Raw genomic sequence first — 144,179 nt, 5'->3', positions numbered from 1 at the left:
GAAGCTCAGTGGCATCCGAATGGCCATTTTAACTGTACAGAAGTTCACTAGGATATAGTTTGTCACTGCACAAGTGTCCGAACGGCTTCCTTAAACAAGCTGTGTGATAGTTTTATCTGTCAGTTGATTTGAATAAAATAATTCTATCTTCTTTTTAAAAGAGGCTGGCCACTTTCTACCAAACAGTGCTCTGTCTTGTGGAACTCACCTCTTCCTTGCTTATCATCAGCGCTCATTGGTTCGTATGACCCTTGCTTTGTGTGAGCTTCTGCAACTATCAATGACTTAGAAGACGAGCATGTACTTAGCTCTGATGGTGGCTGGGGAGGGAGCAGAGGTTTCTCCTGTCCAGCCTGGACGTGGATGATCTCAGTGAACTCTGCCAAGCACCTATAGCTTGGCGGTAAGCTGAGGCCTGCTTAGGATATAGGTTGAAGTGAAAGGAATGTCTGGGCTGCCTGGGGTATGTCTCTCCCATCATCCACTGGCTGATCCTGGGATTCTCCTTTTTTAACTGGGTTCTGACGACAATGAGAAGAGAAAGCTCACAGCGTGACCACAACCAACAAGTCACTCCAGCTATCGCTTCGTGAGTCAGAGCCAGTCATAAAATACAAAATGTATTCGAGAGAAACTTTGTGGCCATTGTGCAATCAGTTAAGTTTTATTTTTATCTCATCTATGGATGTAGGCCATATAGGACATTAAAACCACAAACTAGGAAGCATCAAGCAAATGAGTAAATTATAAAGATTATATAATATTTTCTTATTCTAAAACTACACGAAGCTGGGATGGGTAGCTCCCCCATCTTATAGCAAAGTGCTTTGCTCTATAATTAACTTGAAAGGCCACTGGGGAGGAAAAGAAGTTAAAGCAAAGTATGCAGACATATGTGCAGTAAAAGCCACAGCATCCTTTACTTTATATGATAAGTTAAAATATTAATAAAACATTTTAATTAAATGGAAGGTTTGATTATCTACAAGTATGTTTTTTTTCATTCTGTTGTTGGAAAGAGCTTTGATATAAGATACACAATAGCAAACAGTTTTGTCTGGAAGAATTTACCTAAAACATTCTTTGGCTTCAACAAAAGTAAACTATTTCCTGTCCATATGTATGGTCTCAATGTAGTCCTCGGTCTGGATATTTAACTCCAGAAGAACTTTCATCTTCCAAATCTTCTACTTGTCTTCTCAGATATTGATCAGATTCACTACTAAGAGGTGAAACCAATGGACTTGGCTGGGCATTACCTCACTGCTTTGCCTAATAGTCTCTCCCTTAACTCTCACTTCATTGACCAAGGCTAATATGTCGATGATTGACAAGCATTAGTTGGTTGAATTGAATAGGACTGATTTTACTTTCCATACTGAGTCACTGGATAATATGCTTCCTTGAGGACTGTAGCAGCCTGTATTTGGGGGAAACTAGCAAAGAGCTTTCACTTCACTACTGGATGAGGCAGAGTCAGAGATTTTTCTACTTTTTTTTTATTAATTTATTCATATTACATCTCAATTGTTAGCCCATCCCTTGTATCCTCCCATTCCTCCCTCCCTCCCGCTTCCCCCCTACTCCCCTCCCCAATGTCTGTGACTGAGGGGGACCTCCACTCCCTATATATGTTCTTAGGGTATCGAGTCTCTTCTTGGTAACTTGCTATCCTTCCTCTGAGTGCCACCATGCCTCCCCATCCAGGGGACGTGGTCAGAGATGGGGCACCAGAGTTCGTGTGAAAGTCAGATCTCCTTCTCCACTTAATAATGGAGAATGTCCTGTCCATTGGCTAGTCTGGGTAGGGACTTGAAGTTTACTGCCTATATTTTCCTTGGCTGGTGCCATAGTTTGAGGAGGACCCCAGGACCCAGATCCGCCTGTCATAAAGTTCCTCTTGTAGGTTTCCAGGACCCTCTGGATCCTTCTATTTCCTCATTCTCCCAGGCTTCTCTCACCTAAAGTCTCAATAGGATGTCCTCCCCTCTGACCCACTTTCCTGGTAAGTAAAGATTTTCATGGGACATACCCCTTTATTAATCAAAAGGGATGAGAAAGGATTTTTCTACTTCTTACCACTAAGTTGTTAGTAAGTTTGTGTTGGTGGAGGAGAGCAAAGCACTCTGTGGTGATGGAAGCTCATGGTCTAGGGATGCTACCTGTGTTCCCACTAAGTCTGAAGCAGGGAGGAGAGGCAGGGGGGAGAGAATCTCAGCCAGCACCTACGCATCAGGTGACCTGGGCATCACTGACCTGGGCATTCAAGCCACAACAACAGTGGGGAGACAACAAAAACATCATCATCATCAACAACCATGGGAGAGGAAAGTAGCTCACTCTAGCAAATCGGCATTGGGAGAGGCAGCAGGCAAGCCAAATTTTTCTTTTAAAAAAACCTCATTGACTTTGCATTCAATGTCCATCATTGTTTTGTCCTGGAACTTGGCTGAGATCTTTCTTTGAAAATGATAGACAGAAAAGGCACAGTCACACTAGCCTGTGGGGTTTTTCCATTTAATGCAAATAAGTACTAACTATAACAGCATAATATTTAAACAGCCAAGAAGAAAGTCCTTGTCATTTCCAATGATTCACAGTAAAAGTACTAAATTTAATGCAAGATTTTTTAAAATTGATTAACTCGGGAGAATGGGTATTAGAAATCAGTCTTGCAGGGCAAAAATATCTGACTTAGGAAAAAATAAATTCAAGAGATTCATGTTCATTTTAAACCTCCAAAGGGGCCTAGATATGAAAAATTGAGGTCCTAAGATTCTGATTAAAATTGATTTAGAAGTGGCCTTACCCAAAGCCATGAAAAGGCAGAAATCCTCATTATGTCTCTCATGTGGCTGTTCCCCAATTAATTAATTAACCCTTAATTGTTCCACAAAATACTCCTGTGACAGAAGGACCTGATGAAGCTACTGTGATCTTAATGAGAAGGAACATGAAGCAATAGGGTGTGAAATGATCTCTTCAGTTGCAGGAGGAATCCATGTTGGAACTGAGGACAGACTGCAGAGCGCTGCGAAGCTTTGTCTTCCACGCACAGAGGCTTCTCACAAACCACCAAGTGGCTGCTCTTTGCTCTCCGTCACAGTCAGCCTTTTAATGCTTTTGCATTTTTAATTGCCACTCGGCAAATGTACCTATTTATAGGGCTCGGTGTGACATTTCAACACACGTGTATAATGTGTAATGATCAAATCAGGATAATAAGTAATTGCATCACCTCCAAAATCCTCAATACTAGCTGTTTTGAAATACAATTAATTGTTGCTAAGCATAGCTACCCTACAGTGATATGGAGCTTTCTTTTTTTAAAAGATTTATTTATTATGATTATGCATACAGAGCTCTGCCTACATGTACATCTGCAGGCTAGAAGAGGGCATCAGATCACATTATAGATGGTTGTGAGCCACATGTGGTTGCTGGGAATTGAACTCATGACCTCTAGAAGAGCAGTTAGTGCTCTTGACCGCTGAGCCATCTCTCCAGCCCCCCCTTTTTTTGGAGACAGGATTTTTCTGCATAGCCTTGGCTGTCTTAGACTCTCTTTGTGGACTAGGCTGGCCTTGAATTTACAGAGATCTGCCTGCCTCTGCTTCCTCAAGTGCTGAGATTATAGACGTGAGCCACATGCCCTGCATTACAAAACTTTTAATGTCACTTCTTCTAACTGACTGCACCTCTGAAGCCATTAACCATCTTTGTTCTGTCTCTGCCTCTGGCCCCCCAGCCCCTTCCCAGGCTTGTAATCACTATTCTGCATCTATGAGGTTAACTTTTAGCTTTTGTCTACAACAGAGAACAGGTAAATATATTTCCTTTTGGTGCTTAACTCAAAAACAAACAAGAAACCAAATAACCCAATTAAAAAATGGAGTAGAGAGCTAAACAGACAGTTATCAACAGAGGAATCTCTAAAGGCAGAGAAGCACTTAAAGAAATGTTCAGTGTCCTTAGTCATCAGGGAAGTGCAAATCAAAACAACTCTGAGGTTGCATTTTATACCCATCAGCTTGTCTAAGATTAAAAAAAAAAAACTCAAGTGACAGCACAAGCTGGCATAGATGTGGAGCAAGGGGATTGCTTTTCCATTGCTGGTGGGAGTGTAACCTTGTACAACCACTGTGGGAATGAGTCTAGAGGGTTCTTAGAAAATTCGGAAAAGATCTACCTCAAGGTCCATCTATACCACTCAAGGGAACATACCCAAAAGATGTTCCACCATACAATAAGGACACTTACTCAACTATGTTTATCACAGCTGTATTCATAATAGCCAGAAACTGGAAACAACGTAGATGCCCTTCAACTGAAGAATAGATAGAGAAAATGTGGTCTGTTTACACAATGGAATACCACTGGCTATTAAAAACAAAGACATCATGCAATTTTCAGGCAAATGGTTGGAACTAGAAAATATCCTGAGTGAGGTAAGCTAGACCAAGAAAAACATGCATGGTATGTGCTCACTTATAAGCAGAGATTAGCCATAAAGCACAGGAATAAACATGCGACAACCCACAAACCCAAAGAAGTCAAAGAGGGACCAAGGGAGGATGCTTGACTCTCACTCGGAAGAGGAAATACAATAGGCATCTGAAGTGGATGGAAGGAAGGAGCTGTATGTGGGGGGAGGGTAACAGGCGTGGGGGTCACCTATGGGAAGATGGGGGTGCGTGGGAGGAGAGGACTCAGGGAGCATCTCTGGGATAGGATGGAGTTGTTTATGTGATGACCCTAGCTGAGATTCCTCACAGCTGGGTGATATGGAGCCTGAAGTCACCACCTCCTGTGGCCTGGTGGGACTTCCAAAGGAGGGAAGGTGACACCAACCCACCCATAAAACCTTCAACCCCAAATCTGCTCTGCCACATAGGACCCTATTGATAATACTCTGCTATGCTTGCAGACAGGAGCCTAGCGTGACTGTCTTCTGGGAGGCTTCATCCGGAAGCTGATGGTGGATTCAGAGACCCACAACTGAACAATGGGCTGAGCTCAGGAGTTCTGTGGAAGAGTAGGAGGAAGGATTAAGGGAGCCAGAGGGGTCAGGGACACCACAAGAAGACCTACAGAGTAAACTAACCTGAGCCCATGGCGCCCACAGAGACTCAACCACCAACTGAAGACCTTGCATGGGCCAGACCTGGAACCTCCCTCACATATGTAGCAGATGTGCAGCCTGGACATCATATGGGTCCTGTAACAATGGAAATAAGAGCTGTCTCTGACTCTGTTGCCTGCGTTTGGGGCCCTTTCCCCTGGTTGGGCTGCCTTGTCTGGCCTCAGTAGGAGAGGATACACTTAATTTTGCTGTGACTTGAGGTGCTAGGGTGGGTTGGTACCCCTTAGCAGTACCTCCAACTCTGAGAAGAAGGAGAGGGGGAAAGCAGAAGGGTGTGGAGGTGGGACTGGGATGAGAGGGGGGTAGGGCTGGGATCGGATGCAAAGTGATTAAATTAAAAAAATGAAATAAAAGAAGAGAACATGGTTCTCTATACCATCTGTATCTATATATATTATCAATATCATCTATAACTATTTTCATTCATATCTATATCATCATGTTCCTGTATTTCATCATATGTGTATATGTATACATACATGTCATATAGATTCATACAATGATCTTCATCTCCTTAGGACAACCTGTTTCTGAACTATTATTCATTTTTGTGCCTTCTGGCAGAATCAGGAAACTCAAGGCTGGAAACACAGCTTCATAGCATTATCCGAGCAATGCACTGGGGCTGCACAGCCATATTCATAGGCACTCTACTCAAGCATTTTAAAATGTTTTTTCCTAAACTATCTTGAGGGACTGAACTAAACGAATGTTTTGGTGAATATAATATACTACTGGGTCCTAAAGCCCTTTATTTCAAGATTAAGAAGACTAAGAGAAAACACACTCAGAATAAATTTCGAAAGCTGGAAGGAGTAGGCGCTCTTAAAAAGCCAGCAGCTAGAGCGTGAAATCCCATCTGAAGAGCAGGAACAACACAGCTCCTCAGAGTTATCCTCATTCAAATTCATGGAAGAATAAATCAACAGCGTTTGAAGTGCCTCAGAGCAGGGATGAACGTGACCAGTGCGGGAGGAACCTCTGAAGGCATGAATTCATGCTTTGTGTGGCAGGGTTGCTGAAATCCAGTTTATTTTCTTTTGAGCCATTCAGAAGCCATAAAGGAAAAGTAGATATGTGCGTATATGCATGTATGCTGCGCGGGTAGCTCCCTTTCGGTTCTGAACAGAACCCCAAGCAACTGGATGCAGAAGCAGATGCTTCAGTCGGTCCACAGAAGCATTCATCATCTCGTGTGCCTGGTGGGTTGTTGGAAACAGACGTGAGCAGCCTGCCTCAGTGTCGCTCCTCTGGGGCTCTTCACAGGGATTCAGGGTGCATCCTTAAGAGTTTCTTCTTTCTGTGAATATGGATGTTGCTTGCTTGGGAAAAAATAAGCTTTTAGCCCCGGCTTACATGGGTGAAGTTCAAGTCCCATGGTATTGACGGAGAAATTAAATTGTCTTCCCAGCTGTTATGAGTTGAATTGTGTTCTCCCCAAATTCATTTGCAGGAGCACTGGCCCTACAGTGTGACTGTCATTGGAGATAGGACATTTAAGCAGGCAATGAAATTAAAATGAGCCTGTTAGGCTCTGATCCAATTTGATGAGTGACTTATAAGAAGAGGCAATTAGGACACACAGTGGAAGAGATGCAAGCACACAGAGGAAAAGCCTGTGGGGACACATTGAGAAAATAGCCACCTGCAAGCGAGACAGAAGCCTCAGCAAAACAACTTGCCAATGCCTAGATGCTGAGCTTCCAAACTCCAGAACTGTAAGCAAACATGTTTCTGTGGCTCAAGCCATCCATCTATTCTATGGTGGTTTGCTGTGGTGTCCCTAGCAAATGCATACATCAGCTCTTGACCGAACCTGCTGCTCAGCACACTCCCAGAGTTGAAAAGATTTCTATGTTCCTGTAGCAGGAGTTCAAATGTCACTAGAGTGAATGAATGAATGCCCATTCTGTGAGTTTCCTTATTTCCTATAATGAGCAGAGTTAGCACAGAGCTGCAGCCAAGAGGCCTGCAGAAACAAGAGCATGTGGCATGTAGTAGGTACCACTCAAGTGTTTATCTTCATGGATTCCACTATGAGTCCTCATGATGGCTTTTCCAGTTTGGTGCCTTTTGTAGGGATGACCTTAAACTAGACAGTTAGGTATGTTGTCAGACACCATCAGTATTTTATTTTATATAGGACCAGTAAAACTTGATGCATTTTTCTTTTGCTAATATACTTAACTGATCTTTATACCAGGAAAATCACATACATTGTAAGTAGATGGAATGGGACCCCCTGTACCGGCTCTTCCTGTAGCAGCAAGGTTGGGTTGTTTTATGCCTGGCCGTTGTTTTACAACAGGTGGTGGTGGAAGGCATGAACTGATTTCTTTACTTTCTGGGGCCTCTTTTAGCACGTTGGATTCAAAGTAGGCAGAACCAAGGCTGGGACAGTCATCTGATGGGTGGGAAGGAACGGAGCCAAGTTCCTACAGTGCAGCGAGCAGGAGAACATTTGCAAATTTTAACAGTTCTGCCACCGTGGATCCGATTTTACTTTCCTCTGTTCAAGACTTTCCTTAGCTCCGTGGAATCACCGCTAGCTATTTCCCATCCATTAGAAATGGTCTTTCATGCTGGAAGCCCCCAAGTACAGGGCGGAGAGCCAACTTCTGTGCTTTCTATATTTCATGACCGTGGAGCCAGTCTGCTGCATGCTCCATTAATCTCTCAAAGCAGCTTCAGATTTAGCCAGTGCTGAAAAAATGTATCCGATTTTAACCTGTCTGCCTGCCTCAAGGAGTTGTCTGGGAAACTGGCATTCTGTTGGAGGGCGCCGTGGCCCTTTGGTGGCCCTGATGTCCTTTTCCATTTCCTCACTGCCGGGTTATTGACTTTCCCAGCTGTTGATTCAGTATACATTTGCCCACACCCTGCAGCCCCTAGAAGCCAGAAGCTTCTCTGATAGCAGCCAGGCTTCCTGTAACTTTTGAGTGCAAACTGACTCACAGCAGAACCGGTCACGTGTCCGTCCACTTCCAACAGTGATTCTTCTTTTCTTTATTTTCTCCCCTTGATTGTTTCATTCTGAGACAAGAAAATTTGACGCCTATGCCATTAAGAAGATCAGAGAGTGAAACTGGTTTAAATATTTAATTTTTGAGGCATCTCACGCCATCAGAAACAGCAAACAGAGCAGCTTCAGTTACAAGGGAGGCAAGGAACACACCACACAGAGCACCCACGAGGAAAGTTAAGGCAGATGTCAGGAAAAAACAAAATTGTGGGCACTTTCCCCAGTCACATACCAGTCCTGAAAGTAAAGAGTGTCTGCTTGTAGAGCCACTGACAAGGAAGAAAGGGGGATGGAATAGAAAATAAGGAAGAAATCTAGAAAGTGCAAGTGTAAGCCTGGCTTCTTTACCTTATTCTCCTCAACAAAGACTGTCGTGTTCTGTCACTTGATTGCCTCAGAGCGACACAGAGGCCGGCAGGTGGCTTCAGTCCCTACATTACTCAAAGGCCCCTCTCTGGCAAGAGGAATTTTTCATAATCGTCTAACATTAGAGATAGAAGTAATTTTAGAGATTTTCCTATAAATCTAAGCTCACTATTTTACTGTGCCCAGTTATACACAGGAGTGTGAGCTTGCTATTTATTCATCTGGGTCCAAGTAAGATTTTCATTAAAGTACAACATACTTAGACAAAAACACGTGGGTCATAAATGTATGGCTTGGTTTGCAACTTACACAGTACCTACACTGAACTCTGTAGCTCCCCGCGTTGTACTATTGATGGACATAGGTTCTCAACTTGAGATAATCATACGTGGTGTCTTGAGAATTTTAGGGAATGTCTTTTTAAAATATGAACATACACTTTTTGTTGAGTATAAAATTCAGGTCACAAAAATAAAATAAAATAAAATAAAATTCAGATCACACACACTCTCTCTGCTGAGCCCATTTAATGTTGTCTGAACATATATGCAACAATAATAAAGAGGCCATGAGTTAATGAGGGAGTCAGGGAACATGAAAAGAGCATCAGGGGTAGGGAAGGTGAGGTGGAAGTGACATGAATACAATGCTCATGAAAAGTTCTCAAAAAAAAATGTAAGAAAACTCAGGTTGTGAGCCATCCTAACTACGGCTTTAGTCGACAACTTTAAACATGCTTGTACAAATTCACATAGTTATCAACAATTATCCCTGCTATTTTAACCATTCTTTCAGGCACAGTATAATTTCCTTCTGAGACAGAAAAGACAGTTGAGTAATTTTTTTCCTGAGACTTAGGGAGAAGTTTGGTTCATGCTCCTTTTGTGTCTGATCTTGCTGCCAGGGTGATTGTTAGGACTTTATCAGCCTAGAGACATTGCGAACATCTAAACCCATGATAGGAAGTAAATATGAAGCAAGGATCTAAGCCCAAGGATTTCATACCCAGTTTGGAAAGGCAACAATTCTACACGTGACATAAACAGGTGCAAGTAATGTTGAATGTTGGCTCAGTGTTTAGTGAGTGTTGGTTTTAACTGGTGAATGCAAACATCGACTCAGAGCCTGGGGACAGAAATGCGAGAGATGTTAGAGCACCAGTGCTTGGCAAAAGTTTAGGAAGGAAATTGCCCTTCAGCTGGACAGGTGAGAGCAAGACAGTTGCAGGGGGAGAATTTAATAATATTTCATGCCATCCAGACCTAAGAAATGCAACACTAAGAACATGTTTCAATATTGTCAATGACCTTCATTGCCTCAGTGTGTCACAGTGTACAGATCAGCTCATGGACTGCTTGGGAGAGTGGGTGTCATTCATTGAATTTTCAGAACACCCTCTTGTCCCTTGTAGTCACTGTACCTTTGGTTGTTTCAACCAAAAGACTGAAATGTGCTCTTGTGGAATGGTTTGAATTCTGCTGTTTGCTATTTGGAGTGGAAAGTGAATTACATAAAATTTCTCTACTTGTGATTGCAATCATTAGAAATAAATCTCTCATTTCTCATAGAGAAGTGGAAAGATGAAAGAACACACAGTTATATTTTAGTAGAAAGGACTTTATGCCCCATTTAACTTAATGAGTATTTTGGGCAAGGTTCTACAGAGGAATAGAATCAATCAGGTGTGTGTGTGTGTGTGTGTGTGTGTGTGTGTGTGTGTGTGTGTCCATGTGTGTGATTATATAGCATTAGGAGGTTTCTTAGATTAGTTTATATGATCTGGGATGAGTCCAACAAAGGTCATCTGAACACTGAATAGGATGAGAACATGAACCCGCTCAGTCCATGAAGCTCAATGCCTCAACATTCCCAATCTTCACTGAGGATGTGGCACCTTGTAGAGTCAGGAGAAAGTAGTAGGCGCCATGTTGGAAAGCTGAAGACAGTGGGGGCTGATGGTAGTGGAGGCCGTAGTGGTAGTGGTAACAGCAGTAGCCATAGATGCACTGGCTCAGCAAGAAGAAGATAAAACAGGCAAGAAAAAACTGCTTTTTCCTTGTCCCTCTGTGTATTCAGGCTGCCTGGTGGAAGATATTGCCCACGTTGAGGATATTGTACCTCTTTAGTTGAAGCACTCTCATGGGCCTGCCCAGTGGTGTGCCTCTGAAGTGATTCTAAATCCTAACTTGACTAGTTAGAAGTAGAGATTAGCCATCTCAGTGGCTGTCTTTAAAACAAACCTTTTCAGTAGAAATTTGACACAGGAGACCTTGATTGTGAATATGACTTTGAGTTTTTGTCTTTAGGAAACAAAACACTGGACAAAGGTACACAGATTACAGAATAACAGATCATCCCAACAGGCTAAAGACTTGAGCCCCATGATGGTCCACACTCATTGTTTAGATATACACAAGTGTCATTGGAGAGTGGTCCTTCCTACTTTACCCAGTGATGAGGACTTGTTGCCCCTGAAATAGTCTTGTCATAATTTACTTTGACTGTCAACTTGACCCAGCTATAGAGTCATCTGAGAAAGGACGCTCAATTGAGGGACTGCCTAGATCAAATGGATCAAATTGATCAGTGGGCACAGCAATGAGGGGTTTCTTGATTGTTAATTAACATAGATACACTCAGCTCACTGTGGGTGACTCCACTTCTTGGGCAGACGATTCTGGGATGCATAAGAAACTTAGTGAAGCATGATCCTCAAGTCAATCCAAAAGACAACATTGCTACGTGGGTTCTGCTCCAAGTCTTCACTTGAGATCCTGCCCTTATATCCTTCAACAATGAACTATACCTTGTAAGCACACTCTGCAGTGGAAATAAACACCTTCACCCAAATTTGCTTTTGGCAAGAGGGTTTTATGACAGCAAGAGAAAGGAAATCAGAACGAGTCTGAATATTTTTCCATCAGCCTTGCAAGCAGAACTCTTGTGGGTTCCCTGTGATGTCTATGTCTGGGTCTTCACTCAACACTTCCCCACCCACTTGAATCAGTTCACTCTTCGCCTCCACAAGTAGGCACTCAGCAACTGACAGCATCTTCCTTGCCTCTTGTGAACTTTTTCTTCTCCAAATGATGAGTATTGATTACTGCAGGCGAGGGAGGAGATGTCCATAACTCCTTGAGGCCACTCTCTAGAGTAAAAGGTAAGGGTATAGAGCCAAAAGCTTGTCTGTAGAGAGGTTTTTAGCATCCTGTAGTAGAAGGTAAACAAAAAGAATCAAGATATAAGGTTGTATATTTACTAGGATTATAATTATGTAAAATAAACATGATATAACTTATAAAGATATCAAAATGATGATTCTTAAAACTTCTTTGGATATTGTTAGGATACTCATATCTAATGTACTCGAGGACTTTAAAATTTAATTAAATTTGTTTGACAGTTTCATACACATATTTAATGACTTCTGGTTACTATCATCCCCCACTCTCCCATGTCTTTGACCCTTCCCAAAGCTCCTTCCTCCATACAAATTCTTTTCTCACCTTGATGTGTTGGGTTTTGCTTCCATTTGTATGTTTGTTTGTTTGTTTTTAGCGACCCACTGACTTTAATCAGGGCCATATGTGTTACTATAGGTTTAAAACTGCCCACTGGAGCCTGATGGGTTTACCAGTGGATACACAACTGTAACATATTGTCTGTCCCTCCCCCAGACTATATCAGTATCCATTGATTCAGTAGGAAGGTGCCCATTTGCCCCTCCCTGATCCATGTTTCACTGTTGACAGGACCAGTCAACACTCATATTGTCCACAAAGAAATAAAAATGATTGTATTTAGTGCCCAGTCAACCAGCTTAAGGTCAGACAGTCCAGCTGACCTTTTAGATAATGACCAATAAATTGACTCATCCAATGGAAGAAAGCCAAGTTGTCACGATTCAAAAACAACTCCATATTTCACCCTACCTTCTCTTTTCTGTCGTGAAACCTATGTCAGTTTTGTTTCACCGACAGATCATACAGCATCTTTTTTTTACAAGGGTCAATTTGCATATAAGAACTAAACAGAATTGGAATACATTTTTGACTTCCCGTACAGTAAAAAGAAAAGCAAACTTCCAATGTTGTACATGTTCTAGCATCTAAGGTAGAAGTTGAAGAGGGAGCTGAGCAGGAAGGTGTGTTTATGAGGTGATTTCACAGCACACAGGAAGCCTTTGGTTAGACATTGTGTATAAGCTTCACATTTGATAAGTGGAAAAGGTGAGACTTTATTTTTACCATTTTTACTGTTTTGCCTAGAAAGAGATAGAGTCACTGGTATTGATGGGAAATGAGCTATTAAGCTATGCAGAAAACTATCAGTCAAAATTAACATTCAGAATGCCTAACTGCTATAATTGGTTGGCAGATAAATAGGATAAACATTACCTAAAAAGGCAACGTTTAAGATAAAAGTAAGATAATGCATTTTACCAAAGATCTCAGTAATCAAGATTACAGATAATGTGAAAGGCCATTCCCAGATTCCTCCTTTATGAAAGTGAATACAGGGTTATAAGCCAGGAGCTCACAGCCAATGGACAGGAATGTTCCTAGCTGTACTTATTCTTCTTTGATTTCAAAGCATCCCATCCCCTGGTCAAGAGCCCCCATGAGTACTAGGATGGAACGGAAGACTTGCCATTAGCATTTATGTTACACTGTGCTATATAAGAGCAATGGGCCTAGAATGAGAGCATTAAAAAGAGCTATTCGTTAACTAAATAACAACACCAAGACCCATGGAAAACACTTTAATTACTCATTCACTAATAAATATGGCTTTTAGAGGCATTCAAGACCTGGCTTGTACCATCTTGAGAAAGCCAATATTTAAATTTTCATGGTAATTTCAAGTCAAGTGACCATGAGGAGAATATCATGGGAATTGTCAAACTCCGTATGTCAGGATATTTTTTCTCTCCTACCCTTGAAATATTAAATGTTAAATATGCACCAATATGATATTGCCTTCTCTTAGAAGTATAAATAGAAGTCTTTTGGGCTCTGCAATACGTCTCCCTCACCAGTTGTTATGAGCTTACTTGTTTGTCACTTAGCAGTGTCCCACAGCATAGAGGTCTTCCAGATTTTCTGGAACCTTCAGATCCGCTTACTCAGTTGTCTGTTTAGCATCTGTATCTGGACATGCACAGTCAACCGAAGCTTAACCTATCTAATACAAAACATGGATTCTCCACATCCTCTTCAACTTACTCTTGTCTCAACAGCATCCACTCCTAATCCATAGTTATTTGTCCTCAAAACCTGGAAAAAATAATTTATTATCCCTCTATTTACCTCATATTGTAGACTAAAATGTGCTTCCACAGAATGGTACGACCAGCACTTATGATCTTGTTAAGAAACTGGGTCTCACTTGCCCAATTAAAATGACATCGTTCCACAGTAGGGTTGATCCTTATTCCAATATGACTTGTGTTGTTATAAGAGAAGAAAGAAAACATAAGTACAGAAAGTGTCAGTGATGTCAGAGATCAGAGTGATGCGTGTCTAAATCAGGTGATGCCAAGAATTTCTTTCCAGCAACCACCAGAAGCCAGGACAAAGGCATGGTACATATTTGTCCCTGTGGATTTCATGTAGCCCAGCTGACATGGTGGTCTCATTCACTGTCCCTTAGAACTATGACAGAATAGTTTCTGTTTTAAGATACTCAGTTGACTGTAATTTGTTATAGTAATCCCTGAATTTAATATAACTCACAACCCTCTCACCTTCTATGTTTGGCTCACCAAAAAGCCATATTAATTGTGGTTTCAAACAGAACTTACTCTATCAAATTCGTTGCTGCCATAAATCCAGGCATCCTTTAGCAGCAGTCTTCTTACGACAATCATTTCCTAACTGGCCCAGGCTTGACCTGACCAGTCCATTCAGAAAGACAGACATAAAACTTCAGGTTGTGTCACTCCTATGTAAGAGTCTCGTTTCTGCTATGCCTCGCATGGCCGTCAATTGTCCTAACTTGCCTGGTCTCTGAAACCGTGCTCACTTTAGATTCAGGCTACTTCATGTGTCCCGGGTTTCTTCCTTTTCTTTCTTCTCTTTTCTCCTTTTTCTTCCAGTTCGTCAAATTCAATGCATCGCTTTCTATCTCACATCCTTTGGAAGATTCAGGTGCCTAGAAAATGTCTTATTACTTTTCTCCTAGTTACTGCTTACTTACCCACCAGGCAATTTTTTAAAAAAAAATTTTATTAATTTATTCTTGTTACATCTCAATGGTTATCCCATCCCTTGTATCCTCCCATTTTTCCCTTCCTCCCATTTTCCCCTACTCCCCCTCCCCTATGACTGTCCCTGAGGGGGATTTCCTCCCCCTGTGTATGCTCATAGGGTATCAAAGTCTCTTCTTGGTAATCTGCTGTCCTTCCTCTGAGTGCCACCAGGTCTCCCCCTCCAGGGCACATGGTCAAATATGAGGCACCAGAATTCATGAGAAAGTCATACCCCACTCTCCACTCAACTGTAGAGAATGTTCTGTCCATTGGCTAGATCTGGGTAGGGGTTTAAAGTTTAACGCCTGTATTGTCCTTCGCTGGTGCCTTAGTTTGAGCGGGACCCCTGGGCCCAAATCTGCCTATCATAATGTTCTACTTGTAGGCTTCTAGGACCCTCTGGATCCTTCTACTTTGCTATTCTCCCATGCTTCTCTCATCTAGAGTCCTAATAGGATGTCCTCCCCTCTGTCCCAGTTTCCTGGTAAGTGAAGGTTTTCATGGGACATGCCCTTTGGGCTAGTATGCAGATATAAGTGAGTATACACCATTTGAGTCTTTCTGCTTCTGGGTTAACTCACTCATTATGATCATTTCTAGCTCAATCCATTTGTCCACAAATTTCTGGAATTCCTTGTTTTTAATAGCTGAGTAGTATTCCATAGTGTATATGTACCACAGTTTCTTTATCCATTCTTCTACTGAGGAACACTTAGGCTGTTTCCATGTTCTGGCTATTATGAATAAGGCTGCTATGAACATGGTTGCCAGGCTATTCTTATCCATGGCTCTATAAATGCTCCCCTTCCACCATGACAGTATAGACCGCCAATAGATGCCTAAGGTGTAAATTTAGCATTCCTTCCTCAGGAACCAGAGTTCAGTTCCTCTTTCATTAACTGTAGGCTGGCATTACCATATACTTTTAAACAAAGAATTTCCTGAAAGTTTTGTTGTATGACATCCTAGATTTTATATATATATATAGCTTTAGGGTTTTAAAGCCCATTTTAGTTAGGCTGACCTAATCTATTATGTTCAGTGGGTTATATACATTAAATGAATTTTGACTCAATATTTCAATTTTCAATGGTTCATTAAGTTGTAACACCAACATAACTAAATTTCACAATAAAAACACTAAAATTGGATCTTCTAGCTATGAACTACTTGGATTTCTACCTCAAATACACACACACACACACACACACACACACACACACACACATACACACACACACACACACACACACACACATACACACACACACACACACACACACACACACACACACACACACACATATTTTCTCAGGAGAATTTGGCTGTAATATAAACTAATTCCATCAGCCTGAGACACCAGGCTAGAAATGACATATGGCAGTGTTGCAGTTGGCATCCCTGTCTGAACTTTATCTCTTAGTTAGTCTTATCACTAAATGTATGAGTAAAAATGTTTGTATACTGTAACTCTATTCCTTAGCTGAGTTTCATTGGGTGACCCTCAGTCTTTCCACAACAATGAAAAATCCCACCCTGCAATTCTCTGACTGGATTTCTGACCCACAATCCACTAGACAGAATCCAGAAGATGCTGTTTCAGATCCTAAGTCTGGAGGGTGGCTTGTGATGCAGCATTAGCGGTGGGAACATCTCCATGGTAGCTATCCAAAACTCACAGGCTCAGTTCTGTGTAAGCAGGTGCTTTGTCTGTCTTTCTTGCTTGTCTCCAGCAGCCAATGTATGATTTACTATTCTGTAGGTACTCAATAAAACCAAAAGCATCCTGGGCTACAGATGCAGTTTAGTAGAAGCACTTGTCAAGCAGAAGTGGAGAGTTTTTGCTCAATGCTCAATAACACCAAGACAAAAAGAAGAATTTGAAAGTTGTAATATGGTAAAAACTCTTAGAATACTTAAAGCTTAGCAAGACACAAGGACATCTGGGGTACCCTATGCTGAAGGAAGGGAGCGATGAGCTCTTCCAGTCATAGCTGCTCATAATAGAACCTGTCATTTATAATTTCAGTCACATTGAAATAACTTAGAACTAATTCCTTTCAGGCTTTTCAAACTGACCATTCTTATTCAGAGTCCTCTACTGAGATGACAAAATGTATTATAAGTTATATTAATATCTTTTGGGAGCTGAAGTAATTTGGTAACATTAAAGGTTAGAAAGTAGCTCCATATTAGAGCTGAAAAAAACTACCATGACTAAAGAAAGGCTGTCCAATCTCAGTAAGATACAAAACCACTTCTTGTTTTCTGCCTTCAGTTTTAATAAACTCATTAACCCATGTGATGATATTTCTGCCAGAGAATATTAGAGAAATTTGAAACAGTTAAACTACCCCCTACATTCACCTGAAACAAAATAGAGTTGGAATTCTCAGCCTCATTTACATAATTGTTTTGGATTCCCCAGACAGAAGTAATTCTCAGGGTTGTCTTGTCTGAACGCAATCTGCAATTCAAAGCAGGGGGAGGGGCCTGCAGAACGTCCTCCCTCAACTCCGTTGTGCTCAGAACTCAGCCTGTCTCTGGAGCTTAAATCAGGCCTGAAATGTTTTATACACAACCTGGGTCTTTTGTTGCCAGACAATTCTGACCAGTCTAAAATTAGAGCAGTAAAATGGCACGGTAGCAATTTATTCCTTCAGAATCCATCTCTGAAGGCTCCACACACCACTGATGCTCTTCTAAGTGTGCCCAAAATATACTGTAATATAAAAATATAATATGGTATACGTATACGTATTATATGATGGCATCTTATGCTGATGATTCCTCACTTATAATGTTTTTGGATTTAGTTGGTTTCTTCAATAATGCTTCCATTATACAGCTATTCTGCTTCTTGCCGTTGTATTCCATAAGTTACATGAGATAATTAACATTTCGTTATGATCTTGCTTTACGGTAGGGTGTTTAAAGCCCATTTTAGTTAGGCTGATCTAATCTATTGTGTTCAGTGGGCCATATGCACTAAATGCGTTTTGACTCAATATTTCAATTTTCAATGGGTTCATTAGGTTGTAGCACCACCATAACTGGAAACATGGACATTCAATAAATAAAAAAATAAATTGCACAATAAAAACACTAAAATTAGATCCTGTAGTTATCAATTACTTGGATTTCTACTTTAAAAATGTATAGACACCTTGGATCTATATATTTCACTTGTTCCATACTCAAAAGCAGTCATACCCGTAAGAATTATAGTTAGTGCTAATGATGCACAGATGATATCAAATACGAGAATAATACTAAATAATATCAGATGCAGAATACTAGTATCTTGGTACCTATCCTGTTGCTATAACAGAATACCTAAAATTGAGTGGAGCTGAGGTGCCACGGACCAGGGAGCAGCTGGAGCAGGAGTGGGATCAAGTTAGTTTCCAACCCCAGAAATCTCATCTCAAGAGTGGTAGGAGTGGGGACCACTCCCGCCCTGGGCCTGGGCCTGCATGTTCCAGAGCATGGAGTTTTGTGTGTTCCCCTCTTTGTTCACACCAGAGGAGGTCACCACGTAGCTGCAGCCAGGTTAAATGTCCCTTCTTAGAAGGTCACCTGGAATTCTTCATGCAAATAAGGCATATCCCAGCACCTTAGTCCCTGCTAATGATATATGCTCACCCAGAAAGCCTCCACCCACTCCCCAAAGGTTTAAACAGCCTTTGTTTCCCCCAGGTAAAGGAGCTGCTTGAGGAAGCCTGCTTTGGTTCTTCCTGCCTCCCACTTCCTCCCCTCAGGACCAGCCAGCTGGTTAACCTGCAGACTGCACAGGGAAGGGCTGGGAGCATGTGGAGCCGAATGGCATAACTGAGTAGTTTATAAAGACTAAAAATGTACTCAGCTCACTCTTTCAGAGGCCAGGAGTCCAGAACATGACATGAGCATCTGGTGAGGACTTTCTTGTTACAGCACAGCACGGTAGAGGGCAACGCACAGTGAAACACATCATGTGTGCCAGAGAGAGTCCCTGTTACAGCAAACACTCTCCAGATAGCCCTTTAACCCGCTGTGGCAGTGCGAGTGAGGAGGAATGAAGGTGGTCCCCATTACATGAAGAGCTTGTAGAAACCCTGTTTGAGTTATATAATGTATATTGCTAAATGATTATTTCTTAGCGATATTAACAGTGCAAGCCGTGATGAGTTGGGCTGTGGAAGCATAAACAAACATCTCCCAAATGACAATGAATTGTTTCTGGTATTACGTTACATGGCCAGTTCGAACTGGTGATGGAGGGTAGAGGTGAAGGGTCGCTCTCCAATCATTACAGGTACTCAGACACCTAAGACAGACAAAAGTTTCATCTTGGGATATGTTGTCAAGACAACAGAGGCAAAAAATAGAGCAGTTGGTAAACTCTGTCCCGACTCGCAGTGCTTCTGCCTTGGCCCTTACTGTCTTGTTCTAGGTTCACTGGTCTGTTACTACTGTATCCTCATAGTCTTACACTCATTATCTGAAGAAACTGCACAGAGATGCCAGGCTTTCAAAGTGCAGAGTGTAGCAAGCATCTTCTATAAGCGTGGTGTAAGACAAGAATTGGAATTTTTAAATTTATTTTTTATTTTATTTTTATTTATTTATTTATTTATTTATTTATTGCACAGTGTTAGTGATCACCATAATTTGGAAAGTAATAGGGACTCTTAAATGCAATCACTTGGTGAAATGGATCAAAACTTCTAGACTTCTGTTCAATATTTATTTTCAATTGTCCACTGAAAGGCATTTAAATAAAGAAAATAAGGTAACTAGTTCAGTGTTTGAAATGAACCGTTGTTATATGTTTATATAAGAAGGTGGATGCTATGGTTTTTCACTCCACAAGTCTCATGTAGAAATTTGGTTCTCTGTGAAGCAGTATTGTGATCTGGGTCCCTTGTGAAAAGACTGTGCACCAAGAGCTCTCTGGATTAGTCCACTAGTGAGTCAACGGGCATCCTGGTTATGTAGCTACTGTCTGTCTCTCTGTCTGTCACTCTGTCTTTCTCTCTATTTCTTTTTCTCTGTCTGTCTCTGTCTCTGTGTGTCTTTGTCCCTGCTTCCCACTTGTAAATAAAATTTAAGCTTTCTGCTATTGCTCGAGCACCATGCCTGCCTGCTGCCATGCTCTCTGCTGTGATTATCATGGACTCTAACCATGGGGAACCAAAAGCTTGGTTTCAAATTTACTTGGTCCTGGTTGGTCATGGTTTCAAATCACTACAATGGGTAAATGGGTTCTCTTGAGAGTGGCCCTTCGGTATCAGGGACAGGGACGCCTTCTGGCATACATCTTCTGCTTTACCATGTGTTGCCCTCTGCCATGTTGTGACGTAACAAGACAGCCATCACCAGATGCTGATAAGATGCTCATGGCCTGCCTGGACTCCCTGCCTCTGAAATAGTGAGCTAAATAAATTTCTATTCTGTATAAGCTACTCAATTTTAGATATTTTGTTACAGCAGCAGAATGTGTGCTGAGACACTAGTATTCTTATAGCTAGCTAGTATGCAGTGCTGTGATAATCCACTGCATATTTTTAAGATGAGAACTTTTGTCTGAGTATCCAAAATACAGTAAAGTACTAGAAGCATCAGCATGCCCTAGGTGATTATTGTCAAACCTTCTCATGCCCTATTCCTTTTTTTGGAGGGGGGTTGTTTTGTTTTGTTTTGTTTGTTTGTTTGAGACAGGGTTTCTCTGTGTAGCCTTGACTGTCCTGGACTCACTTTGTAGACCAAGCTGACCTCGAACTCACAGCAACCCCCTTGCCTCTGCCTCCTGAGTCCTATTCTAATGTCACTGAATCAGAATTTTTTTTTTTTTAGCAAAAACTCAAGCCAACTGCATACATGTTAACATTTGAGGAGCACTGGATTTCGACATCTGTACTGTGCTCATGAAATCATCTTACATCATGCTTGAAATTAGACAGTTGGAGATCAGTCAACGTTTTAAAAATGGAGTTTTTTAAAAACTTAGATTTCAACTAGCTATAGGACCTAAGAATCCCAAATAATTTACCATGATGAATCATAGGAGAAACACAGCTAACCATAGTTATGAATTTTGTTCTGTGTTTGAGATGAGTGCTCATTCACAGTAGCCTGGCTGCCATGGAGGTTGCTATGCAGACCAAACTGGCCATGAACTTACAGATTTCCATCTGTCTCTACTTCCAGAATGCTTGAATTAAAGGCGTGCGCCTCCACTTAAATATTTTATCAGCACATCATTTAGTTGATTACCCAGGTCTTCTGAACTGCTAGTCTCCAAGGGAATTCAGTGATGTTACTTTTACGACTTCTGTGAAGATAGACACTATCATAAAATGTACAAACTACATGTCTCACAAAAACAGAGCCACAACATGTCCTTGACTCTCTTTGGGCTGATTTTCAGAGCTCCAGATTTAAAAAACAAAACAAAAAACTAATAGTTGTTTCTAAACTTTATGGAATACATATGTTATCATTGTCTACCTAAGGTCCCACCCAATCCAGGGAGAGGGAATTATTCTGATATACATAAATGACACTGCATTGTAGCATAAACATAGCATTACATATAAGTAATAGCCATTTCTGACATTCATTCATTTATTCATTTGTCTTCAAAAGTAAGAATATGATTATGAAGAATATAAAAAGTAAGATTGAATTGCAAGGAAAGAAAATTAATTGCACAATTGATTTCTTCTCTGAATGGAGAACAAAGCTTGCTTTTTAGTAAAATTTAGCTGACCATAATTTTAACCAACTGAGGAAAAGTAAACTTGATTTGGTGCTCAACAAAAATGCTTAGACTTGTTTAATGCTTTTTGTGAAAATAATTCATTCTACATAAAATTTTTATATAATTACCACCTGTAGGGAGGAAAAAAGATGCAAACAAGTTGCCATACATTTTCTGGTTCTATCTAGCATAAATAAGACAAAATATATCCAGTATAGTTTTACGGTGCCTTTTCCTTTAAGCACGTTCCTTTCCCTAAGTCACTGCTGCAAGATACTGGAAAACATTTAATGAGAAACATAAAACATGTGCAGATAAAGTAGGGAAATATATGTGTATTGAGAGCCACTAAGAGACAGTGCAGTCACCATCTTTATAATTTAGATGTCTTGACAGAGTTTTATTCCCAACTGGTTATAGTAATTTTTCTGCTGCCCAGAAAATAAGCAAATTTTATCGTTAGTAGATGCATGAAGCTTGTACATGATGGTTGTAATGCGCCTCTGGGTTTAGCTTGATAAAAACCTGTTTCGCTGGAAAGTAAATCTTGTTGCCTAACAGAAATATGAGTCTAAACTGAACAGAACTCTGGGGAAACGTATGTTCTCTCCTATTAGGTTTTAAGATGTGAGTTTTTAGAAATATTTTTTTAAATTCCTAGTTTGACCACCAAGAGATCAGAGTTTTATAGAAGACTTGTTTGTAATGTATCCAAGTTCTTTTACACTACAGGTATATGTGATTTCAGTTTGGGTGCTCATAACCCCCACTACTTTGGATATAGAGTCAAGTTACAAGATTTCTTAAAGAATGAGGAAAACACCTTTCCCTTCATTCCCTACCAGACTGAATTTCAATTCTTATTTTCACAGTCACTCAGGAAACTGTTAACGACCCATTCAGAAAAGCCCAGAATGATTGCTCATGCATCTGAAAATGTGCTGGCTCTTTACAGATGAACCTGGAAAAGATCACAGGACCATTGCTGTCGAATTGTCATGGGACAATTTCCTCCTTGCAATGTAAACTGTATAGGAGCTGTGGTTCAAGTTTTGATAACATAAGTCTGTAGTCTCTTTAAATCATTTCATTTTCTGGGTGATTTTCTTCCCAGGTGGAGTGTCTTTATGTGTTTATAAATGTTCTTTTTAAAAATAGCTATGAACTCTTGGAAAGATCAATTTATATAACACAGTCAGGTTATAGCTTATTTTAGGAAAAGCATTTGAGCTGCTCTCATTATCACCAAGCACAGATAATTAACTGCTCAGATGTGTGTGTTAATGGGTAGGGCACCTTCTTGTTGCTTAGAAATTATTTTATATTTACTTGATGTTCTTTTGTTAGGAATATACTCAATATTCTTTTTACAAAACAGACTGGTTTCTATATCTATATAATTAAAAAGTGCTTTTTGTGGTTGTTTAACATTATTCCTTACACTCACAGAATCTTCATTGGATATTACACTTCCTTTATTATGGCCTAATTTTCACCCAATTTTATGCAGTCAGTCAATCCATATTTATTGAGTATCAGTCACTCTCCTAACTACTTCAGTAAACAGAAGAGACAAAACCACTACCCTCAAAACCTATTTCCATGCTGCAACTTCAAGTGATTTTAGAAAGAAAGAAAGAAAGAAAGAGAGAGAGAGAAAGAGAGAGGGGGAGAAAGAAAGAAAGAAAGAGAAAGAAAGAAAGAAGAAAAACCCAGGCATTTTGTAAAGAAAGGAGATAGTGCGACGGTGGGAGGGAGTTAATGGTTTTTTTATTTTTTATTTTTAATTATTTTTTATTTTTTGGTTTTTCGAGACAGGGTCTCTCTGTGTAGCCTTGGCTGTCCTAGACTCACTTTATAGCCCAGGCTGGCCTCAAACTCACAGCGATCCTCCTGCCTCTGTCTCCCGAGTGTTGGGATTTCAAGGAGTTCACCACGCCCAGTGAGTTAATGGTTTCTAAGTGCATTTAGGTATATGATATTTATTTGATTGAATATCCCCAAAACATGGTCAGAGAACCCCAAACACTAATTCCCTTTGCTCTTGCCTCAAAGACTGGGCTGCAATTAAGATGTAATCTATAGAGTGCTGGAGTACTTTTTCAGACTCTCAGAAATCTGAGATTGACTTCAGGGAGTAACAATGGCCGTTGTAAAGCTGGTTTGACTACTTGTCCCTGAAGACTGGCTTCTGTAGAATTGTATCACATCATAAAATTGGGACGCTTCAAAGTGGCGGTAAGAGAGAGAGTCCTCTTCCTTTCTCTACTGTGACTTCACAGCTTGGCTTCCATATTCTAATTTTTTCTCATCCAGTTCTCTCTTTCCACAGTAACCACCCTGAGCACTCTTCGGGAATGCGCATGCGCAAGAGCATTCTGCCGCAGGCTTCTGGAGCAGGAAGATATCGATTGACTCGGCGCTCGGCTTCTCGACTTATCTGCGTTCGATTGAGGAGTGTAGCCATCCTCTTCCGGCTGCCGGGCGGCTCTTCCGGCTCTGGCTTCAAGCGGACGGCGCAGGCTTCAGGTGCGTCTGTCGTGGTCTTCCTTGCTCTCGCTGGTCTCGGGGTTTGGCTAGGTCCGCTCAGTCGGAACCGAGCCTGGTAGGGCGAAGGCGCCCTCGGCTGCGCGGTCCCGGCTCGGCGGACGTTGGGGATGGAAGGGCTGGCGGGTCGAGTCCTGGCGACCCATCCTGTTCTCTGCGGGATAGTTGGATTTTTAAGGCGGATGGGCCCCTCGTGTTGGGCAGATCGGCCGGTGTGTGGAGAGGCTCTAGCTGACGCGTAGGGATTGGCCCGGGATAAAGAATTTTCTCGCTTGGGGATATTTACAGTTCACTGTGCATAGACCCCCATCCCGTCCCGCAGTCATTTGGATTTGGGGTGCCCTCGCACTGTCTTAGCCCGGAGGAGCTTCTGCCAGAGTCTCTGCTCTGGGCCCCCTCTTCCTGAGACTTCAGCCCTTCTCTGTGTGCCCGTTTAGGGAAGCAAGCGTTTGATGAACGTTACAATCATCTGTTACCTGTGTAGTGCACGCCCTCCCTTAAGTCATCCTGTGATGTTCCGCGCAGTTTGTTGTGTCACCCTAAGATACTTGTAGTCTTCAAATTGAAGTAGCCATCGATAATAAATAGTAACTTCAGGTGCTTGCTGATGCAGACCGTTTGATAGCTGTCTCACATAATCTTCTGGGCTGCATTTTATAGGTGCTGTTACCATCCATAAATTATAGCTGAGGACTTAAGACATTAAGTAACTTGCCCCTCAGCGAAGCAGGTTATAAAAGCATGGTCAGATTTGTTTGTTTTTTGTTTTTCTGAGACAGGATTTCTTTGTGTAACCTTCCTAGGCTATCCTGGACTCTATTTGTAGACCAGGGTAATCAGCTTAACAGAGATCTGCCTGCCTCTGCTTCCCTTAATGCTACGATTAAAGGCATCCACCAACATGCTGCTCTCATAGACAGAATCTAAATCTGGAATTTATTGGTATCTGAGCTCTGAACTGTCATTCCAGATCTTTAGAGAGAATCCCAAGGTCAAGTTATACATGCATATTTAACATGTTACATATATTTATATATTATAATCATATATACACACACACACACACATACATACAAGAAATAGGTTTGAGTGCTGTCGAGATGGCTCGCTCAGCTGGTAAAGGTTTTTTTTTTTTTTTTTTTTGCCAACTTTGAACACTTTGAGTTCATTCCTTGAGACCCGGACTAGTAGGATAACCTGCCCTTGAAAGGTTCTCTGCCCTCACCGTACATGATGCCACTCCTGAACACACACACACACACTTAAATAGGTTTGTGAAAGCATATGTGTAATTTGTATTACTTTTCTATTACAATGATTTTTTAAAAACTAATGTGTTTACTGTTTTTTTTTCTACAAAATGCTTAAACCATTTCACTGAAAGAAAGTTCCAGTGAATATGATCAAAGTACATGGTCTGACATTCTCAAAGAATTAGTAAATATACCTTTAAAAAGTTACTTCATTGTGTAGATAAAAAGACAGTATCATTTAAATGTGCAGAGGAGTAAAAAGTATAACCTTGAATATGTTTCCAAATCTACCTGTGTATTGGTAGTCTACCAGGTTTTGATCTTGAGAACTAATTTCCATTTGTCTAAAAAAGATGGCTGCAGGAGCTAGGGAGGAATTAATGTCTACTTTCTGCTGACATTTTCTGACATCTAGGATAGAAAAATAATTTAACAGCTAAAAGTTCTTGTCTTTGTCACATACCTGTATGATTTAACTCTCCTTGTTAATAACAGATTATTTGTTATTTCTTTTAGGCTCTTTGAAGGGTTTTACCCAAACATGGATATTAGACCAAATCACACGATTTATATAAACAATATGAATGACAAAATTAAAAAAGAAGGTATGTTCTTTTAAAATTACCTGTTCATAACTACAATGCGTGTATTTATCCGTGTCTTCAGAATGGGTCTCGGTGTCTCATCTCGTTGTCTGTCTTGGTGTTCATCATGGCTCATCCTATTTGTACACAACGTGAAGGATTGTTAGTATAAGAATATGCAGGATTGAAGTGCTTTGAATTGTTTTTACTCATAAATGATTTCCAATAACTATTTAGATTGGGTAGCAAATGGGAACAGTGTGGTGTGTTTTTGTCAAGTCACTATAAATAAATGAATGGTAGACGTGGTCATTGTATTGTTATTTTATGAAGAACTTAATCATAGCTTCATTCACAAAATGTTTTCCTTCTTATTTGTACAGAATTGAAGAGATCTCTGTATGCCCTGTTTTCCCAGTTTGGACACGTGGTAGATATCGTGGCTTTGAAGACCATGAAAATGAGGGGGCAGGCTTTTGTTATATTTAAGGAACTGGGCTCATCCACAAATGCTTTGAGACAATTGCAAGGATTTCCGTTTTATGGTAAACCTATGGTGAGCTAATCCTATTATTTCTGCTTTAATCACTATTATTGAGTGGCAGAGTCAGTTTTTAAGTAAGGACTTAATACTAGGATGTTGCTTTCTTGTTTTGTTTATTTAGAGATTTCTTTTTTATTAATATAGGTATTTTGTTCTAAGAAAGAGTCTCTGGTAGCTTAGGCTTGTTGTGTAGCTAGTGCTAATTCTCCAGAGTCTATCCCCTAAGTGCTGAGATGGTAGGTTGGACTACCACATAGGCCTTTACAGGCATTTTTGAATAAAAATACACAATTAGAGCTGAATTAACTATTATTTATTCTAGTTAAAATGAACAAAACTAAATATGTTAAAACTTGTATCACTGAAAACTAAGATGGCAACACAGACAAGATTCTCAAAGATATTATAAGTTACGGTAGGCAGAATGGTACATGCGTGGATTCTCAGCTCTTGGGAGTGGAGGCAGGCGCGTCAGGAGTTCAAGGATAACCCCTGGCTTCGTGGGTCTCCTCTCAAAGAATCCAGTGGCAGGGGCTGGTGGAGAGGGCTGAGGCCCTGTGTGTAAGTCTTAGTATAGAGGACTGAGAAGTGTTGAGCAAACATCTTAAGTGTGCGTACATACACTGTACCTACAGTATGGATTCTCACTGCCTTTCTGCTGGGATTGGAAAGTCATGGGAGAGCCAAGGCCTGTGCTCTAGAGGATCTGAGTCCTCATTCGGGATCTGTCATTAGCAGATTCTATACCTCAGTTCACTTTACCATCACTTAAAATACAAGCAAGTTGAATCTCTGGTTTAATCTTGGGATCAGCAGAAACTAAACGAATACATATTTCAGGCTTTTGGACCACATAACGTTTCTGATACTATTGTTTCAGTTGTGTGTTTTTAACCTATTAAAACTGTGTGAAGTAATTGTTAATTCATAGGCTGTACAAAAACAGGTCTTGATTTGGATTTGGCCGAAGGCTGTAGTACATGCCTAGCCCTGCCTGTCATGGAGAAGGACTGGGCATGAGGCTGATCTTGTTAACTTAGGGTGTAGTCCTGTAGCCACTGGCACTGAGTCTCACACCCAGGGCCTTATGCCCCTGCACCAACCTCTCCCGCTTGATTCTTTGAGACCCATGTAGCCTGGGGTAGCGTTGAGCTCCTGAGCCTCTGGCCTCCACTCCCAGGAGCTCAGAATCCATGCATCTACCACTATGCCTACCTCAACTTCTGATATCTTTAAGAATCTTGTCTGTGCTGCCCTCTTAGTTTTCAGTGATAAAAATCATAACATACTTTAGTGCTTGGATGCTAATAACATCTAGGATTGTCATGATTCTTATGTGCTAGGAGGGAACATACTTTCTCATGTGACCAGGTAGTAGGGTTGTAGGCCTCACTAGCCGGTGTTCCTGTGTTGTAGCTCTTCTCTTACATAGCAAGAAAAGCAGTGAAAGCCGTGTGTGCACAGGTGAATGGATGTGGATGTGCTCTACTACACTGTTCCCGAGTTTCAGAAGTTGAAGTGTTGCTTACTGTGAAGAATTTACATAATCGAGACCTCATGTGCTTGCAGCATTAGGCTTCTCTAGGCAGTGTGGCTGGATGGAAGTGGCAAGTGGGTATGTGTCTGCTTAACGGGATAAAGGAAGGAGGAAATATTTGCTGAGTTTGGCAGTAGCCTCATCTTGCCAACTCATATATTGAAAATGAGCGAAGACTTGCCATTGGTCCAGCTTCACACTGAAGGTATTTGAAAGTCTGTCTCTGACTGCCCCAAGGACGGTTGGCAGGAGCTGCCAGGTCTCCAGCATCTGGACAGGATGAATAAGATGCTTTGAGCTGCCTTGCTTATATTTAAGCGCTTTGAAGTTAGATCAGAAGTGAGCAGAATCTGTTTCAACTTCTAACTTGGAACAAAATGACCTCAGTAAAGTAGAACTGCTGTCTGAAGGCCTCTTGTCATGAGCCTTTTGGAATAAATGTACATCTTGTTCTTTGCTGTCTTTAAGAGATGATATATATAATTTTTTTTTTTATTTTTATGGGTATTTGGACCAGGGTTTCTTTGTAATGGCACTTTGGGGTCTTTACTATTCACCATGGTGTCTGGCAGAATCCCTGTTCTCTACCTACTAAAAGCTGGAAGCATCTCGGGTAGCAGTGTCTGTCAGTAGTGCCAAGTGTCCTGGGCAGCACATTATATCCTAGTAAGAGCTACTGTTGAGATCAGATGCTTTCTTAGATGGCTGTGCCACCATAAGGGCAGACAGAGCAGGTGTACAAGATCTGTTCAGGTCAGGGCCAATTGAAGACCTAAGAGAACTGAATTCTTCTAAGTGGTCTCGTGTATTGGACCATGATGGCGAGGTTAGCAGAGCTGCTTGGTGTCTGCTTCAGTAGAATAGTCTACACTGGCCAGGCCCAGCCTAGGCTTCTGAGCGGGGCTTGCTATCCTGCTTCCCCTGGTGTAGTCTTTACTAGCTGAAGGAGGGGGAAGAATCCCTTAGGGTTTTAAGAGATCCTTGGCTTCTAATTCACCTCATCAAAACGCTCCCTCTCCTCTTCAGACCAAGAGATCCTTGGGCTAGCAATACTTTGTAGGCTTCTTGTGTTTTGATGTTATCAGAGAAATGTTGACTCTGAGCGCTAGTGATGCTTTTGGCTGAACTGAAATTGCAGCTTGCAGAGTTGCACCCTAGGTAACTGTACAAATCATTGGCAGAAATATTTGGCCGTTGATTTCATCAGTGATAAACTTATCAAAATGGCAAACTTAGACTGTGTAAGCCCCACTCCTCAAAGCTGGCCACCATTCCTTTGTGCTTGCTAAAAGCATAAAATCTAAAGTCTTACCTAGACCTGCTGTGTCAAAATCTACATGTTTAGAGGCTCTCTGGCTATTGGATTGTGCACTCTACTTGATAAAGCCCTAGTGTAGGCCAGGGTTTTTGACTGCTCGCTGTTCTCAGCTGACTTCCATCTTGCTGGCTTTGTCTGGAATAGGCACACCAAGGCCAGACATGGCAGCTGGTGTCTCCTTTTCTGTTTCCTCTCAAGCCACATTTAAGTTATTGATTTTTTTTAAAGATAGAATCAAAGAGAAATCATTTACAGACGAGTATTTTAGTCACAGTAAATAACAAATACCATGATATATTTCACAGCTTATTGACATATATTGGGCTTTTGTGAGTCATTGATAAGGTTTTGTAGTTATTAAATCAGAAGAAGCAGTAATGAAGTCTGCCTAGTTGCTTTCTGTTGTTTTTATGATCATGCTGGGAACTGAACTTGGGACTTCATATGTGATAGGTGAGCACTCTTCTCCTTGGCTATCTCTTTACCTTTTATTTTGAAACATTCTAAGTTTTTCAGATTGGCCTTGAAATTGTTCTGTAGCCCAGGCAGGCTTCGGATGTGTGATAGTCTTGGTTTGGCCTCCTGAGTGGCTAAAGTTACAAGTCTGAGCCACCCAGCCCAACTTCGTTTGTCCTTTAGTAAAGGCAGTTGAGTGTAGTTTGCTTTATTGTGAATCATAGGCCGCTACTTATTTCCACTAATTTATTTCTATGATTTCTTTAGAGATGTGTTTAAAATTAGTTTGCAGTGTATTCATGTACTGGGATTTAAAAGGCTGACAATTATTGTAAACAACCTTCCATAAAGTGAAGTAATTTGTTTTCCTATAATTAAAACAGAGAATTCAGTATGCAAAAACAGATTCTGATATAATATCTAAAATGCGTGGCACTTTTGCCGACAAGGAAAAGAAAAAGGAAAAGAAGAAAGCTAAAACCATGGAACAGGCTGCAGCAGCTGCAAACAAAAAGCCTGGTCAGGTGAGACAGCAAAGTTCACAGATTGTGTGTGTGTGTGTGTGTGTGTGTGTGTGTGTGTGTGTGTACACACTTACATGAGACATTGCCCTGGGGAGTGTGTTACACATGGGTATGTTTAAAGGTGAAGCTAGAATAACTAAACTCTAAAATTCTAGTGTTTATTTATGCAACAATTTATAATATCAGCCTTTGCACATGGAGGTTTTTAGTAAACAGTGTTACTCTGATTCACCTACCATCTTTTTTGGACTATAAGACACACCCAGTTTTTAGAGCAGTAAAACAAGAAAAACAGTAAAAACAGCAATCAGACCATAAGGTGCACCCTAATCCCCCCCACCCCTACTTTTGGGGAGAAAATGTGCATCTTATGGTCTAAAAAATATGGTACTGTTTAAGACATCTTTCTATAAGACATACCTATTGGCATTTTTCTTAAATTTGGTCTATAAATTGTACATAATCTCATCATCATGAATTTCCTACTCAGAGGTTCTTTAAACAATTCAAGAGACAGCATTTGAAATCTCTAATAAAAGTGAATTTATCAAAAAAGAAATGTAGTTAATTCTGGGTTTAAAATGATTTAAATCAATTTGACTCAGTAGAATGCTTATATGGAGTTGTTTTTAAAAGCAGGACATAAGACTGTTCCTTTCCCCCACTTTTTAAGTTATTTATTTATTTAAATTTATGTGTTTATTTATTTATTTTATGAGATAGGTCTCAGCTCAACAGCCTAGATGGAGTCTGTCATCACACGAGTAGTGGCACTTTTGGCTCAGCCTCACAGCATACTTGGTCTCCCCATCATTTAAAGTTTAAATATAAAAGCAGAGCATGGTGGTAAATGCCTTTAATCCTAGTTCTCAGGAGGAGAGACAGGTAGTCTAGTCTACAAAGCTGGTTCCAGGATAGCTGAGCCACATAGTAAAAACTGTCTCAAAAAAAAAAAAAGCTCAAATGTTAAGTTTTACGATGTATTCTATAGAGTTGAGAGATAGACATTTCAGAAATAACTGACAAACTAAGTAAATTGTTAGGATGTAGGATTTTAAAGTAAAATGGAATAAAGTGTCTTACAGTTTGTTTTATGTTGTGTTTATATTATAAATAACAGTTGCTTTTTACCAGAGCTAAAATTTAACCATTTCTTAATCTCAATTTCTTTTTTGTAGGGAACACCAAATTCAGCTAATGCTCAAGGAAACGCAGCACCAAACCCTCAGGTAATACTTTCCTCTAAAGGGTGCCTTAAGATCATAAAAATTACAGCAACGTAAAATAGTATGCATGTCTGCAAAAGCAAGTAATTCCACTTGCAAGGCATAAAAGAAACTCACTCTTCAAAACATTTAAGTTTCCCTAAGACAAGAACACAAAACCTGCCCTGATTCCTTGTTTGCCATGAATTGATGACAAGCTCAAACCGGCAGAGTGTGGGGCTGAGAGAAGGCTTTTGTGGGCACAGGGCACAAGTCAGCACTTGACAGACGTGTGGTGAGAGTGCCTTGGGAGGGATGCTTCTACCCCGGGCGCTGATGCACTGTCACGTTGGCAGCGGGAGTTACAGTTAGTGTTGCTGCCACTTCCCCAGTGCAGTCTCCTTTTCTAGGTTTCCTGCTTTGAGTATAGTCTAAATTACAGGACTGGCACGATCCACATCTCTGTATCACCAAGAAAGGGGTAATATTAGAGTTAGGTGCTTTTGATTTTCTTCTTCTCCTTTGTTGCTGGGGATTGAACTCTGGGCCTGCTCTGTGTTGGCAGGGGCTGTGTCAGCTGCCCAGCACCCCTCACATGCACTGAGACGGTCCTGATGCAGTCCTCCTTTCTCAGCCTCCCCAGTGCTGAGATACCTGACCTTTACATTTTCTTGTCATCTTTTTTTCTATTCTTTTAACTCTTTCAGAACTTGTAGTCAGTTTACAAATGGTTATTTTGTCCACCTAATTCTCTGTCTTGAGTTGTTCACAAATTGCTTTTTACACTATCTTTTCTGTCCATGATACTAGCAAGCAGACAGTGTCTTCTTATATATAAATCCTTTATCTACTCCCTGCTTTAGATAAGTAAATGGAATATATACCAGTCACTGTGTGCATGTGTGCACTGGAACAGAGTAAATGTCGCAGGCTGTGGTCCTCAATAGGACCAGTGTTTGAATTCCAAACTTCCTCATGTTCTGGTAGTAAACTGTGATGCTCAGGAGTCAGGGGTTGGAGTGTTAGCTGAGTAGTCTGACCAGCTAAGGATGCCAATGCTGCTTCCTTTGGGCGCTTCATCTATAAATACTGTTTTCACAGAATCACAACCTTCCAGATGTGAGGTGTCCTAACTTGAATGTTGGCTTGCCCTGCCGTTAGGTTTCTGGCTGTATCTCTGGTGTCATTGTTTTCAGGTTTTGTTTTTGTGTGTTCAGGTTTCACAGGCCCATAAATGCTGCAATGTAGCTCTCTGGGGATGAGGTTTTCATGCTGCTTAGAACCAAATATCTCGCAGTGCAGTTTCTATCCTCAAGCTGACTTTGCCTTTTGTTTCCAACAGGTCCCTGATTACCCTCCAAACTATATCCTATTCCTAAATAACTTACCAGAAGAGACGAATGAGATGATGCTATCCATGTTGTTCAATCAGTAAGTCTTTTGTTTTCTCACTAAGCAGCTGTGTTTGTCGGAGTCTCCAGCAGGACAGATAGCACTCCTATACACGGAGTTCATTGTCACCCACAGCAGCAGTTCCCGGCAGGGTCATTGATTTAGTCTGAGATTAATCATGGATTGAAGCCGGCCTCCCTGCTTAGCAAATAAGGAGTTGTATTTCTCTGTGAGAGTTACTCTAATAGATGGGTAAAACAGGGAACTAACCTTTGACATAATGACAGCAGTGGAGTTAGCATGAACTCTTGCTGCCCTTTCATGGTAAAATTGTATGTCCAGTGCCTCCATCCTATTTGGGATTCTTGGTTGGATGTGATTAGTTTTCCTAGACCAATAGCAGGAAGTGACTCAATTTATGTATACGTTTGCCTGCATTTTTTGCTTTTGTTTTTTTTCTAGATTCCCTGGTTTCAAGGAAGTTCGCTTGGTACCCGGGAGACATGACATTGCATTTGTGGAATTTGAAAATGATGGGCAGGCTGGAGCGGCCAGAGATGCTCTACAAGGGTTTAAGATAACACCATCCCATGCCATGAAGATCACCTATGCCAAGAAATAACACTTGGAATGCCAGTTTTGAAGGACTTGGTGTTATTTATAGTGTTTGTTTTGATCACATTCTGTCAAGTCATTTTAACTGGTTGGAGGTGAGACTGAAGTTTGCAAGAGAAAAGCACCTAAGTTTTTTTTTTTTTTGTATTGTTTTAGTTTTGGTGAACTATGAACAAAAAAGCCTTAATTTTGTACAATAAACATGTATTTGTATTCTGTGTACTTAGCATTGTTTGCTAGTCTTTTGTCCTACCATCAAACACTTATTTCAGTATAGAGCACATCTGAAAGTATGTAAAACTCCATAGTGGAGGGTTTTGTTATTTTGGAGTAGCAAATGATACAGATACTAATGAAACCATCTTTAGAAATTGGCTATTTTTCAAATACAGCACACAATGAAAAATATTTTTGATATTCTTGTTTTAGCATTTCCTTAAAACTCCTTTAGAACTTAGAATTTATCTTGTGTGCCTACAAAAAGATCATTTTTAGATTTAGGTAGAGACTTTATTACTCATAAACGTATTAAGAAGGGATAAGCAAAAAATTGTTCCTAAGGAGGCTGGAGAGATGGCTCAGTGGTTAAGGGTACCAGCTGCTCTTCCAGAGGTCATGAGTTCAATTCCCAGCAACCACAAGATGGCTCACAACCATCTGTAATGTGATCTGATGCCCTCTTCTAGACTGTAGGTGTACATTCAGGCAGAGCACTGTATACATAATAAGTAAATCTTAAAATAAAATAAAATTTTTCCTAAAACTGTATCAAAGACTTATTTTTTTCCAAATGAAAGTAAAATTTACCCGAATAGCAGAACTGTTAAGACATAAGTGGTTGTGTAGGGCTGAAGTGTGTGGGATAAGGGAATGTTGTAAACCAACTGTGGCGGTAACATGATTGTGTACAGTTGCCCAAATTCAGCAGATCCATCAATAAAATAGGCAGATTTTACTGTGACCTTTATTCTGTGTTGGATGCAGCAATTTGTAACACCCTTGGATAGTTTGGGTATTAGGAACAAAATGCTTGTGAACATACAGGTAGATGTTCACATGTGTCAGATTTTGAACAAAAGGATACATCTAATTTTAATAATTTCCATTTTACATGAAAGTTGCAGAAATAGTACATAGAACTTATAGTACTTTCAGACAACACAGTAATGGCAGTTTTGAATCTATGGAGAGTGTGCTCCTCTGTTTCCTGTTACCTTGAGGCTTTTTTGTGTATTTTTCCTCTTTAATATCGTGAGTCTGTGATGACAAATGTTACATTCAGGCAGGATTAGACTAAACAGATGCTCAGTAGAAAAACTATCTTAGTATAAGCAATTGAAAAATGAGGACAAGAAAAAATGCAGACCCATACTTTTGATATATAGTCAATGTTATTACATCTTAAACGATATTCTGCCCTCTTACTATAGCTTAAGGTAGAACAGGTTATTCTGCTCTGAAGAACTGAGAGAGATAGCAGATGGTTGTTTCCTGGAGGACAGGAACGAAGAGAGACTGTGTGGCTCAGGATGGCCAGGAGACTCACTGTTGGGTTGAGTAATGGCAGGCTGGACCCAGAGAATTTGTTAACAGTCTTGTTAACAGTTTTTGTTTTTGTTTTGTTTTGCTGGTGAGCTAGCTAGCTGCAAGTAACCTGTGAACCTGTGGATCTGAACATCACAGGATCACTCACCAGTATCTATGGTCTTGGCATAATCAATGTTTGCATTTTCCTACAGATGCTTTTAGGCCCTTGGATTAAAGGAAGAAAAACAAGTAAAACAAAACCCACCCTACCAATCCGTTTTCTAAGGTTTCTAATTCACGCTCTCCTTGATGGGAAGCAGGAAAAATGGTTGAAAACTCTTGTAATTTGACATTGATAAGAGGTGGTAGCAGTGGCTCATAGTTCCCTTGGATGACCTGGGGATAGACTGGTCAGCAAAGGGCACTTTAGCCACCATGGGCTTTTTATCATCTCTAATAAAGATACTGAATAAAAGAGTCTTGGGAATCAGGCCAACTGTATACAGGGTCCTCCCTGGAAAACAACACATACATACTCTAAAAACCCTTATACTCACACAAACAAAACACTACGACTCCATTACACACATGTGCATGTACTCATCTATGCCAAGCAAGAAAACTTTATTATGCTAGGTATATTTTGCACTACCAACTTACGCCTTGGAAAGTAATTCCACATAAAACTGCTTAATAATTTAAATTCTTGTCCCTCATAGTGGGTCTCTGAAGCCACATGGTCAGCCAAGTTGGAGAGGCAGGCTGACAGGATCTCACCTCACCAGAGAAATGCGCATCCCAATCACCCTGTAAAAAGCAGCTAGATACAGTCTATCTCTCATGGTAAATGATAAACTCTTTGGACCAAAGCTTCTTGTTATTCAGTGCTAGATTCTACATGGCTAAAGCAGAAGTTAGCACACAGTATCTGCTCCTCAAATCTTTACTAAACAGATGGAACTGTGTACTGAGGACTTCTAAAATGTTCCTGAAAGGGTTTTTCAGTGTAAGCGTATCAGCAATAGGGAGCTTAGGGAATACCAGAGTCATACCACACAACAAACCACACACAAGAGATTTATTGGAAAGAAACAGAATGGCCACTGCCTCTGGGCAGGAACAGAGAGCAGTGGGCTAGGCTGAAAGGGTGGGATTTCTGGGGTTTGGAGCACACACAGTGAGCTCATGAGGAAGTACAGCATGGCCATTAAGTATTGCTTGGCCATTAACCCTGAGTCACAGAGGTAAGAATTTCCAAGGCCCAGGTTCAGGGACAGGCCAAGGACAGGGTGATTTTCCACTGGCTTGTTACCTTACAGTTCCTCTTTCTATGGTCTAGACTAACTCAAGAGCAGTAAAGAGCAGTAACTGTCTTACTAAGGGTTTTCCTGCTGTGAAGACACACTATGACCACGGGGACTCTTTAATTGGGGCTGGCTTACAGTTCACAGATTTAGTCCATTATCATCACGGTGGGAAGCATGGTGGCCGGCAGGTGTTTTCACTGAAACCACCAGATCAACAAACCTCAAGTTTCACCCTCTTCTCTGTGAGCAATCATGGCATTTGCAGACTAAAATAATTCTTAGAGGAAGTTACTACAGTTTTGATTTTGAATATCTCTAAAGAAAAAAAAAAGCCCTACATGTTTAATGTGTGCTCCCAAGATGGGTGCAATTGGGAGGAGGTAGAGTGCTTGAGAGGCGAGGCCAACTCGGGTATGTATGTCCCTGGGAGTGAACCAAAGGGGATTGCAGAACCGCACTGGCTGTTTTTTCCACACCTTCCTTCCATTTCCATCAGATAAGTGGTGTTCTCTGCTACTGTCCTCATAAAGCCAAATCAATAGGCAGTGATCATGGACTGGAACCTAAACCTGTAACCCAAAATAAATAAATTTTTTCCTTATGAGTTGATTGTCTCAGGCATGTGTTATAGTGAGGGAAAGTTATCGTACACTGGAATAAAGAAGGAATTGTGCCCATTTCTTCACTCATCTATCTCTTGCTTCCATGTTAGTAGGATCTGGTTGTGATGTTAACTAGTGTATTATATAATCCACCAGTGGCTTGGACCAAACATGACTTCTAAGAAGCCTACCATAAAAATTTTGAATGGCTAAGAAACACTTAAAGAAATGCCCAACAGCCCTAGTCATTAGAGAAATGCAAATTAAAACGACTCTGAGATTCCATCTTAGACCTAACAGAATGGCTAAGATCTAAAATTCAAGTGATAGCACATGCTGGCAAGCATGTGGAGAAAGGGGAACACTCCTCCTAGACCCCCTGCTCAGATGTAGTAGACAGGCAGCACAGTTTCCATAGGTCTCATAGTACGGGGAGTAGGGGCTGCTTCTGATGTGGACTCTGGTGCCCACTAATTGATCACTTCTTCCCCCTGGTGGTGCAGCCTTACTAGGAAACAGAAGAAGAAGATACAGGCAGTCCAGATGATATTTGATATGCTAAGGTTGGATGTTGTGGGAGAAGGGCTTCCCCTTTCTGAGGAGTGGGTGGAGGGAGGGAAATGGGTACCCTTAGGTGACGAGTTAGGGATCTACAATGAGGATGTAAAGTGAACAAATTAAAAAGTTTTTTAAAGGAATAAAGTATAAAATACCAAAATGATAATAATCATAAGTGGTATGCAGCCAATTTTGTTAAAAACGATTTCTTTATAGTATATAATTATATTTACATATACAAATAATAAAAATATATCATGTAAATACATTTACATATATTATGCAAATCTAGAATTTTATTATTTTGACTTACTAAAAATAAAATTTGCACTCAAGACATTTTTTTCTTTTAAAAATGTATATGTGTGTGTGTGTGTGTGTGTGTGTGTGTGTGTGTGTGTTTGTTTACACATGTGTAGATGTATGTGTTCCTCGGAAGACCTGAAGTTCATGTTGGGTATGTTCCTCAATTTTTCTCCACTTCATTTACAGAGGTTCTTGCTGAAGCCAGAGCTTGTTGATTCCAGCTCCTCTGGCTAGCCAGCTTGCCTCAAGGATGCCTTGTGCCTGTCCCTGCACAGGGCCACCATGCCTGTTCAGTTTTTATGTGAGTTCTGGGCTTTATTCTTCACACTTGCACAGTAAGTCCACTGAACCGTCTCCCCAGCCTCCATTTTTACACCTTGAGCAGATTCTACAATCAATACACGCTTGCTTATAAACTGAAAGACTAAGGGGAATAAAACAGAAGAGCAAACAGTGGTTGGCCTTTCCGCAGTCCCCTCAACAGTGTTTTGCTGGTGGGCACCACAAGGCATGGCACATGTAGCTTTAACCATGGTGCTTCATTTGTGTGGAACACAGACATGGAGTTTGACTTTCTCTCTCTGGAAAATGAAATGCTAAAAAGCCTCTGGGATCCAGGAGCACACATTATGAAGGGGGTGGCGTGGGGAGAGGAGTGGGGGGATGTGGCCCCTTCCTATTGGCTGGCTATGTACCCAGAGATTTGGCTTTCAAATAAAAGAACCACCGGAGCCAGGCAGAGAGGGCTAGCTGAAGCGCAGAGAAGGAAGATGGCAAGAGCATTGATTCTTCTGCTCGGGGGCCTCGCGGCTCTGCGCGCTGGGCGTGGAGTATTTATGGATAAACTTTCTTCTAAGAAGTTGTGTGCAGACGAGGAGTGTGTCTGTAAGGCGTTGTTAACGGTTTGGTTTCCATTATCTTCCAATCATATCATTGAAAATATATCCGGCAGAAAGCCAGACTGCACTTTGTAGTGAATCTAAAATGTGCTTGTGTTCTCAGCGCTGTGTCTCGTGGTGTGTTTGGTGTCTAACTGTCAAGCATTCACTCGCCTAAGATTTTGTTGCAGTTTTGAATCTTCTGCCTTTCTCTCTCTCTCTCTCTCTCCTCTGTTTGAAATCTCCTTTCCTACTTCGCCTATATGCTTTGCCTTTTTACTTCTAGTCACATAATTTTTTTCTTCCTTCCAGATACTATTTCTCTGGCTAGAGCACAGGAAGATTACAATGCCCCCGACTGTAGGTTCATCAATGTCAAGAAAGGGCAGCAGATCTACGTTTATTCCAAGCTGATAAAGGAAAACGGAGCTGGAGAATTTTGGGCTGGCAGTGTAAGACGAGATTATATCTATATCTATATCTATATCTATATCTATATCTATATCTATATCTATCTATCTATCTATATCTATCTATCTATATCTGTACATATGTATATATATCTTGTGTGGCTCTTAACTTTTCCTGGCTTTCCTATCTTCAAACCATTTATTGTCTAATAGTAGCTATCATTTTCTGTTAGTGCATAAAAAAATTGAAGGAAAGTCAAAATAATGTTTTGATCAGCAAAAACACATGCATAGAAGTTGAGTCCCCCTTCAAAAAATATCTGAGAAGATTTGCCAAGGGTTGTGTGTCAGTGGTCAGTGTAAATGAGAATGCTCCTTTAGGAAAAATTAGCACCCTCTTTCATTCTGCAAGAGCTGCTTTCTTGAGCTAAAATGTACCCACAAACTAAGCAGAGCCCAGGGAGGGATGGAGCACGGTTGATGTCAACCAGAAGATACAGTCTATAACACTGAAGGATTCAAACAGGATACACTCAGCGAACGTCGATTTGAATTGTTAAGACATGGGGCGTATACATTCTTTAAAATGACTGCCTATTTGCTTTAATTTTTTTCACTGACTTTGTTTTTTTTTTTTTTTTTAAGATCCCAGAAGGTTTCAGGCAAGTCATGCGGTTATAGAAAGGGAAGCAATGTTGAAGTAGTCAGGCCAGGCAGCCCTGCCCCCAAAGCACAGACTCAGAATTCCCCATGCTGCCAGGGAGTTTCAGATTTGCTCTGAATTCCCTGGAATGCACATCAGAAGGGAAGCGCTGGCTCATGTGATTTTAATTACAAGGAAAGGAGTTTTTCAACACCCCAGATATCAGCTTTGTCCTGACGCTGCTGTTTTGGGCACACAGGTTTACAGTGAGCACAAGGATGAGATGGGAATTGTGCCATAAAAGGCACCAACAGTGACTTTTATGAAATGGTGACATGACATGTTGACTATGAGGTTAGCACACTTTCTTCACACACTGTAATCACTTTATATGAGTTGATTTTTCTTTAAATGTTTCAACTTTTGAAAACTATTTTACCTTTATCAGGAATATAATTGAGCAGTGAAATTGTATATTGAAGATGTACAACTTGACGTTTTGATGTATACATATGCTGTAAAATGATCATCCTGTCCAGGTTGATTTATAATTCACACCTGCCACCTCATATATTAAACGTGTGTGTGTGTGTGTGTGTGTGTGTGTGTGTGTGTGTGTGTGTGTCATAATGGAGACTAATAGCATGTTTCAAGTATACAACACGGTACTCCTGTTTTAAATATAAGCTTTCCTGGAAGGCATCTGTGTCAAAGAGACAGGAACTAAAAAAAATTACCAAGCTGTTCTTCCTGATGGTTTTATGAAAGGTAGATTTATTAATGAAAGGTAGATTGAAGAAAAGAATACCACTTGTTTTTGAGAAGATCAAAACAGCCTAGAAAATTCTTTGAGTCTTATCTTTATGGCAGACAGACTCCATGTATGCACGAAATAAAATCCCAGGCTTCCCACTGCCCTCCGGCTCTGTAAACTGTGGCAGAGAAAAAAGGAAAATCATTTGTGAGACAGTTATTTTGAAGTGAGTTTCCCAAGCCGACTGCTTTGCTTCAAACATAGCCCAGCACCACAGACACGGCTCACTTGGCATCGCTTCATAGCTCTGAGCTCGCTCCAGCTGTCAAGCAACTGTAACCCAGAGGTGTATGTTAAAGACCTTTGTTTCAAGTAGTATTTGACTTAAAGTGATAATTGTTTAAAATCCTTAGGTTTCTCACCTGGACTTATCATAAATCCAAATTTAAGTCTTATTTTTAAATTAAAAACCTACACCTGCTCTTTCAGGACACTCCCTGAAAGTTCAATCTCTTTTTTTTTTCTCTCTCTCTCTTCTCTTCAGGATATTGACTTTTTCTGTGAATGAGAAATTAATTAAAACTTCAGATAAAATAAAAAACATCAATGATGAAGAGAAGAAGTGGAAGTAAACACCTGTGTATCTGTACCTTTCTGGCTATATTTGGTGGCAGGAGTTTGGATCTTGAAGGTTCTAACATGTGGAAATTGTCAACTCAGTTTTGTTTTCTGTTGCCCGGGTCTTCCCACAGGCACTACAACCTGCTGTGTGACTCGCAGATGTCACTTATAATGAAAGACTTATTTTTCAGCGAGGAGAATTTTCATCTACGGTGATGCACATACAAGGTGTTTTATTTGTAGTTATTTCTAAGTGGCCACTCTTCCTGGTTCTGACTCCATGTACGTAAGCTTGGTGAGTTATAGGTCTGACTTTTGGACTCTGGCCATTTGAAGTCTTAATACTATATTTGTCAGGATAGGCTGGTATTGTTATTATTTATATTTGATACCCTTGGATGTAAAGATGTTAAGTATAAAAAAAGCTTTTGGACTCATACATATTTGAACTATGCCTCTGCATTTTTATATTTAAAATGTTTAACATGTTATTTCAGTAGAGGCAACATTACATTCGAAACTTCCAATTTATGTTTCCTCAAATTTAAATAAGTCTGTGTTTTTGCACTGTGGCTGATGGTGCTAGGGGTGGGGCAATCTTTGTAACAGTTTTCCTTTCACTCTGTTAACCTGTCTGGCTCTTTTTCGAGCTTTGAGTTATCAAAAGAGGCAGCCAGGAACCAAGTCTGAAGACTTTTTCCTCTACTCTGTTTCTACTTTTGTTTCTTCTTTCCACCCACATTCCTCTGCACAAGTGTAACGAATTAAGAGCTTTCCTTGGAATGTTACCAGGGAGCCAGGGGGGCTGCTTTTATAAGTGAAAAATAGAAATTCCTGATGCCTGTCACACCAAAGACCAGAGAACAGAAATGAGAACTGAGTCTTTATGCTGCCGTTCATTCAGAGAGCTGGAAATCTGAGAAGACAGAGCCAGGGTCCCCACATCTGTCACCTTCTCCCCATCTACAGCTCTAGGGCAGCGAACCCTTGTGAAGGTTAGTCTTGTCTCTCTGCTCTGGTGGCCAGCCTCACCTCGGAGAGTCCATACATTCCTACCCGTGACCATTGTTCTCTGCGTAGCCATGCTTCTGTACCCCCAAGCCACTGAGCTTGCCCAGAGGCGTCACCTAGGTTAAAGGCTCAGAACAGACAAACTTTTAGTATTGTGTGCCGAGCTAGTTACAAGGTGGATATGCACTTCCTTTCTACAAGAAGTGGAAATGCGTATTTGTAAAATATGAGTGTGGCACTATCTTTTCCTACCACATTTGCAGTTCTCAGTCACGTAGATTTAAAAACAAAACTTAAACAGACCCAGAAGAAAATTCCTGGCCACTTTTGGGAGGAGTAAGGTCAGTAAGACCAGGCTGGTCTTGAACTCACAGAGTGCTGGGATTACAGGCATGTGCCATCACGCCTGGCTTGAGCAGGGTGCTCTTTAGAGAACGAGAATGCCCATCATGCCAAAACAAGTGGGTGAGGATTTGGGCTAGTCACTGAAAAAGAGACAGAATGTGGAGGAAGGAAAAAAAGTATGGTTTGGAATGAGAACTCAGGTAGCAGGCTTAGCAGTGGGCATCTATAAACAACTGCATGGAGAAAGGAACTTGTAGGGTGTATAGCTCATCAAGGGAATACTTTTCCCTCCAAACGTCTTAATGAATCTTCAGGCATGAAAGTTTTCTTGAGTGGTAGTTTTCTGTACAGGTGATTGACAGGCCTATTTAGATTAATACTTAAGGGAGGATGCAATTGCATATTTTTGGTGTGTGTGTGTGTGTGTGTGTGTGTGTGTGTGTGTGTGTGTATGTGTGTGTGTGTGTGTGTGAGAGAGAGACAGAGAGACAGAGAGAGAAGAGAGAGAGGAAGAAGAAGAAGAAGGAGAAGAAGAAGAAGAAGTAGTAGTAATAGTAGCAGCAGCAGCAGCAGCAGCAGCGGCAGCAGCAGCACTGAAGGCCTCCTGATCTATAGCCCTAGTCCTGTTTTTGTAATCTTACAGTCTTTTGGGCAGTTGAGATGCCTATAGTTCAAGATGCAGGTTAGATATCCTTCTTTAGATAAAAGGCTGTGTAACTGGACCTTTGCACTCGTGAGTTCACAGTAGCTGTAGTTGCCTGCACAAGACCTGCACAAGATCACTCCAGCCAATACTGCAGCATGGAGTCAAGGAACAGATATCCCTAACTGAGGAGCTATTGATGATTGATGGCTACTAGGTGGGGGAGAGTCAGTTTACTTTGTGGGTGTGGTCCCTGGAAGGTTGACTGTGTTCTGGTGGATGACCACACACTCATGAGGGTGTGGACAGCACTAATTGGAGTTAGTGGACTGTCTTGAGATGGAGAGAAGTCATGAAGTTGGAAAGAGACGTGGAGGTGTATCTGGGAGGATTTAAGGGGGTGAATATGGCCAAAACATACTGTGTGAAATTTCCAGAGAAAAAATAAAATATTATATTAAAATTACATAAAGGTAGTTTAAAGAGAATTTAAAAAAAAACAGCCACACTTTACCAGGAGGAAATGGCATTCCCTTTGTGAGCTGTACCTTAACCCTAATTCCTTCACTCAAAAGTAGCACTTACTTACTTTCTTGTGGTATCTTAAATTCTGAGGATCTCAACTGTGATATTTGCTCTTTCTTAAAATTAGAGTGTTACCAGTAAAAATGGGAAGTAGGGTTGAAAGTTGATTGTGAGCGCAAGAGTTCAATGACTTCCAAGTCCACTGATGGCTGCCTCGCTACCTGACAAGGGGGTTTCCACAAGGCTTTCTATGTTTAACTATACATCATCATTGACCGTGTACAAGTACTGTAATTTTGATGTTCTCATGAATTTCTGTTTGTTTACTTATACTTTAAAAATGTTTATGATATTCCCCTATCAAAGAAAAAATATTCCTAGTTTCTAAGTTCTTTCTTTCTTTCTCCTCCTCTCCTTTCTTCCTTCCTCTATTTCATTCTTTCATCTTGACCGTTGAGTAGAAATATTTTTCAGGATTTGGCATGAGGATGCTCATCCAGGTTCCTGTGATCTAGTTATTCTGTAAATATGAGTAAGAAAGTAAAGAGAATTCTTAGGACCTAGAGACTTGAGTCTTTTTCTGCTGTTACCACTATGACTTTGGGTGAATACTATTTTACCAAATTTTTATGGGGCTTACACAAGTAAGATCTTATCAAAACTAAATTAACACCATGGTTTATTCTTGCTTATTTTATGTCTTGAGATGTTCTTTCTAGGGCTTGGAAAAGTTTTAAGATAAATTTCCCACTTACCTATTCTATAATTCCTTTCTTTTTATTTCCTTCCTCTTTCTATTCTTCCCCCTCCTTTGTTTGCTTTTATTTTATTTTTACAAGATGTGGCTTTTCTGTGTCGCCCTGACTGGCCTTGAACTCAGAGATCTGTCTGCCTCTGCCTCCTGAGTGCTCGGATTAAAGGCATGTGCTATCGTGTCCAGCTTCTAATTCCTCTTGATTGCTGGCCTCCTTGTCCCAGATGCCATCTTCCTTGGAGATTTTTTGCACACTTGGTGTCAGGGTTTGCGCCTCACTCCCCGGGCTGGGGGCTTCTGCAGCAGAAGTCCTGTCTTGTCTTATCTTCCAGGACTGACTTCATCCAGGAGTGGGGAAGTCCCTATTTGGTTTAAACCTTCTAAGGGGTTCATCTAGATGAGAATAAAGAGAGCTCACCATGCAGGGCATGACAATCCCCTCTGACCTCTGATGGAAAACGCATCCCTGGGAACTGGTCACTGACAGATCTCAGGGCCATGGAAAACCATCTGAATCAGAGTCTGCATGGTTCTGCATGGGTTTCTGTGCACATAAGAGAGGCAGATTTCTGTGCCTTCCCCTCGTCTTATTGAGTAATATTATAAAAACTAGCGGACATGTGTGATGATGCATGCCTCCCAAGCTTCCAAGAATTTCAACATTCTTGATGCATTCCTCACCATCCTAGCCTGTTTCCATATTGTCGTCCCTCATCCTTTAGAGAAAGAGTGGGGGCAGGAGTTTGTGGGCTCTGAATCATTTAGGTCTCCCTGCATCACTAAGAGCGATGACATTTTGGCATCTTGAACAGGTTGTGAATTCTGTTGTGTAATAGTGGCAGGGACTTTGTTCCCATGAACTATCAGCAATACAGCTGCCTGCACTACACCTGAAAAGACTGCGCCAACTGTTATGGCAACATGGAGTCACGAAGACCTCCCCCTAGGTGAAGAGCTACAGACAGTCAATGGCTGCTGATGGGGAGAGCTCTCTCTCTCTCTCTCTCTCTCTCTCTCTCTCTCTCTCTCTCTCTCTCTCTCTCTCACACACACACACACACACACACGAATAAAGTCAACATTAATTAGACGTGATTTGGTGTGTGTGTATATATATATGTGTGTGTGTATATAATAAAAATTAATGTAGAAGAAGGGGTCATGAATTGTTTGGAGTGACGTGAAAGGAACTGGAAGAAGAATGGGGTGGAAAGGTTGCAAAATGTAATCCTCACATTTAAAAATGGTACTAAAATTGTCAATGAATGATATTCACTTATATGAATATCAATGATATGATATTCGTAACAGAATTTAGGGCTGCTGTGATGGCTTAGTAGATTGTGACCCCCATGATAGCAGGAGAGAACTGACTCCTTCGTGTTGTCCTCTGCCCTTTGCATGTGTCATTTGTGACTTAGCATGCAGGCATCCTACCCTTGCCCCTAACACCAGACAGAAGATAACTTGAATGGAGGCAGAGGCCTATATAATTCTACCTACTTTGGAGGATCCCAAAGTACAAGATCTGATGGGGCTACCAGGCAAGTTCAAGGCCAACCCAGACAACTCAGAGAGACCTTGTTTTGAAATAACAGATTCAAAAGATGCTGTGACTACAGCTTAGTGGTAGGGAGTTTGCCTTTCAAGCATGGGTAGCACCTGGGCTCAATAAAATAAAATTATTTTTAAAATGTACTCTGACTTATGTCTCCAGCTTGTCACAGAGATGCCCCCACCCACCATTTCTCTTTTCTGTATAGGCCTTCTGTCCTCCTGGCCCTACTCTCCTCAGGTCAGGTCTCCACCTTCATATTTCTCTGTGCTCTCTCTCCTCCCTTGTTCCTTCTCTTCAATCACTGCCTCTATCTTTTCTATTTCCCCCTGTGAGTGATATTTGAGCCTCCTCCCTTGGATCCTCCTTGTTATTCATCTTCATTGGGCCTGTGCATTGTAGTATGTTTATCCTATACTATATGGCTAAAATCTCCTTATAAGTGAGTACATACCATGTGTGTCTTTCTGGGTGTGGGTTACTTCACTCAGGGCAATCCTTTCTAGTTCCATTTGTGACAAGCTGGAGACCTAAGTCTGGCCAGGCTCCTGGGGTATGAGGGGAACTCTAGCAGAGACTCCTAGTAGCAGGGACAATAGTGACTCAAGAGGACACCATCTAACTAGACAAGACTCCTAGGAGAAGGAAGGGAACACTACCCATCCACAAAAAATTTCACCCCAAATTTATCCTGCCTCCAAGATGTGCAGGAATAAAGATAGAGCAGAGACTGAGGGACTGTCCAACCAATGCCTGGCCCAACCCAAAACCCACCCCGTAGGAGAGAACCAACCCCTAACACTATTGATGATACTCCGCAGTGCTTGCAGAAAGGAGCCTAGCAGAGTTGTCCCCTGAGAGGCTCCACCTAGCCGTGGCTCAAAACAGATGCTCAGACTCACAGCCAAACATTGGGTGATGTGTAGGGAGCCTTGTTGAAAAGTAGAGGGAAGGAGAAAAGGACCTGGACGTGACAGGAGCATCAGATAAGACCAACAGAACCAACTCACCAGGGCCCAGAGGGGCTGAAGCACCAGCCAAGGCCCATGCGTAGACTGGACCTAGGCCCCCTACATAGATGTTGGCAGTGAGCAGCTCAGGCTTCATGTGGGTCCTCTAGTACAGGGAAAGGGGGGCTGTGTCTGATATGGACTCTGATGCCAGCTTTTTGATCCTTCCTTCCTGGCTGGACTGCAGTGCCAGGCCACGGGGAGAAGGACACGTTCAGTCCTGATGTGACTTGATGAGCTTGGGTGGATGGGGAGAAGGGGAACCCCATTTTTTCTGAGGAAAGGTGGAGGGGGGAGGAGGGAGGGAGTGTGGGACTGGGAGGAGAGAAGGGATGGAGCTATGACCCGGATGTAAAGTGAGATGAATAAATAAATAAGCAAACAGACAGTACATTCTGTGACCCATGGGGGATTTCTAGTTTGTAAGCTTCCTTTACACCTCACTATCAATTAGTGTCATGTTATACTGCCTAAGCCCTTTTGCTATGCTCTATCAGTCACGTACTGGAGTTGCTGAGCCTGCCACCTGAGCATGTCCCTGTTTCACTTTGGAGAGTCTCAGGTACACAAACTCATCCTCTGTTAGTCAAGACACAGCGTGAAGCCCCAGGGTGTCTTCTTTCTTTCTTTTTCAGTGCTTGTTGCCCTCAGCTGACCACAGTGTGATTAAACATGATGAAACAAAGCAAGGGAGGGCCACCGCTGCTTTTCAGTCTATGACACGGTTGACTCAGTTTAGAAAGTGTTAAACTTTTACTGTGAAGCTTCTACTATCTCTGTGTAAAAGGGGGAAGGGAGGGTTGAATAATCCTCAATCTCTGACCTCACAGAATTCGGGGAATAGACTCCCCCCCGCCCCATGTGGAAGCACAAAGCACAATGCAGGGCTATAGATGCCAAGTTCACCATAGGACAAGTGGTAAAGTTTTCTGAAAGTTTAGCTTCTTAAATTGTGGGCTGTAGCCACATCTGGGGTCCTATAGTCAAACTCACAATAGTAAAAGTTCTAGAATGCACAGTGACAAAAAGCAGGACTTCCAGTGAGGTATCTAAGGATGCTTACAAGCCGAAATTCCCTATATATACTCCTATTTTTAAAATATTTATTTTATTGAGCCCAAGGCCTCCACATGTCTGAAAGGCACATTAAGAATCATATTAATCAAACTAAGAGCCATATTAAGAATCATTAATTCTGACAGTCCTTACACGCAGCACAGTGTGCCCTGGTTCTAAACACACAGGTGCACTGGCCCTCATACCACACACTGCCGACAGACTCCACCTGAAACATGGTGGCTCAGATTTGAGACAAGGTGCTATGGATTGTGATGCTTTTATCCTGCACACGAAGCTGCCTGCTCTTATAGAAAGGCAGTGAGCATACTGGTTCTGGCCATCGGACTTGCAGCATTTCCTATCATCGGTCCTTTCATCTATCACATTGGTGTCTGTGGGTTGCATTGTCTTAGAACATTTGACTTTAAAGAATGCCGTTGGAGTTGCTGACTCAAGTTTCATAATATATGTTTAGTTAATTTTGGTTTTTGGCTTAGGGCAGAATTTGAAACAATTTCTGAAATGGCCCTAAACATGCATGTGCCAGTTTACACTACATATTTACGTGAAGTGGAACCCTTGGCATTAACAAATGTAAAATGGAAGTATTGATCACCTTGGAAAAATAGTGCCAATGCTTTACTTCCTATACTGGCAAATATTCAGACGAGGCTTCTTTAAGGTATTTCTTTTCTTACTTATTTTACTGTGCATGTGAAAGAGCAAGGAGAAAGGTACATGTGTAAAGGTCAAAGGACAACTCCCAGGAATCAATTTTCCCCTGTTACAGGGTAGGATCTCAGAATAGAACTAAAATCATCGGGCTCACGTGCAAGTGCCTCTCCCTCTGAGCCTTGTCACCAGCCCAAGAGAGGATTTCCTTATACAAAGATAAATAAGCAGAGCAGCAACCAAAGCATATTTTAATTAATATGAATTTTTGTCTGTAATTTACAGTAACATTTTATAACAGCAAAGAATTATTTTAATGTACATTTTATGATTTATTATCCCCAATTATTTGATTTTTATACGAGCTTTATATGTGCATATACTCAGGATTTTTAAAAAGCTTCTTGGACCTAAAGAAGTTGTGGTTGGGGAAAAAAAATTAAGAAGTCCTGACTGAAAATAGTTACAGTGAAGTTACAGGAACTTATGGAAGGCAAGAGGAGTTGATACACTGTACAGCATATAGGCAATAAAGTTGATTTCTTAAAATAAACCTGGAGAAAGGGGTGGTGGAATAGCTTGGTCACTCATGAGGACCTGAGTTCGGTCCCCAACACCCAGGTGTAAAATGAACAAACAAAACAAAGTAAAGCAAAAACAAAACAAAACACTTGTAATCTGAGAGCTGGAGTGGTAGAGACAGAGGGTCCCTGAGGTTCACTGGCTAGCCTACCCCAAACTAAGAGCCCTAGGTCCCCATGAGAGACCCTGTCTCAAACAACGAGCTAGACATCCGAAGTTGCCCTCTGCCCTCTGCACACACACGCCTACATGTGCACAAGCACTCACCGCCTACTTGCACACAAAGCTGCCAGGCAGTTTGGTGTTCTACAGAAGCAGGTGATGAGGAGAAAGCCCAGAATATGGTGGGGATTTGAAGTGATGTTTACTGCCAGTTCCTGGCCATGCCTGCATGAATAAGGTTCAAACTCCCTTCAAGCTGTGCCTTCTTGACTTCACATAGGTTAGCATCCTAGCCATGGCTGGGTTGAAGCAGGAATTAGCTATACAGTATATGTATAATCCAGACACAGGAGAGCATTGCAGTGAGGAGGGGTGTTCAGGTTTCTGGTGTGACAGTTGTCTTGCTTTCCAGTTCATTCGTCCCCAGTGTCGGAATAGCAACGCTTTGGGGGCAATCATAATTAACTCTGAGCATAGTCATGGAAATTGAGGTATACGAGACATTCTGCACGGAGCCGCTCCATACAATCTACAATACATGACAGGTACAAATAAATAGCAATGAGATTACACTTAAAAATGAGAGGGTTTTAAAAACATCTGAAAAACATTTGCAGAGCTGGTGTTCTAGTTTTCTTAAAATGAGTTAATCTTGAACATCTTTACTTTCCAGACCCTCATGCTTTTCTGTTTATAGATTTTTCTGAAATCGTCTGTCAGGAATGTTGCAAACACTTAGCACACTGTGCACACCTACAATCGAGCTTCACAAACATCATTCTTAATGTCTGTTAAAGGTGTGTGTGTGTGTGTGTGTCTGTAGAGAAAACAAATTAAGGAAGTACAAATGTAGTAAAAAGCCCAGTGTGCTTTTATTTCTGGGATCTCAAATAAAGCTGCAAATAGAAACAAACAAACAAGCCCTCCTAATCCCTCCTAAACCCTCCTCCACCCCTTCCCCTGCTTAAGTCATCAGTGATATCACTTTACTTTGGCATTTTCTGAGTGCTTGTCATAAGGGTGGTGAGTAATAAGTAAGCAAGGGTCCTTTTGAAAACCAGTCATATCCTGTGAAAACTAATAACATGAACCTAATTAATGAGTCTGTGGATAAACAATCCCATCTCTCATTCTCAAACAGTTTTTAGCTGCTTCCTGAGAAAAAAACATTCAGCAAACGGAAAAAAAAAAAAAAGAAAGAAAGAAAGAAAGAAAAAGACAAGTTAAGGCAGTGTGGTAGTGTGAATAGGTTTTGCCCCCATAGACTCACGTGTTTGAGTGCTTGGCCCATAGGGAGTGGCACTGTTAGGAGGTGTAGCCTTGATGGAGTAGATGCGATGCTGATGGAGGAAGTGCATCACAGTGGTGGAGGAGGGCTTAGAGATCTCCTATGCTTGGCTACACACAGTGTGGCACACAGTCTCCTTCCGCTGCCTGTGGATCCAGATGTACATCTCTCAGCTCCTTCTCCAGCACCATGTCTGCCTGCACGCTGCCATGCTTCACACCATGACGATAATGGACTGAACCTCTGAAACTGTAAGTCAGCCTCAATGAAATGTTGTCCTTTGTAAGAGTTGTTGTGTCCTGGTGTCCCCTCACAGCAATTAAGCCTTAACTGAGACAGGCAGGGGTTTGTTTTGTTGTTTATTTGTTTGTTTTGCTAAAAAGCATCTTCAGGTCATGCCTGTAAACTTGGCAGCTTATTTCTACTACAGTCATGTCTTTTTGTAGAAGTTATCCTTCTCGATGCTGGGAGTGCGGGGCAGGGCTCAGTGATGGGCTTTGTGCTGAGCATGTAGAAGGCCTTGATTTCAACATGAGCTGTGTACACACACACACACACACACACACACACACACACACACACACACACACAAACATCAGAGGGGGAGGAAGGAAAGATCGAAAGAATGAAGGGACAAAGGCAGAAGCAAAGGAAGGAAAGAAAGGAAAGAAGAGAGAAAGAGAGAGAGAGAGAGAGAGAGAGAGAGAGAGAGAGAGAGGGAGGGAGGGAGGGAGGGAGGGAGAGGGAGAGGGAGAGGGAGAGGGAGAGGGAGAGGGAGAGGGAGAGGGAGAGGGAGAGGGAGAGCGCGCCATGCTTCTTACTAAGGAGACTAATGGTGCAATAGCTGATTTTGCTTCCTATAAAACAGGTAAATTAGAGGTCAGAATGTCCATCAGACATTAAAACCAGAAAACTACCCTTCCTCTTCCTGACCATGAATTCATAAGACTAAGTCCTAACTGGGCCTAGTACGGGCTCCTCACACCTGCTATGCAGTGTAGCAGATGACTTAACTATCAGAATTAACAAAAAAAAATTTTGCTATTTTTTTTCATTTACTTATTTAGTCGTTTTGCAGCTTGATCCCAGCCCTTCCCTCCTCTCCTCTCAGTTCCACCCTCACACACCCTTTCCCCCATTTCCCTCTCTCCTTTTCCTCAGAGAAGGAGAGGTCCCCAAAGGGTACCAACCCACTGAGGCACCTCAAGTTGCAGCAGAACCAAGCACATCCTCTCCCACTGAGGCCAGATGAGGCAGCCCAGCTAGGGGAAAGAGATCCAAAGGCAGGCAACAGAGTCACAGGAGCTCCTGCATTGTTAGAGGACCCACCAATGATGACAAGCTCAACATCTTCTACACATGTCTAGGTCCAGCCCACGCATGCTCTTTGGTTGATGGTTCAATCTCTGTGCGCGCCCATGGGTCTGGATTGGTTGACGCTGTAGGTCTTCTTGTGGTGTCCCTGACCCCTCCAGCTCCGTCTATCCTTCCTTCCACAAAACTCCTCGAGTTTGGCCTATTGTTTGGCTGCGGGTCTCTGCCTCTGTTTCCATCAGCTGCTGGAGGAAGCCTCTCAGAAGATAGTTACGGCAGGCTCCTGTCTGAAAACATAGCTGAGCATCGTTAATAGTGGTAAGGGCTGGCTCTCTCCCATGGGGTGGGTCTCAAGTTGGGTCAGGCATTGGTTTACCATTCCCTCAACTTTTACCCATCTTTAACTCTACACTTCTTGTAGGCAAGATAAATTTTGGGTTGAAGGTTTTATGGGTAGGTTGGGGTCCCCCTCCCTCCACTGGAAGTCACACCTGGCTACAGGAGATGGCAACTTCAGGATCCATAGCCACTACTGCTAGAAGTCTCAGCTAGGGTTATCCCCCCCCCCCCAGGCTCCCAGGAGCCTCCCTGTCCCAGAGATGACCCCACTGATTACTGTTCTCTCCCTCACCCTCACCCTCACCCACTCTCTTCCCACACCTGACTGCCACCCCGATTGTCCCCACATACTATGTCTGTCTTTCTGGGTCTGGGTTACCTCATCAGATGATTTTATGGTTCCACCCATTTGTGTGCAAATTGCATGATGATGTTTTTAATAGCTGAGTAGTATTCCATTGTGAAAATGTACCCCATTTTCTTTATTCATTCTTTGGTTGAGCAACAGCTAGGTTGTTTCTAGTTTCTGACTCTTATGAATAAAGCTACTATGAACAGAGTTTAGCAATTGTTTTTGTGATATGGTGGAGCATCTTTGGGGCATATGCCCAGGAGTGGTAAAGATGTGTCTTGAGGTAGATCTACTGCAAAATTTTTGAGAAACCTCCGTTTTGATTTCCACAGTGGTTATACAGTTTGTACTCTTGCCAGCAATGGAGGAGAGCTCCCATTGCTTCACATCCTTGCCAGTATGAGCTGTCACTTGAATTTTTGGAAGGATCTCCCATGCTCATAAATTGGTAAAATTAACATAATAAAATGGCCATCTTACCAAAAGCAATCTACGGATTCAATGTAATTCTCATCAAAATTTCAACACAATACTTACAGACATTGAAAGAATAATTTTCAACTTCATATGGAAAAATAAGACAAAAATCAGGATAACTAAAAACAATTCTGTACAATAAAAGAACATCTGGAGATATCACCATCTCTGATTTTAAGCTGTACTACATAGCAATAGTAATAAAAAGTACATGGTATTGGAACAGAAACAGTCAGGTTGATCAATCGAACCAAATGAAAGACCCAGAAATAAACCCACATACCTACAAACACTTGATTTTTGACAAAGAAGCTAAAACAATACACTGGGGGAAAAAATCTTCAACAAATGGTGTCTGCATGCAGAAGAAAGCAAATAGATCCATATTTATCACTTTGCACAAAATTCAAATCCGAGTGGATCAAAGACCTCAACACAAAACAGGATATTCTAAACCTAATAGAAGAGAAAGTAGGGAATAGCCTTGAATGCATTGGCCAGAAGACAACTTTATAAACAGAACAGCAATAGCTCAGGCTCTAAGATCAACAACTAATAAGTGAGATCTAATGAAACTGAAAAGCTTCTGCAAGGCAAATGACACCAGTAATTGGACAAAATGGCAGCCTATGGGTTGGGATAAGATCTTCACCAACTCTACATCTGATAAAAGCTAATATCCAAAATATATAAAGAACTAAAGAAATTGAACACCAACAAACCAAATATCCAAATTAAATAATGCGGTATAGAGCTAAACAGAATTATCAAGAGAAGGAATCTCTAATGGCTGAGAAGCACTTAAAGAAATGTTCAATGTCCTTAGTCATCAGGGAAATGCAAATCATTCCTCAGATTGCATCTTACACCCTTCAGAATGGCTAAGATCCTAGTGAACAATTTAAGTGCTGACTTTTAGCTGGACACGGTAATCTTAATACCAAAGAAGAAGGCTGGGCAGGAGAGTTGTCATGAGTTCAAGATCAGCCTGGGCTACACAACGAGATCCTGGCTACCCTGAAATATAGTCTATATATTTTTCAGCCTCAGAAATCTCTTTTACTGAAATATGAAGGTGACGGCAGTACTTTATCCCAAACTGCTTCTGTGAAGACGTTCCTTGTGACTTAGTTCATTATCCACAAGGAAAAATGTGATCACACCCAGCATTGGCCTTTTTGAGCAGTTGAGTTTTAAACTCCAGCGTATTTCATAAATGGAAGAGAAAGATAACTGTTAGGATCACCCACCCCTGACCTTAGATAAATGTGCCCTGTCACTGTTGCTCATGCTTACTGAGTTTACCTTCATGGATCAAATTCAATACAGAGAGACAGAGACATAAGTGTGCTCACCTGGTATTTAAGCAAGTCTCTGGAGGAGGGAGCGTGTCAGCTCTGAGTGGAGACAGCAAAGGAGCAAGCACTAGGAAGGAACTCATTCCTCCAGTACTCAAACCCGTCTATCTACAGATCTGGAGGAGGAAAGATAAAAAAGAAATCATCCCAGCTTACACTATTCCTTATTTACCCTTGAAATGTAATTTCAGGTCTCCAGACAACTCTTCAGCTGTATCCCCTACAAATCCCACAGTACACCCGCAATTTAATCAGGAAAATGGTATATTGATCCATAGGCTTTATGTAATCTACTCTCCATGTAATCTAGGCCATTATTAACTAAGAAAGAGAATGCTCCCAACTCCTGATTTAAATATTTCTCTAAATGGAAATTAACTTTTCTGTCACACGTGACAATCGTCTTAATCATTTTTCTCAAGTGCGTGCCAGGCTAAAGTCAGCACGTTTGAGGAGAGAGAGGTGAGAGGTGGCTGTTACGTGCTCCACCACCTCCCACCTCTTCTTGCCTTTCCTCTCTTCTCCCCGTTTGCTTCAGCATGTGAATTTATTCCAGCCAAATGAATTAGTCGTGATTGGAATGTTAATTTGTTTAAGCAGTGTTACGTTGATGTGGGAAGGTGCTTAGATTCTATTCACCAAAGGCAAATAACCCAAGCCATGGCCCAGGGTGTCCATGTCACTCGGCCTTTAGCCCTTATTGTTTGCTAACTCTCTTCTGACTTCCTCTCCTTTGCTTTCCATCACACCAAAATGGTTTAAGGGACTTTAAAAATTAATTTCTAAATAGTTCCCTGGGTAGTATTATTGCTGTGCTAAAGATCAAGCCCAGAGTCTCACGGGTGCTAGGCAAGTGCCCTCTCTCAGGGCTATACTCCCAATTCCTCTCTGGGCATTTAAGTCCTATTGTTAGCTCCCTCACAGATGGTTGGACACAGAGAGTGTTGGTTCCTGGAAAGAGCTTCACCCAGTCTCTTTGGACAATAGACAGAAGAGGTATCAGTGAGGCCTGCTGGGGCCCAGGGGTAGACATTTACCAATACTGCACAAAAATGCCAGAAGAATGCTGAAACAACTCTCAAAGGATGAATTCACAAACCCCAGCGCCACATATGGCAGCCATGCTGATGACCAGGGCTGAAGGGATCGACATGTCTGAGCACTGATGATCCACCGATGTCTTCTGAGGAAGCTGACCCAAAGATGGAGACTTATGCATAGTGATTTATTAAAGAAATGGGTATGTCTCTGTCATTTTTTTCCATTTTGGAAGCCTCTATCCTGCACTTACGGTTTACTCAGGCAATTAAGTTTTATTCCTTCTCAAGTCTCTGGTGGGGTTGTAAGACTAGTTTAGTCTTACAATTAAGCTTAGTTGCTTAGAGATTAAGATTTTCTTAGGTCTAGCTAGATGTCTTAAGTTGACAGAGATGAGATATGATAGATATTGATTTTCATTCAGAATTTTTAGACTCACCAAGATAGGAAAGATGTTTTCTTCAAGTTTGCAGAATACAAATAGCCAAATCACTATGAATGTAACATTCATATAATTCCTGATTGTTTTGTGATTCTTCTTGCTGCATGTAGTTTATTTTATTTATGTGTAATAATATAAATGTATATATTTTAAAAAGAAATTTTTAAAAATTGCAAGAAAGAAAGAAAGAAATGCATTGGGTAGCATAGAGCAGAAAAGCAGGAAAAGGAAATCAACCAGAATGCTACCTCAGGTAAAATCTTGGTGGCTGGCTCTGGCCTGACTCCACAGAGGACTCAGGGGTATGGTAAATTACCACAGAGCTACCCAGATCCAAAACAAAGAGGCTGGGTTTTCTTTTAGCCTGTCACTCATTGGTATGGTGTGACTGAATTTCAGATTTCATGTGTTGGAAACTTAATGCACACTGGAACAAGCTAAGCGCATATGAGATGTCTGCATTTTGGGAAATCATTGAGTCATGAGGGCTGCTCATTCATGGATTGGCTCAAGCGTGCCTTTGTTGTAAAAGCAGGCTCTGTATTCCATGCATATTCTGTCTTGCCTCTTTCTCTTTACCATATCACCACGGTAAAGCCCTCACCAGATGCCAGCAACATGCTTTTGGACTTTCTACCTTCAAAACTTCTCACCATAAACAATCCAATCTCTAGTATTTTGTTATGGTGACAGACAAGTCGCTGGCTAAGGATTCTAGTAGGTAGGCAGTTCTGCATTCAGGCAAAGATGGTCCCAGAAGGGTGTGGATGCTAGAGATTGGAAACAAAACAAACAAACAAACAACAAGAAAACAGTGGAACCCAAGAAGCTTATGAATAGCTGCATCTGCCCACTGCACTGACCTCATCTGCTGCAGCTGCCTCTGCATGGGGCCAGTTTTCACTTTGTTTATTCTCACTGGATCTCAGAATATGCCTAAATCCTCTTAAATCCCCTGGAGCTCCAGAAGCTATCTGAGGGTTCCCTCTGTGATACACGTCTGCAGACCTTAAAACTTTGTGATAGGGCTAGAGTGACCTCCAGTGGTTACCTTGGATGGCACACACAAAGCAGTATTTCCAAAGGAAACCAGGTATGGTTGTCATGGAAGCATCGTTGAGCCCCATGTCCCCTCTTCTCATCAATGCATGCTATTCAAATCTGCCTGACACCCGGCACAGATGAGAGGTATTACTATTCCTTTGCTGCAGACCTTAAAATAAATTTGTAGCCAGACGTGGTGGCACACGCCTTTAATCCCAACAGAGGCAGAGGCAGGTGGATCGCTGTGAGTTTGAGGCCAGCCTGGTCTACAGAGTGAGTCCAGGACAGCCTAGGCTACACAGAGAAACCCTGTCTCGAAAAACCGGAAAAAAGTGACAGGTTTGAAAATCTACGTGTTAGGGGAAAGCTGACATTTCTCTTTCAAACCCATCTTGCCTGTTTCTTTTTGATATGGCGCCCTGCAGAGTTTATAATTTGTTTTAGTTGGTTTAATTCGTTTATAGAAAGCATCAATAACACCTTGTACTCAGAGTGGAAGCTTGTCTGGAAAACAATTAACACACTCCTGGAGTCTAGGCTGGCTCTGCGGGGCGGCTACAAAGGACAGGAGTGTGTACCCTGTCATTTGAGTTGTAAGTGGGGGAGCTGACATCTGAAGCCAGATGAAGCTCGCTCATGACACTCTGGTGGTGTATGGGTAGTGGAAAACATCCCTTCGTTTTGTCACTTTAGGGAGCAACACAGTTCTTAACCAAGGGCTGTTCTGACTCATCACTATGTGTGTCAGTCCCTGTAAGTGGCATCTGGAAATTTTCAGGCATAGTTTGGGGGAAACTATTAGCATCAGGTAGCTATAGCCAGGAGTGATGCTAAGTCCCCATAGTTGGTAGTGCTAAAGACGGCGTCCCATCAATGGGTACTCTGAAGCCCTGTGTGAGCGGCACCGAGGCTGAAGTAGCCTATACTATAAGGTGACATAATCAGTAGGGTGGATTTTGAAAGAAATGACAAATGTTATTGGCAGGCCTAACCTATTATCTGGTAGGTGTTTGTTTTTCAAGCCCACTCTGGAGTGTCCTTCTCTTGTAACGAGCCATTAGGTAGAACTGGTGCTTGAAAAATTGTTTTGCGCAAACTCACTGTGGCACACTTATCACATACACAGCTGTGACACAGACAGAAGAGCTGCCATCAGCGACACATGGAAGAGCAGCCATGATGCCTTTTCTCCAATGTTCCTCTTGCTGCTTTATTCCCTGTTTGACATCTCTCCCTGTGCCGTCCCTAACACAGCAGCTCGAGGACGGCTCCTGGCTGGTGAAGTGCTGACACATGATGGGGTCAAAGAGTTCTTTGCATTTCTTCTGGAATCCATTTCCCATCTCCTCTAGGAGAAAGCCTAATTGCTTTTCAAACAGCTATCATGTCCTCTCTGCTTTACAGCTTCTTTCTGAAAATGACTACAATGCCCTCTTATTTTTCAAATGAAAATAGCATTTCCTTGCCCCTCTATAATGTGTGCACTGTCGACTTCAATAGCACCAGCTGTCTCCATCCGGCTTGCATTTCTGTTTTCCATTATACCCCTTTCTTTGCTACTGCCATCCTGTCTAACCTTTCTCTGAAGATCTTCCTAAGCCCTCGATTATATTTAGAGGGTCTCTGTGCATTTGTGGGTACAATTAAAACTTAAACATTGCACACTGGGTTCAATGTTGGCACTGCTTATTTTTTTATATATAGAGAGATTACCTCAATATTAGCACAAAACATGCAATTGTACTCTGTGGCGCAGGCATCATCTCTGGGAATGAGGGGGGGGGGGGTGTGTATTAACCAGTTCTCACATATGAGAAGTGCAGAGTCAAAAGAGATATGTAGCTGAGCATGGTGTTGCACCTGTAGTCTTATCACTACAGAAGTTGAGGCAAGAGGATCTTGTGTTTGAGATATCTCGGGTTACATAGAGAGATCCCATCAGAGACAGAGAGAAGAGGGGGAGGAGAAAAGACCTAATGCCTCATTTGAAATGTGTTGCCTTTTCATATATTCAAAGCATGTAGGACAAAGGCTGAATAAAACCTGCTCAAGTTTTGCTCTAGTTTAGTTTGTTATTGTTCATAGCATAAATAAAGCATGCATGATTTAAAAAAAAAACCTTGCTGTTGAATTTAAAGTTTAACAAATTAAAGCTTCATGTCTTCGTGAGACATTGTATTGTTTTCCAGAATGCCCCCTGAGAAACAACTGTGAAGCATGGCTATAGAGCAGATTAAGACTTGGAAGATGGTTAGGGTCCTGTATGTCCTGTATCTACTGACTTCTCTTGTCCTGAGACTGGGGGAGAGGGGATAAGGAAGACATCCACAAGGTGAAAGAAGCAAGTGGCCTGTAAAGTAGCACCTTGACCATTAGGCAAGCATGCAAAAGCTTCCATCTCTCAATCCAGGGCTTCTGTAGTGAAGGCAAGACTGGAGAACTTGGCTTAGTCTGGGAAGTCAATATGGGATTTCTCACATCCTAATGGCCTGAATCCAGGTCACTTCATCTATAGAACAGAATTTAACTAGCAGTGAAGATCAATGATTTATCCTCTTGGCTTCATATATAAAATTTAAAAGAATAGAGAGAAAAGTAGTTGCTATTGATATCTGGTCCATACCCCTGTGTGTGTACCTAATGGCCTATCAGGCCACTCAAGTTTACTCTTTCAAGGCAGCCTGGAAATCCTATGGATTTAACATCGCCAGAGTAAGAAGCCAATGACTGGTGGGGGTGGGTATATAATACAGGGCCATACTCACACTGGGAGGGGCTGGCTTGCTAGTGTAGTTCCCACTGTCTCCTAGATGTCCATATTTAAGACTGAACACAATGGCCTTCTTCTTGTCAAACCCATCCATTATGGCTTTCTTCTCTCCCCTGTCTTGTTTTCCTACTCTCCTACTGATGATCTCTACACTCACTCCCTAAAGGAGGTTTCTGTGCTCTGATCCTTTTTTTTTTCAGCATCCATTTATTGAGAAAACCAAGACTAACAGTATGATTGTCCCTGTCCCTAACAAGCAGGTCCTCTACAGGGGTCGGAACCTAAAGGAAGTTTAGCACCCAAAGGTACAAATGCTAACACGGCTGTATGTATTCCAAGCCCTGAGCCATCTGCTTTTAGAACCTTGCCAGTGGGTGCTCCAGACTGACCAGTAATTCTTGTAACTCTTTCCCATCTGGGAAAAAGACCCTAGAGGGTACCGGAGGAAAGTGGTGGGAATTTTTCCCTTAGGTCCCCACTTCATAGGACCCTACCTCTGCCAAGTAAGGGGAAAGGAAAAAACGAAGCTTTACGTCTCTCTCCAAAGGTTAAGCCTTATCCCAGGCTACTCCCACGGCAGTGGCAAGCACGCTAAGCTGCTGATAGTCAACTCGCTGAGAGCTCACGTCACCGCGTCAGCGCGTCAGGACGGGACAGGACTTGTCTCTATTTATACTCATAGCTTCTTGCCATTTTCACGCTGCTCTCATTTTCAGACTCATCACACAGGACTTACTATTCAAACAGGACAGTTCCTCAGCTCCCCCACTTCCGGGTAGGACCACGGCTCTGAGCTACGACAGACTTGTAGCGCAGCCTTTCAGATGTACTTTATTAAAAGGTGAGATTATGCTCGAGGCAAAGGTTAGGCAAACATTTGCTTAGTGCCTTAGAACTCAACAGAAAGAGAACGTTTCCTCCAGTCGAGAAGCTGAACAAAATGACCTCCAAGTTAAGCAAGGTCTTTACTTAAAGGTCAATCCCAAATATAATAGGAAAGATAAAACAGACTTGGATTTGGGATTTAAAAGAGAGAGAGAAATGGTTTCAAGTGGATATTTGCTTTTTCTTCTAAGTTGAAGGTCAGATGTGGTGTTGCACACCCAGCAGTCTAGAGACAGAAGCAAGAAGTTCACAAACTCAAGGCTAGCTTGGGGGTACACAGCAAGATCTAGTCTCAAGACAAAGCAAAATGGTTCATTTGGTTTTGAAAAAAAAATTGATCTTAAATGCAATTATGTTCTTGTATTGAGGGAGAAGTTAGATTGCCCTAGGTGCAGGTTCTGGTTAATAGAGCCATTAAAGGTGGAGGTCTCCTCATCTGCAGCAAGACTCAAGCAAATGTCTTTCTCTTTCATGGCACCAGCTTCCTCCAAGCAGCTACGTCTCCACACAGTGCTAACTGGTAAGATGAGTCACTTGGATCCCATTTCTAGGAGCCTAAGTATAGGACATCAGATATGTACTTCTTGATCCTCTTCTGGATCTTGTTGCAGGATATTTGATCCCATTGTGAGCCCTGAGATTGTGAAATGGAAAAGCCGGTTTCCACTTTAGTGTGATTCAGTCCTAACTTACACCTTTAACCCAAGAGCTCTCTGTTTACTGTAAACAAGTACTTGTGGTATGGCTCAGCCCTAGCATACACCACCAATCCAAGAATTTTCTATAAATAGGATTAAATAAAGTTAACCCTAGGTCATGAAGTGGAGCAAGGAACCATATTGACAGAAAGTGAACATGGGAAAAGACCATAGAGAGTGAGAGGAAGTCTAGAGGATGGATAGAGATGCACAGGAAGTAGAAAGGTAGAACACTGAGTTGAAGGGTATTTTAGACAGCATGAAGAAGGAGAAAGGGCTTTTTCCTCCTGGAACGTAAGATGAGTAGAAAGAGCTTTCTTCTTCCAGGACTCTGGCTGAACAAGAGGTCAGCTGGGTGCTCCCTCTGCTTCCCTGAGCTAGCAGGGTTTCACTCGAGCATTTGGCTCCCGAGTCTTCACTGGTAAATCGAACATTTGGGATTTTGTTTTTTAAAAACAACAGGATCTAGAAAATGCACTTCAGAAATGCACATTGCACAGCACCTTTCTGAAAAGGAAGAAGTCTTAGAGCCTGGTGAGAAGTGTGGACAATACTCAGCTTTGGGAAGCCTTTTGATATTTCTAAAGTCCCATATATGTGAAAGTACCCATACTTTGAGCGGGTTCTAGAAAATATCCACACGTTCTGTGACCAAGTAAATGGAGAGATGTGTATGCTGTGTGGTGTTTCTCAGGCCCTTGGCTATGGCCGTCAAGTGCCATCACTACAACTGGGTCAGTGACTTGTTTGAACTTATTACATGGCATTAAAATAACACAAGAACATGTAGATTTGATGGACAGCAGGTGTTTCTGAGACTATGGTACTTGTAGCCACATGAATCTTAACTGTTAAGCTTGTGATATGGTTGGATCTTTAATTGTTGCCTATAAGCTCACTAGTCTCCAGCAGGCGGTACTATTTTTTTTAGACATTTTGGAACCATTAGGAATTGAGAAAAGTGGGTCATTGATGATGGGCAGACCTTCAGGGTTTTATTATGGCCTTGACTCCAGCCTGTGCTTTACTCTCTGTTCACTGGTCTGCCAGGATGTGAGAAAGCAGTACTGCACACTGTCATGTCCTAGGCAACTTATAAAAGAAAGTATTTAATTGGAGACTTGCTCACAATTTCAGAGGGTCTTTTCATGGTCATCATGGTGAGAAGCAGAGTACCAGGCATCAACATGCACACAGGGGAGAGGGAAGACAAGAGGAGAGGAGAAGAGAGGAGACACACACACACACACACACACACACACACACACACACACACAGAGAGAGAGAGAGAGAGAGAGAGAGAGAGAGAGAGAGAGAGAGAGACAGAGAGAGAGAGACAGAGAGACAGAGAGAGACAGAGAGACAGAGACAGAGACAGAGAGACAAAGAGAGAGACACAGAGAGACAGAGAGACAGAGACTTGGCCTGTCCTGGGCCATTGAAACATCAAAATCCACCCCCCAATGAGAGACCTCTTTTGCAGGATATTTGATCACACTGTAAACCCTGAGATTGTGTTGTTTACTGGAAAAACTCATTTCTAGTTGTGGTGTGGTTAATCCCTAGCACACACCTTTAACTCAAGAGCTTTATGCTTAAATGTTGTAAACAGGATTAAATAAAGTCAGCCGCAGGCCAAGAGGTAGATCAAGGAACCAGTTGACAGGGAAAAACAGGTTAAAAAAAAACCATAGAGAGTAAGAGGGAGACAGGAGGATGGGTAGAGAGACACAGGAAGTAGAAGGGAGAGACACTCAGTTAGATTTTGTTTTGTTTATTTGTTTGAGATGGCATGGGGAAAGATATTTCCTTTTTCTTTTGGGATATCAGCTGAAGAGGAAGGTGAGCTGAGTGCTTTCTTTGCTTCTCTGAGCTAGTAGGCTTTCACCCCTGCATCTGGCTTCCAAGTCTTTATTGCTAAAATGGAACAGTTGAGATTTTTGTTAAAAACAACAGAGCTCTTCCAATAAGGCTGCACCCACTAATCCTTCCTAAACAGTCCATCCACAGGGAAACATTCAACTAAATTAGCCTATGGCCCTATTCTCACTCAAACCACCACAACAGCCCTGTTACCATGGAGCTGCATCCTAAGACTCCCTCTCCTGCCATATTGATAGGGTGATGGACATCTATAAGCTAGTGTCAATGGGCAGTGTCCCTTAGAGAATACATCCTTCTTTCTCTAAATTTCTCAGTCAGGTATTTTTCATAACAATGAAAAGAGTAGAGACAGCAGCTAATAGAGAAAACTGGTGCTGTTGTCCTTGGCTGTGATGTCTCTGACCATGTGGTTCTTAAGCGTCTGGCACTGGTTTGTGGAAGGAATGTGAAAGAAGATGAAAGCCTTGGGCTAGTGAAGCCCTAGCATGCCGTAAAAATACTTTAACAGACATCCTGGTGAAGGTTAAGGCCGCCAGAGACTTGCAGAAATAAGGACAGTACAGACTGCTCATGAGGTTTGAGAGAAGAACAAGTGTTCTGTTGGGGTCTGACTAGAGGCAACTGACATTAAGTGGATCTCTCCGAGTTCTGCCCATGTATCGAAATTTTGGGTGGGGAACCGCTCAAAGCAATGCACTAATTTGCTTGCCAGAGGAAATTGTGAGGCATCATAGCATTCAGGCTACAACATGCTTATTGCTTCTGCTCTCAGCCACATTCACGGTGAAAGAGAGAGAAAGTGGGTCAGAAAGATGTGGAGACGATGGAGTTTGGTGAGGAAGGAAACATAGGTAAATGTAAAGCTGGGGACAATGTGGCTGCAGACAATGCAGTGTCAACTGACTATCAGATTAATGAGATTTAAGAGAAGTGTTCACTCTGTACTGGGACAATAAGAAAGGTGCCTTGAGGGCAGGGCCCCCAGTTGCTGAAGAGTGTTTGGAAATAAATGAGAAAGGAAAGTGCTTGAACAGCAAGTGCAAACACAAGAGTCCCCTGTTTAGAAACAACCTCCAAGGGATGTGTTTTCCCAGGTTCAGATGCCGAACTACACAGAGGGTGCAGCAGCTGCAATGAAAGAGGGACAGGTTGTATTCAAACGGGCAGCAAAGCTTGGTGTTGTTTTTATGTGGTGGTTTGCAGGCACACACAGTGGAAAAGTGGAAGTATCACGGAAGCTTTACTCCAAGGTCAGGCCTCTCAATGGACAGCAGAGTCAGATTCTCTTCATGGATGGAGTCATTGAGGAAAGCAGGGAAGATGATATCTAAGTTGTAGAAGACATACAGGATTTTGGAGGTGCTAGGAGAAGATACAACCACTGAGTAGATTCAGTCCAAAAGGAGGCAGGAAAGCTAGACCCCAGAGCTACTCAGTTGTGTTTGAGTATAGATGATGTCATCATTGGCATCATCATAAGCCCCATGTGTCACACACACACACAGAGCTGCAGAATTTGGTGTTTGCCCTGCACGTTTTATTTTGCTTTGGTGTAGATCTCATTGCTATGCTGCCATTCCTTTGGCTCTAACCTTAAATTGGCTTATATCATTTTTACATCAATTCCAACTTGGCAGTCTCTTACTACAATCATGTCTCAGAGAAGTTAGCTACAACTGGATCACAGCATGGATTCTGTACTATCTTGAAATTTTCTCCCCTAAACAACTTAGATTATTATTATTATTATTATTATTATTATTATTATTATTATTATTATTATTAGCTCATCCTCACTTAAATCCCAAGACATGAGCAGAATGCATGCAGGTCCTTGGGTAGAGTATACCATGAACAGATTTGAATCCAATTCCTGGCAGAATCCGTTTTCTCCTCTGAGATCCCAAGAGACATGGTTGTTCTGTGCTGTTAGATACTTGATGTTTGTAACTTTCTTTCTGATTTTACAGGCAATCACAGCTAAGGGTCTTACTTGAATTTCAGAAGACATTTTTGACTGTTGGACAGTGTTGAAAATTACTAAGAATATGAGGACCTTTGAATTCAGAATGTGGGAAACAAATTCACTTACATTATGGGATGTAAAATTAAAAATAAAGACTAGAAGTAGAATATTTTGGTTTATAAGTGAAATGTTATAAGTAAAGTGAGATTTGCGATGGAGCGCCTGCTATCAAATGGCAGCATTCTTTTGGAAGGTTGCAAAACTCTTAGGAGGCAAGACATTAGTGAGACATGTGGGCCCTGGATGGTTTGCCTCCAAAAACTAGAGCTGGATTTACCTTCAACCCAAGCTCTATTGCTGTATGATCCACTAAAATGTGAGCAAACAGCAGTACACACTGTCACTGTCATGGATCTGAGTGCTGCCATGCTTTCTGCCCACCACACAGGTTACCTCTTCTCTACCTGTCAACTGAAATAAATTCTCTCTTCCTCTAGGTTGTTTTTTCACACCCATAAGATAAGTGACTCGCGTATTTTCTGTTGCTAGGTCTGTGCTGTGCGTAAGATTCATGCTCAGGCAACATGTATAACACCTAGGACAGGTGAACTAAAGGGAAGGACACTGGACAGATGCCGTCATTAAAGGAAAAAAAATGTCTTAATGAGCAGACTCTTGTAAAACTTAACTACTCCAAAGTAATCAGAGAAGGATAATGCAGAGCTCTTTATTTTGAAACATGGCAGGGCAGGGAAGAGATCCATAAAGTTTACTAACATGGCGTAAGGGTTATTAGAGAGAAAACTTTGGGAACTGCTGAGTGGTGAGATCTCTGGTGCAAGCTAATAACTTGCTGAAACCCAAGAGAAAGGCATTTTGTCTTAGCCTGACCATTAAGCACAAAGCCGAGCCTTTCAGCACATGATTTATAGCTCTCAGAGCTCTGAAGACTTCATTAAAAAGTACTAAATAAAGCCCGACACCTCCCAAGGAGTCCCAGAGCCTGCCTGGGACATGGGGAGATAAGCAGTCTTTTTCAAGGTCAGACTTTAGGCAGCAGGAAGCTTATAGATTCAAGTAGGTTAAATGAGAAACACAGTCAGTGATAAAGGGGTGAGGAAGAGAGAGGGAGAGATGGGATGAGGGAGAGAGGAAGAGAGAGAAAATATCCAAGTCTCACGCCTACGCTCTCTATGACAAGTTGCATTAGCCAAGCATAGTTCCATCAGACTACGTAGGCTTTAAAAACAACACCAACAATAACAGGCTTATCTTTCTTTTAAAAAATATATCTTTATTTATTTTATGTTTATGAATGTTTTTTCTTCATGCACACCAGAAGAGGCAATCAGATCCCATTACAGATGGTTGTGACCCACCATGTGGTTGCTGGGGATTGAATTCGGGACCCTTGGAAGAACGCCAGTGTTCTTAAGCACTAAGCCCCCCCCCCCCCTTTTTTCTTCTGAGACAGATTCTCACATAGCATAGGCTGGTATTGAATTTCTTGTGTACCTGAGGGTGACCTTGAGTTCTGGTCCTCTCGCCTCTCCTTATCTAGTTCTAGGATTATAGGTGTCTGCTATTCCACCCAGTTTTATGCGATGCCTACAGTGGACATGATGCTACTGGATTTCCAAGGATAAACCAAAGAGGGCAATAGACTGCTCACCATATCTTGTGGGACCTCTGGCCTTGGGAATCTTGCTCCCAGTCACATAGGAAGATCACTTTTCTGGCTTTTGGACTCACTGCCGGTGTTGAGCACCATCATTAATATCTCAAGCATTTGCTGTCTGAGCAAGGAGAGCAACCGAAGTGCCGACTCCAGCCTCTTACTAGTCCGTGGATGCTTCGTGGAACAAAAATCTGCCAATTGGCAAGTTCATTGGCAACACATCATCTTGTCGGCATCACTTTAAACTATTAAGTTTAAGAGTGATTTTTCTTATGGGAAATAAGTAATTATCCTTCCTCCCTTTTGAAGATAGCACTTAACAAGAGTCTGTCAGCCTTAGTCATAAAAGAGAAGAAAGTAGAAGATACACACTGTCTATCAAATGCATCGCTGGTCCGAGCCACCATGTGAAGGTAAAGAGGTGGCTTAACAAGCCTCAAGCTGGCAGGAGGACTTTTCCTGCAGACACAATTGACAGAAATACTGAGTACAGTCCTGGCCCTATGTTTTTTAAAAAGTACTTACTTTTGGGTCCCAGTTGTCAATTTCTTAAGAAAAAAATGTAAAGGTAAAGATGGAGGAGTATTTGACAGAGACCACCAACTGATTCGATGTCTTCCATTGGTAGCAAGTTCTTGTATCTTAGCTGTGTGTTGACCATTCCGAATAAACGTGTTGCAGAAGTCTGCAATGCTCGGTGCCCCTCCCCTTCAGTCCTCCGGGCTCCATACAGTCCAGGATGCTTGGATGCCCATGCATCACTGTGTAGAATCCTGCCATTCGGTCCTCTCTGAAGTGACAGGAAACTAGCTCGGCTCATCACAATCTAAACAAGCAGAGGCAGCTTCCCCGGGGCCAATGCTTGGTCAGTGTTAAGAGAAGATCAGCAGCTGAAGGGATGAATGTCTCAATGGTCCCTTCCTTGAATGAGGTAATAGTGAGCTGCATTCCATAAGGTCCCCGGAGAGTCCCTGTGGGACCAAAGCTCAACACACAGTGCAGCAAACCACTTTGGTATACTGGGGACACTTTGCGGACAAAGTACTTCTGCTAAAGTCCCTGTCTCAAGTTCTGCTCTCAACACATTTCCCAGGCTCCTTTGTGATGAAGTGTTACCACAAACCTGAATTGTGATTTCATTTTTGTTTCTAGTAGTCAACAGGCCAGTGTACTAGAAGAACAATTAAGAATGCAAACACCCAGGCCGGGCTTGGTGGCGCACACCTTTAATCCCAGCACTCGGGAGGCAGAGGCAGGCGGATCGCTGTGAGTTCGAGGCCAGCCTGGTCGACAATGTGAATTCAGGGCAGCCAAGGCTACACAGAGAGACCCTGTCTCCAAAAACAAAAAACAAAACAAAACAAAAGAATGCAAACACCCAGATTCTAGGTCTAGATCCTAGAACTGAGTTTGACTTCCTATTCACCAGCTGTATAGAACAATTATTTAACCTTTACATGGTACAAATTATTTAATAGTAAGGAAAATATGGTGATTATGGTGATAATAATGGTAGAAGTGACATGAATATAAAGTGGGGAAATAGATTTAAATTGTTAGGAAAAATACATCATCAGTAACATTAAACAAGTATACTGTTTTGTGTATTTAATGTCTTCGTGGCAGCTACATGAGAGGGAAGGCTGAGGAGACAACTAGACGGTGTGTGGTTGGTGCAGCGGCTTCTGATGATTTGAATCTCATGAAGTTCATGGTGAAATGGGCACAGGGGGAGCCCGAACTTGGGGAGGAGAGAGACTGATGTGATGATCCCTATGGGTCTTACAGAACCAGTCATAGACAGGATCAGGAGCCTCCTGCTTGGCTCCACTCACTGCAACAGCTTACCTAGTTGTAATGCCTGTGTAATTTAAGCAGTGGTGTCACACCTGGAAGGGAAAGATAGCTTTCTGTTTTCTTACCTGGGGAGCTCATACCCATACATACCAAATCAGGAGGACATTGAAAGAATGTATTCTCTTTCTGTATATAATTCATCAGGAATCTTAGCTGAGGATCTTTTAAGCAGGAAACTGTCACTGGATAGACGTTTTTACTCTTATAAATAAGTTGGAGAGCAAATATTTAAGAAATTATTTGTTTTTATAAATGTGTGTGTGTATGTGCACACGCACGCGTGCACGCATGCACGTGCGCCTGCTTGTATGTTTGTGCGCTGTATGCATGCAGTACTTGTGGAGGCCAAAAGAGGGTGTCTGGTCCCCTAGAACTGGAGTTACATGCTGTTGTAATTGCCCAACGTGGATCCTGGGAGCACACAGGATATTCTCCAGAATAAAACATGTTAGGTCACAATAAAAGTCTGAGGAACCATGAGAAAGCTTAGCAGGGACATTTGACTCAGTAACTGCCTATATTAGAGAAGGAAAATCTCAAATCAACAACCCACATTTACTTCAGGAAGCTAGAGGAAGAGTGAAATAAGCCCCAACTTGGCAAGAGGAGGAAAATAAGGTTCATAACAGAAACATATAAACTAGAAAATAAAAAAGATAATGAAAAATGTGGAGAGTGAGATCTGACTCTCACACGAACTCTGGTGCCCCTTTTCTGACCACATCCCCAGGATGGGGAGGCCTGGCGGCACTCAGAGGAAGGATAGCAAGTTAGCAAGAAGAGACTCAATATTCTTAGAGCATATATAGGGGGAGGAGGTCTCTCTCAATCACAGACATAGGGGAGGGGAGAAGGGGGGAAGTGGGAGGGAGGGAAGAATGGGAGGAAACAGGGGAAGGGCTAACAATCAAGATGTAATATGAACAAATTAATAAAAAAATATTAAAAAAAGAAAAACAAAGAAACATTAAGTTTCCTTTGAAAAACTTGCAATTTCTTAGCTATACTAAGAGAGTAAGCCTTAAATCCATAGAGTCAAAAGTGAGAGAAATTACAGCTGACTATAGAAACAAAGAGACCAGAGAGGAGACTGACCCAACACACCAGTGAAAAAGAAAGCCCAGCAGAAACAGCTAATGTGTTGGCAACATACAACCTGCTAAGGCCTAATACTGAAAATCCAGGATATCTTAAAAGACCCATGTGATGGTTAGTGCTAACAGTCCATTTGTCAGGATCCAGACCCTCAAAGGAGATGCCTATATGGAATTGTCTTGGTTGCATTAATGGCTGTGGGAAGATTCATGTTTGTTGTGGGCAGGGCTATTCCCTAGCAGGGCAGCCTGGGTGTGTAAGTTAGAGAAGGTGAGCTAGGCACTGGCATTCAGGCACCCTTCTGTTTCCTGCTGTGGACAATAGGTATGTGACCAGCTGCTTCAAGCTCCTGCTGCCATGGCTCCTCCTCCATTATGGGTTGTCCCTTGGACTGGGAGCTAGGATAATTCTTTTCTCCCCTTAAGTTCATTGTCAGAATATTTTATCACAGTGAAAGGAAAAGAAAGCAAGACTTCTGTATGTAACTTCTGAATAGGCTAAATTAGTGATGAACAGCCTCTGAAGAAGGCAAAGCAGGGAGCAGACAGCTCATCTGGGGAAGTCCTGCAGACATTCAAAGGTGAGACACACACACACACACACACACACACACACACACACACACTGAAATCAAGGAAAAAAATTGGTTTCATGGGTTGGCATTATCCTGATATACCACCAAAATAGAAATTGCAAGCCAACATTCATATCAGAAAGGAGCCTAGAAATTTACCCATGACAGATGATCAAATAAAAGGGACACTAAGACAATAATAGTAGAAAGATAGTTTCCAACAGGTAAAGTGAGAAAACACTGATATTTATACTCAAAACAATGAAATTGGGATAATCTTTTATGTTGAGCAAAATTCAAATAAGTATATTAATTAAATGCTGAAAACATAAAACCCTGAATTTTTCTAGCATTAGTCTTGGAAATAATTTCTTGGATATGACACTAAACATCCAGACAACAAAATAAAAACTAGAAAATTAGGTTGACATCATAGTAAATCCTTCTATTCAGCTAAATGACCAATCAGCAGAGTTAAAAGAAATATAAATACTGTATAAAATATTTTCAAACAACATGTCTGAAATTGGTTGGTATACAAAACACTAAAAACACATTAGCCACAAAACTCTCCAAATAAGAGGATTTAAAATGTCGAAGAACAATCCTAGATATTTTATCAAAGATGCATGCAAATAGTCAACAGGTGTGTGAGGTTATCTCAACATCATTAGCCACCAGGCAAGTGAGATTGAGAGTGCAATGAAACGTCATTTTGCACCTATTAAGATGACTGTTATCACATAGTAGAATATAGTAAGAGCTGACAAAACTTGGTGTAAAAGTATCTTTTATTCACCTGATTTATTTGTCATCTCTGGGGCTTACAGTTTCTGTCTGCTAACCTAGGCCTAGTCTAGGAAGCTTCTAGGCCCCATACAATCTAATCTAGGCCTAGAATGTTTTCAGTCTCTGAGACTTACTGCTCAGTAAACTCACCCTTTCTTGTTCTTTCTGACCTCTGGCTGGCTGGTTCATCTCAGCTGTTTTTGATTCAAACTTGTCTTCAAGCTGACTGGTTAAAACTGGCTTTTATCAGCTTTTGACTTTTTGCTCTGCTTGGCTTTATGCTAACTCTAGCAATCTGTTCTAATTTTCTAATCCTCATTCTCTGGCTTGTTCTGTCTTCAAATCTCTCTAGCTTGTTCTCTCTTCAACCTCTCTGTAAAACTCTTGCAGTAAAAACTACCTCCTCTCCTCTCTCCTCCCCCTCTGTCGAGCTCCCCAGTACTCCCGTAAGTCCTTTTCTTCCTGTCTCTTCTGGTGAGAGTTGGGCATATCCTATCCTGACTAATTCTGCCAAATCTTTCTCTGATTTGTCACTGTGTCTGCCTCTCAATTAGACATCACTTTCAAATATTGGTGCTTCCTTCTACAAACTAACTTTACCTTCATTGTTTGGGATAAAAGGTGTGTATTAAGGCTATATTTGTATTTCATCCAGAGGGATTAGTGGTGTGTGCTAAAGGCATGTCTGTATTGCAGCCAGAGTAGCCATGTTGTCGGATTAAAATCCCTCTATATCTTCCCCCTTTCTATTTAAGCTAAAAATCATATACAGTTTAACCATTATATCAGAAGCAATTATTAATTCCAAAAATTTAACAGTCCAAATGTTTTCATGAAGATCCATTGATATGATGATCCTTCATCACCGCAGTCTTTATTATCTGTCGTCAGCAACAGTCCATTTTTGCATCAAGGTTTCCAATCCACTAGTCTGATGAACGATCTACCTTTCTTCGGCTGTTTGTTGAGCTGTCTCCGTCTGCTTTCGGCATCATCTGCATTGCTGTCTTTCATTATCTCTTCCCTGAGTCCTGCCTTTCATGTGGAAGCTTCTCTTACTCACATAGGGTCTTTATCAATTTTGGTGGAACCCATAGTCTTCCATCACCAGTGGAAATATAGACAGAACATTTCCCCCTAACTCAACACATTCCCTGACTTCAGTTCTGATGTTAAAACATCTTTAAAGTATACAGGTTGGTCTAATTCAGTAAATTTTCTACCATTTAGTGCTTTTCAGCTAATCTTATTCTCTCTTATAATTGAAGTACAATTACATCTTTATGAATCTAAACGTATAAAGAGCTGGTGAAAGACCCCCGAAGGGAGACCCTCACTCAAGCCTTGGGATGGCGCGCACCCAAAGACACACAAACGACCGTCTTGCTGTAAACACATGAGGCAGTTTATTGGCGGAGCTCTGGGTCCACACGTATCTCACGCAGGAGACAGAGGGGTCAACCCAGAAGCCCAGGAGCTTAGGGTTTATATGGGCAAAGGTTGGGGGAAGCGGGAAGTTTTGGTGCAGCCACACACGATTGGTTGTTTTAAACATTTGAACATCAGCAAATTGTGTAGGCAGCTCTGGGGTAAGGTCAGACTTAATCACACGGGAATAATCTTTCGTTCCTGTTTTCCTTGGAACCCGAGGGTAGATGTTTATCTGAGCCAACGACACATCTGGTTAAACTCAAACCTGGAACATTGTGTGTGGGCCTCAAGGGGAGATTGAGCAAACACCATAAGATCGGATGAGGGGTCTTGGCTCATTACTCACTCGACCATGTCCGGTACCTGTTTCTCTCAGGAATTTGTCCTTGTGTATCCTCCCTATCTTTTATGGTCAGCCAGTCCCTAGAACGCTCAATAGGCCTTTGTCTCCTAGCTCCACATTCTTTGTGACTTATCATCTGGGACCTTGGGCTAGCATACCTGCCGACCTGCACTTATGAGTTAGAGAACTCTGCTGTTCTGGTTGCTTTAATGCTAATTAAAAATTTTCTTTCACTGGCATTTCTTATCTTTTAAACTAGATACTTAGGCACTTACATTCCATGCCTGGGTCCACTCCAGTGAGCCAGGATTCTTACTCACTGTCAATGGAATGTCTATCTTGATCCTCAATTTCATTTGGTATCATAAGTTCACAATTACGCACCCCAGTTCTCTTGCTTCCTGTCTCTTGTCTCTCAAGCTTTTGTATTATCATAGCTAATTTTACTTGTTGAGTAGCTATTTTCCAACCTTCTTGAGAGGAAAAATATAAAGATTGCAATTGAAAATAGGGAGGGGTTTATTCTGGTTGTCACAGTTGCAGTGAGCACTGCTATGGCTTTTTCAAATAATGTTTATATTGCTTCATATCCTATCTTTGCTCTCAACGGATCTGAAATAAAGTTTCTCACATTTTTAAATTATTTTAAAATTTTTTACTAATTATTCACTTTATAACCCATTCATAGCTCCCTCTCTCCTCTCCACTTGGTCTTGCCTTCCCTTCCTACTTCCCCTACCCTCCGAGTCTCCCATGCTTTAATGAAGGAAGAGTCTGTCTATATAGTTAAAATTGTCTTTTGGCTTGGCTTTCTGTGATTACACAGTGATTCAATGACTTGAGGGCTCCTACATCATTCCTTGCTCTGGGTCTGAGGCTCCGGCTGTCCACCACATCTCTCTAGGTACTCAGCCAAACTCAGGGCACTGATACTTCTTCTGGAGATGATTGCAGTTGAATTTCTCCTCTCTGGCTTTCTGTCCTGTGCAATGTTTCTATCAGATGTTTTCTAATTTCTGTAACATTGGTGGACTTTCTTCTTCTCCAATCATGCTGGGTTTTTCTTCCAACCATGTTGAGTGCCATATGTTAAAGTAACTTTTATTTACCTGATATAACTGTCATCTTCAAGACCCACTGCCCTCATCTACTAATCTAGGCTTAGTCCCATAGGCTTCTAGCCTCAGTACAATCTAATCTAGGCCTAGAATGTTTTCAGCCTCTGAGACATCCTTTCTAGCTCTTTCTTTAGTGGAACTTTTGATTATGTTGGGTAAACATGCTTTCATTTTGATCCCAAGTGAGGGATGTAAAACTGCCTTTAGTTTATCCACAGCTGATAATAGCCTCATGAGAGGGTATGTGGTCTTTGCCAGCTGGAAAACATTTTTGTGCAAACTCTGAGAGGGTGTAAATAGGGAGAGAGAGAGAGAGAGAGAGAGAGAGAGAGAGAGAGAGAGAGAGAGAGAGAGAGAGAGAGAGGGAGATGCTCTAGGAAGTTGCTGCTGATTCACTCCACTTTTACTGTTTGCTGTTCAGCTGGACGGCTGGAATCTTGACAATGAAGACTGTAATTGCCCCCCTAGGGACTTATTCTTAAAAAGTCTACATGACCTGTCCCTACTAACCTTCTTTTTTCCTACCTAGGACCAGTGGGTTGGAGAAAACGTCGAGGTATTAAGGGAATTTTGAAAAAAATCAAAACCTACATCTTTCTGAACTCTGGCTGGCTAGTTCTCCTCAGCTGTTCAGGCTCAAACTCCTCTCCAAACTGAATGATTCAAACTGGCTTTCATCATCTTTTGACTTTTTGCTGTGCTTGGCCTCAAACTAACTCTAGCAATCTAGTCTACTTTTCTGGCTCCTTCTCATTCTCTGGCTCTTTCTGTCTTCACCTGTCTTTAGCTTGTTCTCTCTCCAACCTCTCTCTGTAAAACTTTCATGGTAAAACCTGCTCACTCTCTTCTCTCTCTCTCTCTCTCTCTCTCTCTCTCTCTCTCTCTCTCTCTCTCTCTCTCTTCTCTCTCTCTCTCTCCTCCTCCTCCTCCTCCTTTTTCTCTCTCTCTCTCAATACTGTTTTCCTCTTGTAAGTCCTCTTTTTTCTGTCTCTTCTGCTGAGGGTTGGGTATACCCTATCCTGATTCATTCTTTCAAATCTTTCTCTGGTTTGTCACTTTGTCTGCCCCTCAATTAGACATCACTTTCAAACATCAGTGCTTTCTACAAACTAACTTTATCTTCATTGTTTTGGAGTAAATGTGTGTGCCAAGGGCCAGAGTAGTCATGTTGCTGGATTAAAACCTCTCTGCACCGTGGAACTCAAACATAAAATTTGTAGGAATGTAAAATGGTGCGGCTACTATGGAAAGCAGGATGAAAGCTCCCTTTGATTTTTGTCATGCCATATCTGTTGTAACTGCTTAACCTGCTTAAACTCTGCAGGCCCCCATCAAGTCCTACTTTAGTTCCTAGCATAACAGTGGCTCCTTTGTTAACACCTACTGTCTCTTTTAGCACATTAAAACCATTTGCCTGCAAATCTATTTTGATCATAAGGTAAAATTAAGTTCAATTTCTCAGGTTATACTTGCTTGGGAGCTTGATAACCTTTTACTTACAATTCAGTAGTTGTTTAACACTCTGCTTGAATTACTAATTTATGTTCTACTTAAACAAAATCAACAATACCCTGCTATGTTCCTTTCTCCAGGAACAGTGGGGAACTGGAAAGTCCCCAAGCCTATAACCTAGCCAATCAGCTTAAAATGTTTTGTCTAGCCACCTGGATGCATTGTGCTCAGAAGAAAATCGATTCTTCTTGTGTTTAGCTAATCAAAATGATGTAGTGCTGCCCTCCCCCTCGCTTCCCTGGTTGTTACCTGATTACTTTTTTTTTTTTTTTTTTTTTTTTTTTTATAAAAAGCCTGTCTTAAAAACTGACCAGCCTCATAGTCTGGCTCCCGAGCCAAGATTATGGCCCTGACTGGTCAGTTTTTGTCCAGTTCTCATAAACTTTCATCAGTCTGAGTCTGGTGTTTGAGTGGTCAGTGTGCTACTATTCGTGAACCCATCCCAGTATAGATCCAAGAAGAAATGCAATCAGAATCCTCAGGAGGTGGCTGTGCTTCCATGATCATTGTAGTATTGTTAACAGCAGCCATAACTCAGAAAACCTAACTGTCCAGTAGTGAATGAAGGAACAAAAACAAGTAGATAGGGAGACTGTGTTGTGGTTAATTTAAAAGTAAGGACTAATATATATTTATCATTAGGCTATAGTGATGATGAGGGTATTATATAACCTGCTTTTAAAATCAATAAAGACACAGACACCTGACATATTTTAAAATAAGCCTTTACCCGGGGCAAGGTAGATATTATCTCCTAAGCTACCCTCCATTAACTCCCAGCCTCCATACCATTCCATATGCTTATAATAATTTCTCTTTGATTTACCTCCCATCCGTATCCCCAAAATACTCTTGCTAAAGCTGTTCATTTTGGCAGTCTCTTTCCATGAGGAGCTTCAGAGCTCCTCCTCTGGGCCTAGGTGTCCCTTTTCCTATCCCATGGCCATTCCCCTTCTTCTTCTACCCTGTCGTCTGCTTCTCTCCCAAGATCCTCTCTGTCCTCAAAGGCCTGTGAACATTAGCCATGCCTATCCCATTTGCCTGGCCAGGTGGGCTGGCTTTTTATTGGCCAAATAAGAATAAGTTTTTATTACAAAAAAGAAAAGAAGAATAAGTCTTTAGGCAAGGTTACATAGCAACGGGGCATATTAAAAGACAGCAAGCAGTAATTAGCATCAAAACACATCAGACTAACCGCTAACTAGATAGGCATATGCACTGGCTCTCACATTTTTAAAATGTGAATTATAAATTACTATAAAACATAGTAAAAATATAAAGTGGTAACATTACTTGAAGATTATTTCATAATGTCAAACAAAATGTCTCATTCCTTTAAAAGATGGTTTACTATAGTTTCTTATTTCTTTAAAAAGCTTAGCTTATTGTAGCTTAAGGGAAAGTATCATTTTATGATAATCCTGGACTTTATTTATTTATTTTAAATTTAAAATATCCAAGACAGAGAAGCTTAGTTTATATACTCATGTCGCAAGTAAGTGATGCATTCAATTGGTCTTTTAACAGAGTTGAAGTATGATAAACTGAAAGTGAAAGAAATATTAGTATTTTGTATTCATCACTTTGAAAATGTAATGAACTAGAGAAACTGAACATTAAACTCCAAAATCCAAATAAGAGCTATAGCTGCTAGAAAAATATTAAATATCCATTTAGAACTTGTAGGAAAACCTTTAGGACAAAAACTAAATATGAAATAGAGATTTAGACAAGAGAGGGTAGAGACTGAATTATTTCAAAATTAAGAACAGATGAAATAGGTTTTTGGACATCTACTAGTTTGTAAGCTAATTACATTTTTATTTAAAATGGAGTCTGAGCCCCACTACCCTGCAGGGGTGGACAACGTTGCCCCTAGAAGACAGTTACCAGATGAAAAATCTCAGATCCAGGCACTGGATAACTTCCTGTAAACTATTGGTCAGGGTGGCCCCTGGGGCATCCAAGACAACAATGCAGGCATTGCTCTTGCTCTACTGCAACTAGATGCTGAGTCCCCACTGCTGAAGCTACCACAGAACATAGAGAAATAAGCTTTGACCAGGAAGCTGTCTTTCTTCAGGCTGCTTTACACAGGGCCAGATGGTACTAACGAAGATGCTACAAGGTACTAAGGAAGGGCTACAGAAGTATCAGTGATCCACCCAGTCCTGGACCCTCCATAATACAACACTAACTGGCCTGGAAAGATTTGACCACCATTGCAATAATGAAATGATGATAGGTATGGAAGTAAACACCTGGTTTTTGATTGGGTATAAAGTCTGCTACACAAGAATGACAGGCACTGGGGACAGGCGTGGGATGCCTTCTGTCCCTGTTTTGCTAAATGGTCATGTCAAACTGTCAAGAAAGATAGGTAACACCTTGCCCTGCCACATCTAGTTACATTTTTTTTCCTAGACAGAGTGATGGAAGTAATCTCTGATGATGGATTGTGGCAGCATGCAAAGTTATATTTGAATATTTAAGCAATGTCAATATGGGCTCAGAAAGGCCTAGTCTAGATGACATTATGAATACCATATCATCTTACAGGACTGTCCTGAAGAAAATAGATACCTTGTTTTAGATGATAAAGAAGAGATACATGGAGTTTTCAAAAATTGACTTTTAAAAACACCGTAAGTATTGAAGTCTATTTTAATGCCTTTATTTTAAGAGTAAAGAGACAATTAGGGTTGACAAAAGGACTATTATCCATCTGTGTAGGGCTATGAGCTATCTATCTATCTATCTATCTATCTATCTACTGTGTATCTATCTATCCATCCATCTATTTGGTTACAAGAGGGAACTAATAATACTGGCTTGTAGGATCAGAGGCTAGATAGTTCCATAATGGCCTCTGAAGGCTAGAGATCCGAGGAAACTGGAATCTCAAGCATCAGGAATATTTACAAAGGGGCCAGTGATGCAGCCCTAGTCTGAGGCTGAGGATCCTGGGTCGCTAGTTCAGGGCCACAGTCAAAACTGAAGAATCTTGGATTGAATGTCTTAGGTAAAAGCACACAAATAACTCCTACCCAAAATTCATTCACTCAAGAAGTGATATATGTAGCCAGGCATGGTGGCACATGCCTTTAATCCCAGCACTTGGGAGGCAAAGTCAGGTGGATCTCTATGAATTCAAGGCCAGCCTGGTCTACAAAATGAGTCCAGCACAGCCAAGGCTACACGGGGAAACCCTGTCTTGAAAAACCAGACTGAGACAAACCAAACAAAAGCAGTTCCCATGTACTCCATGTTTCTGTGCTGTCTGGGCTCCCAGACTACTGCCTGATACTGCACATACCTAGGCTGGGTTTTTCCCCACTCAGTGCTTAAGCCCCAACACTAACACTCTCTGCAAACTTCCTCATGAACACACTCCAATTGTGGCTCACTATTTTTCTAGGACTGTATCAAGCCAGTCATGCTGACAGCCAGGACTAAATGACAGAGAAAACAGAGGACTGAGATCCATGCAAAAAAGTCTGACCCTTGGGAGAAAAAAGGACTAACATACAGTCTTAATGACAAAAGTAGATTTATTAGTATGTCAGGAATAGTTCCTGTACAATTAGGGTACCGGAGGAAAACGTGCTGAAAGGAAAAGAGCAACCAATAGAGTGAAAATCTGTTTGGTGGGGCTGGAGAGACTGCTCAGTGGTTAGGAGCACTGCTACTCTCCAGAGCACTTGGGTTCAGTGCCCAGAACCCATTTGGTAGTTAAAACTGTATGTAACTCAGGTTCCAGGGGGGTTCTGGCTTCTGAGGTCACTCCACACTCAAGGTGCCCAGAAATACTTTGAAGCAAAACACCCAAGCACATAAAGAAAAATTCAATAAATATTTTAAAAATATGTATGGCCTAGTCTACAGCAAAAAGAAGGCCAAGTCAATATTGATTTAATCTTCAAGTTCATCTGGGGAAAAAAAAAAAGAAGAATCAATAGAAATATCCAGAAAGTATATTAAGAGAAACATCAATAAAAATATGTTTTTATGAATATAAAAATAAACCGAACAATGATAAACTTTCAAATCAAGTTGCTGTGGCTGAAAATATAATAAGCAAATCAATAACATAAGTGGGTTCTCTATAACTCCAGCCACCCATACGTGGCATCAGATCAATAACAGCAAGGACCTTCAAAAAAACTCAGAGGCTCAAAATGTAACACTGCAGCAGCTCAAATGAATCAAACAGCAACACGGAGAAAGATGAGATTCTTGTTTCACCTTATGCAAATCTCACCCAGCCAACAGGAAGGAACAGAATGAAACAAAGTGGTAATCATTTAACCACTGACTGGTGAAGGAGGGATGGATTATTTGGATGGGGAGGACAATATTTCCTTTTGCTTCAAAGTTGCAGAGGATGTTACTGTCTCTTCATCTGGTTGTACCATGGAACAGCTACTTACCAGGCACAGAGAGCAGGATTGCCTTCTAGGCAGGTCTGAATGTAAGGTCACAATCTGATGGCTTAAAATAGCATTTCTCACACTGGGCTTAGCAGCTTGACCAATTCCTTCAGAATCTCTCCAGAGAAAATAAATGTGGCAAAAATTTCCAAAAGATACAGTCTAAAACCACTCCAGAGTCAATTCTAGACATACAGACTTAAAATATCTGTCTTAGATGTGCAAAAATCAATATACATCTCAAACTTAAATGTTTTAATATATTTTAATGCAAGACTAAACTTGAGAATTACTGGACATGCTGTAGAGACTGATGCACCAACCAAGGACCACTCAGGGTGTGGACCTAGACCCACTGCTCAGATGTAGTAGATGGGCAGCACAGTCTCCTTGTAGGTCCCATAGTATGAGGAGTAGGGGCTACCTCTGACCTGGACTCTGGTACCCACTCGCTAATCACTTCCACCTGATGGGGCAGCCTTGCCAGGCCACAGAGGAAAAGGATGCAGGCAGTCCTGGTGAGACTTAATAGTCTGGGGTCAGATGATAGAGGAGGAGGGGACCCCCTTTTTGAGGGATAGCAGAGAGGGAAGAGGGGAGGGAGGAGTAGGGAGGGAGGGAGGGACTGGGACTGGGATGAGACAAGGGAGGGGGCTACACTTGCTTTGTAAAGTGAATAAGTTAAAAATATTCAAATACAGTAAAAATGCCCTCAGTCCCCTGAAAGGCCCATATTTTCTTCATGTGCACTGATTAAAGCTACTGAGAGGTTGAAGTGATGGCTCAGGAGTCAAGAGCACTCATTGCTTTTGCAGAGAACCAGAGCTGGGTTCACAGCACGCACATGGCGTCCATGACTTCTGTTCCAGAGGCTCCAGTGCCCACTTCCAACCTCCACAGCTGCCAGGATTGCTTGTAGTGCAAGCAAAACGCTCAAACATAGCAATCAAACAAAAAATTATAAAAATTATACATATATAATTAAGCCACATATTATTATACAATTTTGTAACTAATTTTACGATTTGGAGACTAACATTACTTCTCATTAAACTATTTACATTCATATAGAATTTATTGTTACTCTCACACATAAATATGAATGTGTCCCAAGTTTCTACTTACAATACCACATATATATATGCCATGCATATATATTTTTCAGTATAAAAGAGCTAAAAGCTGAAAGAATTGATATTTGAGAGCTTATAATCTGATATCCACATTTTACCAGAAGATGGCACCATGAACACATAAAACCTAAAGCTGAGGCATCAGTTTCTGTGGAAACAAGAGGTTTATATACACCAGCTGCAAATGAGATCCAGCTTTCCCCAAAGGAGACCCTTCTCTGTCTTTGGTTGCTATTTATGCGAAAAGGAAAATGCCTCAAGTGGCCTGCAAATTACTCCGAGAGTGGGCAGGGATGCCTCAGCAGTCATACTCGCTCTACCACCCACGAACTAATATTTCCTTGGCCAAATCCACAGACTGTATCTTAAAGCAATGCCCCACTGCATGGTGGCATGCTCTGCAGCCAGGCATGTCAATTCCTTGCCTCACAGAGAGCTGTGTGGTAGAGCCCAGAATTTACTCCTTGAGGAAACTACATCATTCCAAAGTCTCTCTCTCTCTCTCTCTCTCTCTCTCTCTCTCTCTCTCTCTCTCTCTCTCTCTCTCACACACACACACACACACACACACACACACACAGAGCCTGCTGTTAGATCTCTGAATACTATAGGCTGACAGCCTTGCAATCTCCAAAACATGCGTATTTCTCTTCTGTGTGCTGATGATGGTGCACTCCAACATGACGTGTACACTGTGAAAGGGAATGCCATCTCCATGGAGAACCCTAATTCTATAGCCGACCTGCTCCTCTTTCTGACTTTATTTCCCGTTTTGCATACAGCCCCCTTTTTTGCTGTGTTACCTCAAGTTTGCTATCTTTCCCTCCAGAGTTTCTGCTTTTCTGGAGGGAATCCCCATGCCTCTTGCTGATTTAATACCCAAGCCTTGCTCCGGGTGACTCACACTCCTTTGCCACCCACGGGCGGATGAGAAGATGCAGTGCTGTTTCTGTGGACTGTCAGAGGGAGACGAGGTGCCCCGGCATGGCCCCACACACCGCAGTCTCTCTCATCCCACCCCACTTTGCAGGCATCCTAGTAAGCAACCCTGATCTTGGTGTTTTAGGTGGCCGATCTCCAATATCTGCTCTGGCAGATTGCTTGCCTGTGGATCTCTGCTGTGACACCCTCCCACTCTCAGCTCTGCCCAGGAATGCCTGAGACCCAACTGCTCCTTTGACTTGCAGCAGCAGCTGACATGGCCCAGGCTCGATGAACAATGTGCTGTGATTATGGGAGGTCTCAGGGGTACCCAGAGGTCCTCAGTGCTGGAAACAGAACTGCAGTGGAGTCACAGCAGTGCCATTCCTTTGGTCCTGGCCACTTTCCATGTCACTTGCTCTATCTAGAACCTTTCTTTATTCTTGTTTCTTCTTTCTTCAACCCATATCCCTTCTTTTTTTGTTTATAGAAGAAATGCTGCTTCTGTCATCCTTTCTGCAGCACAGAGGCCCCTAAAGCATCTCTCATAGTATATACCAAATTATTTTTTAAAAAATCAAGATGCTATTGAGTGCATTCAAATCCCCATTAACTTTCACTGTGAGGGATTAAGAGTATAGAAATGAAAGGGGAAAAAAAGAGAGAAGAAATGTCACCTGACTAGTATGTATAGAAGTGGTCTCTGGCAGGAGATTATGATCCAAGACAGTGACCCTGGTAGCATGCCCATGGCTGAATGCTGGTGGCTTTAAAGGCAAGAAGAAAGGCCAGGAGACACATATGTATACCCTTACACTCCCTTTCTCTGGCCCTTGCACCACCCTGAGACTCTGACAACATGAAAGCCATGACTAGTATCTCCAGAACTGAGAGCTAAAATTAACCTCTTTTCTTTATAATGTACCTAGTCTGTGGTATTGTGCTATTGTGTAAAGAGAGAGAGAGAGAGGGAGGGCAGGGGGGCTTTAGTCCAACAAATAATGACTAGCTCCCTTTCCTTCCCTCTCTTGGTCCCCACATCTGTAGAATTTACACATAGCCTAGGCTGATCTCAAACTCACTACGTAGCCCAGACTGGTGTTGAAGTAACAGTCATCCAGCCTCAGCCTCCTGAACGCGGACCATTTCCACTACCCGCAGCAAAACCCAGATTTTCCTTTATATTTAGAATTTCACTTTCTTTTAAATTTGGTTTCCTGACTATCAAATCCCAAGTGAAGAATTTTCACAGTACTGACATATTCAGGGTGGTGGTAATGGAGGCAGTATTGATGTGTTGGAGGTGGGTTGATAACAGAGGACAATAAAGCTTCCAAGATCACTTGAATGCTTCTCAGCACTGAGGGCAAACAGGCTTTTATTTCTCTATGTGCTGTCAGGATTTACGTCAACTTGACACAAGCTATAGTCAGTTGAGAGGAGTAAACCTCTTCCCTTCATAAGATTGGGCTTCAGGCAAGCTGGGAGGGCATTTTCTTAATTCATGATTCATAGGAGGGCACAGTCCATTATTCGTGGGGCTACCCCTGGACTAGTGGTCCTGGGTTCTATAAGAAGGCAGGCTGAGAAAGCCATGGAGAGATACCAAGCCAGTAAGTAGCACCCCTCCATAGCCTCTACATCAGCTCCTGCCTCTAAGATCCTGCCCTGTTTCAGTTCCTGCCCTGACTTCCTTCAGTGATGGACTATGATATGAAAGTATAAATCAAATAAACCCCTTTCTTCCAATTTGGTCATGATATATTATCACAGCAATTGTAACCCTAAGTAAGACACTCTAGGACAGTGGTTCACAACCATTCTAATACTGTGACCCTTTTGTAGTGGAAAATTTTGGTGTCTTTAAAAACCCAGTTATATATGTACATGTGTTTTTGTTTTAATTCTAGGTATGGGGCATGGGGCTGATTCAGATTGTCTACAGCAGCAAACTATTTGCTTGTGTGGGTTCTGAGAAGGGCTCTTTGCCGTCTGTAGATAGTTTAATTCTGAGGACTCTGGAGAAGGAATAAATATCAGAGCCCAGAGAGAGAATGGGGCCCTGAGAAGGAAGAAGGATGCTGCTGCTGCTCCTGCTGCTCCTTGTTGCTGTTATTTCAGTTTGACAAGAAGAAGGTGGAGATAACCTGAAACAAAGATTGGACTTGCCCCAAGGAACCCGATGACCCTAAACAGCAGGAAGTAGCTAAGAGAAGTACATCCCTTTTCCCCACTAACCTTCTTTCTCTCCTACTTAGGGTGTTGGAAGGGATTGGGGTAGAAAAGGGTGAAAGAAACTGCAATAAATTAAAATAGTTTTAAAAAAATATGCCAACACCCATTAATTCAGTTACTCATGTTGTATGAGCCCTCCCAACCATAAAATGATTTCATAACTGAAATTTTGCTTCTGTTATGAATGGTAATGTGAATATTTTGAAGACAGAAGTTTCAAAAGGGGTTGCAAGCCATAGGTTGAGAACCACTGCTTTAGGAGGTCATGACTAGATCATATTCATATGCCAAAGGCCAGCAGAGAAAAAAGAAACCGTGGGGGCATCTCGGTGACAAGTTGGAGACCTAAGTCAGAACAGGGCTCTGGGAGGATATGCGGGGAATGCTAGCTGGGACTCCTAGTAACAGGGGCCATAGCGACTGAAGAGGACATCCTTTAACTAGACAAGATTCCTAGTGGAGGGAGGAGAAATCTAACCCACCCACAAAAACTTTGATTCAAAACCTACCCTGTCTACAAGATGTGCAGAGATAAAGATGGAGCAGAGATTGAGAGAATGTCCAAACAATGCCTGGTCCAACCCATGACCCACCCCATGTAAGACAGTCAACGCCTGACACCATTAATGATACTCTGCTATGCTTGCAGACAGGAGGCTATCAGAGGTGTCCTCTGAGAGACTCCACCCAGCAGCAGTTCGAAGCAGATACTGAGACTCAAAGCCAACATTGGGCGAAACATAGAAAGTCTAATGGAAAAGTGGGGGGGGGGGGGATAAAAGGACTTAGAGGTGATACAAGCTCCATAAGAAGACCAACAGAGCTTACTAACCAGGGCCCAGAGGGGCCTGGGGAGTTTGAAGTACCAACCAAAGACCTTCAATGGACTGGACCTAGGCCCCCTACACAGATGTAGCTGATGGGCAGCTTATGCTTCATGTAGGTCCACTAGTAAGGGGAGCAGGGCCTATCTCTGACATAGTCTGTTGACTGCTTTTTGATTACTTCTCCCTGACTGGACTGCCTTGCTAGGCCACAGGGGAAGAGGACAAACTCAGTCCTGATGGGAATTGATGAGCTGGGGTAGGTGGATGTGTGTGGGTCTCCTTTTGTGAGTAATAGGAGAGGGAGAGGGGGAAGGACTGAGGGACTGGGAGGAGAGAAGAAAGAGGGCTATGACCTAGCTGTAAAGTGAATAAATAAATAATTAATAAAAGCTGTTTGCTTTCCCAAAGCTGTGCTTTTTCTTTTCTTTTCTTTTCTTTTTTCTTTTCTTTTTTTTTTTTTTTTAACATATTTATCACTGAGTGTGGGAGAGGAGTCTAGTTCTTCCAAGGTCTGACACTGAGAAATGCCAAGTGTTGCTGAGAGAAACAGAAGAGCTAAATCAAAGGAGACAGGCACTGTTTTATGGATCAGAGAATCAATAATGTTAACTTGATAATTTTCCCCCAAACTAGTTTACAGTCAAAACCTCAGCAAACATTTTTATAAAATAAATTACTAAGCTGCTTCTAGAATCATATACGGGGTGCTGGCATGGCTCAGTGGATAAATGCATTTTCTGTTTAGCCAATTGACCTTAGACTCTTTCTGAACTTTACCTGTGTGCATCCCTGCCTCCCCAATTAAAAGTAATTTTTAAAATATGTAAAATTGTATGGGAATATAGAAACCTTAGGACTGTGAAAGAAATTTGGGAGGAACAAATAAACAGAGGATAAACAGCCCTGATTTCAAGAACTACTGTAAGTCCAGAAATCAACCTGAACCCCCGGTAGCTGGGGACTGAACCCAGGGCTTTGTGCATTCTAGCCAAGGGCTGTGCTGAGCTACAGTCCCATCTGCAGATCCCCATGAAGCTCTGATGCTCTTGTCACACAGCACAAAATGCCAGCTAATGTCCCATCTGCACATGTGTGGTCTCACTGAAGTAGGTTTTAACACTCCCCAGGTGATTCTTCTCTGCAGCCTAGATTGGAAACAGTTGGATTTGTAATAAACACATTTTGTTTGAACCTCTAGGGGGCACCCCAGGCTGGTCACTAACTAAAGAATTTTATTTGCATATAAATGGACCATCATGCAGGCTTTCTGAAATCATCCCCCCCCCCCCCAATCTCTGCCAAAATCAGATCCCCTGAGTGAAAACAAGAGAGCATAAAGCATTTAAGAGTGGTGTACTTGACAGGTGGTATTTTTCCCCCTTACAGATCCATCCAGTATTTGGCAAACGTGAGGATACATTTATGGAAACATTTATGGTTTCTGATTCTGTATTGAGACTCCGTCTTAGAAGGAATACACATCATTTAAAAAGTTGAAGCCCATCTGGGTGGTTTCCAGAACTTCAAACATGCCTGGAATCTTTTAAACTCTTCTAAGAGAGTCCTGCGCATGCTCTCTGTTTTAATCACGGTGTATCGACCACTTTTCCAAGCTTAACACTTTACTGTCTCCATCTTTGAGTTCCCCAGGCAGGGGAAGTGGCTCCCACCCTCTTCATTCTGAAAGGAGCATCCCTCCCGGAGTCCTGCAGCACCAAGCCCCACTGTCTCACAGGCAGACTGACTGATAGACCTTCATGTCCTAGGAGCCCATCTCTGGTTGAGTAGCTGCTGGCAGCACTTGCATGAGGAGAGTGGGGCCATAGTTGCTATGTAAGATGAGCTTGAAGTGAGTTTGGGAAAAGGTTTGTGGTTTGCCACTTTCCTGCCTTCCCTCCACATCCTGTCTGGGCAGAGCAGGCCTGGCACACAGTGGCTGATGGAGGTGACTGCCTCTGTGCTCAGTAACAGTTTGCATATGAATAGATCATCCCTGAGCTCTTCTTCTCTGAGCTGACACTTCTATGTCCCAACCACCTTCTCTCATGTTCTTTTCCTGATTCTTTTTCCTTTTGTCCCTTCCCTTCTCCCCTCCTTCTGTTACCTAGACTGGCCTTGAACTCAAGATTCTCTATCTCTGCCTCCAGATTGCTGGCATTACAGCCCTGCATTGCCACATCCACCCTGGCCTCTCTCCAACTCCTTTAAATTTAAAGGGACAGCTTGACTCCTTCATGCTTTAATTTTCCTTCCTTTCCCTCCTTTCTCCTCCCCTCCCTTCTTCCTTTTTTTCATTTCTTCTCCTCTGTATTTATTATATACATGCATGTTTATTAATACATGAAAGGAGAAGACTAAAGTAGTGTTGAGCATAGTTAAGATCTGGCAAGCACTTCAGACTGACCTGCACATATTGAATTTGACTGGCCACAAAGCCATAGGCACAGTCACTCATGACTAATTTATCAACCTACAGTCATAACCAACAAGATGTTTCCTTCAGTGGTTTAGCAAGGACAAAGAAGTATTTTACTTCCATATACACTTATGAATCCTTTTTTGTGTGTATGTATGTATGGGTGTATATACATGTATGTATATGAACAGACATGTGTGTGCATTCCTTTGGGTGCCAGAAGTCTATGTCAGAAATATTTCTCAATCTCTACCTTGTTTTTTGAGGCAGAATATTTCACTGAATCCAGGACTTTCTGATTCAGCTAAACTCTCTAAGTCTCAGGCCCCGGAGATGTTCCTGTGCTCTGTATTCCTCTCCAGTGTTGGGATTACAGGTACAAACTGCCATGCCCAGCTTTTATGTGGTGGCAGAGACTGAGCCAAGATCTTTATGTTTGTGTGGCAAACACTTTATTGCCTAAGCCATTTCCTCAACCCTCTGACTCTCCTTTATTCTGCTCAGAAGCCCCAGTGGCAGCGAAAGGCCAATGTACCCTATCTGAGTTACCTCCATTCTATAAAAATATATCAAATATGACATATTTTTACAAAATTTTTTCTTTGAGAATTACATATATACATACAACATATTTTAATCATATTTACCCCTGACTCTTTTCTTTAATTCCTCTCAGATACACCCGACACCTTCCAGCTCTCTTCTAACTTTAAGCCCTCTTTGTTTTTTAAAAATATAACCCACTGAGTCCAATTTATGCTCCCCAAATATTCGTGGGCATGGGGGCAGGCACCTGAAACGTGGTCAACTTACCAGGGGTCACATCTTTAAGGAAACTGAATCCTTCAGAAGCAATCAACTGTTGATATCAACTGTCCAAAAGCCCTCAGTTAGGGATGATGAGCCCCTCTCCTCACCTTGCCAGAATGCTGATTTTGAGGCTTGATCTCGTGTAGGTCTTTTGTAGGCAACCACAGCTGCTGTGAGTGCATTGGTCCTAAAGATTTGCTTTTAGTTTTTAGATTGCGTGTATGGGTATGCAAAGGTACCTGTGAAGACCAGAGGCATCTGATCTCTCTGAGCAAGGGTTACAGGTGATTATGAGCTGCCAGACACAGTTGCTTGGAATTGAGCTTGGGTCCTCTGCAAGAGCAGCAAGCACCCCTAACCACTAAGCTCTCTCTGCAGCCCAATGATGACTTTTCTTGAGTTAGTCCAGTGAGTTCCTTCCCTTCTTGTTTTTCTTCTTTCTCCCTTCACATTACAAATATCTCTGGTTGTCATACGGGTTTTCAGGTTTCCTGTTGTCGATGCGAGATCCTGATACCACTCTTGGTAGTTCTCAACCTCCATTGGAGTCCGCTGGAGGGATAATTCAAACCTGGGGCCTCTGGGCTTCACTGCTTCTGAGGCAGGTGAGGCACAAAGTTGCATTTCTAGCAAGCTCTTGGGTACTGTGGCTGCTGCCAACAGCGCTCATTGTTCCTTTGAGAGCCTCTCTGTCATACATGGTTTGACCATCTGACATTCTTATTTGGATTTACCAAGTGAAGGCCTTGGATAGAGAGTTTGGTGTAGTCAGGCTGAGCTGAGCGTAGCTCCTGGTGTGTGTTGATGAGGCTGTTGGTGAGGAGCCTGGGAACAACAACCTGGTGGGTGACCTACCCTTTGACGTGGTTCTGTCCAAGCTTGTCAGTGGGAAAACCCTAGACATGTCCTATGCTGCAGGAACTTTCATTTGTACTCAGGGAACCTGTGGCATCTTTCCCTCTTTAATTCTTGCCTTCTTCCCCCTGCCCCCCCACTCCCCTCCCCCCACATTTCTTGGCATCATCCTCTAGATAAAACCTCCTCTTCCCAAGTACTTCCTTTGGAAGACACCAACCTGGGAAAACAAGTTTAATATACATTGTATTCTAGGCCTGTCCCTTATTGGCTGAGTTACTCCTGACATGGTTTGACTATCTGGAGCGCATTTCCATGTGGTTATCACAAGAACAAAACAATTGTCTCCAAGGGTTATGAGGACAATGGGTACTATACAGGAGGTTATGAGGAAGAGATAACACTGAAGATGGACCTTAAGATGGTAGTACTTGAATCGCATCATGGGTGTCTAGGAGCTCTTTCCTCAATGTGGTATTCAGCTTTCCATTGGCATAACCAAACATCTAACCTGACCAGCTTATGAAGAAAAAAGGTTTACTTGGGTGAAATTTGAGAGATACCGGTGTATCTCTGGTTATCTCTGTTGCTTTGAGCAAGGCAGCCAGCATATCATGGTAAGCATGCAATACAGAGCAACTGTAGAGGTTTGTGTAAAAATGACCTGCATAGGCCCATAGGGAGTGGGACTATTAAAAGGTGTGGCTTTCTTGGAGCAAGTGTGTCTCTTTGAAGTCTCAGATGCTCAAGCTAGGCTCACTGTGACACTCTCTTCCTGCTGCCGGCCAATCTGGAGGTAGAGCTCTCAGCTCCACCTCCAGCACCATGTGCGTCTGTGTTGCCACCATGCTTCTTGCCATGGTAACCATGGACTAAGCCTCTGAACTGTAAGCCAGCCCTAAGTAAATGCTTTCTTTTATAACAGTTGCTGTGGTCATGGTGTCTCTTCACAACAGGGGAAAACTCTAACTCAGACAGTAACCCATAGCCAGGCAGGAAGGAATTAGAACTCACAGCTTCTGAAAGTGCTCACCCTCAGTGATGCAAACCCTTCCACTAACCCCTGCCAAGCTGGAGACCACATCTTCAGCAACTGCATCCTTAGGGAGTGTTCCAGAGTTAAGCTGTGCCATTCTAGTTCTGCCTTTGCTGCCACCTTCTTTGAAGAAGTAGGAAGACCACAGAGGAAAGAATAATTTGTTAGATCTATAACATACACTTACAATGGGGCAGACATGAATGAGCCTCTCTCTCTCTCTCACACACACACACACACACACACACACACACACACACACACACACTTTTCCTCCCCTCCCTCCTTCTCTCTTCTCTCTCTCTCCTCTTGCTCCCCTCCATCCCTCCCTCCTTCCTTCCTTTCTCTTTATCCATCCCTCTCTCCTTTCCTCCCTCCCATCCTCCTTCCCTCTGTCCTCCCTCCATCTCTCCTCTCCCTCCCTCCCTCTCTCCCTCCCTCCCTTCCCCCTCCCTCACCTCTGTCTCTCTTCTCTTCTTGTCTTCTCTTCCTCATCCTCCTCTTCCTCCTCCTTCCCCTCCTCCTCCTCCTCCTCCTCCTTCTTCTTCTTTCTCTCTCTCTCTCTCTCTTCTCCACTCCCCAAATTCAGTTCTCTCTCAGTGGCAAGGGCTGCCTGCTTCTTTTCTGTGTTTTGACAAAGTTCATTTGAAACAGCTTTGTTGGCAACGAATATTTTGTGTTGATGTTGGCTTCAGTTAGAGAGGGCTACTTCGTTGATTATCTGACAACATTCCCTTGCTCTCCCCACTCTTCATCTCATCTCAGGGTATAGATTTGTTTCTTTTCTTTCTTTCTTTTTCTTTTTGTTGATAATTTTATAGAAAAAAAACATTTGTGAGATGCCAGATGTTCCCCATGAGAACACAAATTATTGATGAGCCTCAACATATTGATGGAGGAGAAAGTCAAACTTTAATTAATTTTAGAATTCTGTGCTCAGCCTGCTTCTCTGCCTTTTCAGCAGATACAGTTTGGGTGGGCTGTCTCTGTTACAGACTCTCTGAGCACTGCTGCTATGGGTTCATCCACTGGGACAACAGAACAGAGAGCTAGAGAAACCATGAAGAAAACACTAAGCAGCAGAGAAACCCAAGCAAGCACAGGTTTAGAAATGCAAAGAAACCACTGACTTGGTAATTCGCCACGATCTGAGAAGTCATTTACTTATGTATTCTAATTTGAAGAAGTGAATCCTTTTGAGAAAATTGAATTCTCAGGTTGTGGGCTCCAAAGTTGGCTTTGCCAGGCATTCTGTCTCTCAACTGTGTTTCAGCAGAGCAGGGCTGCTGCGGAGCACAGTGTGGTTCACCTTTCTGGCTCCTGGCAGAGCAGTGGAGAGGACGATGAATGGGAGAGATAATTTAAAATGGATAAATAGAATTTAAGATGCAGATGATTAAAAGCCATGGAGCTGTAGTGAATTAATTCTCCGTTTGATTGATCATGGCACTGCTTCCTTCCTGCTGGTGATGAAGACTCCTTGTGTCCAACAGCCCTATGTGATACATCTTCATTTTTGTACAATACTCCAGAGGCCTTGGAAGTTCTTATGCAAGAAGTTGATATTCACATCACATTGGACAGTGTCTTGCTATACACTGTGTGTTTGTAAATACACATGTATACAAGACATTAAATGTTTTAAGTTATTCCCAAGATTTTGGCTATTATGAACATTTTTTACTCTAAGAATTCTCTTTAAAAGTTTTCTCAGATTTATGTTTTTCCATTTTTTATTGTTGGATGTTTTTATACAGTCACATAGTGATTTTAGTCTTTTTCACCCTGATCCCCCTCCTGTCTATCCCTCTCTGTCTCCTACTAGTATCTTTCTTTTCAGCGAGTCCTTTCCTACTTTTATGTCTTCTTTCTGTGCGTGGCCCATTGAGTTTGGAGTTACTTGTACATACACAGGTGGGCAGCTATCCAGCGGAGCTGGAGCAATGAGTCTGTGGTTACAACAGAGAAGAAAGTCAGACCTCTTCTTCCCAAAGCATGAATTCCTTTAAGTTCATAATGACCTAGTAGACAAGATGTTCTCTGGAATAATAGTGGCGTGAGTATTATGGGAGTAAATAACATCTTTCAGATTGGATTGGAGGCTTTAGTCACAGGAGAAAATGTGTGCCTGGCTCTGTAAATACGGTCAAGACCCCTTGACTGGAAGAGCACATGAACTTGGTGGAAGCTTACTACTATTATTATGCTAAACAACCATGTGTCAAACTACCTTCTAGATACTCATATTTATGCCCGTAACCAGTCTGGCATCCAGCATTCATTGGAGAAGCTTCTTACTGCAGTAGGTGATAGTTACAAGAAAAATGCTGAGACTAAGTGATAGTGTAACGTTTGACCCCAAGACCCCAACTGCGATAGCGATGACACCACCTCCAAGGCGGCATCTCAGAAGAGAGGGCAGAAAGAATGGAAAACCAAGGAATAGCATATATGCAACAAAAACATGTCTTCTGGACATAACATAAGCCTTACATTTTGAACTATTGCAACTATAGTTAAACCACAAGGCTTGTACAAGATTGGGGCCAACCATACTGTCAAAATTCAAGTAAATATATTTCTGACTTCATTTTCACTTCATTTTGAAAGATACCATTTAACTTTTTTTCCCCTAAGTATTATCTAACAAAATTTGGTCTGAAAGACATTGTTGCATAAAAGCTTCCCCTTTACTTTCTTTTAAATCCTTAATCTAAGCTGTCCTCAAACTTAAAAGCAATTTTTTCTTGACGCATCACAAAGATACAAAAGGTTAAATAGAATGAAGAAGAATAAGAAAAGAAAGAATAGACACAATGAATAGGATTTAAGCCCGAATCTCAGAAATTTGCATTTAATTCAGTTGCTCAAAGGGTCATTAAAATTTGTAAAGAGCCAAACTGATAAATTAATGTTTTCTCTCAAGAGATTTGCTCTCCTAGAGATAGATTAATTACCTATGGGTTGGTACTTGTGGAGACTGGTAAGTAGAAGGATGATGTTTGAGATGGCTTAAAGATGGGGGAGGTGGGGTACGGGGGGGGGGGATTGGGGCAGGGAGGCAAGAAGAGATGACCCAGCAAATATTTCCTGCTTTTACATAGAGACTTGGGACTTTTGCTCTATCTCGGAGGAGTCCAGGCCATTCTCTGTCAGCAAGAGATTATTAGGCACACATCACACAGGACCTTGCAAGCATGAGGTCAACCAGAAGACCTTGCGCCAATGGCTTCTATCTCGCACTGTTGCTGAGTGCTGTGTTTGTGCACTGACAGTGTTTATCTTCACTTTAGTCACTTTCACATGCTGAATTTTCCTTCGCATCTTGTTCAAGTCTTCCCAGCAAGGGGGCAGGAAGCAAGAAGCTGTCCCTGCTTTTACAAGATCAGTTCATTTTTTTCCCAGACAGAAGGTGGCCTTCTCATCCTCATAATGGGAGGAGGGCAGTCATCTAGACTACACAGAAGACCTGAACTCAATCCCTCAAACTCGGAGGAGCTAGCTAGGAGTAAGCACAGTGGCCCACCCTCTGGACGGTGCAGAGACACTTATGAGGGACAATCCCTAGGCACCCTTTTTTATGTCCCTTATGCCATGTTAGAAAAATCTCTGCATATTATATGATCTAACCAGGACTGGAGAAACAAGGATGAGTACTGGATACTGCCTTGAGCTCACTGAGTGGAAACCAAGATCTGAGTTGAATTTTAAAGAAACAAAGAAATGGCATGATTCATCCACCCAAATGCTGTGAGCCACAAAAACTTGTTACAGTGATTGAACTGAAGGCCCTGGACTTTTATCGAGTTGGGTTTTTCAAAGGTATTCTGTAGAGCTGACGTAATTGGATTTGCCTTGCTGTGACCCTCAGCTTCATGGACCTGCTGCTGCTTACAGTGGAAATTCACTGATTGTGTTGTCAGCAGCCTGGAAAATGTAAGATGTATTCTGGAAAATATTCGTCACCCTTGTAAAAGGTGTATATGCCTCCAGGGTAAGGAACCTGAAACTTACTCCCAATAACTCCATGCCTGGCGTGCCATTCTGAAGAATAAATCAGGTATCCCTGTCTTTTGTTTGTGTTTGTTTGCTGCTTCGGTGTGCTTCTCATGGGAAGGGAGTTCAAAGTGAGCCTGGATGGGACTGGAAACATCAGAGATGGGAGAAGTGCAAGAATGAGCCTGAGGTAGTTTCCCAGGGAGTGACTAACTTCAGTCACTAAGTCAACACACCTTATCCAGTGAAGCAGGAATGGCTGTGCCTACGCCATTGCAGCACTGGAAAGGTGGGGATGATCTGGGCCCAGCTTGGGCTGGAGCCATTGGCCACATTTTTTTTCTTCAGCATGCTTTCCACTTCCTGTCTCTAACAACAACAGAATCAGATTCGAGCATGGCCTATTCCTGTGGGAAATTCTGTTCTTTTCTGAGTATTTTCCTTTTGTGTATCATCCATATTTTGAAAACAGCACTCACTCATCCACTTTTGGCAAAGTCAAGAAGTACATCTTATACTTTATAATCTCTGTGGTTTCTGACAGGTTTTGAATCTCTCTATAGAGTCAACCAAGACAAGACATTCGTAATGTTTAAAGTGTTGTCTTCTTCATCATAAACCTTTGGCTTTCAACATACGATTGATTTTCTTTAAAAAAGTTTTTTGAACCACAGCCTGTGGTGTCAGTTCATCTTCTCTACAATATGGGAAGTTACTTTCATAACACAAATATACAGACACTTAATAATCCCTGTGCCTTTAATTAAGGTAAGTAAAATATACCTTTGTCTTGTGGAATTCTAGAGTAATTATTAAAAAGAAAATGCAAAATCAAGTATAGTAGAACGCACTAGTGATTGTAGCACTCAGGACACCAAGACTGGAAGGTGGAGAACATCATACATCTAAGGCAAGCCTGATCTATGGAGTCAGAAAAGTCTTTAAGAGACAAAAAAGAAATAATCACTTGCACGTGTATGTGCACTCAAAAATAGACTCACAGGCTTAACCTTATCAGTCACCTAGCGGTGCAATGCTTCACTTAGAATCTTGTACCAGAATTCCCAAATGAAAACCTTGACATTCTGTCCCAAGTCTTAAAATTGGTCATGAGTTGGGGGTGGGGGAACTGACCAAGCAAGTTAATTTTATGTTACTCAGAAGATACCTTAAACTAATAAGTAGAAACTACTTATTACAAGAGCCAGACTTAAAACAATTTAAAAAAACATGATGTAGCCTTTTAAAAACAACTTATCAGGTAATGATATACATTGTCTATGTGCACAGTAGTCTTTATAGTTTACTATTTCTTTGAAAAGGGAAAAGGTATTGATATGGAATAATAACATTTCGATAAGGGCAGATTTAAAATTAACAGTGCACTTTCATTAATTTTTTTCAAGGTCTGATCATGTCTTTTTTTTTTTTTTAAATCTTAAAGACCTATTTGACTGGACTCAGAAGCTCTTAGTGAGGACAGCCCATGTCTTTTGGCGATTTGTTTCTGGAGTTTTCCTTTGGCCTCCTTCATTCTCTTGGTGGAAAGTTTAGCATATCCTGCAGCCTCCTCCTTGCTTTCTTAGTGCGTTGTTTCTTCAGAGCAACAAGGCAATGTCTGTGCTGCAGGACACAGTGAAAGTGAAACACTGAATCCTGGGGGCTTTGTTTCCAGGCTTCTGTCCCTCGTTGTTCAAGGGCTTTCTGACAACATGATGGTAGACATCATTTGTGTAGAGAGTCAAAAACTGTCAGATTCTGCTAGCTCACTAGGGCCAAGCTGGCAAAGTATGGTAGTCTCTGTCAGTCCAGAAACATCCTTTCCTTTTAGAAAAATATTCATCAGAGAGAGATCAGTCAGATTGGCATCCACAATGCATCCCAAACAGACTAATATGTCCTCTGTTCTTCTCTTTGGCCTATAACAAGAGTGCTCCTTGGTCAACACTCTGCCATGGGTCAAGACAGTTTGCTTTGTGGGAAAACTTGTTTTTATTCCCACCACTGAGTCAGACCATTGTTCACCCAGAGAGAGCATCGGCATCTCCTTCTGTGGCTCCGCACTTCTCATGGAAGGCAGAGTCCATGTTCATCCTTCACATCAATGTGTTTCTGACAGCCTGAGGCTGGGAAGGAGACAGCTTCCACTTGACACAGCCGGCTGTCTAGGAGTTGGCACGAAAAAGAGCACTTTTCCTCTCTTTTTTATCTAGTTTTTAAACATTTGTGTGATAAGGATAATTGTAGTTATACTTTAAAAAATCTTCTTATTGTGTTTTTATACCTCCCACCTCCTTCTCAACCTTTATTCCTTCCACCTTCAACACCAGGTGGGAGAGACAGAAGGTTACTAGGGGGCACTGAGTTCTTTTTATATTACTTCCTGCTGGTTAGGGCCATTGAGTTCCTTGGGTCAAGTCCAAACTTTGTCCCCAGGATATCTCCAACTTCTTCTTGTCCCTTTGCTCAGGAACACTTGACAAACCACAACAGCAGCAGGGGAGCAGCAAGGGGGATCAGCAGGAAGGGGCAGCTGCCACCTTCTTTTTCTTTGGAGCTTTCCTTTTCTCTCTGGGCTCAGGAATGTAGTCCCTCTCCAGAGTACCCAGAATTAAACTATCTGCAGCTGGCAAAGATCATGGTCTTGCTAGTGTCTGAGACAATTACAATTAACAGCTACAGACAAACTGAAGCAGCCCCATAACCCACACCTGGGATTAAAACAAAAACATATTCATACAACATAACTGGGTTTTTAAAGAAACCAAAACCTTTAATACAGATAATAACATGAAAAGGGAAAAGGAGCATGTCCCTCAGTCAGTACTGATCAAAGGCCCAATAGACTATAAGGCACTGAAGTTCCCATCATCAGATCACCCAGAGTTAGAGGTTGATTGACAAGTACTCCCCAACTGAGAATCTTTCATTTGTTTCACTGTAGGAAAGATGGCTTCTACTTCCCAGCTTGGTTCTAACAGTTCATAACTTGGATTTTTTTCCTAAGCTAGCTATTTCCCAAACTTGATTACGAACACTAAATCAGGGTGCCTGGCCACGTAAAATGAAGAAAATGTTAGGAGATTTTCCACCAGAATAAAATCTAAAATATTCTTAATATGTATGTGTGTGGGGGGGGGGGAGGGGTGGTTTCCCCCTATGTGAGCAACATGAAAAAGAGTCTGAGGTTTGTGTAGGGGCTAGACTGATTTGGCAATTGTGTCAGTCTCTCCCACCCCACAACCTCCCACCCTCATGAGCTGACTTACCTTCTGCTGTGAGCCAGCTCCATCATCCTAAGGACAAGCCACCACGGTAGCCTCTTCATGGCGGTAGCTTCTTCTAGAAAGAAGTGGCAACCCCTCTTTGTAGAAAGTAAACAAAATGCTGAATGAAGAAATTGCCTTGGCAGAGCCAGTTCTTATTTTTGAAGTGGAGAAATCTGAAATGGCAATGACCTCCTTCCTTCAGCAGATTTAAAATTGAACAAGAAGACCCCTTCATGGTGCCTGTCTGTAGGGAAAACAGTAGAGCTGGCCGTGATTTCACTCAGGGGCAGAGATGAGTATCTTGAGTTGCAATAGAAAGGGGAAAACAAACAAACAAACAAACAGAGCCATTGTGTAGAGTATGCAAGAAGAAAAAACATTATTCTTAGGTGGCTGCAGAGGGACCTGGCCGTTGGACAGCCACTGCTCCCTGGGTTTCCCAAACCTTGCAGGGTGGAAACAGCAGCTCCAATAGCAGGTTGAATCATTCTTACAGAAAAGATATAAACCACCAGGCAGATTTTCTTCTGTCCTGCTTCTCTTAGCTAATTTGTTAGGCTGGAGGGACATTAGCAGCTGCTGCTGGCTTTGTATTTACTGTTCTGTTTGTCTGAGAAACATCATGAAATAATGAGGAGGCTAGCAATCTGCTGTGCAGCACGCAGCCAGCAAGAAGGGTGCCTCTCAGGAACCGTGTGTGCGCTGGGAAAATTTCATAGAAAATGCAATCAAGTTCCACAAATACTTTTTTTTTGTATTTGTTTGCCTTTTTGTTGCTGTTTTGTGAGTTATTTGGCACCGTGGTTCCCTTAACCAGTTTCATCTCCATTAAGCGAGGAAGGGGCAGAGTAAAGTTTTGCTAAATAGGGAGGGGATGCTTTGCTGGCATCTGTGTCTAGCTTTGACTACACAAGGCATGGTAGCTATGTACCCAGCTCCAACTGCCCATTCAGGGCGACGGTAACAGTGTCACATAGTGGATGTATAATGAATGCTTAAAACAGCATTGTCAGCATAAGTGTTACATGCTGTACATGACTGTATATATGCTGTGCTTTTATGCTATGCTCAGATCCACATTACAAAGCATGCAAGTAACATGTACTGTGATATCACAAAGAACAGTAGATTTTAAAATTTTTCCATTGTATTCTTATGAGGCCACTGTTAAATAAAATGGGACCACATATTTAACCAAACCATTGTTAGAGAAAGTATGACCATATTTACATCTGGAATTTTGTTAAGGCCTTCATGGAACAAGCCCCACAAACTCAGCCGTCACCATGTTGGGGCCACTCTGTTCTGGTAGCATGGGCTGCACTGTACATCACGGAGTTCAGAATAAACTCAGGTGATTTGCCCTCAGGTTATAACATCTCCTGCGATCCTTCCTTCTATGCCATTATCACTTGTAAAGTTTTACTAGAAACGCTTGGTACAATTGACGGAGCTTACTTCAAACCATTCCTGGGTACCACTGTTGTTGCTTTTGCTTCTCTTAGCAAGATGACATAAATTAGTAATAGAGCATAAGATTTGCTGTCATTTTCCTGTTTGTGTGCTATTGTTTTATTGTGTCACACACTATGATAAGATTCATGTCGGATGCTGAAAGCACAGAAACAAAGATACCATAATAAGGGAATGTGGCATGGCATAATGAAATAAAGCAGGGCTTGGATACTGGTTTTGACATTTATTAGCAATAAGATTAAGAACATTTCTTGGCATCCTTACCCATTCAAATGGTAGCAGAGGCCATGAAAATGGTTTGTTTGTTTCCAATGCTTTGTCGTCTTCCCCTCCTCTACTGGGAACCGTCTGCACCATGAGTCTCTAGAGAGATGAATCCACTGTGCTCTGCCTACCTAACAAGGCAGCGATGCTTGTGTATCTAAGGTGGGAAGGTTGGACAGTGGACGGCAGAGGATGCATTGGCGATGGGTAGCAAAGGCTCCCGAGGACGATAACTGCTTCTGGTGACAGCAAGCGTGTCCTGGGAGGTCATTACCCATCCACCAAGATCTCCACAGGCCTAACAGCCTTCATGTCTTTCTACTGGGTGAAACCTGACACTGCTTCTTAGAGCGCCCCTGGGATTTCAAAAGTGCTCTGTGGTGTCAGCACACTTCTGCTGTAGTGACTGAAATAGTCATGATTTTTCTGTTATTCCTCACGACATCGCTAGACAAGGGCTGTGCTGTTTTTAGTTTAACTTTTAATAAAGTTTATGAATAATTTATTAGTTATTGGAAAATTCTTGCAGTTTTTCCTAACAAAACAAACAAACAAAAGGGAAGCTTGCCTAGCCGATTGGTAGGCAAACTTCTAGAAGACTGAAGCCCAGAGCTACCAAAAGAGAAATTGCACCTGTAAATTCAAAGTTGGAATCAGTTAGCATGGACCAGAGTGACCGGCCAAACCCAGAGACAAACTCATAAAAGACAAAGAAAGATGGGGCAGGTGGGTCAGACCCAGAACTCATCTGAGAGGGTCGCAAAGAAGGGATCATGGTCTAGGTTCCATATGCGGACTGTGTATTTCTCTTGGAAGCAGGATTTGAAACGTAGATTACGCAATGCTAAATTTTATAATTATGTGTGCCAGGGCACAACAGAGGCTCTATTTTAAGATTTCTTTGCTACAGCCTGTATTAAGATGTAAATGGGAACTTTCTTCCCAGGAGAAGGAAAATAGCAAGAAGATGGGGAAATGGCCTCTGCGGTACCTTGCTAGGGTGTCTAGCAGTGGCGTTGCTGTGCACCTCAGCCACCAGAGCTCAACGGTTAGGAAGGAGCATGTTACATTTTCTCTGACTGATGTGTTCAGTTACCACTACTTTGTTTCCATTTTGTTATGTTCCTCCCAGCCTGGCTTGTTCTGTTCATCCTTAGCTGCCTTCCTCTTGTCTCCATCTTTCCAGTGGATACCTAAGATGACTTACTCAAACCCAATACAACACCACCACCTTCTCACTAAAGAGTACATGGTGGATCCTGACTGCCTACAGGAGATGCTCTGAGCTCTGCTCCTGATGCTTTGTCTCCACTTTCCTCTTTAGGTGCATAGCCCACTACATCCCAGTGCTTTCCTTTTTTGCACTCACAGGTTCCTGAAAGTTCTACCAGGTTTATGTCATTTAACACTATGGTTCTCTATTCCTGGGCACCATCTGATTTCTTTGCTCACCTTGCAAAATATTACTGTCAATATTCCATTTTTCCCCTGTGCAATCATTTTCTTTTGATTTTCACTCTCCCATCCTTTCAAGCAGGAAACAATCTGTCCTGATCCCACTGAACCTGTTAAGCCTGCCTCATGAGGACTGCACCAGTCTGGGTATTTGGCCCCAACTTTCCTCCCATAATCTTGTAGAAATTGTAACTTCTGAGGTGGCAATATTAGAAGGTGAGGGCTTTAGGACATGCTTTGGTCATAAGTATGGGGCTCTCATGAATGGTGTTAGTGCCCTTATAAAAAGGTCCAAGAAGGTTCATCTGTTCTAACACAGAAAAACACGGAAAATGGTACCTTCTGCGAACTAAGAAATGGACTGTCTCCTGAGGCCAAATCTGTCACTAACTTGATAGTTAACTTGATCCAGAACTGTGAGTAATACATTGCTGTTGTCTGTCAGCTACCAGCTTATAGTATTTCATTTTGGTAACCAGGGCAAAGTAAGACAGCTACCTGAATGAAAGTCAAAAATCCAGAGAAAAGGCTCATATGAGGAGCATATATTTGAGAGCTTTCTGCATTTAGACCACATGGAACATTGTGGATTAGGTTAAGGCATTTAGGAGAACACACCAGAGAGGTGGGCCAGGAAGAATACCAGCCCTTAGCAGCTCAGGGATGTGACTCTGAATGTTCCATCTTTATATGATCATGAAAATCTAAGTAGAGCATATGTCTATATTTAAACATAGGATTGGATTGACATAGATCAATGGTTCCCTGGGGTTCCAGATGTTATGATTTTCATGATGGATATGATTTTATATGATACCCTTTTCCAGGATGCTGATCTATGGCCCATATCTTTCTCCCCAGCTGAGGTCCTAAAGAATAAGGGCTTATTGATGGATTTCTACCTTCACATTTCTAACTTCCAAAGGTCATGTGCTGCTGATAGAATACTTAAGAAAACAATGAATTGATGAGATGCTTCTAAAAGCCTAGAGAGACAGACATGGGAACAGAACGGATTGACCATGCTATACAATAAATGTTACCACTGGGACAAATGGGGGCAGAATTCTCTTCTATGTATCTAGCTATCCATGTAGACATGAGACAGCTATGTATTTTGGGTTTCATCTGAAAATCACTGTAAAAACATCATTATTTATAGGCTAGTGAAACAAACACACACACACATATACATACACACACACACACAGACACACACACATCTTTAAATCTTAATGCTCAGGGTTTTTGTTGTTGTTGTTGTTGTTGGTGGTGGTGGTGGTGGTGGTGGTGGTGTTGCTGTTGTTGTTTATCAATGATTTGGGACATATCAAAGAATAATGATAAAATCTCAAATATTAACCAGATATCTGGTTTTGTCAGTCATGTGTTAACTGGCCAAGTTCTTAAAACTTCTGAAAACTCAGCTCTGTCCTGTGCATAGAATAACACTTCTTCATGTGGGCAACAGATGGAAATCAATCTCTTCCTAATAGCAAATGACTCTTAGTTTTGTCCTTGTTGCTATTTTTCATGTTTCTTCTAGTTCAGATTACAGCAAAGGGGAAACAAATAAACTGGAAAAAGCCCATCAGTTTACAATGATGAACTTGGTTTAGAAAGTGAAAATTACCAACAGTCTGAGAAAGTAAAAAAATAAACCTATATTTCTTTTACATGGCTGAAGAAGAGGGAGTCTTCTTTTGTTTATGTCCAAGAACACCTGGTACTAGCTAACAGAAAGTCTTATTGTATTTGTATGTTAAGATAAATGAGTCAACTCAGGAAGCAACACATAGAAAGAGTGACTGTGAGACGGGAACAGTCTTCCTGGGTACTCTTCCTATTTTTTATTAAATGAGTCACAGAATGGAAATACAAAACGACTCCCCAGTGGCCAGCCTGTTAAGTAGAAAAGCTCAACCAGAAGCTTTGTAACATGGAAAAACATACACATCACTTTTCTAAATGAGAGCTTGCTGACACAGTTGGGGCTAACAGCAGTATGGGGTAAGGGATACTTTTCAGAAGCAAAGTAAATTGCTATAACCTGTCCTTGTTCTTAGGTAATAAAGAATGGAACTGGGGTTGGAAAGGAAGCTTTCTGAAGTTGGTTGACTGGATGAATCAAATGGTGCTGAATAATTCCCCACGCTGGAGCCCAGCATCCCACCAGATTCAGTTCTGACATTGTCTATTGCTAGAGAAGAGTCAGTATATCTCAGTGCTTTAAAGCAAACTTTTGGGGTCTTCTGTATCCTCAGGTTAGGGATTATGGCGGGCTTGACTGGCCACGTGTCTAAGGTATGTGTTGCTGGCTGAAGCCACGTGCTAGTATTCATCTAGCAGAAGAGCTGACCTGGAGGGCTCACTATGGCTTCACCAAAGCATCTGACATTTTGGCTGTGGTGCCTAGATGACTGAGCCTAGACTCTGGGAGCGAATAACTACACAGCATCATAGGAAAAGTGGTTTCTGGGTAGTTGGATTTCTCTCATAAGATCTGGGCTTCTGAGAGCAGGCTCTCTGACAGGATGGATGGAAGATGCCACAAGGCTTTTTATGCCTATATCCTAAGTCTCAGAATATTAGTTCCACCACATTCTACTTGTCAAGATTGCTGCTATGGTCATCCTGGATCAAGAGAGGAGAATGCGACTTGATAGCACAATGGGAACAGTAACGAAGAATTTGTAGCCATTTCTTTTCTATTATACAGATTTATGCCTATGTGATTAATGCTATAATCAATTACAACTCAGGTTCTACAAGGTGCTACCTACCATTTAGCTCTGGATAGACATATTTCTATAGACTGTGATGGCTTATGGTTAAAACTTCCTATAATTCTCCAAATTCTCCACCTGTGTTTTCTCTAGCCATAGTTTTTTTTTTTTCAGTTTACATGAATCTAGGTAGAATAGCAAAGTACTTATTTATGCTTTCCTAAGCAGTTCCCAGCTAATTCTAGGTAAAATGTTAAGGATATATATATATGGTTTTCAAGCTGTGCCTTGCCTTGAGGGACTCAGTCTTACAAAAGCCTTGGCTTCATTCTGAGTAAACACACAGGCAGCATGGCCCAGTTCTTTATTGGACACATAAACAGCATCTGTCTAGAACCACCGGTGAGACACAGACTGATCAATAAACATATTGGAAAAAAGCATTAAAAAAAACAGCTACAACCATATAAATTTGTCAAAGTAATTTGTAATCTTATGAGCATGTGGGTGTATCAAAATCCTATGAGAGAAGCCAGGCCAGACGATGTACAAAGCACACAGACTGAGGAAAGGGTAGAGCATCCTTGCCTGAACCCCATAAAGAAGAGGAGTTCTAACACTGCAGTGATAATAACCTCTGCCAGTCTGTCATCTGACCACCTGGTGTTTCTGTCAAGGACGTCTACCAGCAGACAACTCCCTGCTTTCCCCAAGGGCAGTCCCAACAATTGGACAGCCTGTTCACATTGCCTCTGCATGTGTTTCCCCATTCATCAGTTGGGATGCGATCCTGCCCTTTGTCTCTACAGCTACATGGCCCCTTACCTCCCTTCTGAAGCTAGAATCTGGTCCTGCGGCTTGAACTCTTCTGTACATCTTAACGCATTGTAGCTATTCAGTAAGATAGATAGATGAAGGTGTGTATGTGTCTGTGTGCATGTGTATACATATATGTATATATATATATATATATATATATATATGATAGGTAGGTAGGTAGAATATAGATAGATAGATAGATAGATAGATAGATACATACATACATACATACATACATACATACATAGATATTTGCTATCTTGTATGTGTGAGATAAGAGTTAATATCAAATAGTTAGCACTGGAAGAACCCATGTTTTCCTGCTGCCAAAGGAATCAGGAATACTTGGAAATTTTCAGCCAACCAAACTGATGTACACTATAAACTTATTATTACTATTATTTAAATGTGATGTATAAAAACATGTTATTATTACATTATTATCCAATATGTAATGTATAATAGTACATTATAATACGTTATACTTTAGGAGGATACAGATATGTTTATATACATTTATGATATAGAATATTCATGACAGAAATGAATGATAAATATTCTACTTCCTTGCCCTTCAGAAGAGGCAGCTATAAAATGTGCTCTTAGGGTTGTTCAGAAGTCTCAGGCCCCTGGCTACCCACAGCAATATCCTGACTATAATCCAAGTAGCCTTTCCTCCCTCCCTCCCTTCCTCCTTTCCTCTCTCCTCCCTCCTCCCTCCCTCCTTCCTCCCTCCCTCCTTCCTTTCCTTCCTCTCTCCTCCCCCTTGTTTACTTTTGGATCTTTTGTTTAACCTATACATGCCTAGCACTGCTGGAGTCTCAGCAAGGATCCTTGCTGGTAGGAAGGGAAACTGCAGACCTTCTCTGCTTTGTGAGCTTCCTGTAAGCCACAACATTTAGCAGAGCTCTGTGTGGTGGCGGCAGAGGACACAGGTGCAGTGCCTTTGGGTCAACTTGCACACAGGTTATGGTATTCAGAAAGGTGTAATAGCAAAGAACACACTATTTGAAGTTACTCACGTACATAGCCCCAAACAAAACCATAACTATAGTTGTTTTGAATTTAGAGCAAAAGTGATGCATTTAAAGGAAGAGTATTTTATCTTGGGTCTTGTTTCAAATTCCCCACATGGTCGCTATCAGCTGACACAAGCTAAAGTCATTTTGGAAGAGGGAACCTTTGAGAAAATGCCTCCATCAGCTTGGCCGCTGGGCAAGCCTGTGGTGTGTTTTCTTGATTGATGATCGGTGAGTGAGGGCCCAGCTCAGCGCAGTTGGAGCCGTTTCTGGGCTAGTGATCCCGGGGGTTATAGGAAAGCAGGTGGAGCAAGCCAGGAGAGGCAGGCCAGAGAGCATCACTCCTCTGTTGCCCCTGCTTCAGCTCCCTGCCTATTTAAGTTGCTTCCCTGATTCCCCTCAGCCTCGGACTGTTACCTGGAAATATAACCTGAACTAAGCCCATCTCTCCTCAGTTTGCTTTTGCTCATAGTGTTTTATCAAGCAATAGATGCCCTAACTAAGAGATGGTCCCACACGGTAAAGGAAGAACGCAGATGGACATGTGGCCAGCTTAGCACTGCTTTCAAGTCCTAACACACACCCCACCCCCTGTGCCTGCAGCATGTCACAGGAACCAATCAGTTCTAAGCCACACACAGTTCACGGCTCCGAGAGGCCATTTAGTGAGAAATAGCATTTCAAATTTTGAACTTTTCAACAAGAGACATACAGCCCTATCTGTCTAGCTACAGTTAATGCTGGACAGGTGTTCTGTGCATGCTTAAGGAAGGCCAGGCTGAGCTATTATGTTCAGGGGGTTAGTGAATTTTTGACTCACGGTATCTCTAAGCTGTACTGTGTTTTGGGGTGGAATCCTGGCGGTGGTTCTTGTGAGTGTAAGGCTTTGGAAATATGAAGGCCTTTTGCTGGCTGCGCGCGGTGGGTGACATCTCCAGAATCTTTCTTTGGAATGCTGCATTGGCGGTTCTTTTCTGCCATTAAGGCATCTGCTCAGTTCTGGACCTTCAGTAAAGTCCCTTTTGAGTCACTGTAAAACTTTCTAGCTCACAGTGACCCCTTCACCTGGCCTTCTGTTTTCACTGCCATAACAGTTACTTTCTTGAAACCAACACTGCGTGAGTGTCCCCCTTCTCCCTAGAACACTCGGAAGCTTCACTGTCTTAGAGGGTTGAAGACCCTCCAGCTCATGGCTCTAACAGATTCTCCTGGCTTCCAGCAACCACTAAATACATGTGAGCATGTCAGTTACCAATTCCATTACCTTATTTACAGCTCCGTGTGTGTGTGTGTGTGTGTGTGTGTGTGTGTGTGTGTGTGTGTGTGTGTGTGAAAGGGGGGGGATATTTCTTTTCAGCCCAGAAAACCTAGTTTCCATCTTTTCAGTTCTCTAAGTTTCAGATAAAAGTATCTCACACACAACAGATACTGCGCGAGAGCCAGGAGTACTTAGATCCCGACACACGCACTCATGACTGTCGGTAACTGCTTCCCTTACTAAGTTCCCTCTCATTTCAGCTGTTCCCTCCCGTCTGCCCAGCCCCAGAGATCTCCGTGCTTTCAGTTCTCTTACACCTAACTTGGGAAGGACTCATGGTTGTTTGCTCTCCCTGCGAAGCACATACCTGACTCTCACCAGCCTGACCCTCATCAGTCCTGTCTTGACTTGAGCATCTGCAGCCTGGACCACATCCAGCCCTCCTGTCTGCGCACGCAGCTTCCTTCCTTGCTACGCTGTGGTCAGTTTGTGGTGTCATCGTTCTGCTTTTAAAGCCCTTGCGTGCTTCCCACTTCTCTTGCTTCCTTACAGTCACTTGGGCGCCTCTGTCTCCTCCCCATGAATGTCCCCTCCACTGAGGCCTTCTCTGAGCCTCCAGGTCACCTTATCTCCTGCCCCCACTTTCCTCTCTAAAGAGCTTATGCCAGTGGCTGAAACTATATATGTTTGTTTTTAGTGTTTTCTCGTTGACATCCATCCCTGCTTGGATGGTTGTGAGCTCGATCTTGGTTACCATTCCACTCAACTAAATATACCTGTTTATGAGGGTCCACATCAGCAAATGATTGCATATACGAGTGAGCATATAGTCTCCCAAGTTCTCAACATATGTCAAGATGCAGGATGAAAGTGTCATTATCCTACTCCCGTGATGCTGCTCTGCTATTGGCTCTGTTCTTTTCTGAACAATCTACACTCACCTTTGATGTGCTTATTCTGGCTTACAGAAATGAGTCGTGTGTTCCAGGCCTGGTTCTGTCCCTCATGGCCATCTGCAGTCCTGACCATACCCTGCAAGTGGCCTTCCAAGCTGCCTGTCTTAATATAGAGCATAATTGGTGTTAACTGGTGGAGTTCGACCATTTACAGAAAGCATTTGTGTGCTGTGAAATAGGCCTCACAGAGATCAGCAGTCTGGAGTGTGTGAGCATTACAAAAGGATATTTTGTGGCCTTCAAGTGTCGTTTAATACTTGTTTCAGATAAATCCTGTGTAAGAAAATGAACGTTGAGCCTCAGTGACCCGGTGTCTGTCAGTTTTCATTTCCAGTGGAGGGGAACAATGGAATCCTATTTGGAAAACTTGGTTTAAAAGACTTTTATTTAAATGTGTCATATCGAGCTGGAGAGATGGCTCAGTGGTTTAGAGTACCACCTGCTCTTCCAGAGGTCCTGAGTTCAATTCCCAGCAACCACATGGTAGCTCACAACCATCTATAGTGTGATCTGATGCCCTCTTCTGCAGATAAAACGCTCATATACAATAATAAATAAATAAATAAATCTTTAAATGTGGCATATCAATTGAATCATACTTTTAAAATTTTATTGGAAAGTTTTACACACACACACACACACACACACACACACACACACACACACACACATTCTAGCCCCATGCTGATTAAATGTTTCTGCCCTTCTTAATGCGCTTCTAACAGTCAGTTTTCTGACTAAATTCTTTTCCATAAGAGGAAGAGCAGTACTCCCCAGGCTGGACCGGATTTTGTTTGTTTGTTTTCTTTAACAAATTTAAATGCGCATTCATCACACTAAGATCTCAAACATTCCGGTGGTGGCATTTAAGTTACCAAGTGTGAACTCTTCCTTTGGAAGCAGGGCAGAGTGAACACAATAGACTGTGCATCACACCACACACACACACACACACACACACACACACACACACACACACACACACACACACGTCTCCACCTCACTGACAAAGCACACACAGGTCCCCACCTCACAGCTGGCAGAAGACTAAGGTTCTTGAGGTGTCCTTTGGATTTGCAAATTATCCTGAAAGGACTTCGTTCTCTTGATTCTCCGCTGAGCTGCCTTCTGCTTCTCTCTGGATGTGCAAGGGATGCACACAGAGGAGGCATCTTTCTGTGTACTATCACGGACATTTGAAAAGTGACTGGCACTGATTGCAGTAGACAAAAGAAGCCGTAGAGGTTCAGGGACCACCCTTTTCCTTCTCGGGCTTTCTGTTAGGACTTTTATGAGAACCAGAGATGCTTTATTCATAAAAAGAAAGATAACCAGTATTCCAAGTCATATTTCAATTATTTTAACTGCCAGCTAGAGTTTCTTTCTTTTCTGTCTTCATTTCTTCTGCCACTTTGAACATAAGCAAATAATTAGGATGCCAGAATTAGAAAAGAAACATGAGATGAGGTCTGATAAACTGCAAATCCCAGCATTACTGCCAAGTGAAACGCACCAGAGCAGATATTTTTATGTGGCTTTAAAAAAAAGTTTCATGCTACCTTAGAGACAGTAGCTTTCTCTCTTAAATAATTTGTGGCATTTGGGGGAGTTTTGATTGTATGATGTTTCAGTTTATTTTATTGTTTCTCTAAATCCAAATTAGTGCACTTGTGCTAAATTGTACAAAGTGACTTTATTCTGTTATAAAAATACTAACGGAAGAGTAAACAGTTATTTGAGAAACTTTACTGTTAAATTTAGACATTTACAAGTAAGGACATAGGTGCCGTGGCTGTTGTGTCAATGGTGGAAGATCTCTTAGTGTTGGAGGACTCCAAGCTCACTCATTGGTCACCTTAATGCCACGGTCTATATTCAATCCCTTTTAAACTCATTTTGTCTCGAGGCTTTGGATTTCTTCCCTATGCTTGTATTCACGCTTCTATTATTCCTTACTTTAATCTTTCCACTCGGATGCCACCTCCCATCAGAGATAGAGAGATTGAGAAAGAGAGAGAGGAGAGGAGAGAGAGAGAGAGAGAGAGAGAGAGAGAGAGAGAGAGAGAGAGAGAGGCAGAGGCAGAGGCAGAGACAGACAGAGAGACAGAGCTTAACATCTTTTCTTCCCATCCAACTGCTGATTTCATTCTCATTTTGATCAATGATCACTCTATCTTCTCTTCCCGACTCTATCTCATATCTCTTTCCTAGTCCATCAGAAAAACCCTCCAGCTCCCATCATTAAAATAAGTGTAGAATCTCACAACTCTTCCCACTCCAACATGAGTCACCATTATCTCTCACCTGGGTTATTGTCCCCAGGGGCCTCTTAACTCTAAAGCAGCCCCCAAACCGATCATGAAACATATAAAGGGAAAGTTTGTGTGGGAACATAATTTATATTTAATTTGATTAAATAGATGGGAATTAGACTTTTGGGTCATATAATAACCACATATTTAATATTATAAGGAAATGACAAATGGGTTTCCAAAATGGACATGTTTTTTTTATTTGTACAGATGTTATTTTAGAGTCCCAGTTGCTTCATTTTTGGAAATCATCTTGTTTGTTTGGATTTCCAGTCTAGTAAAGTGGTGCTGGTTACAAAGTGATGTGTCATTATCGTTTTATGTTCTATATCTCACATTTAATGGCCTTGACCCTCTTCCCATGTGTTTATTTTCCATTGTATATTTACTTTATTCGCATATGTTGGTACGTCATTTGATCACATTATTGAGTTATAAAAGCCATCTTAATCTCTAGATATAAGGCTTTAATCAGACATACTATTTACAAATAGTTTCTTGATCTATTTTGTGTATTTCTTGTGTATTTTCTTTCTTGCTGTTCAAGACAAAGAAGTTTTTGGTTTTTGTTTTGTTATTTATTTATTTATTTATTTATTTATTTTGTTTTCTAATGAAGGTCATTCTACCAGTTTGTGTGCATGTGTGCATGTGTGTGTGTGTGTGTGTGTGTGTGTGTGTATGCACACGCGCATATGTGCATGTGCATGGGTGTGTGTGTATGTGTGTGCATGTGTGCATGTGTGTGTGTGTGTGTGTGTGTGTGTGTGTGTGTATGTGTGTGATGCTAGGAAATGCTCAACCCACACAAAGATTTTTTCTAGAAGCTTTACAGTTTGTACTATTACATTTAAATCTTTAGCATATTTGGGTCATATAATTTGTAAATATCTTTATTGTTGCTGGTTATTAATAGAAATAACTCAATTTCCTTTGCCTGGTAGGGTGGAGACACACATTGTGGCATATTCATTCAGTGGACATAAATCATTATTTACTGTACCATGTGATGGTAGAAACTATCTCACAAGTGTTAAACAGAGTGAGTGAAGTCAGATTCTCAAGTCTTCATGCTATGATTACATTTATTCCTTATTTTTGTAAAGGAAAAACTAGAGACAGAAAACAGGGCAACGAATCCAGGCTTGTCAACAAAGAGAGAGAGAAATTATGGGTAATGGTGGAAGTGTTGCATACTTTCACTGTGGTGGTGGCTGCATGACAGTATGTTTGTCAAAACTTGTAGAAATATACACAAGTATAATGGACTTTATATGTTAAGAGAAAAAACTGAGTCGAATACTCATTGCAATTAATGAATGAACACCCATACACCATCATCTTTAATAGTGTACCCATATTTTATATGGTGGACAATCTAAGAGTTTGGAAAAAACTTCCAAACTCTACTTACCTTCTCAGTTTTTCTATGAATCCACAACAACTATAAAAATAAAATCTTCAAAGATAGCTAAAACAAACCATCATTTGGTAAAATAATAAAAATAAGCAAAATAGACCAGTAGGCATTTTTCTTGGATTAAGACCAATGGCGTGCTCTGATTAGATTCATCTCTACCTGTCACTATTTTGGCAACTCTGGCGTCCTTGATGCTTTTAAAATGCATCTTCCTTGGGAATTTGAACCGCCACTCCCTTTGACTGAATATTTATCTCCTAGATCCATGGCTCCCAAGATGTGTACTAACATGTCCTGGAGCACCAAACACAGTTTGTTCTGGTGGAGAGGGGCATTTTGGAAGTCAAAGGGAATGCAGAGACATTCTCTGCACACACCACAAACTGTTAGCCAGCACAGTTTATCACTATTAGCTTAAGGCAGTTAATAGTTTCAACATTAGATGGAGCAACACTACATTTGATGGCAGTACAGAAGCTATTTCAAAAAGAAAATATTCCATCTTGGAAGCTAAGAAGGAATTACTGTATGAGATTCAGTACAGAAAAGGCAAGAAGAGTGGTAATGTTCTGTCTGATTCTGGGGACAGAGACATTGTACTGTGTCCAAGAAGACACTCACTCCATCGTGAAGTAATTGTGGCCATTGAGAATAAAAAAATAATTTTAAGTGTTGTCTTTTCTTTTTGAAATACTGTATTTTTTATATTTTCTGGCATATAAGATGACCCACAACTTTAACTAACTTTAACTTTTCCAGTTAAAATATAGAGTTTACAGCCTGAGTCAGCTGCACAGGGTGTGCACTGGAAGATAAGTAGTCTTATATGGTGAGTGCATTCCAAACTCTATATTTTAACTGGAAAAGTTAAAGTCAAAGTTGGGGGTCAGCTTATATGCCAGAATATGGTAACACACATTCTTTCAGAGATCACCCCACCGTCACCATCCACCTAGTCTGTGATCAGTGGCAGAGCCAACCCTCCATTGGAAGTGACTCTACAGGGACTTTCCTGAACTCATGGACAGGGCAGAGAAAAAGATAGATGTTTGATGAGGTTTCAAGCTCTCAAGCTTCAGATTTCCGAGAAAGCAGAGCTACAAAACCATCTTCAAGTGCACCTTGAAAATGAAATAACTCAGTGTCAGAAAGCATGGTACTAAAGGCACACAAGACCATATGAGGAGTGTTTTGTCTTTGGTGACCAGGATGGCCCATCTGAAATGTTACAGAGTTGTAGACTGATGCGTTCATCGACTAAAACTTGGAAAAAGTGTTTATATTGATTTCAGCCACTTCAGAGGTTCAGTTTTTCATGAGGTCCTTAATAACTAGTAGTTTAATTTAGTTATCTACTCACCATTCTGTTAATTTGAAGCAAAGATTAATCTGTTTCACCTAGCATTTTGTAATCCAAAAGATGATAATTCATATAAAAACCAAAATGTCACTATGCATATAAACAGGAGAATTGAGCTCAGAGCAGTTTAATTTTGATAAGCTCAAAATTAAACTGGTTCCTCCATCCAGTGATGTGTGTGTGTGTGTGTGTGTGTGTGTGTGTGTGTGTGTGTGTTGTATACATGTGTAGTCCATATATTTGAATATGGGTTTTCAGACACCTTCCTGTACCATGCGCTGCCTTAGTCTCCTGAGACAGGCTCTCACCGAATATGGAAGATCTCTCGTTCTTTTGGATCAGCTGGTGGGGTGGTTAGTCAGTGACCTATTGGCATCCATCTGACTCGCCTCCATCCTCCAGTGTTGGGATTGTCTACCTCCGTTTTGTTTGTTTGTTGGGGATTTCAATTCAGGTCCTTGTTCTTGCAGGGAAAGCACTATTAAATTCTGTCTCCTCAGCCTTAGGATTGCTGGTATTTGAGGTGAAAAGGAATTGGTAACATTGCAGTCTGCACATTGTTTACTTCATCTTGTAGAGGGAAAGGGCTGAGAATGTCAGCCACAAAGCTGTGTCTTTTTTGGAGATGTTCTGGTTAGCTCTGGGCTGACTTCTATCTTTTGATGGCAGTATTTTATTTTTGTTGCACAAAATAGTTTCCACACAAGGCTTACTTTTGATGGGTCTATTCTCAGGGCTATTATTTGTTTTAAATCTTCTTTGCTCTTCAAAATAATTTCCTTTTGTTATATTTTATTTTTTTCTGTCTTCATCTTAACTCCATATTCCTTGAAGGCAAGGAGAATCAGGTATGTCATTGAGCCTGCTGATGTGTGGCAGTTCTCTTGTCCTTGTCTTGCTTACCTGGTGGGCGGGGGAGGAGGGTGAGGAAGACGTCTCAAAGCTTCTCTTGTCAGCTGCTTTCTTCTCCCATGTGTTGTCTGCAGAAATGAAGACTCTACTTGTTTTACTATCATTCCCTAATCCAGAGCTCTGCTGACTCGACTCCCAGCTGCGTTGAAAACGCTCTGCCTCAATGCCAGAAGGTACAAGTGGCATTTGCTCAGAAAATATTTTGAGAGCAGCTGATGGTGTTTACAGTTGGAGCGATAGTTGAAGGCATCATTTTCTATTCAGGAGCAAGTAAACAAAAGGGTGTTTTCAGCCTGAAGTGTGTTGTCTTTTGAAATGCTTGTCTAGCCTGGAGGAGAACAACAGGCTTAACTTACTCTCATCCTCTACTTGCTACTTGACACCAGCCCCTGCATTGCTACTCAGAAGAAAACCAGAGTCCAGTAGCTTCAATGTAACATTTATTTTTAATAAAAATATTCTAAGTAGATATTATATTGTATAGAAGAAATTTTAAGGATGAAAACTATTTTTAGCAAACAGATCAAGCTCTGTTTTCCAAAGACCCCCCACTCTTACTGGCTTTATGTGTATTCTTTTAGTTGACTGGAAAAATTACAATGTGTGTGTGTGTGTGTGTGTGTGTGTGTGTGTGTGTGTGTGTGTGCACATGTGCCACTGTACATGCATGGAGGTCAGAGGACAACCTACAAATAATGGTTCTCTTCCACCATGGGTTCTGTGCAAGGAACCTGGGTCCTTGTGCTTGGCTTCAAGTACTCTTTACAAACAGAGTCACACCAATGGCCAGCAGCTGAATTTTAAATTCCTATTTTTACTCAAATGACATATATCATCACACATCTTGGTTTTTGTCAATTAACAATGTGTATTGGAGATCCTATTATTAGGCAGGAAGTTAGCATTGGGAGGGCTTCCCCAGCAGAACATCTCCCAATAGGACATGAAGACTTCCCTTGAACTTGTTACCAATAACAATATGAGAAACCAGATCTTCACTGTACATTAATTTGCATTTCTATTATCGCAGAGAGGTTGAACATCATTTCAGATGACTGTACATCTGAGCATCATTTCAGACAACCTTCTGCTTATGTCCCCTCTCTATCTTTTCCTATGGTGTTTGCCTCCTTTTCAACCTTTTCTTCAGGTCTCTTCATATATCAAGAAAGCTGCAACCACTAGATTTCAGAGTAAGAAAATCACTGCCATTTTTTTTCATAGATCATTTGGATGTTGGCTTCTTAATCAATGTGCCATTTATTTAGCATAGGTTAAAACTCATATATATCCAGACAAGGGCTGCTTAATTGTCCCTGCATTCAAAAGGTAATCAATTGCCCCTGACCATATTTAGTATTCTTTCTATATATTAGTTCTCATTCTTGGCAACATCTGGATTTATTTTCTACCTCTTTCTTTTGTTTCATGGCATCTTGTATTTGAGGAATGGATGATACTATGAAATATTCCTTAATATCTGGTTGGAATAGCTTCCCATGACTCATGTTCTGGGTATTTATTTCCTTATTTTTTGAATTTTAGAATGAGCTTTAAATATTTCATGATTCATTCTCCAGAAACTCTTTTGGCTATCTATTTTTCATGAGTTAAAATGTGTTGCAAATCTTTACTTCCAAATATAAAATACATTTTTCCTATTCTCATGTAGCATTTGACAAAGGCATAGAACCTAAATATGACATTTGCTATCAACTATGGATTTCCTTTATGCTTCCCTATATCACTATTTTGGTGGATGCTGATGTGTGGACACACACTGTTGGCTTTTGTGTTAGTGTACCTACAAAGCTGCTGATTCCTTGTTCTGCATTTACTTTCCAGTGTATTCTCTTGGGATTTCCAAACAGACAGAGAGTATTCTCTTGGGTCTATAGTGATCTCACCACTTGTTCTTCAATTTAAAATGATCTCTCGTTCTTCTTCAGCTTAAATGCAATAGCTGGGCCTGACAGAGAGACAGGTGTTAAAGAACAGCAGGACCTGTGAACCTGTCAGCCTTGTCACGGTTTTCATAAATTTTCCATTAAACAGGAAGCTTACCTGTTTGTCTGAGATAGCTAATACTAGTAAGGATGTGGTCTTCTTATTTAATTAGAAGGCTGTTTGCTTCTTAGTAGAGACAGATATGGAATTTTATTAAGTGCCTTTCAATCACAGAAGTCATGTTATTCTTTTGACCAATGAATATGTTCCAATGTGACAATAATTCTCTGAACATTGAAGCAACCCTGAATTCCCAGAGTAAGTGCCACTAAACACTTACACATGACATTACTGTCTTGGTTTGTTTCTGGATGTTTTTTGGTAATGATTTATTCAGATTTGGCCATCAAGTTTTGACATCACCATTACTTGTAAATAGAATTTAAACTTCCTTTCTCTACCAGTGGTTTGAAAGAGTTTAGGTACATGTCGAAATCTGTAGTCTTTTATAGTTTCAGAGGACTCTGTGTTAAGTTAGGCAAAGGCACAGCAGGAGTGTGCTTCTTGACCTAAGTGAGTTGTTGCCAGAAGTGGCCTAAGAAGGCAGAACTCTAAATGGGATCTGGGCCATTTACAACCTGGCTGGCAGCAAGAGCTCCATTGCTCCATGTGGGGAGAGTGATGAGAGCCCTGGTACACTGCATAGCAACAGTGAAATGATTAAGTTTTTGCAGTTGGTGACCTGGGGTATGGGTCTTGTAGAACAGAACACTCTGGCAGGTGTAACGTGTCAAACATTTCGAGAGGCACAGGGGAAGTAGTAATTATAATGACTATGGAATTGGATGTCACTTGCTACATAAAAATGATGCATGGAGAAATTTAATAAAAGGTCAAGAGAGATTAGTCATCAGCTTATGGAGAGATGTGAAAGCCATGGGCCCTTCCTTGCCACTGTGTAAGGGAAACAACGGAGATCTGAGGATCAGGCCCAAGTCTTACAGACCCAGACATGTGAGTGAGTTCTCAGCTACTTGAACAGCATCCGGCAGCACATAGTCCATCTTCCATTCTGAAGATGCCATGCTGGTTGGGCTAACGTAACAATAACAAGCGAGGTGTGTGCTTCTGAGATGGGAGAAGATGAACGGAGAGTCCAGAGACTCCCGTGCCTGTGAGATGTGGGGGACCCTGTGATCTGTGGACGTGCCACGTATTCTTTACTACAGAATCCATAGTATCTTTGTCCGTTTGGAAAGGAGCCCAGGACCCGGCAGGGCTCGGTAAGACTCTACGAGCTTGTCCAACAGTTCTCAGAGTTCTCAGCCCCACATACGGGATGACAGGGAAGGCTGCCAGTTTCAAGTGGATTCTAATTTAACGGACCCCAGCAGATCCAGGATGCAGACTGAAAACCCAGCTGCTCGGCCCATATGTTCCTTCAGATCTTTAAGCATTAGAGAAACATCTGAGGGCAAAAAGTACTAAGAGAACCCTATAAACCCCCTTAAGAAAATCAACATCGACCCATAGAGGTCTAGACAAGGCCATGCCTTCTTCCACAGAGAGTCCACATTTTCAATGGTCTATATTAACACAGAGAGATCTGTATACTATAAGAAACAACTTCTTTCACACTCCTCCCTTTTTGGTAGGAAATAAGTGCCCAACAATGAGATTTAACCTAACTATGGGCCCATAAGTGTCTATCATGATGTGGGGTCTGTTACATCCCCAAGTGACCAGGCTAGGCAGGCCCAGCACCTAGCTCCTATAGGACAAAAGCCTCATAAGTGTAATTAGACACAAATAGGGGCAAAAGTAACTGAGCAAGTGATGATGTCTTGGCACCAAATCACATGACCAGCACCATATATGCTGGTGGCAGCACAATCACATGACCAGACCATATGTGATTAGCAGACCAAGAAGAAAAATAGTTGATCTAATAGCTTTATGGGATGAAATCAAAGGGAAACAAATATGGGCAGTGATGCTAGCCACTTGCTTTTTGTGGAAAGAGACATGCCCCCCAAATGTGCACCCCTCCACACACTCTGACACCAATACCATGCACACATACTAACACTGACACCAGCACCACACACAGCACACCACACATACACTCACAGCACACAGCATAAACACACACAATGGACTCACACACATACACTGACAATTGAGACCACCCAACATACTACCACCACACATATACACACATAGCACACATACACACACAGTCACACATCTGTACTGACAACTGACACAATGCATACACAGATACACACACTGACACTGACATTGACACACATATAAACACATTAAACACATTCCACACTCACAGTGACAGTGACTATATATATATATATATATATATATATATATATATATATATATAGTGTGTGTGTGTATGTGTGTGTGTGTGTGTGTGTGTGTGTGTGTGTGTGTGAGAGAGAGAGAGAGAGAGAGAGAGAGAGAGAGAAAGAGAGAGAGAGATTTTTTTGTTTGTTTGCTTTTTAAACCAGTTCACACAACCAAGTAGACGGGATGACTTGGTCCCTTTGGCCTTTCTTGACACTGGCTATTCCAGTGCTGTCATTATGAGCAGATGAATGGAAGAACCAAGGACAAAGAATAGATGGACTCATAAGCATGGAACTCCACTGGACAGCTCATTAGTGTAAAGGGCTGAAGTGGAGGGCCAGGGATCGTGGGGTCCACTGGTGCTGCCTGGTAGAGCATCATTCAGGCAGCCACAGTTAGACTTCTGGAGGTGAGCCTGGGAACCCTGTCTCCTGGAGCATCTCCGTGCAAGATAAAGCACACTCTTCAGTTGGTATGTCCACCACAAGTGTAATTCACATGTTGGACACTGTGGGGCATATATAGGTGTGTTCTCACATGTCAGGATTCTGGATGGCCCATGTTAGGAGTGAATTTGTTATTTCTATTTTATAGCTATAATTTCTGCATGTTTTGAGATTCAGTCTTTCAGAATCATAATGCTTCTACAAGAGACAATAGAACCCGTGTATACTTTTGCCCGATCACTTCTGATTTCTTGTGTCAGGTAGCAGGCAAGCAGAGGAGTAGTTCCTAATTGGCTGACATGGCCTTGATCATTCCAAGAGATAAAGTCGCCGTCATGCCTGAATAGGGATTTGTTTGGTGCCCAGGGAACCCGGGAAATGTTTTTATGTCTGTTCTACCTGCTTGTTATTGGAAATGATTCTAGCCTCAGAAGAGCGTGAGGTAGAGGGATTCATACCCTCCAAGGATGGTGGTCATGACCATCGGCATGTTGCTGGCTCGCAGATAGCAAGGATTTGAAAGAAAAATGCAGGACACTGATGAGGAGTTTTGTCCCTGAGAGCAAAAGTGAGCTATGTCTTTGCAATTTTCCCCAAGAAAATGAATCAATAAGAATTCTGGTTGAGGGAGGGTTGGAGAGATGGCTCAGACGTTAAGAGCTCTGTCTGCTCTTCCAGAGGTCCTGAGTTCAATTCCCAGCAACCACACAGTGGCTCAGAACCATCTATAATGAGATCTGGTGCCCTATTTTGGTGTACAGGTGTACATATAGGCAAAGCACTGTATAAATAATAAATAAATAAATAAATAAGTTTTTTAAAAAAAAGAATTCTGGTGGAGACACTCTCAGGTAAAGCTAGCTTTTTAAAATGTTTATAATCGTATTTAATTTTTGAGATTTCATACAATATATTTTGATCACATTTTCCCATCCCCCAACTCCTCCCAGATCCTCCCCCACCCAAACAACTTCATGTATTTTTCTCTCTTCTAAAAAACAAAAACAAAACCCACGAGCAAGCACTCACATGCTCATACACACAGACACACAAATAAATAAAATAAAATCTCTATGGAGTCTGATTTGTGCTGGACAACTGCTCCTGAGCATGGGGCCTGCCCTGGAGTGTGGGTGATACACCACAGCACCACTTCATTGAAGAAAAGACATTTTCCATTTCCTAACCCTATCGGTTGCAAACAGCTTCTTGACTGGGGAGGGACTTTGGACCCACTTTCTCTTCTCCATGATGGGCTTTTTCCTGGCTTGAGTTTGTGCAGGTCTTGTACGTGTTGTCATTCTCTGAGTTTGTGTGTGCATCTGCCCCATTGTGTCTGGGAAACACTGTTTCCTTGAAGTAATCTACCACCTCTGGCCCCTCAATTTTTCTGCCTCTTCTTCTACATAGATACGAACACAAGCAAATTCACAAGGCATAGAGTGAGCTTTGGGGGGATGTAACATGGCCCCAAATCTCTAGTTAGAGTCATGGCACCTGTGTTTGTTGGCTACTCCACCTCACATTGGAGCAAACTGTCCTCCCCTAAAGGGTGCCCACAGGTAAGTCATATCTGATCCTTCGATGGCTAGAGAAGATGTCATGGTCCTCTTACCTCAATTGAGAGTGCTTCTAAAATGCCACCAAAAATAAAAAATAAAAAAAATAATAAAGTGCCACCCAAGCCCCAGGGCTGGTCATAGTCAGCTGTGAGACATGACAGATGGATTACCCTTTAGCTTTTTCCTCAGCCTATTCTTGTTTCGTTTACTCTGCTGTAGCTTTAAAGACATATACACAAGCTCTTCGGCACTGTTTCCCATGAGAGTTAGAGATGATGTCTTCTCGTTGTGTGGGACGTACTTGGGATACATCCTAGGGAGAAGATTACAGCAATTGCAGGGAGATGTCACTTTTTAGATTGGTTTATAGAAAGACTGTGGCATCAATCTTCATGCTGTTCTCTCTCTCTCTCTCTCTCTCCCCCACTCTCTCTTTTCTGCCATTCATTCTATGGGACAGCAGATGCTTGTTGTGTGGATACTATTAAAAGGCCTGTGCAATGAAGGGCTGAGTGTGGCTGACACTCATGTAGTTATCTTGACTGTAGATCCTCCTGTGACTGACAGCTTTGCTGCATCCTTATGAGCCAGAACCACATGGCTAAGCTGCACATACATATCCTTAGAAACCACATGAAACAATGATTGCTTATTGCTTTAAGATAACCAATTTTAAGGCAGCATTTTACCTAAGAGCAGATAGTAAATGCATTCTTTTATCAATTTTATCCTGAACAAACTCTTGGGAGAATCTCCCACTGGCAAGTCACTCCAGAGTCTGTGTCCTGGAAAATCATCCTAAGAGAGAAGGCAAAAGCACCTGTGTCTCTCTGAGAAATTCTGGGTAATTTATTATAAGTGTAGGGATAAGAATTTATTGATGTTACCCAACAGAGATGAGAAAGAAGATCGTCTAATTGAGGCATCACTTGGCTTCCCCTTGCAAGAGACTGGGAGACACTGAAGGTCTGGAGCACATGAGTGATGCACACAGTAGATATAGGGAGACAAACTTTGGGCTCTTCAAGATAGGAAAGATGTTTTCTTCAAGGCTTCCAAGTACAAACAGCCAAAACATTATGAATGTAATATTTATAAAATTCCTGATTGTTTTGTGGTTCTTCTTGCTGTATATAGTTTATTATATATACATATATATGTATATGTATGTATGTAATAACATAAGTATATATGTGAAAAAAGAATTTTAAAAAAGTATAGTTACTGGGTCGGAGATAGCTCAGTGGGTAAAGGTGCTGTTTCCAAGGTGGTGAACAGTTTGATTTCTGGAACTCATATGACAGAGAGGGAGAACTGACTTCCAAAATGTTGTTCTTGGGCCTACACATGGCAGCTTCTCCCCTCCCTGACTACACACTCACATACACACACACACACACACACACACACACACACACACACACACACACACACACACCTCTTGACCTAGGGTTAACTTTACCCAGAAAGCTCTTGGATAAGAGGTGTGTTCTAGGGCTGAGCCACACCACAGGTACTTGTTTACAGTAAGCAGAAAGCTCTAGGATCAAAGACTGTGTCATACCAAAGGCTGGGGGGTTTTTGTTTGTTTGTTTTTTGAAGCAGAGTTTGTCTGTGTAATAGCCCTAGCTATACTGGACATGCTTTGTAGACCAGGCTGGCCTTGAACTCATAGAGATCTGCCTGCCTCTGCCTCCCAAGTGCTGGGATTAAAGGTGCCCAGTTTAACCACAGGTTCTTACAGTTCACAATCTCAAGGTTCACAATGAGATCAAATATCCTGCAACAATTTGGCCTAACTTCCATATCACTATGCATCACCAAAGGAAGTCAAAACAGGAACTCAAATAGCTCAGGAACCTAGAGGCAGGAACTGATTCAGAGGTCATGGCGGGGAGGGGTGTTGCTTACTCATTTCCTCCCTATGGATTGCTCAGCCTACTCTCTTATAGAACCAAGGAGCACCAGCCCAGAGCACCCACTACTCACAATAAGCTGGGCCCTCCCCCATCAATCACCAATTAAGAAAATGCTCTACAAGCTTCCCTGCTGCCTAATCTTATAGAAGCATTTTCTTGATTGAGGCTCCTTCCTCTCAGATGACTTCACTACCTTGTGTCAAGTTGACATAAAACTATCCAGCACAATATACATAGATAAATATTGATGTAACACTAATAATTAACAAATAATAGGCTACAGAATATTAAGTGCCACTGACAAGAGAGTCAGCAGTCCGTGACCATAACACTGAAACTAGGACTCAGGTTCTGCTGACCTTAGATTAGCAACTGCACTCTCCTGGAAAAACAGCTAAGGAAACCAGTATTCAGCCTCCATTGCCTTTGTCTTGCTTGGAAAAAGGACCCATTAGAGAAACTTCTAATGCCTTCAAGGCTTCACTTCTCCTCTGTGAATAGAAAAAGAGATGTTTTATGCTTTAGCTTGACAAATTCCTCCTCTCATGGGTCACAGTGGATTATTTTTCTGAAAGACAGCTTCTTACTTGCATAAGATGTAAAAGCCTTTCTGTTACGTTGCCTGGTGGCTCTAGCTAATAGGCCCAATTAGCCACAGAGGTTATTGAATATCTACGCCTTTAAGAAAGTATAGGATGTCATGTGGAATGGCAATGAGGTCTGTGGTGAAGATGAGAGGTCTAACACCATGTAGACAGTTGCTTACCCAGTTCAGGGTGGTACTCAGAAATAAAGCTACTGGCCACCACCAGGCCCCAGAATGAGGCTCAAAGTTTAAATAGGGTCTTTCAAAGCTTGTATTTTACCTGTAAAATCATCATCAAGATTCTTTAGTTTGTGACTTTTTGAGATGACAAGAGAACATAGAGAAATGCTGAACTTATATTTAAGAGTGGAAAAGCTTTATGACAGCTTCCTCCAATGAAAGCCTGAGACAGCGTCTAGTGAACAGCAGTTTATCTAGAGTAATGAGTCCAGGCAGTGGCAGTGGAGCCAGGGACAAGGGCACATTTCCACTGAATGTCTTGATGCTTCTGCAAATTCTCATGGCTGCAGCCACAGGGCTCCATTTTCATACCCATGTCATAATTCAACTAAACCACTTCCCTACTGATTTTTTTTGAGTAGACTCTTGTTATGTAGCCTGCACTGCTCTTGAACTCTGGTACGCCGCTCCTCAGCACTCCTCAGTGCTGAGATTATAGGTGTGTATCACCACGCTCAGTCAGTCAGTCAGTCAGTCACTCACTCACTCACTCACTCACTCACGCCGTTACTGCTGAAAATAATATTGAAAAGTTCCACGTGCATTCATCTCCAGCAATTCCCCAAGGATAAATTAGGACATTAAATTTGTTAAATTTATAATTATATTATGTAACTATATAAACATCAACAGTTTTGATGTAAACTGCCAAGTTTTCCCTCAAAAAGTTCTATGAATTTACTCACTTACTACTGGTTGTTATGAGCATAGATATTTTGTCTTCAGCTATTACTATTATTTCATTCTTTCTAAATAGACAATAATTTTTTATTTTGGGCTGCTGTTCCCCTGCTTATAGGGATGTTAAATGTTTTAAAATATGTTTATTGGCTGTTATAATTTCTCTTGTTATGGACTGCTCATTTATATCCTTTTGCTATATTTTTCTAATGAAGGCTTTTCATATTTGTTTGAAGTCTTGAGGTGTTATAGATGTTAGTCTTTTGCAAAACAGGAATACGTTTATATAGTTTACCAGCCTTCTGTTTCTATTTATACTTTTATAACAATTCTACATTTACAGTGCTTATGACTGATAAAAAAAAACCCATCAGATTAAAATTTGTTTTGCTACAAGGTAGGAGAGGGAACACAGAGAGAAATGTGGGTGGAGATCAGATCTCTCAGGGGCAAAGACAGAAGGCCTTCAGAGAGAAGAGAAACCATGGCAGAGGCATCTCCGTGACAGGCTGGAGACCTAGGACAGGGTAGGCTTCTGGAAGGACATGAAGGTGACTCTAGCTGAGGCTCCTAGTAGCAGGGGCCATGGATTCTGAAGAGGGCACCCTCTAACTAGACAGGATTCCTAGTGGAGGGAGGGGAACACCAACCAACCCATAAAAACTTTAACCCACAATTTACCCTGCCCACAAGATGTGCAGGGGTAAAGATAGAGCAGAGATTGAGGGACTGTCCAACCAATGCCTGGCTATCTTGACTGGTCCACCGCATGGGAGAGAGCCAACCCCTGACACTATAAACAATACTCTGCTATGCTCCCAGATAAGAGCCTAGCATAGCTGTCCTCTGAAAGGCTCCACACAGCAGCGGATCCAAACAGATGCTGAGGCTCACAGCCAAACATTGGGTGAAGCATAGGGAATATTGTAGAAAAGTAGGGGGATGGACAGAGGGACCTGGAAGTGACAAGAACTCCACAAGAAGACCAACAGAGCCAACTAACCAAGGCCCAGAGGAGCTTGTGGAGACTGAAGTACCAACCAAGAACCATGCATACACTGGACCCAGGCCCCCTACACAGATGTAGCAGATAGGTAGCTCCGGCTTAAGGGGGCCATCTTTGACATGGCCTTGATTCCCTGCTTTTTGATCACTGTCCTCTGGCAGGGGTGCCTTGCCAGGCAAGAAGAGAAGAAGATACACTCAGTCCTGATGCAACTTGATGAGCTGGGGTAGGTGGGTGGGCTCCTCTTTTCTGAGGAACAGAGAGGGGGAGGGGGAAGAGAGAGGGTGGGACCTGGAGGAAATGAAGAAGGGGGCTATGATCCGGATGTAAGGTGAATAAATAAGTAAGTTTTAAAAAAATTGCTTTGCTCCATTGTGGGATTGCTCCTGTGGAAATCAGAAATTATTTTGTTCTATTTCCTGGAATGTATACTGAACATTCTTGAGCTGCAAAGCATGGGGTCAATGGGGACACCTGGCCCTATTTTATTTTCATATCTAGAAGGACCCAGAAAGTGAGGCAGGTCTTCTAAGTCATTTCACCAAAGGAACTTCTTACCTTTTCAACCTTGCCAGTTTCTGATGCTTAAGGGAAAGAGAATTTCCAAACACTCCATCCGTTACTTCAGAAAGAAGACTCCTATAAGCCCCAACACAAAGATGACTGGAAGTCTAAGTTCATCACTGAAGTACAACACTGAATATATAATCTAGTTAGAGAATAGGATTGCAAATAGATCTTGACTCCACTGTTTGAACATGGAGACGGTTGACTCAAAATACCTTTTGTTCTCTTACATTTTTGTGATGCTTAAACCTCACTTGCCACAACACAAAAAATCATTGACAGAGAGGACAGTAGCTGATTTCAGGGACGCCTTCTCATTCCTGAGCATATAGGATGCTCCCATCACAGTCACAGGGCACACAGGCTAATGCAGCACCTCCTGGTAATGTTTGATGAAATATACTCTACAATGTGGTTCCGCAGTTACAATGGAGGTGACATGACCTACTGAAGGTGTAGTCTAACTTGTAAATTTTTTTTTAAGTTTGCTTCAGAATCTGACCTGATCATTTGGCAGACAGAAGCATAAGACTGAAATCTATGTTCAGTACCAATATTCCCACGGGTTGTAAGTTGGACAGTTGGTTGCATCTGTTTTAGGTACACATGTATGCACATTCATCCCATACATTTGCATATACATTCTAGAAATGTGTTGTCTATATTTAGTTGTCATGTTTAAGAACAGCAATGCTGACTCACAAAAAATGTAAACAATCTGAAAATTACAAAGAGAGAAATCCAAAACTCTTAATTATAGAAACACAGAGACCAGGATCTGGACATGTAACTGCTACCAGGCATGCTATCCATTAAGTAGTTTGCACTGCACTTTTCTTAGCTTGGCAGCTGTGGCACCAGTATTTCCTCGTTCCATCAAAACTTTCAAGTGCTGGTATAACAGTTGAAGTCTGAAACATGCTTTTTGTGTCGCTATTGTTTCATTGAACCAACTACCTTATCTTTAGAAATATAAGCTATTGCTAATGCTTTGAGATTATACATACTCGTCTGGTTAATGGATTTTCTATCAGTCTATTCTGTACCTCTGATCATTATTTGGCCAGAGAATATGACATATTATTTTATATTCAAGAAAAATGTTCTCTTTTCCCGAGTCCTTGAAGGTTGGCAAGAGGCAGGTGTTCAGTAAATATTTGTTACACAGGATTGCATCTTTTAAAGTTCTGGTTCGTGGTGCCAAACTGCACTCCACATAGTTGTGTTCATTTACATTGCTTTCCATGTGAAAATTAATTCTGCGCTACACTCATTAGTGTTCAGAACCATAATTTATGTTTCATCTTTAACTGTTCATAGGTAGATAATAATAGCCTAAGCTCTGCTTTTTATTTTTTAAATTATAGTTTATTTTTATATGTACTTTTGGCTACATATTTCTTCTGAAAATTACCTGTTCCTAATTTTGTTCTTTTGAGATGAATCTGTTAGCTTTGTAGCATTAAAAACACATAGCTATGTGTTCTGCAATATAATATATTCTTTATATGATTATTGATGCAGACAATTCTTTTAATGTTTTCCAGGTTGCCATTTGTCTCTTCTTTTAATTTGGAAAGAAAAAGACTCAAAATGTTTTTGTCAAATTAGCTGATTTTTCTTCTTAATCTTTGGTTTTGCTTTTGGAATGAAATGAAACAATTCTAAAGTAATTGCAAAGTTTCTTCTGAGATAACCTGTGTCTTTGCAATAGTCTTTGATCCACTAGGAATAATTTTGTATCAGGTATGACAGGAAGGACCAACTGACCTTTCTCTGCAATGTAGCCAAATGTAAACACCAGTTTAGGGTCTCCATCCTTTGTGTAATGCTTGGGCAGTGCTTCCTTCACTATGCCCTAAGTTCTTTACACATTCCATATAAGGTCAAGTTGACAACCAAGACTGGGCATCACACTCTATGTCCAGTGTCCAGCTAAAAAAAAAATAGAGTTATAAGCATTTCCTACTCTATGCCACAATGACTCTGATGGGGCAGATGCAGTGGCTCATGCCAGCGAGCCCAGAACTTTGGAGGCTGACACAGAAGGTCAGCTAAGTTTAAGCCTAGCTGGGCTAAGAGTGGGCTCCACAAAACAAAGCTAAACAGAGGAAGGGTATGATGTGCAGACAACATGGTTTCCCAAAACAGCCCCCAGGTTGAATCACTACACACTCAGATCTCTCTCTAACTTGACCTGTGGCCTCTAAAGAAGGTCATCTTATCCTCCCTCCTTGAACTCTAGTCCTCATGAGACAGTTCACCCAACTCGTAAGGATTCTGGCTTGACCACTGGAAGCTGACATGACCTCAGGGCGTGGAGCTGCAAGCAGTGGGGGGAAGTACCCCCACTTAACTAGCACTTGCTTGTTCAACATAGGCTATTTCAACATAGGCTGTTTTCTGAGTAAGTCTAGGTTGTGGAGTGAAAATGGCAAGTTTTTGTTGTTGTTGTTGTTGCTGTTGTTGTTTTGTTTGGTGTTTGTTTGCTTTGTTGTTCTTTTGTTCTTGTTGTTGTGTCTGTTTGTTTTTATAAGCCTACCTGGGGGGGTGTGATCTACTGTGCTGAACACAAATGGTCCTCATGCAGGTCAACTGCAGGGAGGGACAGCACACACTAAGCACAGTCTCAAGGCTCCAGTTATATAAGGAAATTAATAGATACAGACATAACACAGAAACCAGAGAGATGCATATCTCAGTCTCCAAATGAAGGTATGTAGTAAATATACTATATTTATTTTATCACCACTTAGGCTAATAGTTTACTCCTGTTACAGCTCAGGAAAGAGTAGCTGAGGACAGGGGTTTAAATCTCAGTGAAAATTTCTGTCAAGAAGTGAGAGGGGAAATGTCCTGTCCATCGGCTAGATCTGGGTAGGGGTTCGATGTTTACTGCACGTATTGTGCTTGGCTGGTGCTATAGTTTGAGCAGAACCCCTGGGCCCAGATCCACCCATCATAATGTTCTTCTTGTAGGTTTCCAGGACCCTCTGGATCCTTCTATTTCCACATTTTTCCATACTTCTCTCACCTAGAGACCCAATAGGATGTTCTCACATCTATCCCAATTTCCTGGTAAGTGAAAACTCATGGGACATGCTTCTTGGGTTAGTGCCCAATTATAAGTGAGTATATACCATTTGAGTCTTTCTGCTTCTGGGTTAACTCACTCATTATGATCTGGAGAGCGGGGACTGACTTTCACATAAACTCTGGTGCCTCATATTTGATGATGTCCCCTTGATGGGGAGGCCCTGTGGCACTCAGAGGAAGGCTAACAGGCCATTAAGAAGAGACTTGATACCCTATGATCATATAGAGGGGGAGGAGGTCCCCCTCAGTTACAGACATAGGGGAAGGGAATAGGGTGAAAGTGGGAGGGAGGGAGGAATGGGAGCATACAAGGGATGGGATAACAGTTGAGATGTAATATGAATAAATTAATTTAAAAAGTAAAAAAAAAAGAAGTGAGGGGGGAAGAAGGAAAGAAATATGAAGACAGATGCTGATGAGGTTGGGAGGGTTGAGTTCTTGGGCTGCTAAGCCATGTGCAATGGGACTCTGAACTTTGAAACAAAACAGGGCAGGTAATTGGTGTTGCAAGCTGTTCTTGCTCTGAGCCCTGTAAGGCACAAACATCTCAGAGACTCTGCATGGAAAAGACAGAATTTTTGGTTTTTTGTTTGTTGATTTGTTTGGGTTTTTGAAACAGAGTTTCTCTGTGTAGGCTTGGCTATTCTGGACTCGGTTTGTAAACCAGGCTGGCCTTGAACTTACAGAGATCTGCCTGCCTCTGCCTTCCCGAGTGCTAGGGTTACAGGCATGCACCACCACACCTAGCTAAAAGATGGAATTTGATGTTATATGTGTTTATGCTTTAACCACACCTGGTGAGGCTCAGAATCTATTCTCAGATTTCTAGTAGGCAATCATAGAACATGATCATTGGGAAGAGGTAGCAGAGTTATGAGGGATTTTTTTTATGTGTTTGATATATGTACACATGTCATATATGTACAGGTACCCATGGAGTTCAGAAGAAAGCTTTGGATTCCTTGAGACCAGAATTATAGTTGGCTGTGAGCCACCTATTGTGGGTGATAGGAATGGCAGCTGCTCTCAGAGACTGTGATGCAAAACTCCTTGACACCTGCAACCTGGCATCTTTAGTGCCTACTAGACAGGGGCGCATGGTTGCTGCTACAAAGCTCTGCTGCCAGCTTGTGGTGTTACCTGGCTCCTGCGGTGCACACATACAGCAACTTCTACCTGTTGATCCTGGAAAAACACTTAGCTAGGTTGCTGGCTTTTAGGAGCAGGAAGTTCCCTCTTCTGCAGCACTCTCAGCTCTCAGTTCAAGATCTGTCCCTTCAAATAATTCCACAGTTGGAGCCTTTGATGGGTGCAGGTCTTGCACTCAGGACATATGCCCAAGCAAAAGGATTTTCAGAGGATTTCAATTTAAGGATTACAGCTTCCGTTTGAGCCTGCACATTGGGAAGTACCTTTAGCATGCCTGAGCTCTTTTCTTCCTTAAAAAACAAAACAATACAAAACATTTTTTATATCTTCATGCTCAACTATTTGTGCTTTTTTGCTGTAGATCTGAGTGTGAACAGGTTATAGTGCCCATGTTGTAGCCTGAACACTTTTCTGTTTTGTAACATCCTCTACAAAACAAATTAGTTTATTACTTTTAAATTCTACTTCACTCAAGTTCTCAGGATACAGGCAGAATGAAGGCAGATTTGTGTCTAAAATATTACACAAGTGACCTCTAGCCCAGTTTCTGGCCATCTTTTTCCCCCTTAGAAACAACATGAGCTGGGCCTCTACTGTACATATTTCTCTCCACAATCTATTTTCTAACCTCTATTTCCAGTATGCTAAGTATTTTCTAGCTCAAAGTACCAAATCCTCACATTCCCTCAACAAGCCAGTTCCAAAGCCATGACCAGGTTTGTTATAGCAATGAGCCACATTTCTTGGTGCCAAGTTTTATGTATTAGAGACTTACCTTTTTGATGTCGTAAAATAGCTTGACAAAGGCAGCTTAAGGAAGGGACTGCTCAAGTCGGCTCACAGCTCCAAGATGTCATCGTGGCAGTGAAACCATGGTACCAGGATCTTGAGGATGGTCACACCCATCTGCAGTCCAGAACTGGAGAAGGATGAGTATGTTTAACTCATTTCTCTTGTCCGCACATTCCAGGATACCATCCTAGGGAACCGTGCCACCCAAGGTGGTCATGCCTTTCCACCACATCAGTTAACCTAACCAAAATGATCTCTTTTAGGTGTGCCAAGGGGCCAGTCTTCCAGATGATTCCAGATTCCATCAAATTGATAACTGAGGCTAGCACCGTTAGGCACTGGGATTTTGGCCTGCTCTTAGGATCACCTGTGAGCACACAGTCTTTCCTAAAGAGTGCCTCTTAGAAACGATTAAACTCTGTGACCTACAAAATCTAAAGCTAGACACACCTTACTTCTCGACACCAAGTTATCTACTCTGGTGTGTGTGTCTGTATGTGGGGAGTGGGAGTTCAGCAAATATGGGCCCGCAGGTGTCTCTGCTTAGAAATGGGGTGGCTGGCCACATGGTAGCTCTATTTCTATCTCGCTGCTTTTCAGCTCTGAGAAGGGCCACAGCCTCCCAGAACAGCACCATCAGCTGGGAAGCAAGCTTCCACATCATAAGTGGGTCTTCTCTGCCCATCCTAGCGAACGTCTGTCACTTTTGTTTGTTTAAACAACACATACTGTAAGTGAGATAAGCAAAATATGTGCATATGACATATATGCATATATATGAACTATTATTCTTTCATAATGGTGAGTGAAATCCTCCCATGAGATGATAGTGGAGGACATTATGTTAGACACAGTGACCCCAACACTGAACTACCATTACCACACATATCTGTCATGGTGGAAGCTACAGAGTTGAACTGAATGTAGAGCAGCAATGAATTATGGGAGTGTGGTGGAAGGAGGAGAGGGATGGAGGCTGCGCGTTTGTCAGTGGATGCTGTGTAGCTGTATGTAAGTATCACCCTGGGGCCCAGTGAACCCCCATAACTAACAAAAAAGAAGTAACACTTTCTTTGCCAAACACCTGCCATACTTGTAGACCTAAGGGCCACATGAACTCCCTATTACAAGAGGCTTTCCCTCTGGGAATTAGCCACTTTAATAAGTCTCTCCTCACTAAGTCTGGGTCTGTTTTTCCCAATAATAATAATAATAATAATAATAATAATAATAATAATAATAATGTTGTTTTAGGTGTAATTTTGGTTGACACATACATAGTATTTGTATATATTTATAGAGAACCCTGTGATATTTAGATATATTTCTATAGTAGGTAAAGATCAAATCAGAATATTCGGCCTTCTGTCATCACAAACATATAGTAATGTCATTTCTTTGTGGTGGGAGTGCTCAAAATCATCCCTCCTGGCTCATTTGAGTTATAGCAGTCACCATTGTTAGCTATGATAACACCAGAGCTTATTCCTCCAATCTGGCTGTAACTTTGTACCCATTAGCTACTCCTCCCCACACACAGTGCCCCTCCCCCCCCATGCACACACACTTCAGCTGTCCTCCTGGGTCTCTCTGCTCACTGCTTTTTTTCTCTGCTTCTGTGATATCACTGTCTTATACCCTAAGGGAGATCAGGGTTGATTTTCTGTCTGACTTACTGCATTTAGTGTCATGTACTACAGGTTCATCCACAATGCCACACATGACAATACTTTATTCCTTCACAGCTGTGGAGCATCCCGATGTGTATCCTGTGGAAAAGAAGAAAAAGAAACTTGAATCCAAACTCAAGTCTCCCCTACACTTCAGTCACAAGGTTTAAAACTTTCATCTGGACTCTTTCTCAACGCTTGGGTTATAGAATTCATGTTTGTACTAAGAGGACATGGGTCTGGGGTTCGCTAGAGCTCTCCCTGCTGTAGGGGTGACAGCAGAAGAGCCAAAGGTCTGAGGTATTGCATAAAGCACCTTGTCAAATGAGTATAAAGGGGAAGGGAGTAAGGGGAAAATGGGAGTGAGGGAGGAATGGGAGGATACAAGGGATGGGATAACCATTGAGATGTAATATGAATAAATTAATAAAATATAAAAAAAAGTCAATGGGGGAAAATGGAAGTACGTGTTCCATTCAACCTCAAAATGGTAAGAGCAAACATGTACTGGTCTGAGAGGTTGAAGCCCCCAAAGCCCACAGCTCTGTATCCTTGGGTACAGGAGAGTGCTACGTAGAGTCTGCGGATCCATCTTTGTAGTTAAGAGTGGGAAGCCTCTTTTCATTTAGGTATCTTCTGCTGGTCCTACCTGTGGGCCATTTTTAAGGAAAGTGCAAAGAGCATAAGCAGCATCTCTGAATTATGTGAAGAATTATTCAGTGTGGTGTGGTTCCTAAGCAGCAGCAGGAGCAGCAGCAGTAACTCCTTTGGAAATGCACATTCTCTGGTCCCAAATTCTAAGCAATGTGGGCTAGCCTTCTGTGCTTAACAACCATGCCAAGGGATTCTTAACACACTGTAGGCTCTGTGTGTGTGTGTGTAAGAGAGAGAGAGAGAGAGAGAGAGAGAGAGAGAGAGAGAGAGAGAGAGAGAGAGAGGTCTCTGGAGCTTAATGTGAGGGAACCAAGATGAGATGACTTAGCTTTCCCAGGCTCCTACTTAAGGCAGGCAGCTCAGCTGTGAAGGTAACTGATTCCCCCTCCCCCCTCTGCCTCATGCTCCCTTCCCAGGTGTTGTTAATAAGTGATTTCTTGGCAGTTCCTGTATTCAGAGAAAGAAATCAAAATGTATTGAGCGGCCGTGAATGTGCCAGACACTTGGGCACGGCATTTTTGATGAGTTATTTATGTGATCCTCACAAAAACCCAGAGAAGAAAAATGTGTCCTGTATTTCACTCAGAGAAATGTTTGCATTCTGCCAGAGCAACCCTTGAAAGCCTAAAGGATGTGAAGACTTAAAGAGATTTCTATGGGTGGGGTTGCATGTCTTTTATTGGGAGAGGAGGAGGTATTCTTATAGAAGGGAAGGCCTCCCCGGCATATATGGTGGAAAGACAGGACCTGGGAAGGACACTCTGTCAGTTCTAAGAAAAGTGTAAGTACAGTCATACCCCGTGATTCAGCAGCTCTGCTATGGGTTATAGCTGTCCTTGTGGTACACAAGAAAGAAGAGGGCCAGTCTGTGATACGGGTGGGGGAGGGGTTATACCGTCCAGGTGCCATCACTGAGGAATGGATGAAAACAGGGCAGATGCTACTTGTGGGAGCAAATGCCTGCAGTGCCTTCCAGCAACCCAGATGGGCTGAACACTCCAATGTGGTGCATGATAACATCTGTTAGGACAACTGCATTTCTGCTTATATAAAGACAAGAGAACATACATTCATCAGAACATGTACGGAGATTAAATCAAACCCCCAGGACGTGTGGCTGCAGGGAAGGACAGCAGAAAACAAGAGTGAAGAAATGAGACTGAAGAGAATTTGCTAAGATGGGAAGACAAGTGAGGTACAACCCACTGCATGCTATACAAGCCTGCCCAGTAGAGGTGAGGAAAAAGAAAAGTCAAGAAAAGGAAATCACACACACACAAAATACCACTTAAACACACACACACACACACACACACACACACACACACACACACACACTTGATCTACAGTTGCTTAGGAGTCTGTAGGCTCTGTTACCCTGCTGCTTGGCTGAACCACCTTTGTGTCCCAGAGGGACTGAGGGAAGTGATTTCTTCTATATTTGTTTTATTATTTATTTATTCACTTTGCATCTCAGTAGTAGCCCCCTCCCTCCTCTTCTTCTAGTCATACCCTCCCTCCCTCTCTCCCTTCCCCCATTCCTCAGAAAAGGGGATCCCCAGCCACCCTAGCTCATCAAGTCCCATCAGGACTGAGCACATCATCTTCCTCTCTGGACTGGCAAACCAGTCTTGCCAGGGGAAAGTGATCAAAAATCAGGTAACAGAGTCCATGTCAGAAAGAGCCTCCACTCCCCTTACTAATGGACCCACATGAAGCCTGAGCTGCCCATCAGCTACATCTGTGTAGGGGGCCTAGGTCCAGTCCATGCGTGGTCCTTGGTTGGTGCTTCAATCTCCACAGGCTGCTCTGGGCCCTGGTCAGTTGGCTCTGTCAGTCTTCTTGTGGAGCTCCTGTCACCTCTAGGTCCTTTCACCTACTTCCTCACCTATGCTTTAGCCTGTGTTTGGATGAGAGTTTGTGAGTGTCAGCAGCTGCTTTGAACCACTGCTGGTTGGAGCCTCTCAGAGGACAGCTCTGCTAGGCTCCTTTCTGCAAGCATAGCAGCGTATCATTATTAGTGTCAGGGATTGTCTCTCTTCCATGGGGGTGGGTCTTGGATTGGGCCAGGCATTGACTGGACATTTCCCTCAATCTCTGCTCTGTCTGTTCTGTCTTTGCCATACCACTCCTGGGCATATACCTGAAAGATGCTTCACCATACAACAAGGACATTTGCTCAACTATATTCATAGCAGCTTTATTTGTAATAAGCAGAATCTAAGAACTACCTAGATGACCCTTAACTGAAAAATGGATAAAGAAACTGTGGTAAATTTACACAATAGAATACTACCCAGCTATTAAAGATAAGATAATCATGAAATTTGCAGGCAAATGGATGGAAGTAGAAAAGATCATCCTGAGTGAGGTAACCCAGACCCAGAAAGACACACATGGTATGTGACTCACTTATAAACAGATTTTAGCCGTATAATACAGGATAAACATACTACAATGCTCAGACCCAAAGAAGATAAGTAACAAGGAGGACCCAAGGGAAGATGCTTAAATCTCACTCAGAAGGGGAAATAGAATAGAGAGAAGTAGTATTTGAAAAGAGGAAACAAAGTAGGGGAGGGAGTGTGCCTAGAGATATAAGGGTGGAGATCAGATCTGGGGAGAGCTAGTGCGGAGTGGGGACGTGGAGGACAGAAGGCCTGTAGAGAAAGGAGAAACTGGGTGGACATCTCAGTGACAAGCTGGAGACCTGAGTCAAGACAGGATTTTGGGAGGCTATGAGGGGGATCCTAGCAAAGACTCCAAGTAAGAGGGGTCGTGGGGACTGAAGAGGACACCTCTAACTAGACAAGTCTCCTGGCGAAAGGGAAGAGAACACCAATCCACCCACAAAACTCTGACCCAAAATTTACCCTACTTACAAGATGTGCAGGGTTTATTACAAGATAATAAACACTACCTCTTAATGCACGTCTAGGGCCAACACTAAGAAGTTAGGGTCTGGGGCTCAGACCCTGAAGGGAAGTGTATCATTTTTGTGCATTAAAGTCAACTCCAGTGCCTGAAGATCTCCTAACTGAATATCCACTTTGATCATACTAAATTTAGTACTCATATCTTCCCTAGCTCTACTAGGAAATGCATTTGGTATCATTAGGTAAGCGTAGACTTCTCCTGCTGGGAGGACTGCATATGGGGCAGATTATTTACTGCCTCCAGAGAGATCTTGGATATTGCTCAAGTCTTACCTAAAAAGGAAGGGTTTTGAGGAACTAAAAGAGAAAGGAGAGTCCTAGTCTAGGACTGTTCCTGAAGCCCACTGCTCATCGGAGTCAGCTGAAAGCTCCTGAGAAATATGCATCTCAGAGCCCTTTTCCTTGAACTTTGGGGATAAACTTAGGAACCTGCATATTCAGAAACTTCCCAGTGAAAGATAAAATGGATTTGAAAACAGCCATCTCTCTCCTACCTTCAAGCCAACAGACAAATAATTAAAGGAAGCAGAAGGCAGAAACCTTCTGTCAATCAGTCCTCTGTTAATGCTGTTTATCTAGAAACCCAAGGGACTTCATTTGTGGAAAAATCTACAAAGTATGTGGAATTGTTCAGAAGTTGTTCAGGAGTCTGCTTAGGGACAGTGCAATTCTCCTGCCAAGGCTGCTTGCCCTCTCCCCTTCTGTTCTTTGGTGGGACAAACCACTTTGTGCTAATCGACTACGTCCACTTTATCTCTCATTTTTTTACTTATTATTCATTGACTACTATAAAACATGTACAATATTGGGTACCATGGCAGAGGGAGAGCTTATGAGATGTGAAACCACTCCTCATAGGGGAGGAGGCCGGTATGTAACAGGGACAGAGCCCAGAAAGTGAACAGATGTGGAAGGTAGATGCACTGAGCTGCAATCTGATTGGCAAAGTAGCCTCAAGCTGGTCTCAGGTGGCAATCTTATCACAGTGTAAGTTTTCAGTTATTTCTCATTACCCCTTTCTTCTGCCAAAATCATATATAATATTTTTTTACAAGCAACTCAGGGTAACCTCTGGTTATTATGGGCATTTTGAGAATGTTGGTAGTTCTAAGGTGGCCAGTGTAAATAAACTTTCAGGTTCTGATTTGGAGTAGAGAGGGCTCACTCATGAACCAAAGTGGGCAGGACTGTGTGATGTGGTAGGATGCCTCCTCATTGTACCCTAGTGAGAAGCAGCCATCTTGTATAACAGTGCCTCCGTCCCCTTAACATCAGTTGCTTTGGTCTACAAAGTTGACCTACTCAAGATTGGACAATCATATTATTTCTATGAGATGATTTTGATTTCGACAGATTAGTTAAACAGTTTTTCTTGCTTTCTCAGGATGATTGCTATTCTGGGCAGATGTCTTCTACCTTCTTCTTCAACAGACAAGACTTGTCTTCTTTCATAGTGTGTGGGTTCTACCTGAGGGGAGCAGAGGTAGGCATTTATATAAACATAAAATATATAAGGCCTGAAAATGGTCAACCATCACGATAATAATGGTTATAATTGTGGCTAGTAATTATGGCAAGCATAAGAATGAACATACACTGAGCACTTGCTGTATACATAGCATAATGCTATTGGCTTTACATATGTTAATTCTTAACATAAACACACAAGGAAGTGAGTCTTGTAATTAATCCCACCCGAAAGAAAACTCTAAATATTAATAAGCAATGTGGAAAGTCTAAAGGATGGGATGAGACTGAACTAGTGGTGCCAGATTTTCCAGTGTCTGTACCTGTTTATCAGGCCTTATACTTATTTGTATTGTTAAACAATTTCTTCATTTTATGAGTGAGACATTTTTTCCTCCGGCCTTAAACTTTACAAACTGAATTTCTGTTACCTGCAACCCCCATTAACAAGACACTATAGAGTCACACAGGCTTGTCAAGTGGCCTCTACATGCCTGGCTAGGATGGGATGAAACAGAAGGGACTAGACGTAGACTTAGCTCCAGCCCTCAAGGAATAGCTCACATTTTTATCAAAGACATTGAGGTAACAGAGGCGGAGACTGAAGTGGAAGAACACTGACAGAGCTCTGCTTTTCATGTCTTCGTGTTGGCCTCTCAAAGGCTGGCATCCAGCAAGCCCGCGCCCAGCAAGCCGGAGCCCAGCAAACCGGAGCCCAGCAAAACGGAGCCCAGCAAGCCGGAGCCCAACAAGCCGGAGCCCAGCAAACCGGAGCCCAGCAAGCCGGGGCCCAGCAAAGCCTTCTCCGTGCAACCCTGACACAGAGGTGACTCGTAGACACTTATCTAAGATGATATTTGTCAGATTTCCTGACCCAAGCTCACCTAGCACATAACTGCAGACTTAAAGAGAATAGAGACATGGGGCTGTCAAGATGGTGAAGCAGAGAAGAGGTCTCCACCAAGACTGATGGTGTGAGTTTATCTTCAGGATCATCAGGATCCACATGGGAGAAGGAAAGGATTCCCACACCCCGTCTTCTGACCTATACCGTGGCACGCACACTCTTACACATACACACACTAAATGAAGAAATAAGTGTAAAAATGAAGCAAAAAATAGGATGATTACAGGACCCATCTTTTGACCTTGCTTTACAGCTTGAGTTGGTTTGTGTCGTTCCCCCACCCCACCCCCCACCCCCCTCCCCAGGGGAGTCAGTGTTAGATATGTGAGGCTGCATCACACATCTTTATCCTTTATGGTGACAAAGGATAACTCTGTATGTTAAACACTGCCTCCTCCCCTCTCTGACAGCCTACGTAAACAGGCAAGCATATGCATGGGGGTGGGTACATAGATGACCTGTAAATTAGAGATGTATGATGCTCTGAAGTTGAGCTCCCGGGGAGCCAGTTACTAACTCGGTGACCTGGGAAGGGTCACAAACCATTGCTGCTTTTCCTGCTTTTCCAGGTAGAGTCCATTGGTTTGGGGAAGCCTGCCTCAAAGCTGGGCCAGGTGAAGGGAAGAGGGGCAGCTGGCTTTCAGCAGTGCCTCCCACTCAGCTCTAAGGAGTAAGTGAAGAAATGTGCATCAGATGCTGAAATAGCGTCCAACACTCCAAAAGTAGCTGATGCATGATGGGTATTACTGTTAGCATGTAAAAGCAAGGTGAACAAACATGTCTCTATATATGCAATAAATATAAAAAACAATGTATGGAAAAGCAAAAAGGAAACTTATACTAGCATAAGCATAATATGATCTAAGAGATCAAATTTAAAACACAACTGGATACATTGTTTATGAAAACACAAATATATGTACCTATGAATATATTACTAAGAATAATATGGTATCCTGCCTATGTCTACATAAATATATGCAAGCATATGTAAATAAATATAACACGCTGTGCAAGCTTATCAGTATGGACACTTGTACTTTTATATTTGCACGTTGCATGCATATGTATGTGAGGAAGCATACAACTACGTCTCTGAAAGTATGATTTCCCTGACAGTGGTATATCTAATAATGACAGTGATGGGAACAATGTCTGTGTAGGTGCGTATGTGTGTGTGACACATGTATGTTCACTGATCAGAAGTAGTCTTCTTGCTTGAAATGCTTCATAATTCAAAACCTTGGAAAATGTATTATAAAAGCTTCCATCTGATCACTAGAAGGCTGCCTTCTTCATTTGTATTCCACTTGACTATTCAAATTCCCCTTTTAATATGCAAGAGAAGTTATGGCTTGATACCCATCTGAATGTGAATCATTAATGAGGATGCTTGGGCTGGGACAGTTCCAAACTGGGCTGCCAGGCTGGAGAGAGACAGCAGGGTGAGAAGAAGGCCAGGAGGTGGAGGTGGCCTGCAGCTTGGTGTTAGGTGGACACTCCTCCGTGATCTGGAGAGAAAGAGACTTGGAACAAGACACCCCAGACAGGTTGCTTAGTCCCGCTCAGATTACTTCTTTAGCTACAAAACAGGAATAATAAATCTTATTTCAATAGGTTTCCATGTGAAGTAAATAGGCACAGAATATGGCCCCTAGCAAGCATATCAAAGCCCCAGTGTTATGACACTCGATTCATACTTAAAACATCGTTGTCACAGACATCAGAGAGGAGAGAAACACCAGTCATTTGCCTGCAGGAATCAGAGCAGCCAATGCGAACTCATTCCCTGTCTACTGGAGCCAGTAGGTGCATTTAGAAAACAAAACACAAAAGATGAAGCAGAATCTCTCCGGCTGCTTCTGAAAGCCAATACCTCTCTTCTGTGCAGAGGTTTTGTTTTAGCTTCAGGCCTGTGGCGTGGAGAGGAAGAAGAGGGAATATGTCCCTTCTGGGAGGAGTGAAAACAAAGGCAAGTTGGGGATCAGGCCAGCTTGGGAGAGGGGCAAGTAGCTCAGCAAAGGTTGGAGAGAACAGACTGAAGGTGAGGGAGGGAAGAGCTGCAGGAGGGATGTGGAATATGTGAACCATCCACAGAGGGGCAAGTAGACAAAAAGGAAGGCTGGCCGGGGCCATCTGATGTCGGGGATAATGAAGCTGGCTAACAAAGCGTGGTGAAGATAAAGGGGACTTTGTGTGGCAGCTCAGTCCTGGGGAGACCGAAATCTCTTAAATTAGCTGGTGACTTCAAAATGGACTGCACAGGAGGTGTTCCTCGGTCAGCAGTGAGGTGATAGAGGCGGGAGCATAGCTTCACTCTGTCCCCTAGGACCTCACCTCAGGCCAAACCAAGATTCATAGCTTCAACTCAGAAAAGAATTTCAGTGTACCAAGTAAGAAGGAGAGCTGAGGTTTAATAAAGGTATTTTAGTGCAGATTTTAAGAGAGTTAAGAGAAGGAAGAGGACACTAAGGAAGAAAGTAAGACACCCCAGAATGTGTGACAATAAATGTGTGTACAGCCTTCTAACAGTAACCCTTTATTGCCTTTGCAAGAGCCAAGCATACCATTTCAGTGAGTTTATAGGCTACTGTGCTTCAAAGGGATGCTAAGAACCTAAAGAAGATCACAGGGTGGGGGCGGGGGTCCTTGGAGGTTCCCAGACAGGATTATACACAGTACATAAGATCTCAGGGATGCAGGAAGATGAAATATCTTTATTGTAAACAATATAAATAGTCTATACATGGGGAGATAAAAGAGGACCTACTCAAGGCCATATATATTTAGGCCCAAAGCCTCATCCATTGTTTGTCTTAACATAAAGTATCTATATAGGAAAAGGATATCATTGCTATGTTAGCAACCATCACAGCAAATGTTACTGTTGGTACTGTGTTATTCATTTGGTGAGAGGCTTCAATCAGATGCCTCACTGAGAGGCTCCTTTCCCTTTTCATGTGCCACAGTTCTTTCTGGTTTTCTATTCTACCTCACATCTATGGAAAGAATAAAGCCAGCCATTCATCAGGCAGTAATGAATGCCCCAGACAAAACTTCAGTAGGGAACACCGTGTCTCCTGGCAAAGGAACAATCAGTTCATTAAGGCTCGCCAGTTATACTGACGACTTGTTCCTGTGTCTTGACTGTTGTCCGCTGTGGCTGCGAATTCTAAAAATATTATAGAACTTTATGGTGACTTTTAGACAAATTTTCTACCTTTTAGAAGACATTTTTGTGCCTAGCATGGTGCTATGTTCCTGTAATTATGCAATTTGGGAAGTGAAAGCAGAAGGAACTTGAGGTCAGTGTCAGCATGGGCTGCAGAGTGGGACCTTGCCTTAATAAATAACTAAATAAACGTATTTTTGTTACTGATATTTTTGGTCACAAATAGATGACTAAGTTTGATATAGCGAGCAAAGCATGCATAACATGTCAGATATGGGCAACAATGCTCTGACCAGACACCGGTCTAACAAATCTCAGCAGCAGGTTAATTTTGAAATGTTGGCTAGTGAGGTATCAAAGGCCTTCAAATACTACGGGCCATGTTAAGACCCTATTTCCAAAGACGCCATATTCTTGAGTAATAGGACATGGCTGTATCAATCTGGTACTCACCTGGAAGACCCCTACTGGCTAGTTTCATAGTGATGGAAGCCATCATGCAGGGAAGAAAAGTGATCATCAGCCTCGCCCAGCTGTGAATACTGTGTGCTACCATAATTACTCGTCAGGCAAGACGCAACTGCTGTTGCAACAGTGGCATGAATGACATAGAAGCAAGCAACCACTTCCTGATTGGATTTAACGCTCACTCCAAGATGAAACCTATACCTGATAGTGTTATCAGCGCCAAATGGACCTTTGCCTATACATGCCTTAGCTCCTAGGAGAGAACCTCCTACTATCACTCTGCTAAATGGATATAGTATTAAATCAACTCCTAATTACTTACCTTTATACACATAGTCGTAAGTGTCTCAGCCCTCATTAGAGAAACGTCTATTTGCAGTAGATGGTGGTTAACATAGAGACAAACAACCGGAAAAGGTGCAGAGAATGAGAGACCAGAGAGTGGTCAGCCCTCAGGAGACTGTTACACACTGCACTCTGCCCTCCCAGGGCTCAGCCAGCATTTAGGAAGAGGGTCAGGAGACTGTTACACACTGCACTCTGCCCTCCCAGGGCTCAGCCAGCATTTAGGAAGAGGGTCAGGAGACTGTTACACACTGCACTCTGTCCTCCCAGGGCTCAGCCAGCATTTAGGAAGCGGGTCAGGAGACTGTTACACACTGCACTCTGCCCTCCCAGGGCTCAGCCAGCATTTAGGAAGAGGGTCAGGAGACTGTTACACACCGCACTCTGTCCTCCCAGGGCTCAGCCAGCATTTAGGAAGAGGGGACGGAGACTGTTACACACCGCACTCTGTCCTCCCAGGGCTCAGCCAGCATTTAGGAAGAGGGGACGGAAAGAATGCTAGGGCCCAAGGCAGTGAGTGGCTACAAGGAAGCACTGTTTCTCTGCACAGCACGGAAACTACATATGAACTTACAGAGATTGTACAGTGTGTGCAAGACTGATGGATACAAGTTCGAGCCAGACCATTAGAGCACTGGTGGCGTGACTGTTCCGGTGGTGACCAGCTGTCCTCTGGTTTGACTTGAGGCCTGCTCTGCAAGGCCTGCTTTGCTCTCAAGAATTCCCTCCTGATACTGTAAGTCCAGCAAAAAACAAACAAACAAACAAACAAACAAACAAAACCCATGGCTGATGGAGTCTCAGGCCTGAGTTGCAAACTTACTACTGTAGTTTAGCTAAATTGTCAGAGGGCCAAGATGCCTTCTAAATATTTATATCTGTAGGCAAATAATTTCCCAGCCCTAGAGAAGCTTCCCTTTCCATGAATGATGACAAATACGACAGATACAGGGCTGCTCAAGTGCTGAGAATAACTGATGGCTGAATGCTCAGCCCTACCTAGGATGTTTGTACCACCATGCTCCCTAAGGCGCCATGATCATCAAGGAAGATGGAGACGAAAGAATGTAAGAGTTGGAAGAGGAGGAGAAGGGCTCTGAAATCCCATCCTCTGAGCATAGTTCAGCCAGTGTAGATGTCACCTCACAGCTGCCTGCAACAGGCCTATGTAACACCAAGATGGGGCCTATTAACAGTCAGTCACAGTCTGAAGAGGGAATCACGAGGCCATCCCCTTCCAGCTGAACCATTGGCTACTGATGGATTCTATGGGAAAGGCAGTCATTGTCTTTAGCTGTGAACTCTCTGAGGAGCAACTACATTCCAAATTTATAGTCACACACAGACAACCTTGGTTAAATGCAGTAGGTCATAAAATAAAATAATAAATAAAAGCTTTAAGAAGACACGAGTAAAGAGAAGGGATTTGTGTGGGGAAGAGGAGTGGGAGGGAGATTAAAGAAAGTGGGAGGTTACAGGGATCAGAATGCTCTCTATACATTATGAAATTACTAGAGAATAAATTTTTATAAAAGATAAAAACCTATTATTTATGTATGTGTCTCTCTGTGTATGTATTTGTGTGTTCTCGTGCACATGAGTATGCCTGTGGTGGTGTTTGGAATTCAGCTATGAGGACACTTCTAGGTGAGTCTGGAAGAGTATTTTATGGAAGAATTAAGTGAGGCAGGGAAACCCTCTATCAGCGTGGGCAGCCCAAATATATTTTGACTTAGTTCTTTCATTGATTCTCATACAGGTTTGTTATAAACCACATAAAACATGACCATGTTTTTATTTCATCTGTCTGTGCCAATCTGGTTTGTTGCCTTACTCATTTGCTGAGATAGGGTCTCACTATGTAGCTCAAGCTGGCTTCAAACTCATGACCTTAGCCTCGGAAATGCCAAAACTACAGCTGCGCACCACTATGCCTGGCTTCCATCTCTGTCTTTTAATGGGCTCACTTAAATGACTTACAGCAAAGGCAACTCCTGGATGATGTTGGCTGACCCATATCTTCCCTCTTGCTTGCTGTTCTCAGGAAGGTGATACAAATAATGTGGCATCACAAGAAGAAACAATGTCTAGAATGATCTGTGCCGAGTCCTTGTCTCTTCTAGAAAGAAGGTCTGCCTAGCTGGAATTTAGTAGCTCAAGACCCAAGCTATGTATAGGCGCAGGGTTCCCCTCAGTGTGGGACACACACAGATGAGGCTCCATCTGTCCTCTGTAGCTTTCCTGAGCCTGAGGGGCTCAGCTCACTGTGGGTCCCTTGATGTCTGTGTGAGTAATCGTCTCCACAGATCTGTGTGAGTCTGTGATCTGAGCAAGAGCTAACGTGGCTTTGTGAGGACACCTAGAAGCTAGGAATGAGGTCCGGCACTGTGTGGGTTTTGGTCTGTCTTTTCTGGTCTCCTCTTGGTGTTTCACTGGTTCTCTCGAAACTGCATGTTTGAAGAATGGCATCCTTTCTCCCTTTCAGTATTTCTGAATGTGTCCACCTGTGAAGCTGTCCAGGCTACCGTGGCACACATGTGGCCTCACTTCTGCACGGGTCCCACACCTTTTACATTTTTTAGGTAACGTTCCTTTGTGTGTCTGATGGTGCTTCAATTTGCTGTTG

General features: G+C 42.0%; 2 protein-coding genes and 1 long non-coding RNA gene across 3 annotated transcripts; 2 read left to right on the top strand and 1 right to left on the bottom strand.

The window, feature by feature from the left end:
- Window positions 1-23,825: 23,825 nt before the first annotated feature.
- Window positions 23,826-33,720, top strand: SNRPB2 (small nuclear ribonucleoprotein polypeptide B2). Its single transcript, XM_084775248.1, has 7 exons — window positions 23,826-24,052; window positions 25,840-25,928; window positions 26,291-26,463; window positions 30,146-30,286; window positions 31,465-31,515; window positions 32,834-32,922; window positions 33,346-33,720. Exons 2-7 carry the CDS (start codon window positions 25,865-25,867, stop codon window positions 33,503-33,505), a joined length of 678 nt encoding a protein of 225 aa, XP_084631374.1. The 5' UTR covers window positions 23,826-24,052; window positions 25,840-25,864; the 3' UTR covers window positions 33,506-33,720.
- LOC311593880 lies at window positions 25,946-97,769 on the bottom strand. Its single transcript, XR_014777854.1, has 3 exons — window positions 97,603-97,769; window positions 54,548-54,666; window positions 25,946-26,044 (listed from the first exon to the last, which is right to left on the bottom strand). It is a non-coding gene; the product is annotated as an uncharacterized lncRNA (long non-coding RNA).
- OTOR (otoraplin) lies at window positions 38,562-40,030 on the top strand (the record flags this gene model as incomplete). Its single annotated transcript, XM_084774207.1, has 3 exons — window positions 38,562-38,683; window positions 38,989-39,128; window positions 39,989-40,030. Exons 1-3 carry the CDS (start codon window positions 38,569-38,571, stop codon window positions 40,028-40,030), a joined length of 297 nt encoding a protein of 98 aa, XP_084630333.1. The 5' UTR covers window positions 38,562-38,568.
- Window positions 97,770-144,179: the final 46,410 nt, after the last annotated feature.

The sequence above is a fragment of the Acomys minous genome, assembly GCF_964271855.1.
Source record: "Acomys minous genome assembly, chromosome: 3".
NCBI lineage: Eukaryota > Metazoa > Chordata > Mammalia > Rodentia > Muridae > Acomys > Acomys minous.
Note: the sequence above shows the minus strand (reverse complement) of the source record. Positions and strands in the feature narration are given on the sequence as shown.

What these genes read in the sequence shown, in the direction of transcription:
- SNRPB2 (XM_084775248.1), top strand. Translation starts at nt 25,865, where the DNA reads ATGGATATTAGACCAAATCACACGATTTATATAAACAATATGAATGAC. An exon ending in TGACAAAATTAAAAAAGAAG is followed by an intron (nt 25,929 to 26,290) that starts GTATGTTCTTTT and finishes TTATTTGTACAG; the next exon opens with AATTGAAGAGATCTCTGTAT. An exon ending in ACGCAGCACCAAACCCTCAG is followed by an intron (nt 31,516 to 32,833) that starts GTAATACTTTCC and finishes TGTTTCCAACAG; the next exon opens with GTCCCTGATTACCCTCCAAA.